At 39.6% G+C, this 144,179-nt stretch overlaps 3 protein-coding genes, 2 long non-coding RNA genes and 1 pseudogene across 5 annotated transcripts; 4 read left to right on the top strand and 2 right to left on the bottom strand.

Moving 5' to 3' along the window:
• The first annotated feature begins 59,973 nt into the window (after nucleotides 1-59,973).
• Nucleotides 59,974-61,821, top strand: LOC148995901 (uncharacterized). The gene is made up of 4 exons (XR_016145990.1): nucleotides 59,974-60,363; nucleotides 60,938-61,012; nucleotides 61,148-61,221; nucleotides 61,303-61,821. It is a non-coding gene; the product is annotated as an uncharacterized LOC148995901 (long non-coding RNA).
• Nucleotides 61,822-73,322: 11,501 nt separating this feature from the next.
• LOC148995900 (uncharacterized) lies at nucleotides 73,323-80,889 on the top strand (annotated as a pseudogene).
• Nucleotides 80,890-87,685: 6,796 nt separating this feature from the next.
• LOC120479229 (uncharacterized) lies at nucleotides 87,686-89,645 on the top strand. The gene is made up of 4 exons (XR_016168876.1): nucleotides 87,686-87,966; nucleotides 89,259-89,339; nucleotides 89,440-89,478; nucleotides 89,558-89,645. It is a non-coding gene; the product is annotated as an uncharacterized LOC120479229 (long non-coding RNA).
• A 7,682-nt stretch (nucleotides 89,646-97,327) lies between these two features.
• Nucleotides 97,328-98,635, bottom strand: LOC148995899 (uncharacterized protein F54H12.2-like). Its single transcript, XM_089119188.1, has one exon. It carries the CDS (start codon nucleotides 98,633-98,635, stop codon nucleotides 97,328-97,330), a length of 1,308 nt encoding a protein of 435 aa, XP_088975314.1.
• Nucleotides 98,636-114,853: 16,218 nt separating this feature from the next.
• LOC120486919 (uncharacterized) lies at nucleotides 114,854-119,444 on the bottom strand. The gene is made up of 4 exons (XM_089132286.1): nucleotides 119,380-119,444; nucleotides 119,221-119,274; nucleotides 118,664-118,720; nucleotides 114,854-117,711 (listed from the first exon to the last, which is right to left on the bottom strand). Exons 1-4 carry the CDS (start codon nucleotides 119,428-119,430, stop codon nucleotides 115,453-115,455), a joined length of 2,421 nt encoding a protein of 806 aa, XP_088988412.1. The 5' UTR covers nucleotides 119,431-119,444; the 3' UTR covers nucleotides 114,854-115,452.
• Nucleotides 119,445-137,893: 18,449 nt separating this feature from the next.
• LOC120464259 (BEN domain-containing protein 6) lies at nucleotides 137,894-140,046 on the top strand. Its single transcript, XM_039653637.2, has 7 exons — nucleotides 137,894-137,998; nucleotides 138,227-138,350; nucleotides 138,549-138,625; nucleotides 139,179-139,247; nucleotides 139,394-139,447; nucleotides 139,630-139,813; nucleotides 139,928-140,046. Exons 1-7 carry the CDS (start codon nucleotides 137,894-137,896, stop codon nucleotides 140,044-140,046), a joined length of 732 nt encoding a protein of 243 aa, XP_039509571.2.
• Nucleotides 140,047-144,179: the final 4,133 nt, after the last annotated feature.

Genomic DNA, 144,179 nt, shown 5'->3' with positions numbered 1-144,179 from the left:
GATTTTACCACTGATTTTACTTGTCTGTTCTGTTTTTAGTCCCCCACGAAGTTTCCTGATTGACCTGGAGAGAGCAGCGTTTTATTTCCTGTGGGGGTCCAAGTGGGAGCGATTCAAAAGAGATGTAGTCAAGAAAAAAAGGGAGAACGGTGGGAAAGGGCTCCCAGACCCCCACCTGTTTTTAGGCAGCCGCTTCACTGCCCTCCATATTAAATATGCACTGACCCCATCCAGAGAAAACAAAACAGCAGCTATGACCCGTGGTCTGGTCGGACGTCTGAGACAGCGATCGCCTCTTGTCGGACTTGGTCTCGTGTGTTGCTTATCACACGGGACATACACCCTTCAGGAGGTACATTGACAAGCGGCTTTTAATTGACGACTCGTTCTACGAGGAATCTTCTGGTTTTAAGGTAAGCAGGTTTTAATTAATTTATTGTATATTTAGGGCCCGAGCACTAACAGTGCGAGGACCCTATTGAAACTGTTAGGATTATTTTTTTTTCTTTTTCCTTTTTTCTTTTTTCTGCAAAGTAAGTGCCATTTTCGGGGCCGCAACATGCTCAAATACTCACCAAATTTGGCACGCATGTCAGGACTGGTGAAAAATTTCGTATTTTGTGGGTTTCGCGGATGGGCGTGGCAAAATGGCACGCTAGCGCCACCTAGAAAATTGGAAAAAATTAGCCCCTCGTCCACGTTCAACCTACATGCACGAAATTTGGTGGGGACGTGTATCATATCAAGACGCACAACAAAGCCTCAAGAACCCATACCCTAAACTCGACAGGAAGTGCGCAATTTTGAATTTGGCGGCCATTTTTGGACGATTTACACACTCCGTACTTTAACGAACTCCTCCTAGGGATTTAGTCGGATCGACTTCAAATTTCTGCTGTGCCTTCTAAAGGCATTGACGATGTAAAGTTGTTCTATCTGCGCGTTTTCGTCGATGGGCGTGTCCGTGGCATCGAAGATTCGCCATGAAACAGGAAGTTGTAATAACTTGGCTGTAAATGCCCAGATCTGCACGAAATTTGACACCTTTGACAAGAGTCCCACCCTGAACAAATCTACATGCCGACATTCACCCACAGTCATAGCACCACCTGCTGGCAACAGGAAGTGACCTTTAACGAAGCAGTCCCCGCCGCTTGTTTGACTGACATGTACGAAATTTCTGTGGTACATCTACCGTGACCAGACGCACAAAAAAGCCTCAAGAACCATACCCTAAACGCGACAGGAAGTCCGCCATTTTGAATTTGCCGACCGATTTGGGACGATTTACACACTCCGTACTTTAACAAACTCCTCCTAGGGATTTAGTCGGATCAACTTCAAATTTCTGCTGTACCTTCTAAAGGTATTGACGATGTAAAGTTGTGCTATCTGCGTGTTTTCGTCGATGGGCGTGTCCGTGGCATCGATGATTCGCCATGAAACAGGAAGTTGTAGTAACTTGGCTGTAAATGCCCAGATATGCATGAAATTTTACACATTTGACAAGAGTCCCCGCCTTGAACAGAACTACATGCCGACATTCACCCACAGTCATAGCGCCATCTAGTGGCAACAGGAAGTGACATTTAACGAAGCAGCCCCCGTCGCATGTTTGACCGACATGTACGAAATTTCTGTGGTACATCTACCATGTCCAGACGCACAGAAAAGCCACTTGGAGCAATGCCCTAAACTCGACAGGAAGTCGGCCATTTCGTATTTTACCGCCATTTTTGGATGATTTAATCATTACGTACTTTAACTCCTCCTAGGGATTTAGTTGGATCGACTTCAAATTTCTGCTGTGCCTTCTAAAGGCATTGACGATGTAAAGTTGTGCTATCTGCGCGTTTTTGTCGATGGGCGTGTCCATGGCGTCGATGATTCGCCTTGAAACAGGAAGTTGTAGTAACTTGGCTGTAAATGCCCAGATCTGCATGAAATTTTACACATTTCACAAGAGTCCAGCCCTGAACAAATCTACATGCCGACATTCACCCACAGTCATAGCGCCACCTAATGGCAACAGCAAGTGACCTTTAACGAAGCAGCCCCCGTCGCATGTTTGACCGACATGTACGAAATTTCTGTGGTACATCTACCATGTCCAGACGCACAGAAAAGTCTCTTGGAGTGATGCCCTAAACTCAACAGGAAGTGGGCCATTTCTAATTTTACCGCCATTTTTGGATGATTTACTCATTACGTACTTTAACGAACTCCTCCTAGGGCTTTAGTCAGATCGACTTCACATTTCTCCTGTGACTTCTAAAGGCATTGACGATGTAAAGTTGTGCTATCTGCGCATTTTCGCCGATGGGGGTATCCGTGGCGTCGATGAGTCGCCATGAAACAGGAAGTTGTATTAACTTGGCTGTAAATGCCCAGATCTGCAAGACATTTTACACATTTGACAAGAGTCCCGTCCTGAACAAATCTACATGCCGACATTCACCAACAGTCATAGCGCCACCTGCTGGCAACAGGAAGTGACCTTTAATGAAACGTAGCAAATTCACAGCCGCACCGGCTGAGCTCCAGAATATGCAACGCGGCCGCCTCACAACCCGACGCGCTACAGGTGCGAGGGCCCGCCCATCGCTGCTTGCAGCTTTAATTATTGTTGGATTTTAGCCGCAGCAGGCTAGTGGTGCCTCCAACATGTCGGCTGCTCGTGCCGGCATGAGGAGGCACCACAGCGTGCGTTTTAAATTTAAGACAAAGGAGGATGGCACTCTCCAGGCGATGTCCAGGCTGGACTTTTCCAGGAAGTGCATCCAACAGACTCTCGGTTTTAAGGCTACGGATATAAACTGCTTGTTGACTCTGCCCATGAATCATGGCTTTGACGTTAGTTTTGCTTCTGCTTCCTTGCTAAGTACTTTTTGGGCTCGGTATGAATTGTGTAAAGCCAATTTCTCCATGTTCACTGTGGAAAAACTGAATGATAATTCGCTGAAAGTGGTGATTGTCAGGATGTTTAATGAAACAGTTAGTGGAGAGGACATTGCTGTATGGTTGGCAAGATATTGCTCTATTCGTGGTCAACCAGTCAAGGTTTTAGATGAAGACGGTATCTGGAGCGGTGCGTGGAGAGTGCCCATTAAACAATGGGCAGATCCCAACAGCTACCATGGCCTGAGTCAAATTCCTTCTATGATTGTGTTGGGAGAGAATAGAGGTTACATCCATTATCAAGGGATGCCCAAGCTAAGCCGCAAGTGTGGCCAACTTGGGCATATCGCCAAGGCGTGCCAAGAAGTAGTGTGTAGGAAGTGCAGAGAAATTGGACACACTTTTGAAGAGTGCAAAAATGGCAGAAAGTGCAACCTCTGTGGAGAATCATCCCATCTCTACAGAGACTGCCCTCAAAGCTTTGCCAACAAGCTAAAAAACAACAAAATGGCCGCCCCACCCAAAGACCAAACGATAAAAGGAGGCGGGCCCTGAGGTTTTGGCGAGAAATTCAAATCCTCAGCCAGCCTCAGGGATTGGACTGGAAGAAGGAAGTGGGGCGGCCACAGGGGCGGAGTCAACTCGAACAGCTGGTCAGGGGGAGGAAGCCAATCCTCAAAATGACAATGGTAAAGAAGAGGTGGACGACAAAGAGGAGGAAACGGCTTCCTCCCTCGTCACCGTGTCTGAAGCTAGTAGGTCAACTAGTGGGAGTGAGACAGATTCTTTTCTTCCCAATGCTCAAGTGCAGAAAAGAACTGCGAGATCTCCTCTGGTCCAAACAGAGGAGAAAAAGCTGCGGGTAGCTCACCGGCTAGATAGTTCCCCCATGGAAGATCTAGAACGTGTGTGGCCCACAGACTCTCCTAATGAAGAATCTTTTCTGCATTTTAAGCTAAGAACATCGACGCCAAAGGCTTCGCAAGAGGTTCTCTCTGTGAGCCCTGAGACGTCAAGCACTTTCCTTCCTGATCCCAGGCTTTCTGGGGAAAACGAACAGCAAGTGCAACAAGAAATAACCTGATTTTAATTAAGTCTCTGTAGTCCTTTTGTTGCTTTTAAATGTCTCATACCATTTTAACCATACTGCTCATGGCTCTCACTATCTCCACCATCAATGTGAGAAGTGTGAGGAGCAATATACGAGCACAGAGTGTCCTATCCTTTTTAAAAACTTTTAAGTCAGATGTGTTTTTATTACAAGAATGTGGTCTGCCTTTTTTATCAAATTACAGGAAATGGGAGGAGATTTGGACCCCAGAAGTTTCCGTTTGGAGTGGGTCCAATTTTAACAAAAATGATGGTGTCGCTATTTTAAAACAAAAACTGTGGTGAGGGACGGGCGGGCAATTTTAGCTAATCTGACTTTTTTAGGTAAGGATTTTAACATTTTAAATGTGTATGGTTTTACAGATAAAAACAATAGGTATGAGCTTTTAGAAGACCTGCGGCCCCACATGTTAGGTAGGGCTCCCCTAGTGGTAGCAGGGGATTTTAATTGCGTTTTAACCAAGAAAGACAGGAAGAGGACAGAGGATTTTAAAGTTGACAAAACGTTGGTTTTATTGCAGGATTTAGTTAGAGATTTTAAATTAGTGGACTGTTTTAAAGCAATGCATCAGAGAGAGGAGGGCTTCACCTGGTTCAGTGGTGACGGCACCAGAGCCTCTCGCATTGACTACGTTTTTACACGGGACTGCCTGCCAACCGATGCAACATTAACCCCCCTCTTTTTTTCAGATCACACAATGCTGTCATGCACCCTTTCACTGCCCACTGGTGTAACCGCAGGGGGAGGGCTGTGGAAGCTGAACTGCTCCCTTTTGGAAGATAAAGATGTAGTCAGTGAGTACAGGGAGCAGTTCAGCCAATGGCAGACCCTCCAAGACTTCTACGACTCACGCGCACAGTGGTGGGAGATGGTAAAAGAACGGACGAGACAGTTTTTTAGAAAGATAGGAAAAATCAAAAAGAATAGATTAAATCGACGCATGATGGGGCTGCAAAAACGACTACAGAGATATTTTAATCTTTTAAACAGTGGGTTTAATTTTAATGAAGAAATCAAAGAAGTAAAACAAGAAATGTCAGTTTTAGCCCAAATTCAAAGTAAAGGTGTCATTTTAAGGAGTAGAGAACAAGAGAGTGAAGAAGGTGAAAAGTGTACTAGATATTTTTTTAAGAAGATTATAACACGGGGAGGGGCTTTGACAAAATTGAAATCGGACGGGAGGGTTGTCAACAAAACGGGATATTTTAAGTGGGGTGGAAAATTTTTATAGTGATTTATATGGCCGAAAAGAAGTAACGGAAGTTTTAAATTTTACAGACAAAAAGCTTCAAAGTCAATGTGCACTTTTAACACAAGATTTTACGATTTTAGAAATACAAAAAGCTCTGAAAGGTTTTAAGCGTGGGAAGTCCCCAGGACTAGACGGACTACCACTTGAATTTTACTTGACATTTTGGGACATTTTAGCACATGACTTACTGACTGTTTTTAAAGAATTTGACACTGTGAAAAGACTTCCAGACAGCTTCAGAATAGGGATAGTGACACTACTACACAAGAAAGGCGACACGACTGACTTAAAGAATTGGCGACCCATTACTCTTTTAAACGTTGATTGTAAAGTTTTTAGCAAAATTTTAGCCATGCGTATGTCGACAGTTTTAGAGGACGTAATCCACCCGGATCAAGCATGCGCTGTGCCCGACAGGAAGATCACGGACAGCCTGATACTGATCAGAGATGCCATCTGTTATGCGAGAGACCGAAACATTCGGCTCGTAGTCCTAAATTTAGATTTCAAAAAAGCTTTTGATCGGGTCTCGCACCAGTACCTCTTTCGGGTACTCCAAAAATTGGGCTTTCCAGAGAGGTTTATAGCTTGGGTGGGACTGCTGTATGAGGACTTAGGCAGCAAAATTCTTGTAAATGGGCATCTTACCAAAGCTGTAAATATCCGCAGCGGTGTCCGTCAGGGGTGTCCCTTATCTCCCCTTTTGTATGTGGCTTGTATTGAGCCACTGGCACAGATCTTGAGAAGGGACAAATGGATTAAAGGACTAGACATCCCAGGAACTGGTGGACTGACGGCGACCTGTGTTTTATATATGGATGACGTGACCCTTTTAGCAACTGACCTTTTATCAGTACGAAGAGAAATGGACTTGACTGACTGGTATGGTCGGGCCTCGGGCGCCAAGCTAAACAGGAGTAAGTCCGAGGCCCTGCTCTTCGGGCCGTGGGGGAACATTGACACAGGTGGACTAGATTTGGATTTTAAAGATAATAATTTGAAAATTTTAGGTGTAAAATTTGACAGGGAGGGTGGAGGACAGGGTAACTGGACTGACATGTTAGGGAAAGTTAGGCAAAGACTGGGCTTTTGGGGACTAAGAAATCTGACGATTGAAGGCAAGATTTTAATTTTTAAAGCTGTGATTTTACCACTGATTTTACTTGTCTGTTCTGTTTTTAGTCCCCCACGAAGCTTCCTGAGCTACCTGGAGAGGGCAGTGTTTTATTTCCTGTGGGGGTCCAAGTGGGAGCGACTCAAAAGAGAAGTAGTGAAGAAAAAGAAGGAGAATGGTGGAAAAGGGCTCCCAGACCCTCACCTGTTTTTAGGCAGCCGCTTCACTGCCCTCCACATCAAATACGCCCTGACCCCATCCAGAGAACACAAGACCGCAGCTATGAGACGATTCTGGATGGGGTCATACTTAAGATCTTTGAAAATTTTACCCGTTGATCTTAAATGTCCAGTGTCTTTTAATCTGTCAAAAGAACATCTTTTTATTAAGAATTTTTTAAAGAAATACCTTTTAGAAACAAATGATGCCAATGTTTTAACTAACCACAAGTCTCTCATATCTCTTGTGCAGGATCGGGAATCGGTGTGTCCGGTTCCAGGCCTCACACTAGGTGAGGCCAAAGACGTTTGGAGGAACGCAGCCCACCCAGCTTTCCAGAACAGGCTTAAGGACTTATCGTGGATGGTGGCCGATGATATCCTCCCGGTCAGGTGGAGTTTTTGAAGTCCTCTGGAGTGCAAAACCGCCCTGCCCACCCAATCCGAGGCACCTTGTTCGGCTCGAGCCAAGGATTCCAGTGATGTAAGACACTTGGGTCTGCGACCGACGGTCGAGGAGTTACGAGCCATTTCGTACTTTTGATCGCTGCAGCGCCACCTTGGGGCCGATCGGGGCGAGCTTTGGTGAGGTTGTAGTACTGGGCCGGTCCTACCATCCCTCAGAGTTTCAAGTCTCTACCATGGACGCTTTGGTCTGCCCACTCACTTTTAGGGTGGAATGTTGATGATCCAAAATCCCAGGTTGCACTCCAGAGTGTGGTGCTGTGCACTCTGTTGTGATCCATTTTCGGTGTCAACCAATCTGAGCTGAGCTTGTTTGCCAGCGACCTTAGACCCTCTCGCCGCGGCCTAGGTGGGCGTGGCCTTTGCCGGCTCCCCCGCCTCGGCGTCGCTGCGTCATCGCTTCTCGGCCTTTTGGCTAAAATCAAGTGTCTGGTCCTAAGGTAGAGACAGCGGTCGCCTCTTGGAGGTTTTTTCGGCTTGGGTCCTTTCAGTGACTTGAGCCTCAAACTTTTGAGAGGTACATTGATCCAGCTGCTTTTATTCCGGTTCAATTTTAAGGTAAGACCTTTTTATCTATTTATTTATTATTTATTAATTTATTGTTTTTTAAAGTTTTAGGCTGTTGGTGCCTCCACCATGTCGGCTGCCCGTGCCGGCGTGCGGAGGCACCACAGTGTGCGTTTTTTATTCAAAGAAGTTGAGGGGAAGCTCCTGGGGATGTCACGTCTTGACTTCTCCAGGAAGCTGATCCAAAAAACCCTAAATTTTAAACCCGAGGATCTGAATTGCATCGTGACTCTGCCCCTGAACAAAGGATTCAATGTTAGTTTTAGAGCGGTTTCCCACCTGAATGATTTCTGGCACAGATTTGAAGCAGCTAAATCCCTGCTGTCCATGTTCACTGTTGAAAAGCTTTCTGACAACACACTTAAAACTGTGATTGTTAGAATGTTTAATGAGACAGTGACTGGTGAGGACATTTGTGTCTGGCTGGGCAGATTTTGATTGAAATTGAGATGTTCCTAGCAGTTCATGAGAGTAGAATGAATTCAGATGTTCTCAGCAGTTCAGCAGAGTAGAATGAATTGAGATGTTCTCAGTAGTTCAGCAGAGTATAATTAATTCAGATGTTCCCAGCAGTTCAGCAGAGTAGAATGAATTCAGATGTTCCCGGCAGTTGAGCAGAGTAGAATGAATTGAGATGTTCTCGGCAGTTCAGCAGAGTAGAATGAATTGAGATGTTCCCAGCAGTTCAGCAGACTAGAATGAATTCAGATGTTCCCGGCAGTTCAGCAGAATAGAATGAATTCATATGTTCTCAGCAGTTCAGCAGAGTAGAATGAATTCAGATGTTCCCGGCAGTTCAGCAGAATAGAATGAATTCATATGTTCTCAGCAGTTCAGCAGAGTAGAATGAATTCAGATGTTCTCAGCAATTCAGCAGAGTAGAATGAATTCAGATGTTCTCAGCAGTTCAGCAGAATAGAATGAATTCAGATGTTCTCAGCAGATCAGCAGTGTAGAATGAATTCAGATGTTCTCAGCAGTTCAGCAGAGTAGAATGAATTGAGATGTTCTCAGTAGTTCAGCAGAGTAGAATGAATTGAGATGTTCTCAGCAGATCAGTAGAATGAATTCAGATGTTCCTAGCAGTTCAGCAGAGTAGAATGAATTCAGATGTTCCCAGCAGTTCAGCAGAGTAGAATGAATTGAGATGTTCTCAGCAGATCAGCAGAGTAGAATGAATTGAGATGTTCTCAGTAGTTCAGCAGAGTAGAATGAATTGAGATGTTCATCAGTTTGGCAGTGTAGAATGAATTGAGATGTTCTCAGTAGTTCAGCAGAGTAGAATGAATTGAGATGTTCTCAGTAGTTCAGCAGAGTAGATTGAATTGAGATGTTCTCAGTAGTTCAGCAGAGTAGAATGAATTGAGATGTTCTCAGTAGTTCAGCAGAGTAGATTGAATTGAGATGTTCTCAGTAGTTCAGCAGAATAGAATGAATTGAGATGTTCTCAGTAGTTCAGCAGAGTAGAATGAATTCAGATTTTCTCAGCAGATCAGCAGAGTAGAATGAATTGAGATGTTCTCAGTAGTTCAGCAGAGTAGAATGAATTGAGATGTTCTCAGTACTTCAGCAGAGTAGAATGAATTGAGATGTTCTCAGTAGTTCAGCAGAGTAGAATGAATTGAGATGTTCTCAGTAGTTCAGCAGAGTAGAATGAATTCAGATGTTCCCAGCAGTGTAGAATGAATTGAGATGTTCTCAGCAGTTCAGCAGTGTAGAATGAATTCAGATGTTCCCAGCAGTTCAGAAGAGTAGAATGAATTGAGATGTTCTCAGTAGTTCAGCAGAGTAGAATGAATTGAGATGTTCTCATCAGTTCAGCAGTGTAGAATGAATTCAGATGTTCAGTAATTCAAATAGAATGAATTGAGATGTTCTCAGCAGATCAGTAGAATGAATTCAGATGTTCCTAGCAGTTCAGCAGAGTAGAATGAATTGAGATGTTCTCAGTAGTTCAGCAGAGTAGAATGAATTGAGATGTTCTCAGTAGTTCAGCAGAGTAGAATGAATTGAGATGTTCTCAGTAGTTCAGCAGAGTAAAATGAATTCAGATGTTCCCAGCAGTGTAGAATGAATTGAGATGTTCTCAGCAATTCAGAAGAGTAAAATAAATTCAGATGTTCCCAGCAGTGTAGAATGAATTGAGATGTTCTCAGTAGTTCAGCAGAGTAAAATGAATTCAGATGTTCCCAGCAGTGTAGAATGAATTGAGATGTTCTCAGTAGTTCAGCAGAGTAAAATGAATTCAGATGTTCCCAGCAGTGTAGAATGAATTCAGATGTTCCCAGCAGTTCAGAAGAGTAGAATGAATTGAGATGTTCTCAGTAGTTCAGCAGAGTAGAATGAATTGAGATTGTTCTCAGTAGTTCAGCAGAGTAGAATGAATTGAGATGTTCTCAGTAGTTCAGCAGAGTAGAATGAATTCAGATGTTCCCAGCAGTGTAGAATGAATTGAGATGTTCTCAGCAGTTCAGCAGTGTAGAATGAATTCAGATGTTCCCAGCAGTTCAGAAGAGTAGAATGAATTGAGATGTTCTCATCAGTTCAGCAGTGTAGAATGAATTCAGATGTTCTCAGTAGTTCAGCAGAGTAGAATGAATTGAGTTGTTCTCAGCAGATCAGCAGAGTAGAATGAATTGAGATGTTCTCAGTAGTTCAGCAGTGTAGAATGAATTGAGATGTTCTCAGTAGTTCAGCAGAGTAGAATGAATTCAGATGTTCTCAGTAGTTCAGCAGTGTAGAATGAATTGAGATGTTCTCAGTAGTTCAGCAGAGTAGAATGAATTGAGATGTTCTCAGCAGTGTAGAATGAACTGAGATGTTCTCAGCAGATCAGTAGAATGAATTCAGATGTTCTCAGCAGTTCAGCAGTGTAGAATGAATTCAGATGTTCCCAGCAGTTCAGCAGAGTAGAATGAATTCAGATGTTCTCAGCAGTTCAGCAGAGTTGAATGAATTGAGATGTTCTCAGTAGTTCAGCAGAGTAGAATGAATTGAAATGTTCTCATCAGTTCAGCAGTGTAGAATGAATTGAGATGTTCTCAGCAGTGTAGAATGAATTGAGATGTTCTCAGCAGATCAGTAGAATGAATTGAGATGTTCTCAGCAGTTCAGCAGAGTAGAATGAATTCAGATGTTCCCAGCAGTGTAGAATGAATTGAGATGTTCTCAGCAGATCAGTAGAATGAATTGAGATGTTCTAAGCAGAGTAGAATGAATTGAGATGCTCTCAGCAGTTCAGCAGTGTAGAATGAATTCAGATGTTCTCAGCAGATCAGCAGAGTAGAATGAATTCAGATGTTCTCAGCAGTTCAGCAGTGTAGAATGAATTGAGATGTTCTCAGTAGTTCAGCAGAGTAGAATGAATTGAGATGTTCTCAGCAGTTCAGCAGTGTAGAATGAATTGAGATGTTCTCAGTAGTTCAGCAGAGTAGAATGAATTGAGATGTTCCCAGCAGTTCAGCAGAGTAGAATGAATTGATATGTTCTCGGCAGTTCAGCAGAGTAGAATGAATTGAGATGTTCTCAGTAGTTCAGCAGAGTAGAATGAATTGAGATGTTCTCAGCAGTTCAGCAGAGTAGAATGAATTGAGATGTTCCCAGCAGTTCAGCAGTGTAGAATGAATTCAGATGTTCCCAGCAGTTCAGCAGAGTAGAATGAATTCAGATGTTCCCAGCAGTTCAGCAGAGTAGAATGAATTGAGATGTTCTCAGCAGATCAGCAGAGTAGAATGAATTGAGATGTTCTCAGTAGTTCAGCAGAGTAGAATGAATTGAGATGTTCTCATCAGTTCAGCAGTGTAGAATGAATTGAGATGTTCTCAGTAGTTCAGCAGAGTAGAATGAATTGAGATGTTCTCATCAGTTCAGCAGAGTAGAATGAATTGAGATGTTCTCAGTAGTTCAGCAGAGTAGAATGAATTGAGATGTTCTCAGTAGTTCAGCAGTGTAGAATGAATTGAGATGTTCTCAGCAGATCAGTAGAATGAATTAAGATATTCCTAGCAGTTCAGCAGAGTAGAATGAATTGAGATGTTCTCAGTAGTTCAGCAGAGTAGAATGAATTGAGATGTTCTCATCAGTTCAGCAGAGTAGAATGAATTGAGATGTTCTCAGTAGTTCAGCAGAGTAGAATGAATTGAGATGTTCTCATCAGTTCAGCAGAGTAGAATGAATTGAGATGTTCTCAGTAGTTCAGCAGAGTAGAATGAATTGAGATGTTCTCAGTAGTTCAGCAGTGTAGAATGAATTGAGATGTTCTCAGCAGATCAGTAGAATTAATTCAGATGTTCCTAGCAGTTCAGCAGAGTAGAATGAATTGAGATGTTCTCAGTAGTTCAGCAGAGTAGAATGAATTGAGATGTTCTCATCAGTTCAGCAGAGTAGAATGAATTGAGATGTTCTCAGTAGTTCAGCAGTGTAGAATGAATTGAGATGTTCTCAGTAGTTCAGCAGAGTAGAATGAATTGAGATGTTCTCAGTAGTTCAGCAGAGTAGAATGAATTGAGATGTTCTCAGTAGTTCAGCAGAGTAGAATGAATTGAGATGTTCTCATCAGTTCAGCAGAGTAGAATGAATTGAGATGTTCTCAGTAGTTCAGCAGAGTAGAATGAATTGAGATGTTCTCATCAGTTCAGCAGAGTAGAATGAATTGAGATGTTCTCAGTAGTTCAGCAGAGTAGAATGAATTGAGATGTTCTCAGTAGTTCAGCAGTGTAGAATGAATTGAGATGTTCTCAGCAGATCAGTAGAATGAATTAAGATGTTCTCATCAGTTCAGCAGTGTAGAATGAATTCAGATGTTCCCAGCAGTTCAGCAGAGTGGAATGAATTCAGATGTTCCCAGCAGTTCAGCAGAGTAGAATGAATTCAGATGTTCTCAGCAGATCAGCAGAGTAGAATGAATTCAGATGTTCTCAGCAGATCAGCAGAGTAGAATGAATTCAGATGTTCTCAGCAGATCAGCAGAGTAGAATGAATTGAGATGTTCTCAGTAGTTCAGCAGAGTAGAATGAATTGAGATGTTCTCAGTAGTTCAGCAGAGTAGAATGAATTGAGATGTTCTCAGTAGTTCAGCAGAGTAGAATGAATTAAGATGTTCCCAGCAGTGTAGAATGAATTGAGATGTTCTCAGCAGTTCAGCAGTGTAGAATGAATTCAGATGTTCCCAGCAGTTCAGCAGAGTAGAATGGATTCAGATGTTCTCAGCAGATCAGCAGAGTAGAATGAATTGAGATGTTCTCAGCAGATCAGCAGAGTAGAATGAATTGAGATGTTCTCAGTAGTTCAGCAGAGTAGAATGAATTGAGATGTTCATCAGTTTAGCAGTGTAGAATGAATTGAGATGTTCTCAGTAGTTCAGCAGAATAGAATGAATTGAGATGTTCTTAGTAGTTCAGCAGAGTAGAATGAATTCAGATTTTCTCAGCAGATCAGCAGAGTAGAGTGAATTGAGATGTTCTCAGTAGTTCAGCAGAGTAGAATGAATTGAGATGTTCTCATCAGTTCAGCAGTGTAGAATGAATTGAGATGTTCTCAGTAGTTCAGCAGAGTAGAATGAATTGAGATGTTCTCAGCAGATCAGTAGAATGAATTCAGATGTTCCTAGCAGTTCAGCAGAGTAGAATGAATTCAGATGTTCTCAGCAGATCAGCAGAGTAGAATGAATTCAGATGTTCCCAGCAGTTCAGCAGAGTAGAATGAATTGAGATGTTCTCAGCAGATCAGCAGAGTAGAATGGATTGAGATGTTCTCAGTAGTTCAGCAGTGTAGAATGAATTGAGATGTTCTCAGTAGTTCAGCAGAGTAGAATGAATTGAGATGTTCTCAGTAGTTCAGCAGAGTAGAATGAATTGAGATGTTCCCAGCAGTGTAGAATGAATTGAGATGTTCTCAGCAGTTCAGCAGTGTAGAATGAATTCAGATGTTCCCAGCAGTTCAGCAGAGTAGAATGAATTGAGATGTTCCCAGCAGTGTAGAATGAATTGAGATGTTCCCAGCAGTTCAGCAGTGTAGAATGAATTCAGATGTTCCCAGCAGAGTAGAATGAATTGCGATTTTCTCAGCAGATCAGAAGAGGAGAATGAATTGAGATGTTCTCAGTAGTTCAGCAGAGTAGAATGAATTGAGATGTTCTCAGCAGTTCAGCAGTGTAGAATGAATTGAGATGTTCTCAGTAGTTCAGCAGAGTAGAATGAATTGAGATGTTCTCAGCAGTTCAGCAGTGTAGAATGAATTAAGATGTTCATCAGTTCAGCAGTGTAGAATGAATTCAGATGTTCTCAGCACCAGCAGAGTAGAATGAATTCAGATGTTCCCAGCAGTTCAGAAGAGTAGAATGAATTGAGATGTTCTCAGCAGATCAGCAGAGTAGAATGAATTGAGATGTTCTCAGTAGTTCAGCAGAGTAGAATGAATTGAGATGTTCTCATCATTTCAGCAGTGTAGAATGAATTCAGATGTTCTCAGTAATTCAGCAGAGTAGAATGAATTCAGATGTTCCCAGCAGTGTAGAATGAATTGAGATGTTCTCAGCAGTTCAGCAGTGTAGAATGAATTCAGATGTTCCCAGCAGTTCAGCAGAGGAGAATGAATTCAGATGTTCTCAGCAGATGAGCAGAGTAGAATGAATTGAGATGTTCTCAGCAGTTCACCAGAGTAGAATGAATTCAGATGTTCCCAGCAGTTCAGCAGAGTAGAATGAATTGATATGTTCTCGGCAGTTCAGCAGAGTAGAATGAATTGAGATGTTCTCAGCAGTTCAGCAGAGTAGAATGAATTGAGATGTTCTCAGCAGTTCAGCAGTGTAGAATGAATTCAGATGTTCCCAGCAGTTCAGCAGAGTAGAATGAATTCAGATGTTCTCACTAGTTCAGAAGAGTAGAATGAATTGAGATGTTCTCAGCAGTTCACCAGAGTAGAATGAATTCAGATGTTCTCACTAGTTCAGCAGAGTAGAATGAATTCAGATGTTCTCACTAGTTCAGCAGAGTAGAATGAATTCAGATGTTCTCACTAGTTCAGCAGAGTAGAATGAATTGAGATGTTCTCAGCAGTTCAGCAGTGTAGAATGATTTCAGATGTTCTCAGCAGTTCAGCAGAGTAGAATGAATTCAGATGTTCCCAGCAGTTCAGCAGAGTAGAATGAATTCAGATGTTCTCAGCAGTCCAGCAGAGTAGAATGAATTCAGATGTTCCCAGCATGATATAGAATCAATTATTTAAACAATGATCTGAAAGAATGAGACAGGAGTAAAAAAAGAGATAAAAAAACCCTTAAGTCTGCAGCAGAATAGGGCATTGTCCTATTACCATTTAAATGTAGCTCAACTGTAAATACACAAAAACACAACCATTACCTCTTCCCAGCATGTCCTTCCACTTCAGCAGAATCCAATTCAGATGTTCAATTCAGAGATTCAATTCAGATGTTCAGTTCAGATGTTCTCAGCAGTTCAGCAGAGTAGAATGAATTCAGATGTTCCCAGCAGTTCAGCAGAGTAGAATGAATTCAGATGTTCTCAGCAGATCAGCAGAGTAGAATGAATTCAGATGTTCCCAGCAGTTCAGCGGAGTAGAATGAATTCAGATGTTCTCAGCAGTTCAGCAGTGTAGCATGAATTGAGATGTTCTCAGCAGTTCAGCAGTGTAGAATGAATTGAGATGTTCTCAGTAGTTCAGCAGAGTAGAATGAATTGAGATGTTCTCAGCAGTTCAGCAGTGTAGAATGAATTAAGATGTTCTCAGCAGATCAGTAGAATGAATTCAGATGTTCCTAGCAGTTCAGCAGAGTAGAATGAATTAAGATGTTCATCAGTTCAGCAGTGTAGAATGAATTCAGATGTTCCCAGCAGTTCAGAAGAGTAGAATGAATTCAGATGTTCTCAGCACCAGCAGAGTAGAATGAATTGAGATGTTCTCAGTAGTTCAGCAGAGTAGAATGAATTGAGATGTTCTCAGTAGTTCAGCAGAGTAGAATGAATTGAGATGTTCTCAGTAGTTCAGCAGAGTAAAATGAATTCAGATGTTCCCAGCAGTGTAGAATGAATTGAGATGTTCTCAGCAATTCAGAAGAGTAAAATAAATTCAGATGTTCCCAGCAGTGTAGAATGAATTGAGATGTTCTCAGTAGTTCAGCAGAGTAAAATGAATTCAGATGTTCCCAGCAGTGTAGAATGAATTGAGATGTTCTCAGTAGTTCAGCAGAGTAAAATGAATTCAGATGTTCCCAGCAGTGTAGAATGAATTCAGATGTTCCCAGCAGTTCAGAAGAGTAGAATGAATTGAGATGTTCTCAGTAGTTCAGCAGAGTAGAATGAATTGAGATTGTTCTCAGTAGTTCAGCAGAGTAGAATGAATTGAGATGTTCTCAGTAGTTCAGCAGAGTAGAATGAATTCAGATGTTCCCAGCAGTGTAGAATGAATTGAGATGTTCTCAGCAGTTCAGCAGTGTAGAATGAATTCAGATGTTCCCAGCAGTTCAGAAGAGTAGAATGAATTGAGATGTTCTCAGTAGTTCAGCAGAGTAGAATGAATTGAGTTGTTCTCAGCAGATCAGCAGAGTAGAATGAATTGAGATGTTCTCAGTAGTTCAGCAGTGTAGAATGAATTGAGATGTTCTCAGTAGTTCAGCAGAGTAGAATGAATTCAGATGTTCTCAGTAGTTCAGCAGTGTAGAATGAATTGAGATGTTCTCAGTAGTTCAGCAGAGTAGAATGAATTGAGATGTTCTCAGCAGTGTAGAATGAACTGAGATGTTCTCAGCAGATCAGTAGAATGAATTCAGATGTTCTCAGCAGTTCAGCAGTGTAGAATGAATTCAGATGTTCCCAGCAGTTCAGCAGAGTAGAATGAATTCAGATGTTCTCAGCAGATCAGCAGAGTAGAATGAAATCGGATGTTCCCAGCAGTTCAGCAGAGTTGAATGAATTGAGATGTTCTCAGTAGTTCAGCAGAGTAGAATGAATTGAAATGTTCTCATCAGTTCAGCAGTGTAGAATGAATTGAGATGTTCTCAGCAGTGTAGAATGAATTGAGATGTTCTCAGCAGATCAGTAGAATGAATTGAGATGTTCTCAGCAGTTCAGCAGAGTAGAATGAATTCAGATGTTCCCAGCAGTGTAGAATGAATTGAGATGTTCTCAGCAGATCAGTAGAATGAATTGAGATGTTCTAAGCAGAGTAGAATGAATTGAGATGCTCTCAGCAGTTCAGCAGTGTAGAATGAATTCAGATGTTCTCAGCAGATCAGCAGAGTAGAATGAATTCAGATGTTCTCAGCAGTTCAGCAGTGTAGAATGAATTGAGATGTTCTCAGTAGTTCAGCAGAGTAGAATGAATTGAGATGTTCTCAGCAGTTCAGCAGTGTAGAATGAATTGAGATGTTCTCAGTAGTTCAGCAGAGTAGAATGAATTGAGATGTTCCCAGCAGTTCAGCAGAGTAGAATGAATTGATATGTTCTCGGCAGTTCAGCAGAGTAGAATGAATTGAGATGTTCTCAGTAGTTCAGCAGAGTAGAATGAATTGAGATGTTCTCAGCAGTTCAGCAGAGTAGAATGAATTGAGATGTTCCCAGCAGTTCAGCAGTGTAGAATGAATTGAGATGTTCTCAGCAGATCAGTAGAATGAATTGAGATGTTCCTAGCAGTTCAGCAGTGTAGAATGAATTCAGATGTTCCCAGCAGTTCAGCAGAGTAGAATGAATTCAGATGTTCCCAGCAGTTCAGCAGAGTAGAATGAATTGAGATGTTCTCAGCAGATCAGCAGAGTAGAATGAATTGAGATGTTCTCAGTAGTTCAGCAGAGTAGAATGAATTGAGATGTTCTCATCAGTTCAGCAGTGTAGAATGAATTGAGATGTTCTCAGTAGTTCAGCAGAGTAGAATGAATTGAGATGTTCTCATCAGTTCAGCAGAGTAGAATGAATTGAGATGTTCTCAGTAGTTCAGCAGAGTAGAATGAATTGAGATGTTCTCAGTAGTTCAGCAGTGTAGAATGAATTGAGATGTTCTCAGCAGATCAGTAGAATGAATTAAGATATTCCTAGCAGTTCAGCAGAGTAGAATGAATTGAGATGTTCTCAGTAGTTCAGCAGAGTAGAATGAATTGAGATGTTCTCATCAGTTCAGCAGAGTAGAATGAATTGAGATGTTCTCAGTAGTTCAGCAGAGTAGAATGAATTGAGATGTTCTCATCAGTTCAGCAGAGTAGAATGAATTGAGATGTTCTCAGTAGTTCAGCAGAGTAGAATGAATTGAGATGTTCTCAGTAGTTCAGCAGTGTAGAATGAATTGAGATGTTCTCAGCAGATCAGTAGAATTAATTCAGATGTTCCTAGCAGTTCAGCAGAGTAGAATGAATTGAGATGTTCTCAGTAGTTCAGCAGAGTAGAATGAATTGAGATGTTCTCATCAGTTCAGCAGAGTAGAATGAATTGAGATGTTCTCAGTAGTTCAGCAGTGTAGAATGAATTGAGATGTTCTCAGTAGTTCAGCAGAGTAGAATGAATTGAGATGTTCTCAGTAGTTCAGCAGAGTAGAATGAATTGAGATGTTCTCAGTAGTTCAGCAGAGTAGAATGAATTGAGATGTTCTCAGTAGTTCAGCAGAGTAGAATGAATTGAGATGTTCTCATCAGTTCAGCAGAGTAGAATGAATTGAGATGTTCTCAGTAGTTCAGCAGAGTAGAATGAATTGAGATGTTCTCATCAGTTCAGCAGAGTAGAATGAATTGAGATGTTCTCAGTAGTTCAGCAGAGTAGAATGAATTGAGATGTTCTCAGTAGTTCAGCAGTGTAGAATGAATTGAGATGTTCTCAGCAGATCAGTAGAATGAATTAAGATGTTCTCATCAGTTCAGCAGTGTAGAATGAATTCAGATGTTCCCAGCAGTTCAGCAGAGTGGAATGAATTCAGATGTTCCCAGCAGTTCAGCAGAGTAGAATGAATTCAGATGTTCTCAGCAGATCAGCAGAGTAGAATGAATTCAGATGTTCTCAGCAGATCAGCAGAGTAGAATGAATTCAGATGTTCTCAGCAGATCAGCAGAGTAGAATGAATTGAGATGTTCTCAGTAGTTCAGCAGAGTAGAATGAATTGAGATGTTCTCAGTAGTTCAGCAGAGTAGAATGAATTGAGATGTTCTCAGTAGTTCAGCAGAGTAGAATGAATTAAGATGTTCCCAGCAGTGTAGAATGAATTGAGATGTTCTCAGCAGTTCAGCAGTGTAGAATGAATTCAGATGTTCCCAGCAGTTCAGCAGAGTAGAATGGATTCAGATGTTCTCAGCAGATCAGCAGAGTAGAATGAATTGAGATGTTCTCAGCAGATCAGCAGAGTAGAATGAATTGAGATGTTCTCAGTAGTTCAGCAGAGTAGAATGAATTGAGATGTTCATCAGTTTAGCAGTGTAGAATGAATTGAGATGTTCTCAGTAGTTCAGCAGAATAGAATGAATTGAGATGTTCTTAGTAGTTCAGCAGAGTAGAATGAATTCAGATTTTCTCAGCAGATCAGCAGAGTAGAGTGAATTGAGATGTTCTCAGTAGTTCAGCAGAGTAGAATGAATTGAGATGTTCTCATCAGTTCAGCAGTGTAGAATGAATTGAGATGTTCTCAGTAGTTCAGCAGAGTAGAATGAATTGAGATGTTCTCAGCAGATCAGTAGAATGAATTCAGATGTTCCTAGCAGTTCAGCAGAGTAGAATGAATTCAGATGTTCTCAGCAGATCAGCAGAGTAGAATGAATTCAGATGTTCCCAGCAGTTCAGCAGAGTAGAATGAATTGAGATGTTCTCAGCAGATCAGCAGAGTAGAATGGATTGAGATGTTCTCAGTAGTTCAGCAGTGTAGAATGAATTGAGATGTTCTCAGTAGTTCAGCAGAGTAGAATGAATTGAGATGTTCTCAGTAGTTCAGCAGAGTAGAATGAATTGAGATGTTCCCAGCAGTGTAGAATGAATTGAGATGTTCTCAGCAGTTCAGCAGTGTAGAATGAATTCAGATGTTCCCAGCAGTTCAGCAGAGTAGAATGAATTGAGATGTCCCCAGCAGTGTAGAATGAATTGAGATGTTCCCAGCAGTTCAGCAGTGTAGAATGAATTCAGATGTTCCCAGCAGAGTAGAATGAATTGCGATTTTCTCAGCAGATCAGAAGAGGAGAATGAATTGAGATGTTCTCAGTAGTTCAGCAGAGTAGAATGAATTGAGATGTTCTCAGCAGTTCAGCAGTGTAGAATGAATTGAGATGTTCTCAGTAGTTCAGCAGAGTAGAATGAATTGAGATGTTCTCAGCAGTTCAGCAGTGTAGAATGAATTAAGATGTTCATCAGTTCAGCAGTGTAGAATGAATTCAGATGTTCTCAGTAATTCAGCAGAGTAGAATGAATTAAGATGTTCATCAGTTCAGCAGTGTAGAATGAATTCAGATGTTCTCAGCACCAGCAGAGTAGAATGAATTCAGATGTTCCCAGCAGTTCAGAAGAGTAGAATGAATTGAGATGTTCTCAGCAGATCAGCAGAGTAGAATGAATTGAGATGTTCTCAGTAGTTCAGCAGAGTAGAATGAATTGAGATGTTCTCATCATTTCAGCAGTGTAGAATGAATTCAGATGTTCTCAGTAATTCAGCAGAGTAGAATGAATTCAGATGTTCCCAGCAGTGTAGAATGAATTGAGATGTTCTCAGCAGTTCAGCAGTGTAGAATGAATTCAGATGTTCCCAGCAGTTCAGCAGAGTAGAATGAATTCAGATGTTCTCAGCAGATGAGCAGAGTAGAATGAATTGAGATGTTCTCAGCAGTTCACCAGAGTAGAATGAATTCAGATGTTCCCAGCAGTTCAGCAGAGTAGAATGAATTGATATGTTCTCGGCAGTTCAGCAGAGTAGAATGAATTGAGATGTTCTCAGCAGTTCAGCAGAGTAGAATGAATTGAGATGTTCTCAGCAGTTCAGCAGTGTAGAATGAATTCAGATGTTCCCAGCAGTTCAGCAGAGTAGAATGAATTCAGATGTTCTCACTAGTTCAGAAGAGTAGAATGAATTGAGATGTTCTCAGCAGTTCACCAGAGTAGAATGAATTCAGATGTTCTCACTAGTTCAGCAGAGTAGAATGAATTCAGATGTTCTCACTAGTTCAGCAGAGTAGAATGAATTCAGATGTTCTCACTAGTTCAGCAGAGTAGAATGAATTGAGATGTTCTCAGCAGTTCAGCAGTGTAGAATGATTTCAGATGTTCTCAGCAGTTCAGCAGAGTAGAATGAATTCAGATGTTCCCAGCAGTTCAGCAGAGTAGAATGAATTCAGATGTTCTCAGCAGTCCAGCAGAGTAGAATGAATTCAGATGTTCCCAGCATGATATAGAATCAATTATTTAAACAATGATCTGAAAGAATGAGACAGGAGTAAAAAAAGAGATAAAAAAACCCTTAAGTCTGCAGCAGAATAGGGCATTGTCCTATTACCATTTAAATGTAGCTCAACTGTAAATACACAAAAACACAACCATTACCTCTTCCCAGCATGTCCTTCCACTTCAGCAGAATCCAATTCAGATGTTCAATTCAGAGATTCAATTCAGATGTTCAGTTCAGATGTTCTCAGCAGTTCAGCAGAGTAGAATGAATTCAGATGTTCCCAGCAGTTCAGCAGAGTAGAATGAATTCAGATGTTCTCAGCAGATCAGCAGAGTAGAATGGATTCAGATGTTCCCAGCAGTTCAGCAGAGTAGAATGAATTCAGATGTTCTCAGCAGTTCAGCAGTGTAGCATGAATTGAGATGTTCTCAGCAGTTCAGCAGTGTAGAATGAATTGAGATGTTCTCAGTAGTTCAGCAGAGTAGAATGAATTGAGATGTTCTCAGCAGTTCAGCAGTGTAGAATGAATTAAGATGTTCTCAGCAGATCAGTAGAATGAATTCAGATGTTCCTAGCAGTTCAGCAGAGTAGAATGAATTAAGATGTTCATCAGTTCAGCAGTGTAGAATGAATTCAGATGTTCCCAGCAGTTCAGAAGAGTAGAATGAATTCAGATGTTCTCAGCACCAGCAGAGTAGAATGAATTCAGATGTTCCCAGCAGTTCAGAAGAGTAGAATGAATTCAGATGTTCTCAGCAGTTCAGCAGTGTAGAATGAATTGAGATGTTCTCAGCAGTTCAGCAGTGTAGAATGAATTGAGATGTTCTCAGCAGTTCAGCAGTGTAGAATGAATTGAGATGTTCTCAGCAGATCAGCAGAGTAGAATGAATTGAGATGTTCTCAGTAGTTCAGCAGAGTAGAATGAATTGAGATGTTCTCATCATTTCAGCAGTGTAGAATGAATTCAGATGTTCTCAGTAATTCAGCAGAGTAGAATGAATTCAGATGTTCCCAGCAGTGTAGAATGAATTGAGATGTTCTCAGCAGTTCAGCAGTGTAGAATGAATTCAGATGTTCCCAGCAGTTCAGCAGAGTAGAATGAATTCAGATGTTCTCAGCAGATGAGCAGAGTAGAATGAATTGAGATGTTCTCAGCAGTTCACCAGAGTAGAATGAATTCAGATGTTCCCAGCAGTTCAGCAGAGTAGAATGAATTGATATGTTCTCGGCAGTTCAGCAGAGTAGAATGAATTGAGATGTTCTCAGCAGTTCAGCAGAGTAGAATGAATTGAGATGTTCTCAGCAGTTCAGCAGTGTAGAATGAATTCAGATGTTCCCAGCAGTTCAGCAGAGTAGAATGAATTCAGATGTTCTCACTAGTTCAGAAGAGTAGAATGAATTGAGATGTTCTCAGCAGTTCACCAGAGTAGAATGAATTCAGATGTTCTCACTAGTTCAGCAGAGTAGAATGAATTCAGATGTTCTCACTAGTTCAGCAGAGTAGAATGAATTCAGATGTTCTCACTAGTTCAGCAGAGTAGAATGAATTGAGATGTTCTCAGCAGTTCAGCAGTGTAGAATGATTTCAGATGTTCTCAGCAGTTCAGCAGAGTAGAATGAATTCAGATGTTCCCAGCAGTTCAGCAGAGTAGAATGAATTCAGATGTTCTCAGCAGTCCAGCAGAGTAGAATGAATTCAGATGTTCCCAGCATGATATAGAATCAATTATTTAAACAATGATCTGAAAGAATGAGACAGGAGTAAAAAAAGAGATAAAAAAACCCTTAAGTCTGCAGCAGAATAGGGCATTGTCCTATTACCATTTAAATGTAGCTCAACTGTAAATACACAAAAACACAACCATTACCTCTTCCCAGCATGTCCTTCCACTTCAGCAGAATCCAATTCAGATGTTCAATTCAGAGATTCAATTCAGATGTTCAGTTCAGATGTTCTCAGCAGTTCAGCAGAGTAGAATGAATTCAGATGTTCCCAGCAGTTCAGCAGAGTAGAATGAATTCAGATGTTCTCAGCAGATCAGCAGAGTAGAATGAATTCAGATGTTCCCAGCAGTTCAGCAGAGTAGAATGAATTCAGATGTTCTCAGCAGTTCAGCAGTGTAGCATGAATTGAGATGTTCTCAGCAGTTCAGCAGTGTAGAATGAATTGAGATGTTCTCAGTAGTTCAGCAGAGTAGAATGAATTGAGATGTTCTCAGCAGTTCAGCAGTGTAGAATGAATTAAGATGTTCTCAGCAGATCAGTAGAATGAATTCAGATGTTCCTAGCAGTTCAGCAGAGTAGAATGAATTAAGATGTTCATCAGTTCAGCAGTGTAGAATGAATTCAGATGTTCCCAGCAGTTCAGAAGAGTAGAATGAATTCAGATGTTCTCAGCACCAGCAGAGTAGAATGAATTCAGATGTTCCCAGCAGTTCAGAAGAGTAGAATGAATTCAGATGTTCTCAGCAGTTCAGCAGTGTAGAATGAATTGAGATGTTCTCAGCAGTTCAGCAGTGTAGAATGAATTGAGATGTTCTCAGCAGTTCAGCAGTGTAGAATGAATTGAGATGTTCTCAGCAGATCAGCAGAGTAGAATGAATTGAGATGTTCTCAGTAGTTCAGCAGAGTAGAATGAATTGAGATGTTCATCATTTCAGCAGTGTAGAATGAATTCAGATATTCTCAGTAATTCAGCAGAGTAGAATGAATTCAGATGTTCCCAGCAGTGTAGAATGAATTGAGATGTTCTCAGCAGTTCAGCAGTGTAGAATGAATTCAGATGTTCCCAGCAGTTCAGCAGAGTAGAATGAATTCAGATGTTCTCAGCAGATGAGCAGAGTAGAATGAATTGAGATGTTCTCAGCAGTTCACCAGAGTAGAATGAATTCAGATGTTCCCAGCAGTTCAGCAGAGTAGAATGAATTGATATGTTCTCGGCAGTTCAGCAGAGTAGAATGAATTGAGATGTTCTCAGCAGTTCAGCAGAGTAGAATGAATTGAGATGTTCTCAGCAGTTCAGCAGTGTAGAATGAATTCAGATGTTCCCAGCAGTTCAGCAGAGTAGAATGAATTCAGATGTTCTCACTAGTTCAGAAGAGTAGAATGAATTGAGATGTTCTCAGCAGTTCACCAGAGTAGAATGAATTCAGATGTTCTCACTAGTTCAGCAGAGTAGAATGAATTCAGATGTTCTCACTAGTTCAGCAGAGTAGAATGAATTCAGATGTTCTCACTAGTTCAGCAGAGTAGAATGAATTGAGATGTTCTCAGCAGTTCAGCAGTGTAGAATGATTTCAGATGTTCTCAGCAGTTCAGCAGAGTAGAATGAATTCAGATGTTCCCAGCAGTTCAGCAGAGTAGAATGAATTCAGATGTTCTCAGCAGTCCAGCAGAGTAGAATGAATTCAGATGTTCCCAGCATGATATAGAATCAATTATTTAAACAATGATCTGAAAGAATGAGACAGGAGTAAAAAAAGAGATAAAAAAACCCTTAAGTCTGCAGCAGAATAGGGCATTGTCCTATTACCATTTAAATGTAGCTCAACTGTAAATACACAAAAACACAACCATTACCTCTTCCCAGCATGTCCTTCCACTTCAGCAGAATCCAATTCAGATGTTCAATTCAGAGATTCAATTCAGATGTTCAGTTCAGATGTTCTCAGCAGTTCAGCAGAGTAGAATGAATTCAGATGTTCCCAGCAGTTCAGCAGAGTAGAATGAATTCAGATGTTCTCAGCAGATCAGCAGAGTAGAATGAATTCAGATGTTCCCAGCAGTTCAGCAGAGTAGAATGAATTCAGATGTTCTCAGCAGTTCAGCAGTGTAGCATGAATTGAGATGTTCTCAGCAGTTCAGCAGTGTAGAATGAATTGAGATGTTCTCAGTAGTTCAGCAGAGTAGAATGAATTGAGATGTTCTCAGCAGTTCAGCAGTGTAGAATGAATTAAGATGTTCTCAGCAGATCAGTAGAATGAATTCAGATGTTCCTAGCAGTTCAGCAGAGTAGAATGAATTAAGATGTTCATCAGTTCAGCAGTGTAGAATGAATTCAGATGTTCCCAGCAGTTCAGAAGAGTAGAATGAATTCAGATGTTCTCAGCACCAGCAGAGTAGAATGAATTCAGATGTTCCCAGCAGTTCAGAAGAGTAGAATGAATTCAGATGTTCTCAGCAGTTCAGCAGTGTAGAATGAATTGAGATGTTCTCAGCAGTTCAGCAGTGTAGAATGAATTGAGATGTTCTCAGCAGTGTAGAATGAATTGAGATGTTCTCAGCAGTGTAGAATGAATTCAGATTTCCTCAGTAGTTCAGCAGAGTAGAATGAATTGAGATGTTCCCAGCAGTTCAGCAGAGTAGAATGAATTCAGATGTTCTCAGCAGTTCAGCAGAGTAGAATGAATTCAGATGTTCCCAGCAGTTCAGCAGAGTAGAATGAATTGAGATGTTCTCAGCAGTTCAGCAGTGTAGAATGAATTCAGATGTTCTCAGCAGTTCAGCAGAGTAGAATGAATTGAGATGTTCTCAGCAGTTCAGCAGTGTAGAATGAATTGAGATGTTCTCAGCAGTTCAGCAGTGTAGAATGAATTCAGATGTTCCCAGCAGTTCAGCAGAGTAGAATGAATTGAGATGTTCTCAGCAGTTCAGCAGTGTAGAATGAATTGAGATGTTCTCAGCAGATCAGCAGAGAAGAATGAATTCAGATGTTCTCAGCAGTGTAGAATGAATTCAGATTTCCTCAGTAGTTCAGCAGAGTAGAATGAATTGAGATGTTCTCAGTAGTTCAGCAGAGTATAATTAATTCAGATGTTCCCAGAAGTTCAGCAGAGTAGAATGAATTGAGATGTTCTCAGTAGTTCAGCAGAGTATAATTAATTCAGATGTTCCCAGCAGTTCAGCAGAGTAGAATGAATTGAGATGTTCTCAGTAGTTCAGCAGAGTATAATTAATTCAGATGTTCCCAGCAGTTCAGCAGAGTAGAATGAATTCAGATGTTCTCAGCAGTTCAGCAGAGTAGAATGAATTCAGATGTTCCCAGCAGTTCAGCAGAGTAGAATGAATTGAGATGTTCTCAGCAGTTCAGCAGTGTAGAATGAATTCAGATGTTCTCAGCAGTTCAGCAGAGTAGAATGACTTGAGATGTTCTCAGCAGTTCAGCAGTGTAGAATGAATTCAGATGTTCTCAGCAGTTCAACAGTGTAGAATGAATTCAGATGTTCTCAGCAGTTCAGCAGAGTAGAATGAATTCAGATGTTCTCAGCAGACCAGCAGAGTAGAATGAATTGAGATGTTCTCAGCAGTTCAGCAGTGTAGAATGAATTCAGATGTTCTCAGCAGTTCAGCAGTGTAGAATGAATTCAGATGTTCTCAGCAGTTCAGCAGTGTAGAATGAATTCAGATGTTCCTAGCAGTTCAGCAGAGTAGAATAAATTCAGATGTTCTCAGCAGTTCAGAAGAGTAGAATGAATTCAGATGTTCTCAGCAGAGTAGAATGAATTCAGATGTTCTCAGCAGTTCAGCAGAGTAGAATGAATTCAGATGTTCTCAGCAGTTCAGCAGAGTAGAATAAATTCAGATGTTCTCAGCAGATCAGCAGAGTAGAATGAATTGAGATGTTCTCTGTAGTTCAGCAGAGTAGAATGAATTGAGATGTTCTCAGTAGTTCAGCAGAGTAGAATGAATTGAGATGTTCTCAGCAGTTCAGAAGAGTAGAATGAATTCAGATGTTCCCAGCAGTTCAGCAGAGTAGAATGAATTCAGATGTTCCCAGCAGTTCAGCAGTGTAGAATGAATTGAGATGTTCTCAGCAGATCAGTAGAATGAATTCAGATGTTCCTAGCAGTTCGTCAGAGTAGAATGAATTGAGATGTTCTCAGTAGTTCAGCAGAGTAGAATGAATTGAGATGTTCTCAGCAGTTCAGAAGAGTAGAATGAATTCAGATGTTCCCAGCAGTTCAGCAGAGTAGAATGAATTGATATGTTCTCAGTAGTTCAGCAGAGTAGAATGAATTGAGATGTTCCCAGCAGTTCAGCAGAATAGAATGAATTGATATGTTCTCAGCAGTTCAGCAGAGTAGAATGAATTCAGATGTTCCCAGCAGTTCAGCAGAATAGAATGAATTGATATGTTCTCAGCAGTTCAGCAGAGTAGAATGAATTCAGATGTTCCCAGCAGTTCAGCAGAGTAGAATGAATTGAGATGTTCTCAGCAGTTCAGCAGTGTAGAATGAATTCAGATGTTCTCAGCAGTTCAGCAGAGTAGAATGAATTGAGATGTTCAGTAGTTCAGCAGAGTATAATTAATTCAGATGTTCTCAGTAGTTTAGCAGTGTATAATTAATTCAGATGTTCTCAGCAGTTCAGCAGAGTAGAATGAATTCAGATGTTCCCAGCAGTTCAGCAGTGTAGAATGAATTGAGATGTTCTCAGCAGTGTAGAATGAATTCAGATTTCCTCAGTAGTTCAGCAGAGTAGAATGAATTGAGATGTTCTCAGTAGTTCAGCAGAGTATAATTAATTCAGATGTTCCCAGCAGTTCAGCAGAGTAGAATGAATAAAGATGTTCTCAGTAGTTCAGCAGAGTATAATTAATTCAGATGTTTCCAGCAGTTCAGCAGAGTAGAATGAATTCAGATGTTCCCGGCAGTTCAGCAGAGTAGAATGAATTCAGATGTTCTCGGCAGTTCAGCGGAGTAGAATGAATTCAGATGTTCCCAGCAGTTCAGCAGAGTAGAATGAATTCAGATGTTCCCAGCAGTTCAGCAGAATAGAATGAATTCATATGTTCTCAGCAGTTCAGCAGTGTAGAATGAATTCAGATGTTCCCAGCAGTTCAGCAGAGTAGAATGAATTGAGATGTTCTCAGCAGATCAGCAGAGTAGAATGGATTGAGATGTTCTCAGTAGTTCAGCAGAGTAGAATGAATTGAGATGTTCTCATCAGTTCAGCAGTGTAGAATGAATTGAGATGTTCTCAGTAGTTCAGCAGAGTAGAATGAATTGAGATGTTCTCAGTAGTTCAGCAGAGTAGAATGAATTGAGATGTTCCCAGCAGTGTAGAATGAATTGAGATGTTCTCAGCAGTTCAGCAGTGTAGAATGAATTCAGATGTTCCCAGCAGTTCAGCAGAGTAGAATGAATTCAGATGTTCCCAGCAGTGTAGAATGAATTGAGATGTTCCCAGGAGTTCAGCAGTGTAGAATGAATTCAGATGTTCCCAGCAGAGTAGAATGAATTCAGATGTTCCCAGCAGTTCAGCAGAGTAGAATGAATTGAGATGTTCTCAGTAGTTCAGCAGAGTAGAATGAATTGAGATGTTCTCATCAGTTCAGCAGTGTAGAATGAATTGAGATGTTCTCAGTAGTTCAGCAGAGTAGAATGAATTGAGATGTTCTCAGCAGTTCAGCAGTGTAGAATGAATTAAGATGTTCTCAGCAGATCAGTAGAATGAATTCAGATGTTCCTAGCAGTTCAGCAGAGTAGAATGAATTAAGATGTTCTCATCAGTTCAGCAGTGTAGAATGAATTCAGATGTTCTCAGCAGTTCAGAAAAGTAGAATGAATTGAGATGTTCTCAGCAGATCAGCAGAGTAGAATGAATTGAGATGTTCTCAGTAGTTCAGCAGAGTAGAATGAATTGAGATGTTCTCATCAGTTCAGCAGTGTAGAATGAATTGAGATGTTCTCAGTAGTTCAGCAGAGTAGAATGAATTGAGATGTTCTCAGCAGTTCAGCAGTGTAGAATGAATTAAGATGTTCTCAGCAGATCAGTAGAATGAATTCAGATGTTCCTAGCAGTTCAGCAGAGTAGAATGAATTAAGATGTTCTCATCAGTTCAGCAGTGTAGAATGAATTCAGATGTTCTCAGCAGTTCAGAAAAGTAGAATGAATTGAGATGTTCTCAGCAGATCAGCAGAGTAGAATGAATTGAGATGTTCTCAGTAGTTCAGCAGAATACAATGAATTGAGATGTTCTCATCAGTTCAGCAGAGTAGAATGAATTCAGATGTTCCCAGCAGTGTAGAATGAATTGAGATGTTCTCAGCAGTTCAGCAGTGTAGAATGAATTCAGATGTTCCCAGCAGTTCAGCAGAGTAGAATGAATTCAGATGTTCTCAGCAGATCAGCAGAGTAGAATGAATTCAGATGTTCTCAGCAGATCAGCAGAGTAGAATGAATTCAGATGTTCTCAGCAGTTCACCAGAGTAGAATGAATTGATATGTTCTCGGCAGTTCAGCAGAGTAGAATGAATTGAGATGTTCTCAGCAGTTCAGCAGAGTAGAATGAATTGAGATGTTCTCAGCAGTTCAGCAGTGTAGAATGAATTGAGATGTTCTCAGCAGATCAGCAGAGAAGAATAAATTCAGATGTTCTCAGCAGTGTAGAATGAATTCAGATTTCCTCAGTAGTTCAGCAGAGTAGAATGAATTGAGATGTTCTCAGTAGTTCAGCAGAGTATAATTAATTCAGATGTTCCCAGCAGTTCAGCAGAGTAGAATGAATTGAGATGTTCTCAGTAGTTCAGCAGAGTAGAATGAATTGAGATGTTCTCAGTAGTTCAGCAGAGTAGAATGAATTCAGATGTTCCCAGCAGTTCAGCAGAGTAGAATGAATTCAGATGTTCCCGGCAGTTCAGCGGAGTAGAATGAATTCAGATGTTCTCAGCAGATCAGCAGTGTAGAATGAATTCAAATGTTCTCAGCAGTTCAGCAGAGTAGAATGAAATCAGATGTTCTCAGCAGTTCAGCAGTGTAGAATGAATTCAGATGTTCTCAGCAGTTCAGCAGAGTAGAATGAATTGAGATGTTCTCAGCAGTTCAGCAGTGTAGAATGAATTCAGATGTTCTCAGCAGTTCAACAGTGTAGAATGAATTCAAATGTTCTCAGCAGTTCAGCAGAGTAGAATGAATTCAGATGTTCTCAGCAGACCAGCAGAGTAGAATGAATTGAGATGTTCTCAGCAGTTCAGCAGTGTAGAATGAATTCAGATGTTGTCAGCAGTTCAGCAGTGTAGAATGAATTCAGATGTTCTCAGCAGTTCAGCAGTGTAGAATGAATTCAGATGTTCCTAGCAGTTCAGCAGAGTAGAATAAATTCAGATGTTCTCAGCAGTTCAGAAGAGTAGAATCAAATCAGATGTTCTCAGCAGAGTAGAATGAATTCAGATGTTCTCAGCAGTTCAGCAGAGTAGAATGAATTCAGATGTTCTCAGCAGTTCAGCAGAGTAGAATAAATTCAGATGTTCTCAGCAGATCAGCAGAGTAGAATGAATTGAGATGTTCTCTGTAGTTCAGCAGAGTAGAATGAATTGAGATGTTCTCTGTAGTTCAGCAGAGTAGAATGAATTGAGATGTTCTCAGTAGTTCAGCAGAGTAGAATGAATTGAGATGTTCTCAGTAGTTCAGCAGAGTAGAATGAATTGAGATGTTCTCAGCAGTTCAGAAGAGTAGAATGAATTCAGATGTTCCCAGCAGTTCAGCAGAGTAGAATGAATTCAGATGTTCCCAGCAGTTCAGCAGTGTAGAATGAATTGAGATGTTCTCAGCAGATCAGTAGAATGAATTCAGATGTTCCTAGCAGTTCATCGGAGTAGAATGAATTGAGATGTTCTCAGTAGTTCAGCAGAGTAGAATGCTGAACTGCTTAGAACATCTCAATTTAGTGTAGAATGAATTGAGATGTTCTCAGCAGTTCACCAGAGTAGAATGAATTCAGATGTTCCCAGCAGTTCAGCAGAGTAGAATGAATTGATATGTTCTCAGCAGTTCAGCAGAGTAGAATGAATTGAGATGTTCTCAGTAGTTCAGCAGAGTAGAATGAATTGAGATGTTCTCAGCAGTTCAGCAGAGTAGAATGAATTCAGATGTTCCCAGCAGTTCAGCAGAGTAGAATGAATTGATATGTTCTCGGCAGTTCAGCAGAGTAGAATGAATTGAGATGTTCTCAGCAGAGTAGAATGAATTCAGATGTTCCCAGCAGTTCAGCAGAGTAGAATGAATTCAGATGTTCTCAGCAGTCCAGCAGAGTAGAATGAATTCAGATGTTCTCAGCAGTTCAGCAGAGTAGAATGAATTCAGATGTTCTCAGCAGATCAGCAGAGTAGAATGAATTCAGATGTTCCCAGCAGTTCAGCAGTGTAGAATGAATTGAGATGTTCTCAGCAGTTCAGCAGAGTAGAATGAATTGAGATATTCCCAGCAGTTCAGCAGAGTAGAATGAATTCATATGTTCTCAGCAGTTCAGCAGTGTAGAATGAATTCAGATGTTCTCAGCAGATCAGCAGAGTAGAATGAATTGAGATGTTCTCAGCAGTTCAGCAGAGTAGAATGAATTCAGATGTTCCCAGCAGTTCAGCAGAGTAGAATGAATTGAGATGTTCTCAGCAGTTCAGCAGAGTAGAATGAATTCAGATGTTCCCAGCAGTTCAGCAGAGTAGAATGAATTCAGATGTTCCCAGCATGATATAGAATTAATTATTTAAACAATGATCTGAAAGAATGAGACATGAGTAAAAAAAGAGATAAAAAAACCCTTAAGTATGCAGCAGAATAGGGCATTGTCCTATTACCATTTAAATGGAGCTCAACTGTAAATACACAAAAACACAAGCATTACCTCTTCCCAGCATGTCCTTCCACTTCAGCAGAATCCAATTCAGATGTTCTCAGCAGTTCAGCAGTGTAGAATGAATTCAGATGTTCTCAGCAGATCAGCAGAGTAGAATGAACTCAGATGTTCTCAGCAGATCAGCAGAGTAGAATGAACTCAGATGTTCTCAGCAGATCAGCAGAATAGAATGAATATAGATGTTTTCAGAAGTTCAGCAGTGTAGAATGAATTCAGATGTTCTCAGCAGTTCAGCAGAGTAGAATGAATTCAGATGTTCCCAGCAGTTCAGCAGAGTATAATGAATTGATATGTTCTCGGCAATTCAGCAGAGTAGAATGAATTGAGATGTTCTTATCAGTTTAGCTGTGTAGAATGAATTGAGATGTTCCCAGCAGTTCAGCAGAGTAGAATGAATTGAGATGTTCTCAGCAGATCAGCAGAGTAGAATGAATTGAGATGTTCCCAGCAGTTCAGCAGAGTAGAATGAATTGAGATGTTCTCAGCAGATCAGCAGAGTAGAATGAATTGAGATGTTCCCAGCAGTTCAGCAGAGTAGAATGAATTGAGATGTTCTCAGCAGTTCAGCAGTGTAGAATGAATTGAGATGTTCAGTAGTTCAGCAGAGTAGAATGAATTGAGATGTTCTCATCAGTTCAGCAGTGTAGAATGAATTGAGATGTTCTCAGCAGTTCAGCAGTGTAGAATGAATTGAGATGTTCTCAGCAGATCAGTAGAATGAATTCAGATGTTCCTAGCAGTTCAGCAGAGTAGAATGAATTAAGATGTTCTCAGCAGTTCAGCAGTGTAGAATGAATTCAGATGTTCCCAGCAGTTCAGCAGAGTAGAATGAATTCAGATGTTCTCAGCAGATCAGCAGAGTAGAATGAATTCAGATGTTCCCAGCAGTTCAGCAGAGTAGAATGAATTGAGATGTTCTCAGCAGATCAGCAGAGTAGAATGGATTGAGATGTTCTCAGTAGTTCAGCAGAGTAGAATGAATTGAGATGTTCTCATCAGTTCAGCAGTGTAGAATGAATTGAGATGTTCTCAGTAGTTCAGCAGAGTAGAATGAATTGAGATGTTCAGTAGTTCAGCAGAGTAGAATGAATTGAGATGTTCTCAGTAGTTCAGCAGAGTAGAATGAATTGAGATGTTCCCAGCAGTGTAGAATGAATTGAGATGTTCTCAGCAGTTCAGCAGTGTAGAATGAATTCAGATGTTCCCAGCAGTTCAGCAGAGTAGAATGAATTCAGATGTTCTCAGCAGATCAGCAGAGTTAGAATGAATTCAGATGTTCCCAGTAGTTCAGCAGAATAGAATGAATTGAGATGTTCAGTAGTTCAGCAGAGTAGAATGAATTCAGATGTTCCCAGCAGTGTAGAATGAATTGAGATGTTCTCAGCAGATCAGTAGAATGAATTCAGATGTTCCCAGCAGTTCAGCAGAGTAGAATGAATTGAGATGTTCTCAGCAGTTCAGCAGAGTAGAATGAATTGGAATGCTCTCAGCAGTTCAGCAGTGTAGAATGAATTCAGATGTTCTCAGCAGATCAGCAGAGTAGAATGAATTCAGATGTTCTCAGCAGTGTATAATGAATTGAGATGTTCTCGGCAGTTCAGCAGAGTAGAATGAAATGAGATGTTCCCGGCAGTTCATCAGAGTAGAATGAAAGGGCTTTATGCCCAGCTCTATGCACTACTTCCTGAACTTCAGCCAGCTCCTTGTTTCCTGTCTGCCATTATTGGTCAAATTGATTAATTCAGGTGTTCCTGACCTCAGTAGTCATGGTAACAATAATCAGACACACCTGAATTAATCAATTTGGCCAATAATGGCAGACAGGAAACAAGGAGCTGGCTGAAGTTCAGGAAGTAGTGCAGCTGGGCATAAAGCAAATTGAGATGTTCCCAGCAGTTCAGCAGAGTAGAATGAATTGAGATGTTCTCATCAGTTCAACAGTGTAGAATGAATTGAGATGTTCTCAGTAGTTCAGCAGAGTAGAATGAATTGAGATGTTCAGTAGTTCAGCAGAGTAGAATGAATTGAGATGTTCTCAGTAGTTCAGCAGAGTAGAATGAATTGAGATGTTCCCAGCAGTGTAGAATGAATTGAGATGTTCTCAGCAGTTCAGCAGTGTAGAATGAATTCAGATGTTCCCAGCAGTTCAGCAGAGTAGAATGAATTCAGATGTTCTCAGCAGATCAGCAGAGTAGAATGAATTCAGATGTTCCCAGTAGTTCAGCAGAATAGAATGAATTGAGATGTTCAGTAGTTCAGCAGAGTAGAATGAATTGAGATGTTCCCAGCAGTGTAGAATGAATTGAGATGTTCTCAGCAGATCAGTAGAATGAATTTAGATGTTCTCAGCAGATAAGCAGAGTAGAATGAATTGAGATGTTCTCGACAGTTCAGCAGAGTAGAATGAATTGAGATGTTCTCAGCAGTTCAGCAGAGTAGAATGAATTGAGATGTTCTCAGCAGTTCAGCAGAGTAGAATGAATTGAGATGTTCTCAGCAGTTCAGCAGAGTAGAATGAATTGAGATGTTCTCAGCAGTTCAGCAGAGTAGAATGAATTCAGATGTTCCCAGCATGATATAGAATTAATTATTTAAACAATGATCTGAAAGAATGAGACATGAGTAAAAAAAGAGATAAAAAAAAACTTAAGTATGCAGCAGAATAGGGCATTGTCCTATTACCATTTAAATGGAGCTCAACTGTAAATACACAAAAACACAAGCATTACCTCTTCCCAGCATGTCCTTCCACTTCAGCAGAATCCAATTCAGATGTTCAATTCAGATGTTCAGTTCAGATGTTCTCAGCAGTTCAGCAGAGTAGAATGAATTCAGATGTTCCCAGCAGTTCAGCAGAGTAGAATGAATTGAGATGTTCTCAGCAGTTCAGCAGTGTAGAATGAATTCAGATGTTCTCAGCAGTTCAGCAGAGTAGAATGAATTGAGATGTTCAGTAGTTCAGCAGAGTATAATTAATTCAGATGTTCTCAGTAGTTCAGCAGTGTATAATTAATTCAGATGTTCTCAGCAGTTCAGCAGAGTAGAATGAATTCAGATGTTCCCAGCAGTTCAGCAGTGTAGAATGAATTGAGATGTTCTCAGCAGTGTATAATGAATTCAGATTTCCTCAGTAGTTCAGCAGAGTAGAATGAATTGAGATGTTCTCAGTAGTTCAGCAGAGTATAATTAATTCAGATGTTCCCAGCAGTTCAGCAGAGTAGAAGGAATTGAGATGTTCTCAGTAGTTCAGCAGAGTATAATTAATTCAGATGTTTCCAGCAGTTCAGCAGAGTAGAATGAATTCAGATGTTCCCGGCAGTTCAGCAGAGTAGAATGAATTCAGATGTTCTCGGCAGTTCAGCGGAGTAGAATGAATTCAGATGTTCCCAGCAGTTCAGCAGAGTAGAATGAATTCAGATGTTCCCAGCAGTTCAGCAGAATAGAATGAATTCATATGTTCTCAGCAGTTCAGCAGTGTAGAATGAATTCAGATGTTCCTAGCAGTTCAGCAGAGTAGAATAAATTTAGATGTTCTCAGCAGTTCAGAAGAGTAGAATGAATTCAGATGTTCTCAGCAGAGTAGAATGAATTCAGATGTTCTCAGCAGTTCAGCAGAGTAGAATGAATTCAGATGTTCTCAGCAGTTCAGCAGAGTAGAATAAATTCAGATGTTCTCAGCAGATCAGCAGAGTAGAATGAATTGAGAGGTTCTCTGTAGTTCAGCAGAGTAGAATGAATTGAGATGTTCTCAGTAGTTCAGCAGAGTAGAATGAATTGAGATGTTCTCAGCAGTTCAGAAGAGTAGAATGAATTCAGATGTTCCCAGCAGTTCAGCAGTGTAGAATGAATTGAGATGTTCTCAGCAGATCAGCAGAGAAGAATGAATTCAGATGTTCTCAGCAGTGTAGAATGAATTCAGATTTCCTCAGTAGTTCAGCAGAGTATAATTAATTCAGATGTTCCCAGCAGTTCAGCAGAGTAAAATGAATTCAGATTTTCTCAGCAGTTCAGCAGAGTAGACGGATATCAGATGTTCCTAGCAGTTCAGCAGAGTAGAATGAATTGAGATGTTCTCAGCAGTTCAGCAGAGTAGAATGAATTGAGATGTTCTCGGCAGTTCAGCAGTGTAGAATGAATTCAGATGTTCTCAGTAGTTTAGCAGAGTAGAATGAATTGAGATGTTCTCAGTAGTTCAGAAGAGTAGAATGAATTCAGATGTTCCTGGCAGTTCAGCAGAGTAGAATGAATTGAGATGTTCTCAGCAGTTCAGCAGTGTAGAATGAATTGAGATGTTCTCAGCAGATCAGCAGAGAAGAATGAATTCAGATGTTCTCAGCAGTGTAGAATGAATTCAGATTTCCTCAGTAGTTCAGCAGAGTAGAATGAATTGAGATGTTCTCAGTAGTTCAGCAGAGTATAATTAATTCAGATGTTCCCAGCAGTTCAGCAGAGTAGAATGAATTCAGATGTTCTCAGCAGTTCAGCAGAGTAGAAGGAATTCAGATGTTCCTAGCAGTTCAGCAGAGTAGAATGAATTCAGATGTTCTCAGCAGTTCAGAAGAGTAGAATGAATTCAGATGTTCTCAGCAGTTCAGAAGAGTAGAATGAATTCAGATGTTCCTGGCAGTTCAGCAGAGTAGAATGAATTCAGATGTTCTCGGCAGTTCAGCAGAGTAGAATGAATTCAGATGTTCTCGGCAGTTCAGCAGTGTAGAATGAATTCAGATGTTCTCGGCAGTTCAGCAGAGTAGAATGAATTCAGATGTTCCCAGCATGATATAGAATTAATTATTTAAACAATGATCTGAAAGAATGAGACATGAGTAAAAAAAGAGATAGAAAACCCTTAAGTATGCAGCAGAATAGGGCATTGTCCTTTTACCATTTAAATGGAGCTCAACTGTAAATACACAAAAACACAAGCATTACCTCTTCCCAGCATGTCCTTCCACTTCAGCAGAATCCAATTCAGAGATTCAATTCAGATGTTCAGTTCAGATGTTCTCAGCAGTTCAGCAGAGTAGAATGATTTCAGATGTTCTCAGCAGTTCAGCAGAGTAGAAGGAATTCAGATGTTCTCTGCAGTTCAGCAGAATAGAATGAATTCAGATGTTCTCAGCAGATCAGCAGTGTAGAATGAATTCAGATGTTCTCAGCAGTTCAGCAGAGTAGAATGAATTCAGATGTTCTCAGCAGTTCAGCAGAGTAGAATGAATTCAGATGTTCTCAGCAGTTCAGCAGAATAGAATGAATTCAGATGTTCTCAGCAGATCAGCAGAGTAGAATGAATTCAGATGTTCTCAGCAGTTCAGCAGTGTAGAATGAATTGAGATGTTCTCAGCAGTTCAGCAGAGTAGAATGAATTGAGATGTTCTCAGCAGATCAGCAGAGAAGAATGAATTCAGATGTTCTCAGCAGTGTAGAATGAATTCAGATTTCCTCAGCAGTGTAGAATGAATTCAGATTTCCTCAGTAGTTCAGCAGAGTAGAATGAATTGAGATGTTCTCAGCAGATCAGCAGAGTAGAATGAATTGAGATGTTCTCAGCAGATCAGCAGAGTAGAATGAATTCAGATATTCCCAGCAGTTCAGCAGAGTATAATTAATTCAGATGTTCTCGGCAGTTCAGCAGAGTAGAATGAATTCAGATATTCCCAGCAGTTCAGCAGAGTAGAATGAATTCAGATGTTCTCGGCAGTTCAGCAGAGTAGAATGAATTGAGATGTTCTCAGCAGTTCAGCAGAGTAGAATGAATTGAGATGTTCTCAGCAGTGTAGAATGAATTCAGATATTCCCAGCAGTTCAGCAGAGTAGAATGAATTCATATGTTCTCAGCAGTTCAGCAGTGTAGAATGAATTCAGATGTTCTCAGCAGATCAGCAGAGTAGAATGAATTGAGATGTTCTCAGCAGTTCAGCAGAGTAGAATGAATTCAGATGTTCCCAGCAGTTCAGCAGAGTAGAATGAATTGAGATGTTCTCAGCAGTTCAGCAGAGTAGAATGAATTCAGATGTTCCCAGCATGATATAGAATTAATTATTTAAACAATGATCTGAAAGAATGAGACATGAGTAAAAAAAGAGATAAAAAAACCCTTAAGTATGCAGCAGAATAGGGCATTGTCCTATTACCATTTAAATGGAGCTCAACTGTAAATACACAAAAACACAAGCATTACCTCTTCCCAGCATGTCCTTCCACTTCAGCAGAAGCCAATTCAGATGTTCTCAGCAGTTCAGCAGTGTAGAATGAATTCAGATGTTCTCAGCAGATCAGCAGAGTAGAATGAACTCAGATGTTCTCAGCAGATCAGCAGAATAGAATGAATTGAGATGTTTTCAGAAGTTCAGCAGTGTAGAATGAATTCAGATGTTCTCAGCAGTTCAGCAGAGTAGAATGAATTCAGATGTTCCCAGCAGTTCAGCAGAGTAGAATGAATTGATATGTTCTCGGCAGTTCAGCAGAGTAGAATGAATTGAGATGTTCTTATCAGTTTAGCAGTGTAGAATGAATTGAGATGTTCCCAGCAGTTCAGCAGAGTAGAATGAATTGAGATGTTCTCAGCAGATCAGCAGAGTAGAATGAATTGAGATGTTCCCAGCAGTTCAGCAGAGTAGAATGAATTGAGATGTTCTCAGCAGATCAGCAGAGTAGAATGAATTGAGATGTTCAGTAGTTCAGCAGAGTAGAATGAATTGAGATGTTCTCATCAGTTCAGCAGTGTAGAATGAATTGAGATGTTCTCAGCAGTTCAGCAGTGTAGAATGAATTGAGATGTTCTCAGCAGATCAGTAGAATGAATTCAGATGTTCCTAGCAGTTCAGCAGAGTAGAATGAATTAAGATGTTCTCAGCAGTTCAGCAGTGTAGAATGAATTCAGATGTTCCCAGCAGTTCAGCAGAGTAGAATGAATTCAGATGTTCTCAGCAGATCAGCAGAGTAGAATGAATTCAGATGTTCCCAGCAGTTCAGCAGAGTAGAATGAATTGAGATGTTCTCAGCAGATCAACAGAGTAGAATGGATTGAGATGTTCAGTAGTTCAGCAGAGTAGAATGAATTGAGATGTTCTCATCAGTTCAGCAGTGTAGAATGAATATAGATGTTCTCAGTAGTTCAGCAGAGTAGAATGAATTGAGATGTTCAGTAGTTCAGCAGAGTAGAATGAATTGAGATGTTCTCAGTAGTTCAGCAGAGTAGAATGAATTGAGATGTTCCCAGCAGTGTAGAATGAATTGAGATGTTCTCAGCAGTTCAGCAGTGTAGAATGAATTGAGATGTTCCCAGCAGTTCAGCAGAGTAGAATGAATTCAGATGTTCTCAGCAGATCAGCAGAGTTAGAATGAATTCAGATGTTCCCAGTAGTTCAGCAGAATAGAATGAATTGAGATGTTCAGTAGTTCAGCAGAGTAGAATGAATTCAGATGTTCCCAGCAGTGTAGAATGAATTGAGATGTTCTCAGCAGATCAGTAGAATGAATTCAGATGTTCCCAGCAGTTCAGCAGAGTAGAATGAATTGAGATGTTCTCAGCAGTTCAGCAGAGTAGAATGAATTGGAATGCTCTCAGCAGTTCAGCAGTGTAGAATGAATTCAGATGTTCTCAGCAGATCAGCAGAGTAGAATGAATTCAGATGTTCTCAGCAGTGTATAATGAATTGAGATGTTCTCGGCAGTTCAGCAGAGTAGAATGAAATGAGATGTTCCCGGCAGTTCATCAGAGTAGAATGAAACGGCTTTATGCCCAGCTCTATGCACTACTTCCTGAACTTCAGCCAGCTCCTTGTTTCCTGTCTGCCATTATTGGTCAAATTGATTAATTCAGGTGTTCCTGACCTCAGTAGTCATGGTAACAATAATCAGACACACCTGAATTAATCAATTTGGCCAATAATGGCAGACAGGAAACAAGGAGCTGGCTGAAGTTCAGGAAGTAGTGCAGCTGGGCATAAAGCAAATTGAGATGTTCCCAGCAGTTCAGCAGAGTAGAATGAATTGAGATGTTCTCATCAGTTCAACAGTGTAGAATGAATTGAGATGTTCTCAGTAGTTCAGCAGAGTAGAATGAATTGAGATGTTCAGTAGTTCAGCAGAGTAGAATGAATTGAGATGTTCCCAGCAGTGTAGAATGAATTGAGATGTTCTCAGCAGTTCAGCAGTGTAGAATGAATTGAGATGTTCCCAGCAGTTCAGCAGAGTAGAATGAATTCAGATGTTCTCAGCAGATCAGCAGAGTAGAATGAATTCAGATGTTCCCAGTAGTTCAGCAGAATAGAATGAATTGAGATGTTCAGTAGTTCAGCAGAGTAGAATGAATTGAGATGTTCCCAGCAGTGTAGAATGAATTCAGATGTTCTCAGCAGATCAGTAGAATGAATTCAGATGTTCTCAGCAGATAAGCAGAGTAGAATGAATTGAGATGTTCTCGACAGTTCAGCAGAGTAGAATGAATTGAGATGTTCTCAGCAGTTCAGCAGAGTAGAATGAATTGAGATGTTCTCAGCAGTTCAGCAGAGTAGAATGAATTGATATGTTCTCGGCAGTTCAGCAGAGTAGAATGAATTGAGATGTTCTCAGTAGTTCAGCAGAGTAGAATGAATTGAGATGTTCTCAGCAGTTCAGCAGAGTAGAATGAATTCAGATGTTCCCAGCATGATATAGAATTAATTATTTAAACAATGATCTGAAAGAATGAGACATGAGTAAAAAAAGAGATAAAAAAACCCTTAAGTATGCAGCAGAATAGGGCATTGTCCTATTACCATTTAAATGGAGCTCAACTGTAAATACACAAAAACACAAGCATTACCTCTTCCCAGCATGTCCTTCCACTTCAGCAGAATCCAATTCAGATGTTCAATTCAGATGTTCAGTTCAGATGTTCTCAGCAGTTCAGCAGTGTAGAATGAATTCAGATGTTCTCAGCAGATCAGCAGAGTAGAATGAATTCAGATGTTCTCAGCAGATCAGCAGAGTAGAATGAATTGAGATGTTTTCAGAAGTTCAGCAGTGTAGAATGAATTCAGATGTTCTCAGCAGTTCAGCAGAGTAGAATGAATTCAGATGTTCCCAGCAGTTCAGCAGTGTAGAATGAATTCAGATGTTCCCAGCAGTTCAGCAGAGTAGAATGAATTCAGATGTTCTCAGCACAGTAGAATGAATTCAGATGTTCTCAGCAGATCAGCAGAGTAGAATGAATTCAGATGTTCCCAGCAGTTCAGCAGAGTAGAATGAATTGAGATGTTCTCATCAGTTCAGCAGTGTAGAATGAATTGAGATGTTCAGCAGTTCAGCAGTGTAGAATGAATTGAGCTGTTCTCAGCAGTTCAGCAGTGTAGAATGAATTGAGATGTTCCCAGCAGTTCAGCAGAGTAGAATGAATTTAGATGTTCCCAGAATGATATAGAATTAATTATTTAAACAATGATCTGAAAGAATGAGACATGAGTAAAAAAAGAGATAAAAAACCCTTACGTATGCAGCAGAATAGGGCATTGGCCTATTACCATTTAAATGGAGCTCAACTGTAAATACACAAAAACACAAGCATTACCTCTTCCCAGCATGTCCTTCCACTTCAGCAGAATCCAATTCAGATGTTCAATTCAGATGTTCAGTTCAGATGTTCTCAGCAGTTCAGCAGAGTAGAATGAATTCAGATGTTCCCAGCAGTTCAGCAGAGTAGAATGAATTGAGATGTTCTCAGCAGTTCAGCAGTGTAGAATGAATTCAGATGTTCTCAGCAGTTCAGCAGAGTAGAATGAATTGAGATGTTCTTAGCAGTTCAGCAGTGTAGAATGAATTCAGATGTTCTCAGCAGTTCAGCAGTGTAGAATGAATTCAGATGTTCTCAGCAGTTCAGCAGTGTAGAATGAATTCAGATGTTTCTAGCAGTTCAGCAGAGTAGAATAAATACAGATGTTCTCAGCAGTTCAGAAGAGTAGAATGAATTCAGATGTTCTCAGCAGAGTATAATGAATTTAGATGTTCTCAGCAGTTCAGCAGAGTAGAATGAATTCAGATGTTCTCAGCAGATCAGCAGAGTAGAATGAATTGAGATGTTCTCTGTAGTTCAGCAGAGTAGAATGAATTGAGATGTTCTCTGTAGTTCAGCAGAGTAGAATGAATTGAGATGTTCTCTGTAGTTCAGCAGAGTAGAATGAATTGAGATGTTCTCTGTAGTTCAGCAGAGTAGAATGAATTGAGATGTTCTCAGCAGTTCAGAAGAGTAGAATGCTGAACTGCTGGGAACATCTGAATTCATTCTACTCTTCTGAACTGCTGAGAACATCTCAATTCATTCTACTCTGCTGAACTACAGAGAACATCTCAATTCATTCTACTCTGCTGATCTGCTGAGAACATCTGAATTTATTCTACTCTGCTGAACTGCTGAGAACATCTGAATTCATTCTACTCTGCTGAACTGCTGAGAACATCTGAATTCATTCTACTCTGCTGAACTGCTGAGAACATCTCAATTCATTCTACTCTTCTGAACTAGTGAAGATTCAAAATCTCTTCATTTAATGTTGTTTTTAGTACTATTATTATTTTTTATTAATATTCATAATATGTATCTGTTTTATTACATGTATACACATTATTATTTGTAATCTTTGCATTTTGTGATTATAATGTTTTGAAGATGTGGGAGAGAGAGAGACTTTAGGAGACTTTGGGATAAGTTAAACTGTATGAGTGAATGTATGTTGGAGTGAGACTGAAAGTTTATGCAGTGTATAGGGAAACGATATACATTCCATAGTAAATGGAAACCACATGTTCTTGTGGTCATAGGTATGTGTTACTATGGTGATGCAGTTTTTTCTTGGTCAGTGGTATAAAGACTGAGACCCTTTGTTCAAAAAGTAGGAAGAGATGGTAACGATGCAGAATGAAGACCTCTGTTTCTCTTCCTCCTATGTCTTATAAATATTATAAATAAATTCGAGAGATCTCTTGGCAAAATCACTGGTGTCTCTTTTCATGGGGAAAGCAAAATAAGTTTTTTTAGATCTACAATTTGGCGTCACGGGAACAGGATGCATGTCCAGGCATTCGTCTCAATCATAGCAGGTAAGACTTTTTGCTTTATAAAAAGTTCTAAGTCTGCCTGATGATTAGAGACAGTGACTGAAACTGCTGAAAGAACTGTTTGATTTTAGGTACCAGTTGTTTTGCCAATGAATATAAGACATAGTAAAATATAAATACCAAAAATGAATAAAAATTAAGTCATTTGAATTGAATTTGGCTTATTTAAGTTCTCTGAAAAGTAAACCTCAAACAATATTTGAAATGCTGGGATAGAGGTGGATCTTTTTTAGAAAAAAGACCATCTAGTCAGAAATTTGGAATTAGCTGTAAATCGGTTAAGCTAGTAAAATTTGCTTGGTTATAACTGCGACGTGGTTGGATAGTGGCGGGACTGTTAAAGAAGGCAGAGTAATCCCTAAAACATCCAGCACACCGAAGATTCGTTCTCAGTAGGAGACGAGGAAAGTTGTAACACAAGTGGTACTTGATTGACCAAAGCGGTTAAATGTGGCGGGACTGTTTAAAACGATGGCAGGGTAATCCCTAAAACATTGTAACACGCTAGAGTTATACAAGTATAAAAGGCGCCCTTGTAACTAGCTAGGATCGTGGGCATTCTGAACCTGACCGTAAAGCTGTTCAAATATTTGAGGAGACTGATCCGAGTTAACTTTAAGAAAAAAAATAAATACCAAAGAAATTAATCTGAGATAAAATCCAAAGTATTTGAGAAGAAAGAAAGAAAAAGGAACTGTTTTGAGTTTTAAAAAGAAAACTAAAATACTGAAAAGCATTAGAGTTAACTTTTCTTTAAATTTTTCTTTTGTTCTGTGAGTGAGGGAGAAAGAGAGCGAAGCAGCCCCTCCCTTCAGATTTGCCCTGTACCTTCGTACACATACACACACACACATCCAGTTGGAGAGGGGGAGAGGCAGGGAGCCCCACACACACATACTTAGACACACACACATAGGCTGCAGCTCTGAGCACATACACATACTTACACAGACAGCCTGCAGCTCTGAGCACACACACACACAATACATACATAGCCCCTCCCGTATAATTCACACACACATGTAGGCACACATACATCCCTGCTGTACTGAGTGCACAGACTTTTAACACTTGAAGATGGCAGCAAGTGTCTGTAGCAGCAGTATGATCGCTGAATGGTATCTTGAAAAGAAGAAGAACAAGAAACTAACTAAACTTTTGAAAAATGGACTGGACATTGAAGCATACCACAAGTTAAACAAAATCATGTCCATCACATGTCCAGAGAAGGAAAACACAACCAGTGATGATTTATTTGATCCAGATTGGACAAATATAATAACTGAAGCTGAAAGGAAATATTCACAAGAACCAGTGAAATCTGCGACAACAGTAACGCCTCCACCTTACAAACCAATTTATCCACCTTTGCCTGAACAATACACAAGTTCATCTAAACCTCTGACGCAGCCTCAAGCTTCAAGATCAAACGGAGGTCCAGTTGACAAACTGTTTATTGCATCTGCACAAGCAGCTCCAATAATAACGAGATCTAAATCAGCCCAGCCAAGCAGAGACATGATGAGATGTACACCGGCTCATAATTATGGATCTGACTGGGGTGACGAGACAAGGGATGACGACATGACCACAGTTGACAAGATTGGTCCTGAATTTTCTTCACCTGTGATTAAAAGGGAAGAGTCGCAACCTGAGATGATGACCGAAGAAAGACCATTTACTCCGGGAGAACGACAAGCCATTCTCTCAGCCTTACCTCCTCTGAAGAGACAAGATCCAAACACAGAGTTTTGGCGAGAATTAGACTCTCTGGTTGAAGCAAATCAACTGACACTAAAAGACATTCACACCATTGTGAAAGCTAAAATCCCAAGAGACCGATGGGAACACTTGCCAGCAGTGATAACAACAGCCCAATGGGTAGACTTTGGGGTTGATGGCCAGGGAAGACACCTGGGTCTTTGGCAAACATTAGACGAATTTCGAAAAGAAATCCAAGAAATCTTGGGAAGTGGTAAAATTCCATTCACATCAGTGACATTGATTAAGCAAAAGGATGATGAATCTCCAGATGAATATGCTCTGCGTAAGTGGAATGCTTATGAGAGATGGGCTCTCTGTGCAAAGAAACAACCTGACAGAGATGATGTACAATTCACTGACACACTTGTGGATGGGTTTAGCTCTAAATACCAACAAGCGTTATCACTTGGAGTCAATCCAGGCGAAACATTTGACCAAATTATGCAATGGGCTGGCCGTCTAGAGATGGCTATGAGATCAAACAAGGAAGAAGGAAACAAGCCAAACCAAAGAGGAGTGGCGACAGTTCAATACAACATGGACATAGAGAGGTGGTTGAAGATTTGCAGCAACTGTGGAAAGCATGGACACTTAAGAAAAGACTGTTGGGCTAAAGGAGGTGGAGCAGAAGTCAAGGTCCATCTTTTAAACAAGTCATTGTGAAAAACCATGATGAAACCTCTCAAGGGAGGACGTGGACTGAAGCACAAGTTCGTCAGCTCATTGAAGGAATTATGTGTAACTGATTACTGGAACAGCAATGGTTCTACTTCCTGATGTTATGCCACCTGCAGAAACAGGAGGAGACTCTACTTTGTTTCAAGAGAAATTAAGATGCTATTTCACAATGCTGGACAAAATTACCAAAGACAATAATAGAAAGTGAATTCAACAGCAATGGGATGAAAACACACCACTACTGATATTCCACACATTCCTGAGTTAGGCAGTTTTGTTATAGTCAAGCATGTTGTAAAGGGAAGGGTGTAGGAACAGATAGATGGTATCATTGGTCACAAGTTAAACCTTGCTTAGTGAATAACAAAATGATGATGGCCTATAGTTTAAGATTGAGCAAATCTAAGAATTCATTTTTTTAAATACTGGGAAAAGTGATGATTAATTGTTTTTCTGCTTCCATTTCAGGAATCAAGTTCATTGACATTAATTAGAGATGGTTAGAAGTTCTTCTTGATAAAAGACATTGATAAAACCGGAATGGGAAATATGGTGTGAGATAGGAGATTTTGTACACTACACTACTTACAAAACACAACCTCACAAACAATGAACACCCGCTTACTGATTTACAACCCCAAGGGATAGGACCCTTTAACATCAACGTTTATTTTAATTTCTTATTTTGGCTCGGAACTGGGGGATTTAATTAATTAACGAGTTAATTAATTAATGAGTCCAGGCACGGGCAGAATACTTTTTTAGTTTTTCTTTTCTTAGATGATTGGGGTTCATTTTAAATGCTTACACATAGATGTTAAATGACACATAGCATACGGGGACATAACATGGGTTGGGTTTGTGTTTGTTATTTGTTTTCTTTTCTTTTCTTTTTCCATTCTTCTGTTCTTTTATGTCTATGTCTTGGTCTACTATTTCTCCTCACCACTATCACTTCAATAGGCTGGCCACCTGGGGATGATGGTGTGGAACTGACTGTCGTAGTTCCAGAGGAGGGACTGAAGATTCAAAATCTCTTCATTTAATGTTGTTTTTAGTACTATTATTATTTTTTATTAATATTCATAATATGTATCTGTTTTATTACATGTATACACATTATTATTTGTAATCTTTGCATTTTGTGATTATAATGTTTTGAAGATGTGGGAGAGAGAGAGACTTTAGGAGACTTTGGGATAAGTTAAAATGTATGAGTGAATGTATGTTGGAGTGAGACTGAAAGTTTATGCAGTGTATAGGGAAACGATATACATTCCATAGTAAATGGAAACCACATGTTCTTGTGGTCATAGGTATGTGTTACTATGGTGATGCAGTTTTTTCTTGGTCAGTGGTATAAAGACTGAGACCCTTTGTTCAAAAAGTAGGAAGAGATGGTAACGATGCAGAATGAAGACCTCTGTTTCTCTTCCTCCTATGTCTTATAAATATTATAAATAAATTCGAGAGATCTCTTGGCAAAATCACTGGTGTCTCTTTTCATGGGGAAAGCAAAATAAGTTTTTTTAGATCTACACTAGTGAGAACATCTGAATTCATTCTACTCTGCTGAACTGCTGGGAACATCTGAATTCATTCTACACTGCTGAACTGCTGAGAACATCTCAATTCATTCTACTCTGCTGAACTGCTGAGAACATCTCAATTCATTCTACTCTGCTGAACTACTGAGAACATCTCAATTCATTCTACTCTGCTGAACTGCCGAGAACATATCAATTCATTCTACTCTGCTGAACTGCTGGGAACATCTGAATTCATTCTACTCTGGTGAACTGCTGAGAACATCTCAATTCATTCTACACTGAATTGAGATGTTCTAAGCAGTTCAGCATTCTACTCTGCTGAACTACTGAGAACATCTCAGCTCATTCTACTCTGATGAACTGCTAGGAACATCTGAATTCATTCTACACTGCTGAACTGCTGGGAACATCTGAATTCATTCTACTCTGCTGAACTGCTGGGAACATCTGAATTCAGAGTAGAATGAATTCAGATGTTCCCAGCAGTTCAGCAGTGTAGAATGAATTCAGATGTTCCTAGCAGTTCATCAGAGTAGAATCTACTCTGATGAACTGCTAGGAACATCTGAATTCATTCTACACTGCTGAACTGCTGGGAACATCTGAATTCATTCTACTCTGAACTACTCAGTAGTTCAGCAGAGTAGAATGAATTGAGATGTTCTCAGTAGTTCAGCAGAGTAGAATGAATTGAGATGTTCTCAGCAGTTCAGCAGAGTAGAATGAATTGAGATGTTCTCAGCAGTTCAGCAGTGTAGAATGAATTCAGATGTTCCCAGCAGTTCAGCAGAGTAGAATTAATTCAGATGTTCTCAATAGTTCAGAAGAGTAGAATGAATTGAGATGTTCTCAGCAGTTCAGCAGAGTAGAATGAATTGAGATGTTCTCAGCAGTTCAGCAGAATAGAATGAATTCAGATGTTCTCACTAGTTCAGCAGAGTAGAATGAATTCAGATGTTCTCACTAGTTCAGCAGAGTAGAATGAATTTAGATGTTCCCAGCAGTTCAGCAGAGTAGAATGAATTCAGATGTTCTCAGCAGTCCAGCAGAGTAGAATGAATTCAGATGTTCCCAGCATGATATAGAATTAATTATTTAAACAATGATCTGAAAGAATGAGACAGGAGTAAAAAAAGAGATAAAAAAAACCTTAAGTATGCAGCAGAATAGGGCATTGTCCTATTACCATTTAAATGTAGCTCAACTGTAAATACACAAAAACACAAGCATTACCTCTTCCCAGCATGTCCTTCCACTTCAGCAGAATCCAATTCAGATGTTCAATTCAGAGATTCAATTCAGATGTTCAGTTCAGATGTTCTCAGCAGTTCAGCAGAGTAGAATGAATTCAGATGTTCTCAGCAGTTCAGCAGAGTAGAATGAATTCAGATGTTCTCAGCAGTTCAGCAGAATAGAATGAATTCAGATGTTCTCAGCAGATCAGCAGTGTAGAATGAATTCAGATGTTCTCAGCAGTTCAGCAGAGTAGAATGAATTCAGATGTTCTCGGCAGTTCAGCAGAATAGAATGAATTCAGATGTTCTCAGCAGTGTAGAATGAATTCAGATTTCCTCAGTAGTTCAGCAGAGTAGAATGAATTGAGATGTTCAGTAGTTCAGCGGAGTATACTTAATTCAGATGTTCCCAGCAGTTCAGCAGAGTACAATGAATTGAGATGTTCTCAGTAGTTCAGCAGAGTATAATTAATTCAGATGTTTCCAGCAGTTCAGCAGAGTAGAATGAATTTAGATGTTCCCGGCAGTTCAGCAGAGTAGAATGAATTCAGATGTTCTCGGCAGTTCAGCGGAGTAGAATGAATTCAGATGTTCCCAGCAGTTCAGCAGAATAGAATGAATTCATATGTTCTCAGCAGTTCAGCAGAGTAGAATGAATTCAGATGTTCCCAGCAGTTCAGCAGAATAGAATGAATTCAGATGTTCTCGGCAGTTCAGCAGAGTAGAATGAATTCAGATGTTCTCGGCAGTTCAGCAGAGTAGAATGAATTCAGATTTTCTCGGCAGTTCAGCAGTGTAGAATGAATTCAGATGTTCTCAGCAGTTCAGCAGAGTAGAATGAATTCAGATGTTTCCAGCATGATATAGAATTAATTATTTAAACAATGATCTGAAAGAATGAGACATGAGTAAAAAAAGAGATAGAAAACCCTTAAGTATGCAGCAGAATAGGGCATTGTCCTATTACCATTTAAATGGAGCTCAACTGTAAATACACAAAAACACAAGCATTACCTCTTCCCAGCATGTCCTTCCACTTCAGCAGAATCCAATTCAGAGATTCAATTCAGATGTTCAGTTCAGATGTTCTCAGCAGTTCAGCAGAGTAGAATGATTTCAGATGTTCTCAGCAGTTCAGCAGAGTAGAAGGAATTCAGATGTTCTCTGCAGTTCAGCAGAATAGAATGAATTCAGATGTTCTCAGCAGATCAGCAGTGTAGAATGAATTCAGATGTTCTCTGCAGTTCAGCAGAGTAGAAAGAATTCAGATGTTCTCAGCAGTTCAGCAGAATAGAATGAATTCAGATGTTCTCAGCAGTGTAGAATGAATTCAGATTTCCTCAGTAGTTCAGCAGAGTAGAATGAATTGAGATGTTCTCAGCAGATCAGCAGAGAAGAATGAATTCAGATGTTCTCAGCAGTGTAGAATGAATTCAGATTTCCTCAGTAGTTCAGCAGAGTAGAATGAATTGATATGTTCTCAGTAGTTCAGCAGAGTATAATTAATTCAGATGTTCCCAGCAGTTCAGCAGAGTAGAATGAATTCAGATGTTCTCAGCAGTTCAGCAGAGTAGAAGGATATCAGATGTTCCTAGCAGTTCAGCAGAGTAGAATGAATTGAGATGTTCTCAGCAGTTCAGCAGAGTAGAATGAATTGAGATGTTCTCGGCAGTTCAGCAGTGTAGAATGAATTAAGATGTTCTCAGCAGTTCAGCAGTGTAGAATGAATTGAGATGTTCTCAGCAGATTAGCAGAGAAGAATGAATTCAGATGTTCTCAGCAGTGTAGAATGAATTCAGATTTCCTCAGTAGTTCAGCAGAGTAGAATGAATTGAGATGTTCTCAGTAGTTCAGCAGTGTATAATTAATTCAGATGTTCCCAGCAGTTCAGCAGAGTAGAATGAATTGAGATGTTTTCAGTAGTTCAGCAGAGTATAATTAATTCAGATGTTCCCAGCAGTTCAGCAGAGTAGAATGAATTCAGATGTTCTCAGCAGTTCAGCAGAGTAGAGGGAATTCAGATGTTCCTAGCAGTTCAGCAGAGTAGAATGAATTGAGATGTTCTCAGCAGTTCAGCAGAGTAGAATGAATTGAGATGTTCTCGGCAGTTCAGCAGTGAAGAATGAATTCAGATGTTCTCAGCAGTTCAGAAGAGTAGAATGAATTCAGATATTCCTGGCAGTTCAGCAGTGTAGAATGAATTAAGATGTTCTCAGCAGTTCAGCAGTGTAGAATGAATTGAGATGTTCTCAGCAGATCAGCAGAGAAGAATGAATTCAGATGTTCTCAGCAGTGTAGAATGAATTCAGATTTCCTCAGTAGTTCAGCAGAGTAGAATGAATTGAGATGTTTTAAGTAGTTCAGCAGTGTATAATTAATTCAGATGTTCCCAGCAGTTCAGCAGAGTAGAATGAATTGAGATGTTCTCAGTAGTTCAGCAGAGTATAATTAATTCAGATGTTCCCAGCAGTTCAGCAGAGTAGAATGAATTCAGATGTTCTCAGCAGTTCAGCAGAGTAGAGGGAATTCAGATGTTCCTAGCAGTTCAGCAGAGTAGAATGAATTGAGATGTTCTCAGCAGTTCAGCAGAGTAGAATGAATTGAGATGTTCTCGGCAGTTCAGCAGTGAAGAATGAATTCAGATGTTCTCAGCAGTTCAGAAGAGTAGAATGAATTCAGATGTTCCTGGCAGTTCAGCAGAGTAGAATGAATTCAGATGTTCTCGGCAGTTCAGCAGAGTAGAATGAATTGAGATGTTCTCAGCAGATCAGCAGAGTAGAATGAATTCAGATGTTCCCAGCAGTTCAGCAGTGTAGAATGAATTGAGATGTTCTCAGCAGATCAGCAGAGTAGAATGAATTGAGATGTTCTCAGCAGATCAGCAGAGAAAAAAGGAATTGAGACGTTCTCAGCAGAGTAGAATGAATTGAGATGTTCTCAGCAGTTCAACAGTGTAGAATGAATTCAGATGTTCTCAGCAGTTCAGCAGTGTAGAATGAATTGAGATGTTCCCAGCATGATATAGAATTAATTATTTAAACAATGATCTGAAAGAATGAGACACGAGTAAAAAAAAGAGATAAAAAAACCTTAAGTATGCAGCAGAATAGGGCATTGTCCTATTACCATTTAAATGGAGCTCAACTGTAAATACACAAAAACACAAGCATTACCTCTTCCCAGCATGTCCTTCCACTTCAGCAGAATCCAATTCAGATGTTCAATTCAGATGTTCAGTTCAGATGTTCAGTTCAGATGTTCTCAGCAGTTCAGCAGAGTAGAATGAATTCAGATGTTCCCAGCAGTTCAGCAGAGTAGAATGAATTCAGATGTTCTCAGCAGTTCAGCAGTGTAGAATGACTTGAGATGTTCTCAGCAGTTCAGCATAATAGAATGAATTCAGATGTTCCTAGCAGTTCAGCAGAGTAGAATGAATTCAGATGTTCTCAGCAGTGCAGAAGAGTAGAATTGTCACGATCCACACACAGGAAATAGGGATTAAATCCAAGAGCAGTTGTTTATTTAAAGGGTAATCCAAAATCGTAAACCAGTCCAAGCAAGGGTCAAAATCCAAAGGCAATCCAACATATACAGGAAAACAAAAACAAGAATCAAAGAAAACAGGACCTCAGAAGTGGTGTAATAATTGAAAGGACTCCATGGCACACACTGAAACAGACAGGGTATATATACACAGGGAATGACAATGATAATGGGGAATTGGCAGAGTGCAATGATCAGTAATGAGGAACGGCTGAGTGCAATGATAAAACAAGGATCGTGGGAAATGTAGTTCATGAAGTGAATGACACCATGGGAAAGGAGGACATCTAGTGGACACCTGGGGAACACAAACCTAACACTGTGACATAACCCCCTCCCTACGGAGCGGATCCCAGAAGCTCCATCAGACCACAGCGGGACAGGAAGGAAACATCAGGGCGGGATTGGAGGGACCGACCGGGGGTGGAATAGGAGGGACCGACCAGGGGGGGAACGGGAGGGACAGACCAGGGCCGGACGGGAGGGACAGACCGCATAGTCCTGGACGGCCCGGGCGAAATTCATTCTACACTGCTGAACTGCCGAGAACATCTGAATTCATTCTACTCTGCTGAACTGCTGGGAACATCTGAATTCATTCTACTCTGCTGATCTGCTGACAACATCTCGATTTATTCTACTCTGCTGAACTGCTGAGAACATCTCAATTCATTCTACTCTGCTGAACTGCTAGGAACATCTGAATTCATTCTGCTGAGAACATCTCAATTCATTCTACATTGCTGGGAACATCTGAATTCATTCTACTCTGCTGAACTACTGAGAACATCCCAATTCATTCTACTCTGCTGATCTGCTGAGAACATCTCAATTCATTCTACTCTGATGATCTGCTGAGAACATCTCAATTCATTATACTCTGCGGATCTGCTGAGAACATCTCATTTAATTCTACTCTGCTGATCTGCTGAGAACATCTCAATTCATTATACTCTGCGGATCTGCTGAGAACATCTCAATTCATTCTACTCTGCTGAACTGCTGAGAACATCTCAATTCATTCTACTCTGCTGAGAACATCTGAATTCATTCTACTCTGCTGAACTGCTGGGAACATCTGAATTCATTCTACTCTGCTGAACTGCTGAGAACATCTGAACTGAACATCTGAATTGAATCTCTGAATTGAACATCTGAATTGGATTCTGCTGAAGTGGAAGGACATGCTGGGAAGAGGTAATTCTTGTGTTTTTGTGTATTTACAGTTGAGCTCCATTTAAATGGTAATAGGACAATGCCCTATTCTGCTGCATACTTAAGGTTTTTTTATCTCTTTTTTTTACTCGTGTCTCATTCTTTCAGATCATTGTTTAAATAATTAATTCTATATCATGCTGGGAACATCTGAATTCATTCTACTCTCTCAGCAGTTCAGCAGTGTAGAATGAATTGAGATGTTCTCAGCAGATCAGCAGAGAAGAATGAATTCAGATGTTCTCAGCAGTGTAGAATGAATTCAGATTTCCTCAGTAGTTCAGCAGAGTAGAATGAATTGAGATGTTCTCAGTAGTTCAGCAGAGTATAATTAATTCAGATGTTCCCAGCAGTTCAGCAGAGTAGAATGAATTGAGATGTTCTCAGTAGTTCAGCAGAGTATAATTAATTCAGATGTTCCCAGCAGTTCAGCAGAGTAGAATGAATTGAGATGTTCTCAGTAGTTCAGCAGAGTATAATTAATTCAGATGTTCCCAGCAGTTCAGCAGAGTAGAATGAATTCAGATGTTCTCAGCAGTTCAGCAGAGTAGAATGAATTGAGATGTTCTCAGCAGTTCAGCAGAGTAGAATGAACTGAGATGTTCTCGGCAGTTCAGCAGTGTAGAATGAATTCAGATGTTCTCAGCAGTTCAGAAGAGTAGAATGAATTCAGATGTTCCTGGCAGTTCAGCAGTATAGAATGAATTGAGATGTTCTCAGCAGTTCAGCAGTATAGAATGAATTGAGATGTTCTCAGCAGATCAGCAGAGAAGAATGAATTCAGATGTTCTCAGCAGTGTAGAATGAATTCAGATTTCCTCAGTAGTTCAGCAGAGTAGAATGAATTGAGATGTTCTCAGTAGTTCAACAGAGTAGAATGAATTCAGATGTTCTCAGTAGTTCAGCAGTGTAGAATGAATTGAGATGTTCTCAGCAGATCAGTAGAATGAATTAAGATATTCCTAGCAGTTCAGCAGAGTAGAATGAATTCAGATGTTCTCAGCAGTTCAGCAGAGTAGAAGGAATTCAGATGTTCCTAGCAGTTCAGCAGAGTAGAATGAATTGAGATGTTCTCAGCAGTTCAGCAGAGTAGAATGAATTGAGATGTTCTCGGCAGTTCAGCAGTGAAGAATGAATTCAGATGTTCTCAGCAGTTCAGCAGTGTAGAATGAATTCAGATGTTCTCAGCAGTTCTGCAGAGTAGAATGAATTCAGATGTTCCCAGCATGATATAGAATTAATTATTTAAACAATGATCTGAAAGAATGAGACATGAGTAAAAAAAGAGATAAAAAACCCTTAAGTATGCAGCAGAATAGGGCATTGTCCTATTACCATTTAAATGGAGCTCAACTGTAAATACACAAAAACACAAGCATTACCTCTTCCCAGCATGTCCTTCCACTGCAGCAGAATCCAATTCAGATGTTCAATTCAGAGATTCAATTCAGATGTTCAGTTCAGATGTTCTCAGCAGTTCAGCAGAGTAGAATGAATTCAGATGTTCTCAGCAGTTCAGCAGAGTAGAATGAATTCAGATGTTCTCAGCAGTTCAGCAGAGTAGAATGAATTGAGATGTTCTCAGCAGATCAGCAGAGTAGAATGAATTGAGATGTTCTCAGCAGATCAGCAGAGTAGAATGAATTGAGATGTTCTCAGCAGATCAGCAGAGTAGAATGAATTGAGATGTTCTCAGCAGAGCAGCAGAGTAGAATGAATTGAGATGTTCTCAGCAGATCAGCAGAGTAGAATGAATTGAGATGTTCCCAGCAGATCAGCAGAGTAGAATGAATTGAGATGTTCCCAGCAATGTAGAATGAATTGAGATGTTCGCAGCAGAATGAATTCAGATGTTCCTAGCAGTTCAGCAGAGTAGAATGAATTGAGATGTTCTCAGCAGTTCAGCAGAGTAGAATGAATCGAGATGTTCTCAGCAGAGTAGAATGAATTCAGATGTTCCCAGCAGTTCAGCAGAGTAGAATGAATTCAGATGTTCTCGGCAGTTCAGCAGTGTAGAATGAATTGAGATGTTCTCAGCAGATCAGCAGAGAAGAATGAATTCAGATGTTCTCAGCAGTGTAGAATGAATTCAGATTTCCTCAGTAGTTCAGCAGAGTAGAATGAATTGAGATGTTTTAAGTAGTTCAGCAGTGTATAATTAATTCAGATGTTCCCAGCAGTTCAGCAGAGTAGAATGAATTGAGATGTTCTCAGTAGTTCAGCAGAGTATAATTAATTCAGATGTTCCCAGCAGTTCAGCAGAGTAGAATGAATTCAGATGTTCTCAGCAGTTCAGCAGAGTAGAGGGAATTCAGATGTTCCTAGCAGTTCAGCAGAGTAGAATGAATTGAGATGTTCTCAGCAGTTCAGCAGAGTAGAATGAATTGAGATGTTCTCGGCAGTTCAGCAGTGAAGAATGAATTCAGATGTTCTCAGCAGTTCAGAAGAGTAGAATGAATTCAGATGTTCCTGGCAGTTCAGCAGAGTAGAATGAATTCAGATGTTCTCGGCAGTTCAGCAGAGTAGAATGAATTGAGATGTTCTCAGCAGATCAGCAGAGTAGAATGAATTCAGATGTTCCCAGCAGTTCAGCAGTGTAGAATGAATTGAGATGTTCTCAGCAGATCAGCAGAGTAGAATGAATTGAGATGTTCTCAGCAGATCAGCAGAGAAAAAAGGAATTGAGACGTTCTCAGCAGAGTAGAATGAATTGAGATGTTCTCAGCAGTTCAACAGTGTAGAATGAATTCAGATGTTCTCAGCAGTTCAGCAGTGTAGAATGAATTGAGATGTTCCCAGCATGATATAGAATTAATTATTTAAACAATGATCTGAAAGAATGAGACACGAGTAAAAAAAAGAGATAAAAAAACCTTAAGTATGCAGCAGAATAGGGCATTGTCCTATTACCATTTAAATGGAGCTCAACTGTAAATACACAAAAACACAAGCATTACCTCTTCCCAGCATGTCCTTCCACTTCAGCAGAATCCAATTCAGATGTTCAATTCAGATGTTCAGTTCAGATGTTCAGTTCAGATGTTCTCAGCAGTTCAGCAGAGTAGAATGAATTCAGATGTTCCCAGCAGTTCAGCAGAGTAGAATGAATTCAGATGTTCTCAGCAGTTCAGCAGTGTAGAATGACTTGAGATGTTCTCAGCAGTTCAGCATAATAGAATGAATTCAGATGTTCCTAGCAGTTCAGCAGAGTAGAATGAATTCAGATGTTCTCAGCAGTGCAGAAGAGTAGAATTGTCACGATCCACACACAGGAAATAGGGATTAAATCCAAGAGCAGTTGTTTATTTAAAGGGTAATCCAAAATCGTAAACCAGTCCAAGCAAGGGTCAAAATCCAAAGGCAATCCAACATATACAGGAAAACAAAAACAAGAATCAAAGAAAACAGGACCTCAGAAGTGGTGTAATAATTGAAAGGACTCCATGGCACACACTGAAACAGACAGGGTATATATACACAGGGAATGACAATGATAATGGGGAATTGGCAGAGTGCAATGATCAGTAATGAGGAACGGCTGAGTGCAATGATAAAACAAGGATCGTGGGAAATGTAGTTCATGAAGTGAATGACACCATGGGAAAGGAGGACATCTAGTGGACACCTGGGGAACACAAACCTAACACTGTGACATAACCCCCTCCCTACGGAGCGGATCCCAGAAGCTCCATCAGACCACAGCGGGACAGGAAGGAAACATCAGGGCGGGATTGGAGGGACCGACCGGGGGTGGAATAGGAGGGACCGACCAGGGGGGGAACGGGAGGGACAGACCAGGGCCGGACGGGAGGGACAGACCGCATAGTCCTGGACGGCCCGGGCGAAATTCATTCTACACTGCTGAACTGCCGAGAACATCTGAATTCATTCTACTCTGCTGAACTGCTGGGAACATCTGAATTCATTCTACTCTGCTGATCTGCTGACAACATCTCGATTTATTCTACTCTGCTGAACTGCTGAGAACATCTCAATTCATTCTACTCTGCTGAACTGCTAGGAACATCTGAATTCATTCTGCTGAGAACATCTCAATTCATTCTACATTGCTGGGAACATCTGAATTCATTCTACTCTGCTGAACTACTGAGAACATCCCAATTCATTCTACTCTGCTGATCTGCTGAGAACATCTCAATTCATTCTACTCTGATGATCTGCTGAGAACATCTCAATTCATTATACTCTGCGGATCTGCTGAGAACATCTCATTTAATTCTACTCTGCTGATCTGCTGAGAACATCTCAATTCATTATACTCTGCGGATCTGCTGAGAACATCTCAATTCATTCTACTCTGCTGAACTGCTGAGAACATCTCAATTCATTCTACTCTGCTGAGAACATCTGAATTCATTCTACTCTGCTGAACTGCTGGGAACATCTGAATTCATTCTACTCTGCTGAACTGCTGAGAACATCTGAACTGAACATCTGAATTGAATCTCTGAATTGAACATCTGAATTGGATTCTGCTGAAGTGGAAGGACATGCTGGGAAGAGGTAATTCTTGTGTTTTTGTGTATTTACAGTTGAGCTCCATTTAAATGGTAATAGGACAATGCCCTATTCTGCTGCATACTTAAGGTTTTTTTATCTCTTTTTTTTACTCGTGTCTCATTCTTTCAGATCATTGTTTAAATAATTAATTCTATATCATGCTGGGAACATCTGAATTCATTCTACTCTCTCAGCAGTTCAGCAGTGTAGAATGAATTGAGATGTTCTCAGCAGATCAGCAGAGAAGAATGAATTCAGATGTTCTCAGCAGTGTAGAATGAATTCAGATTTCCTCAGTAGTTCAGCAGAGTAGAATGAATTGAGATGTTCTCAGTAGTTCAGCAGAGTATAATTAATTCAGATGTTCCCAGCAGTTCAGCAGAGTAGAATGAATTGAGATGTTCTCAGTAGTTCAGCAGAGTATAATTAATTCAGATGTTCCCAGCAGTTCAGCAGAGTAGAATGAATTGAGATGTTCTCAGTAGTTCAGCAGAGTATAATTAATTCAGATGTTCCCAGCAGTTCAGCAGAGTAGAATGAATTCAGATGTTCTCAGCAGTTCAGCAGAGTAGAATGAATTGAGATGTTCTCAGCAGTTCAGCAGAGTAGAATGAACTGAGATGTTCTCGGCAGTTCAGCAGTGTAGAATGAATTCAGATGTTCTCAGCAGTTCAGAAGAGTAGAATGAATTCAGATGTTCCTGGCAGTTCAGCAGTATAGAATGAATTGAGATGTTCTCAGCAGTTCAGCAGTATAGAATGAATTGAGATGTTCTCAGCAGATCAGCAGAGAAGAATGAATTCAGATGTTCTCAGCAGTGTAGAATGAATTCAGATTTCCTCAGTAGTTCAGCAGAGTAGAATGAATTGAGATGTTCTCAGTAGTTCAACAGAGTAGAATGAATTCAGATGTTCTCAGTAGTTCAGCAGTGTAGAATGAATTGAGATGTTCTCAGCAGATCAGTAGAATGAATTAAGATATTCCTAGCAGTTCAGCAGAGTAGAATGAATTCAGATGTTCTCAGCAGTTCAGCAGAGTAGAAGGAATTCAGATGTTCCTAGCAGTTCAGCAGAGTAGAATGAATTGAGATGTTCTCAGCAGTTCAGCAGAGTAGAATGAATTGAGATGTTCTCGGCAGTTCAGCAGTGAAGAATGAATTCAGATGTTCTCAGCAGTTCAGCAGTGTAGAATGAATTCAGATGTTCTCAGCAGTTCTGCAGAGTAGAATGAATTCAGATGTTCCCAGCATGATATAGAATTAATTATTTAAACAATGATCTGAAAGAATGAGACATGAGTAAAAAAAGAGATAAAAAACCCTTAAGTATGCAGCAGAATAGGGCATTGTCCTATTACCATTTAAATGGAGCTCAACTGTAAATACACAAAAACACAAGCATTACCTCTTCCCAGCATGTCCTTCCACTGCAGCAGAATCCAATTCAGATGTTCAATTCAGAGATTCAATTCAGATGTTCAGTTCAGATGTTCTCAGCAGTTCAGCAGAGTAGAATGAATTCAGATGTTCTCAGCAGTTCAGCAGAGTAGAATGAATTCAGATGTTCTCAGCAGTTCAGCAGAGTAGAATGAATTGAGATGTTCTCAGCAGATCAGCAGAGTAGAATGAATTGAGATGTTCTCAGCAGATCAGCAGAGTAGAATGAATTGAGATGTTCTCAGCAGATCAGCAGAGTAGAATGAATTGAGATGTTCTCAGCAGAGCAGCAGAGTAGAATGAATTGAGATGTTCTCAGCAGATCAGCAGAGTAGAATGAATTGAGATGTTCCCAGCAGATCAGCAGAGTAGAATGAATTGAGATGTTCCCAGCAATGTAGAATGAATTGAGATGTTCGCAGCAGAATGAATTCAGATGTTCCTAGCAGTTCAGCAGAGTAGAATGAATTGAGATGTTCTCAGCAGTTCAGCAGAGTAGAATGAATCGAGATGTTCTCAGCAGAGTAGAATGAATTCAGATGTTCCCAGCAGTTCAGCAGAGTAGAATGAATTCAGATGTTCTCGGCAGTTCAGCAGTGTAGAATGAATTCAGATGTTCTCAGCAGTTCTGCAGAGTAGAATGAATTCAGATGTTCCCAGCATGATATAGAATTAATTATTTAAACAATGATCTGAAAGAATGAGACACGAGTAAAAAAAGAGATAAAAAACCTTAAGTATGCAGCAGAATAGGGCATTGTCCTATTACCATTTAAATGGAGCTCAACTGTAAATACACAAAAACACAAGCATTACCTCTTCCCAGCATGTCCTTCCACTTCAGCAGAATCCAATTCAGATGTTCAATTCAGAGATTCAATTCAGATGTTCAGTTCAGAAGAGTAGAATGAATTCAGATGTTCCCAGCAGTTCAGCAGAATAGAATGAATTCAGATGTTCCTAGCAGTTCAGCAGAGTAGAATGAATTCAGATGTTCTCAGCAGTTCAGCAGTGTAGAATGACTTGAGATGTTCTCAGCAGTTCAGCAGAGTAGAATGAATTCAGATGTTCTCAGCAGTGCAGCAGAGTAGAATTGTCACGATCCACACACAGGAAATAGGGATTAAATCCAAGAGCAGTTGTTTATTTAAAGGGTAATCCAAAATCGTAAACCAGTCCAAGCAAGGGTCAAAATCCAAAGGCAATCCAACATATACAGGAAAACAAAAACAAGAATCAAAGAAAACAGGACCTCAGAAGTGGTGTAATAATTGAAAGGACTCCATGGCACACACTGAAACAGACAGGGTATATATACACTGGGGCTGCGTCCGAAACCGCATACTTCCCTACTATATAGTATGGAAAAAGCAGTAGGCGAGCGAATAAGTATGTCCAAATCCTTAGTATCCATAAAAGAGTAGGCGAGAATTACCAGAGTGACGTACTAATTATCGCGAGATTCGGGCATACGTATACTTATAGTACGTCCGAATATTCCTACTTTCGTACTATATAGTAGGGGGAAACAGTATTAGGAGGAGTAGTATGTCCGAAACCTCAGTACTCATAAAAGAGTAGGCGAGAAGTTCCCGGATGATCTCCTGCTTTCGCCCCGATTTTTGAGTGTTCATCCGATGGATACTCTTCTATCCCAGGAGGCCACGGGAGAGCATACGTCATTATCAACATCGGAGATCAGCAGGGGTTTTCAAATGTGAGTAAACACGGTTTCTTGTGTTTAAATCGTATGTGTTAAACTACTATAGAGTAAACGTTTTAACTGTTGAAGGTCTAAAGGACTTAGACAGTATAGTATAGTTATGATTTTGCTGTAAACACATGTTTTATTAGTTAGTTAAACTGGGGAGCTCCAGTAAGTACGCTACACGTAAGTTTCTAAAATGGATTTACATAACCATATAACGTTACATCTTAAATACGCTTATTTAAAATGTCTATTTACATCTGAAATGAAAATATTGTTTAAGTATTGCAGATGAGCACATCCCAACATGAAAAATACATCTGAGTGATGTAACGTTATGTGTGCTATTAATATGAAGGATAATTCACTGTTGTCAACACTACTTACATTAGACAAATGTACTGTAAATAAGGTAAATAAACAAATCTATAAAGTAACTAAATATGTTATATTTAATTTGTCCCTTATTAGTGTTGATATATTGAGGAACATTTAAGTTGGATTAAAAGTGAGTTAACACATCAACCTCAGCATGTAAATTCAGTGTTGAACTCGTAATGTGAATCTTGTCTGTATGTTACAGGGACAGAAGAACACGCGTGTGTTTATCTGCTGGAGAGAGGCTCATGATGCTGAATGCTGTCATGAAAGGCTCTGAGTGAGTATACTACAGAAATGGATAACAAAATCTATTCAATCTTAAATTGTAGTTTATTTGAATTATTGTACAAATTTCAAGTAGAGAAATTACAACACTTTTCTGATTCTTGATTTCTGTGCATTTGCTGCATAGCTTTTGTGGTGGAGCAAGACCTGCAAGGAAAGATGATGGCAGCATTTGTTTTAGGGATTTTACTCAAATATAAAGTAAGGTTATTTTTAATACATAAATCAAATGACATTGTGTTAAAATTACTGCTTTTGTATAATGTTTGTGCATTTTTGTAGGATCTGAAATGTCTGCAGACTGGTGTGAGCACTGAGGATGAGGAGCCTAGAGCTGCATCCTGGAAGTGGTGCCATGGATGAGACCCTACATCTCTCCACCTGCCCTTACAAGACCCTCTATCTCTCCACCTGCCCTTATTGCCTCAGATTGTGAAGCGCAGCGCAGCAACAAGCTCCGGGACGAAGGCACAGTCCCCTCTGGTGAATTCAGCAGAATAAAGCCGCAGAATGGGAACCGCTGTGTTGAGTCGGCAGTAGGATGTGGTGTTCAGCCCTGTAAATACATGTTTGTAGTTTGAATAAAGCTTTGTTTCATGTGTTGTTGACTTGTATAATGCATTTGTTTATTGTGATGGTTACTTTTATTTGTTCTTTTACTCATTTATTCATTTTTATTATTGTTGTCAGTATATAAAATTGAATTATTTAATTAATGTATCCATTAATTCATCGATTGACTGATAATTGAGATGTTTCACTGCATTTATGAATATAAATTTATTCATGCATAACTGTCATATGACAAAACAAATTACATTTTGCTTGTTATATTAAATTATATTTTTATATATAAAAAAGTTATATGATTAAGTATTGGTCAGCATTTAATATCATTATTTTGTTTAAGTTTTGGGGTGGGCTAACAATGCAATTCATTCTGAGGTAATATTAATTTTTAAGGAGTGATACTTACATTTTTCGAGTATAAAATCAACAGTTTTCTCCAAAAGAGATCTTCAAGCAGCTGCCCGTCTCCTTTATGAAGACATTACAAACGCAGAGGAAAACTGTTCTAGGTTGTGCTGTCGAGTTACTGATGTTATAAAGTGTTAGTGCACCTGTTGCTCATATAATTTAAACTTACAAACTTATTACATACAAGATCATGGAAAGATACCATAACAGTCATAATGACAAAACAGAAAACACAAAGATCATTGGTTTGTGTACATAATATGACATCATAATATAATATTTATACACAGGAAAAAGGAACAATAACAAGGCTAAATATCTTTAAATAGTTCTTCATAATACATAAAAAATGTTGTTATAAGTCTGAGGGATGAAATGAGGTAAATTCATCAAGAAAAGGAGGAAAACTTAAAGGAGAAACTTTTGGGGTATAAAATAAAGAAATTAACAACATATATTCAAGAGGTGACGATTTGGGGGTTTCTTAATAAAAAAATATATCGTTATAAGAATAACACTGTGGGTCACATTAGTAGGGTTTAAAATATAACAACTTAAATCAACCTTAAAGGCAGCTTTTTCTTCAACAATACCACAACAGAATGAGCAAGTTTCATCAATGTTAAGATATTTATAGATAGAATAATTAAACGTGTCGTTCTTCATTTCTTTTAAGTTGTTGCGCTTGTGATAGCCTATGATAATAACGCGTCGTAGTAGGTCACATGATAACGTCAACATGGCAGATGTCCGGTTCTCATTCATACTCAACGAGATTTGCCTATAAAGTACCTACTCTTTTAGCGCTCGTTGAGTAAGTACTTATTGAAATTAAGTACCTACTCATTGAGTATGCGGTTTTGGACGCAGCCAGGGAATGACAATGATAATGGGGAATTGGCAGAGTGCAATGATCAGTAATGAGGAACGGCTGAGTGCAATGATAAAACAAGGATCGTGGGAAATGTAGTTCATGAAGTGAATGACACCATGGGAAAGGAGGACATCTAGTGGACACCTGGGGAACACAAACCTAACACTGTGACATAACCCCCTCCCTACGGAGCGGATCCCAGACGCTCCATCAGACCACAGCGGGACAGGAAGGAAACATCAGGGCGGGATTGGAGGGACCGACCGGGGGTGGAATAGGAGGGACCGACCAGGGGGGGGAACGGGAGGGACAGACCAGGGCCGGACGGGAGGGACAGACCGCATAGTCCTGGACGGCCCGGGCGAAATTCATTCTACACTGCTGAACTGCCGAGAACATCTGAATTCATTCTACTCTGCTGAACTGCTGGGAACATCTGAATTCATTCTACTCTGCTGATCTGCTGACAACATCTCGATTTATTCTACTCTGCTGAACTGCTGAGAACATCTCAATTCATTCTACTCTGCTGAACTGCTAGGAACATCTGAATTCATTCTGCTGAGAACATCTCAATTCATTCTACATTGCTGGGAACATCTGAATTCATTCTACTCTGCTGAACTACTGAGAACATCTCAATTCATTCTACTCTGCTGATCTGCTGAGAACATCTCAATTCATTCTACTCTGCTGATCTGCTGAGAACATCTCAATTCATTCTACTCTGCTGATCTGCTGAGAACATCTGATTTCATTCTACACTGCTGAACTGCTGAGAACAAATGAATTCATTCTACTCTGCTGATCTGCTGAGAACATCTCAATTCATTATACTCTGCGGATCTGCTGAGAACATCTCAATTCATTCTACTCTGCTGATCTGCTGAGAACATCTCAATTCATTCTACTCTGCTGAACTGCTGAGAACATCTCAATTCATTCTACTCTGCTGAACTGCTGAGAACATCTCAATTCATTCTACTCTGCTGAACTGCTGAGAACATCTGAACTGAACATCTGAATTGAATCTCTGAATTGAACATCTGAATTGGATTCTGCTGAAGTGGAAGGACATGCTGGGAAGAGGTAATTCTTGTGTTTTTGTGTATTTACAGTTGAGCTCCATTTAAATGGTAATAGGACAATGCCCTATTCTGCTGCATACTTAAGGTTTTTTTATCTCTTTTTTTTACTCGTGTCTCATTCTTTCAGATCATTGTTTAAATAATTAATTCTATATCATGCTGGGAACATCTGAATTCATTCTACTCTCTCAGCAGTTCAGCAGTGTAGAATGAATTGAGATGTTCTCAGCAGATCAGCAGAGAAGAATGAATTCAGATGTTCTCAGCAGTGAAGAATGAATTCAGATTTCCTCAGTAGTTCAGCAGAGTAGAATGAATTGAGATGTTCTCAGTAGTTCAGCAGAGTATAATTAATTCAGATGTTCCCAGCAGTTCAGCAGAGTAGAATGAATTGAGATGTTCTCAGTAGTTCAGCAGAGTATAATTAATTCAGATGTTCCCAGCAGTTCAGCAGAGTAGAATGAATTGAGATGTTCTCAGTAGTTCAGCAGAGTATAATTAATTCAGATGTTCCCAGCAGTTCAGCAGAGTAGAATGAATTCAGATGTTCTCAGCAGTTCAGCAGAGTAGAATGAATTGAGATGTTCTCAGCAGTTCAGCAGAGTAGAATGAACGGAGATGTTCTCGGCAGTTCAGCAGTGTAGAATGAATTCAGATGTTCTCAGCAGTTCAGAAGAGTAGAATGAATTCAGATGTTCCTGGCAGTTCAGCAGTGTAGAATGAATTGAGATGTTCTCAGCAGTTCAGCAGTGTAGAATGAATTGAGATGTTCTCAGCAGATCAGCAGAGAAGAATGAATTCAGATGTTCTCAGCAGTGTAGAATGAATTCAGATTTCCTCAGTAGTTCAGCAGAGTAGAATGAATTGAGATGTTCTCAGTAGTTCAACAGAGTATAATTAATTCAGATGTTCCCAGCAGTTCAGCAGAGTAGAATGAATTCAGATGTTCTCAGCAGTTCAGCAGAGTAGAATGAATTGAGATGTTCTCAGCAGTTCAGCAGAGTAGAATGAATTGAGATGTTCTCGGCAGTTCAGCAGTGAAGAATGAATTGAGATGTTCTCGGCAGTTCAGCAGTGAAGAATGAATTCAGATGTTCTCAGCAGTTCAGAAGAGTAGAATGAATTCAGATGTTCCTGGCAGTTCAGCAGAGTAGAATGAATTCAGATGTTCTCGGCAGTTCAGCAGAGTAGAATGAATTGAGATGTTCTCAGCAGATCAGCAGAGTAGAATGAATTCAGATGTTCCCAGCAGTTCAGCAGAGTAGAATGAATTCAGATGTTCTCGGCAGTTCAGCAGTGTAGAATGAATTCAGATGTTCTCAGCAGTTCAGCAGAGTAGAATGAATTCAGATGTTCCCAGCATGATATAGAATTAATTATTTAAACAATGATCTGAAAGAATGAGACATGAGTAAAAAAAGAGATAAAAAACCCTTAAGTATGCAGCAGAATAGGGCATTGTCCTATTACCATTTAAATGGAGCTCAACTGTAAATACACAAAAACACAAGCATTACCTCTTCCCAGCATGTCCTTCCACTGCAGCAGAATCCAATTCAGATGTTCAATTCAGAGATTCAATTCAGATGTTCAGTTCAGATGTTCTCAGCAGTTCAGCAGAGTAGAATGAATTCAGATGTTCTCAGCAGTTCAGCAGAGTAGAATGAATTCAGATGTTCTCAGCAGTTCAGCAGAGTAGAATGAATTGAGATGTTCTCAGCAGATCAGCAGAGTAGAATGAATTGAGATGTTCTCAGCAGATCAGCAGAGTAGAATGAATTGAGATGTTCTCAGCAGATCAGCAGAGTAGAATGAATTGAGATGTTCTCAGTAGTTCAGCAGAGTAGAATGAATTCAGATGTTCCCAGCAATGTAGAATGAATTGAGATGTTCTCAGCAGAATGAATTCAGATGTTCCTAGCAGTTCAGCAGAGTAGAATGAATTGAGATGTTCTCAGCAGTTCAGCAGAGTAGAATGAATCGAGATGTTCTCAGCAGAGTAGAATGAATTCAGATGTTCCCAGCAGTTCAGCAGAGTAGAATGAATTCAGATGTTCCCAGCATGATATAGAATTAATTATTTAAACAATGATCTGAAAGAATGAGAAACGAGTAAAAAAAGAGATAAAAAACCTTAAGTATGCAGCAGAATAGGGCATTGTCCTATTACCATTTAAATGGAGCTCAACTGTAAATACACAAAAACACAAGCATTACCTCTTCCCAGCATGTCCTTCCACTTCAGCAGAATCCAATTCAGATGTTCAATTCAGAGATTCAATTCAGATGTTCAGTTCAGATGTTCTCAGCAGTTCAGCAGAGTAGAATGAATTCAGATGTTCCCAGCAGTTCAGCAGAGTAGAATGAATTCAGATTTTCCCAGCAGTTCAGCAGAATAGAATGAATTCAGATGTTCCCAGCAGTTCAGCAGAGTAGAATGAATTCAGATGTTCTCAGCAGTTCAGCAGTGTAGAATGACTTGAGATGTTCTCAGCAGTTCAGCAGAGTAGAATGAATTCAGATGTTCTCAGCAGTGCAGCAGAGTAGAATTGTCACGATCCACACACAGGAAATAGGGATTAAATCCAAGAGCAGTTGTTTATTTAAAGGGTAATCCAAAATCGTAAACCAGTCCAAGCAAGGGTCAAAATCCAAAGGCAATCCAACATATACAGGAAAACAAAAACAAGAATCAAAGAAAACAGGACCTCAGAAGTGGTGTAATAATTGAAAGGACTCCATGGCACACACTGAAACAGACAGGGTATATATACACAGGGAATGACAATGATAATGGGGAATTGGCAGAGTGCAATGATCAGTAATGAGGAACGGCTGAGTGCAATGATAAAACAAGGATCGTGGGAAATGTAGTTCATGAAGTGAATGACACCATGGGAAAGGAGGACATCTAGTGGACACCTGGGGAACACAAACCCAACACTGTGACAAGAATGAATTCAGATGTCCTTCCACTTCAGCAGAATCCAATTCAGATGTTCAATTCAGAGATTCAATTCAGATGTTCAGTTCAGATGTTCTCAGCAGTTCAGCAGAGTAGAATGAATTCAGATGTTCCTAGCAGTTCAGCAGAGTAGAATGAATTGAGATGTTCTCAGCAGTTCAGCAGAGTAGAATGAATTCAGATGTTCTCAGCAGTTCAGCAGAGTAGAATGATTTGAGATGTTCTCAGCAGTTCAGCAGAGTAGAATGAATTCAGATGTTCTCAGCAGTTCAGCAGAGTAGAATGATTTGAGATGTTCTCAGCAGTTCAGCAGTGTAGAATGAATTCAGATGTTTTACACATTAAAAAAAACCTTGAGATTTAAAAAAAAAAGAAAAAGAGCAGCATCCCAGAAGAGTAAGATAATGAGAACAATCACTGGCCTGTAATATAATTATATTAATAAAATATAATGATGTATTTCTGATCAAGTAAATACAGGCTTAAGAGTTCTAATAAGAGTTCTTTTAAGATAAAAATAAATTCTGCATGTTTAAATGCTCATCAGGCCTGCATTATTGTCTGCATTCAATGGCTTCTGCCCTCAATACAGGCCTCTGCGCACACCTGATAAATGGCCAATCATGAGATAGTTCACGGTTAAAATGAGCCATCAGTTTTTCTGCCTGAGCTTGTGAAATGAAACTGATTTGTTCTAATGGTTTTTAAATGGGCAATCATATTTACGGCCAGGGATAATTCGAAAGAAAAGTGTTTGTTGGCTTAAGAGATGGAATTAATTTAAGTCCTGAGGAAAATAATCTTTTCCCCTCTCTGACCAGATACAGCATAATCATTATCAGCACTAATAAGTGCAGTACTCACTGTTTAATTTGATGCAAGAAGCAGAAAGAAAGCTTGAGATTTGAGTTAAATACAGACATTTTAGATTAGCAGACACAGTGAGGACACAGGCCTGGGGTGAGCTCAACGGCGCTGACCTGAACTTTAGTCTGTATTATCAACTCCCTGAACAAGATACAGAAAATTGAATAGTAACACATTAAAGTGCAGGTCTCAAGCTTTCAATAGATGTGCAAAACTTGTCTGTAGCATAAACACTGAATAAGATGCGTTCATTTTAATAAAATAATCAAAGTTGAAAACTGGTAAACTGCTCCCAGATTTTCACCATGACAAGAGGAGTTCAGCTAACCTGATGACCTCTCATTCCCTCTATGAACATGATAAAGCCAAATAAGTGTTTAATTATGAAAGGACTCATACTCAGCTTTATTTTGAAGCAAAATACATGGCACCATCTCATGAATTGGGTGAATAAAAGACATTTTGGTGTGAAAAACTTGAAATTACCGGCAGAAAATGACATACACTGCACAGTTTGAGGTCGTCTCTTGCCCTCTCTGACCAAAAAACAGCACAATTAGTGTTAGCACTAATAAGTACAGTAATCACTGATTAATTTGATGCAAAAAGCAGAAAGAAAGCTTGAGATTTGAGTTAAATACAGACATTTTAGAACAGCAGAGACATTGAAAACAGAGGCCTGGGGTGAGTTCAACGGTGAACCTCAACTTTAGTCTGTATTATCAAATAAATGAACAAGATACAGAAAATTGAATAGGAACACATTAAAGTGCAGGTCTCAAGCTTTCAATAGATGTGCAAAACATGTCTGCAGCATAAACACTGAATGAGCTGCATTCATTTTAATAGGAGAATCAAAGCTTTATTTTGAAGCAAAACACATGACAACATCTCATGGATTAGCTGAATAAAAGACATTTTGGTGTGAAAAATTGTTAAAACTAATGTCTTTAAATCAGTTTTTTTTTATACTACAGCCATGTTTTACACACTAACTGTAGAGTGACTTTCCTCTGGTAGCTCTGTTATGAAACCTCAAGGAAAAGATGGTCTGATTTTTATAGCAGCTTTAATAGAAATTAAAGCTAATTGCATCCCGGGCAAGGTGCAGGTCCTGGGCATAAATAAAGCCCAGTACTGAAGCTGGTTCAGGCCAGTAGTTCATCTATAAACTTGAAAGATTAACTTTTCCACACTTGAAATAATTTTAAACTCGCAAAAATTGGTGTGGCAGGCATGCATTAAAATAGGATGACCCAATGTAAAGCCATTAGAAGAAACCATTTATTTTTAATAGCCCTAGCAGTACACATGATGGCCCATTAGATAATTCTGTTTCCTCAGAATGGCCCATCAGCACCTGCGCAGCCAGGGACGTGCACAGGAATTTTGAGGGGCAGTTGCTCTGACCTGAAAAAAGGGCACCACCACCTTCCAAATTGCCTTATCTGGCCGTGTTTATGTCCAAACGGAATGCCTCATCTTATGGTCTTATTATTATTTATAAAGATTGCAAAATGTCAGAGATGAGACAAATGAGCAAAAGAGTTCCTCATATTGTTGTTTATTGTTTTTTTAAATTATTATTATTTATTTATTTATTTGAAAAGAAATAATCTGGATTGAATGGAAAAACTCGAAAAAATAAAAAACGCTTAGATTTCGGGAAATACAATCCTTTTTTGCCAATCCTGACCTCCCCCTGGGGCCCTAAGCAAAATTCTGCTATGGGGCCCTCTACCTGATCTGTGATGCCGTGAGCCATGTAAACCATTTGCCATTGCCACTCTATACCGCCCAATACAATCCTCCCTCATTTAAACAAAACAGTCAAAGAACAAGTACAACAATATAGAACAGAATGAGGTTCAAACAAACAATATTTACTGAATAAAGCATTTTTATAGAATGTTAAGATAACAAGTGAATATTAAAGTAAACATAAATAAGAAGAAAATAATAAAGTATAACCCTGAACTTTGGCTTTTGGGATTAATTTTGATTCACTGTACAGCCTGGGTATTTTTCGGAATCAGTTTTATTTTTTTATTTTTTTTATGCATGTTGAAGCAAATCTTGATTTATTGTTATTTACTGAGGGGTTTGCATTCATGTTGACCAGAATGTCCAGCTAATCATCATTTTAAATTCAATATAGCCTATAAATCAATAGTCAATCAATGTCAAATTGCCAATACATTTCTATCTTGCATAATTAGTGCAGTTGTTTAGAGTTTTTAACTACACTGAGACTAGATAATCAGTGTCTTTATAATGTGTACTTTGATTGGGAGTGCCATCATTCACGTATTGTACAGTATTTCTCTGGTCTCCACATTTCTGCTTGAAAAATGCGAGTTTCATTTCGTGCACGCGCATATGAACGCAACACACGCAACGCGGTTATGTTTTCCGAGCTGTAGTAAACAAACACTGTTGTTGCACTTTGTCGTTTATAAAAAACAAAACGTAATAAATAATGGTATTTTACTCTCACTTTTGTCAGGCAAAAAGTGATGCAAGAGATGCACTGCCTCAGTCTGCCCAGATAGGTTAGCAAGACCAAAAACCATCAAACTTTGCTTACATCAAACTAGAGAGGACAGAACACAAGTTTACCTGACTGCTGTTCCCGCAATTCACTCTCATGTTTTTCTTCTTCCTCTTTTCGTGACGAGAAGGATAGTTTCGCTTCATTTTGTCATGGACTTCGTACACATTAATTAGCGCGCGACACGAGATGGAGGCGCGGCCTGAGTAATTTGCGGTGCCTTACCATACACACCGGTCGCGTGCAGTCTATGGTCGCGTGCGGCACTGCAGCCACGTAAACAGTTTGACTTTCCCTTTCAGTGCCCGAATGGAAGTGAATGAGGCTTTGCGATTTTTATATTATTTTTTTGTCTAGGCCTATACGTGAAATTCTACATCCATTGTACGATTTTTTTTTTCCTCGGAAGGGCAACCTGAGTCGAGAAGGGCATATGGGCAGTTGCCCGGGCAACCTGAGCAACCCCCTGTGCACGTCCCTGTGCGCAGCTGACTCTACACGGTAAGCAACCTCCTGTGTTTTTGAACAAAATGAATGCAGGACATTTGTGAATGCAAGGTATATTTTTACTAAAAAGAAGACTCTTTGCCAATCAAGCCTGTATTTACTGGATCAGAAATACAGCATTATATTATATAAATATAATTATGTTACATGCCAGTGAATGATCTGGTTATCTTCCTCATCTGGGGATACTGTTCTTTTTTTATTTCTTTTTTCTTCTTCTTTTTTTTATGTGTTTCCTATCAAAATGAAGCTCATTGTGCTCAGTTTGCAAATATTTAGTCACATCTAATAATGTCTAAATAATTTAAAACTTAAAAAAGCATAATATATTTCTGAGAAATGCAATGATTGATGAATTGGCTGGTTTAAAACTGAGCCGGGCTTATCAGTGAACCATTTCACAGAGGGAAGCACTTTGCTCCAAAACTTGCAGTGAGGAGAGCTTTATCTTGAGTTGATATTGTTGCAATGGACGGACAAGCTGACTTCCACAGCAGGATGTACTTCCTCTGCCCGATCTGCAAGAAGGCACCACGCACTCTTCCGGGCCATCTCCGCACGGTGTGCAGGGAAGCAGCGAGGAGGACATCAGAGATACTGTGATCAAGGCCAAGAAGGAGATGGCCGAGTTCTCTCACACCGGCCGCTTTTTGGAATATAAGAGGATTTGTGAGATTTTGGCATCAGCTGATCCACTTGCCAGGTGTGTGTCGTTTATCTTCTGCCTCACTGCTTTGTCCTGTTGCAGTGCAATAGTCAATAATCTATCAAATGTGTGTGTATTCATGGTTTTTCTTTTATTAGCTTGTTACAGGAGATGGAGAAGAAGGGATTGGTGGTGAAAAATATTCCCCCAGTCCTTCCTGCACCATCTTCACTTCGCCACAGCTCCTCGAGGGCTGCTGAGAGCCTTCCTGCCCCATCTTCACTTCGCCACAGCTCTTTGAGGGGTGCTGAGAGCCTTCCTGGGCCTTCGTTGGTTGGTCACAGCTCCTCGAGGGGTGCTGAGAGCCTTCCTGGGCCTTCGTTGGTTGGTCACGGCTCCTCGAGGGGTGCTGAGAGCCTCCCTGGGCCTTCGTTGGTTGGTCACAGCTCCTCGAGGGGTGCTGAGAGCAATTCTGAACAGGAGGCCGCATCTGACACCGGCTATGAGGAGTACTATCAGAGGTAAAATTTCACATCATCTTTATTTCACATCACATTATTTCTCTTGAACAAATACACAATAATTTGACCTCCTGGTTTATTTGATTTCAGCACTGGGGGACCTAAGTGGACCACTGATGTCCAGGTAGAGATGGCCAAGAAGGGTCTCTATAAGAAGCACTCGATTGATCATCCACTTCTTCGGGGCTTCTTCCACTACTTGCTTGTGGATTTGGGAAACAGGAGGAGCAAACAAGAGGTAGTTTAAAACAAAAGATACATTGAAATGTCTCTCTCACAAACACACACACACACACACACACACACACACACAGACATACATTCAGCTCTACAGATTTTAATGTGTAATGTATAATTACAGGTGGAAACAGTCTCCCGGTTCATGTACTACATGGACCCCAAAGAGCCGAGCCTGTCTTTTGTTCGGGAGGTGGAGAAAGTAAGAGAGTATTTCAATGTGCTCAGCCAGACCCAACTCTCCAAGCAGACGGTGTTGAACTATTGGAAGAGTCTCAAGAGGTCAGTACTGTGCGACGCAACAAACACATCTGTAACTGTCAACTGATGATTATCGGATATGGCTGTATCAAACATTTATTTCTCTTTCTTTAAGGTTCATGAAGTACACCATCACATCCACCAGCCTTCAAATCAAGGACAAAGGTCTCTTTGATTATTGTAGAAACTTCATCCATCCTCTGGACGGCATACGGGCAGGAATGTCCAAGAAGATCAACAAAGAACTAACACCGAAAAGGTATGCTTTTTCTGTTTTTATATTCATTACGGGAACGGGAAACGCAGGTGCGCTCAACACAGTACTGTTTTGTTTCTCAGGTACCACAGTTACGGCAAAGAGAAGCTGCCAGCGGACTGTGTGGCGATCCTCGATGTGGCTCTCGGGGATTTCCTGGCCGTGATGGGAAAACTCCAGGGTCCAGATGCCATATCCGGGGAGGAGCTTGACAAAGACGAATGCCTGCTGGTCCTCTACTACCTGGAGGCGGTCATCATGCTCAAGCTCCTCCAGCGGCCCAGTGTTGTCAGCAACATGACCGTAAGTGTATTTTGTATAACATTCATCAACGCCTCACGTTTTTTGATTATTAGTGAGACCGGTCATTGAGTGTGCACGCCTGTGTGTTTGCAGGTCGAGGAATGGCAGGGGAGAAAACACACAGAGAACGGCTGTTGCGTGGCGGTGAAGGAGCACAAAACGGCCGCATCGTAAATCGTAAAATGTTGCTACTCAAAGCAGTCATTCATTTGCACTTTCTTTATTGTTTATTCATTGATCTTGTAGAAATGGGTCTGGTGCGTCCACCAGCCAGCAGGACGGATAGGAGGAAGCAGCACTTCCTCTGCGGCAGGACCTGCCTCAGCCTGTGGCCATTGACCGGCCTCCCCTTGAAAGCCCACAGAGAGACCAGCTGTGTAGGGAGTGTTTTGTGATGCTCCATAGGCTTCCCCAATAGACATTTGTGTCACATTTTATACTGAGAGCTTGCGTATGAAATATCAATGTTTTATGACAGTCATAACATTGATGTTCATGTAAATGGAGCCTCAGTGTGAACATTGAAATGACTGACTAATGTCCTGGAGCTGGAGTGGCTGGATGTCTGACAACCCTGACAGATTCTGTTGTAAGACTTTCTGAAATATTGTACATATATTTATGCTTACTGCAGATTAGTTAAATAACCTCTTTGTTTTTTGGTCCATAAGTACCAAGCCTGATCTGCAAGAAAGTGCCAGGACTGTGTTTCCTTCAAGATCCGGAGAACTATTTCTACAAAGTGAGATACAGCTCTCATTAACCAATCATTCACATATCGCTCACCTTTATATAGCTTTTTTTTTTATACTACTGCTGAATCTGAGCGAATGCATTAATAGAACAGAAGCTTTGCTAATTATTTCCCATCTGCCTTTCTGCTGTTATCGTTCGTCAAATAGTAAATAGCGTTCGTCAGGTCCAGCTTGTATCCAGCGTGTCACGGAGACTTCAGATGCCCCAACCTGCGATTAGATGACCAAACGCCCGTGAAGAGACGACTCGACCCCTGTGAAGAGAGGACACAACGCCGGTGAAATGTTATCCCATAAACTAATACATGATTAACTAACTGTATTTTTCTGTGTACATTTCAGAATAGCATTATTGTGTAAAGCACTATACGAATAAATTTGAATTAAAGCTGCTATACATATTTCTTTTATGTTTTAAAAATATAAATTCCCTTAATCTGAATTCATTCTTTCTTTTATCAGTGGGAGCCTTACGGTATCGTTCAAGGGGCCTGCATCTTCTTCCACACATTCTCAGGTGTCAGCTCTGAAGCGCCTGGTGGTGTCTCGGTGGTGGAGGATAGCAGCTCCGAAGGAAGCACCACTGATCCAAGCGAACGAACATGGCAAAAGTAAGTTCTAAACCTCACACACATCAGTGCAAAAACTGTGAACAAACTGTAAGGTTGCTTTGAGCTCATTTTCTTCTGTCTGTGTTTTTTTTTTCAGAAATCAATCAGAGTACAGCACGACTGTCCGGGTCAAGATGACTCAAATGGGGCTCTACGCAAAGTTCCCTGCAGAAGAGCCCTTGTTGAGAGACTTTAAGGACAACCTGCTCAACACCCTGGAGGTCCACAACTGCCAGCAGGAGGTAAGATACATCCCATTGCTCTTTGTAACTGGAAAATGTTTTACAGTTTTTCTCGATTGTTTACACACATTTCCTGCAAGTATGCCTCATACTCTCAGAACTCTACACACAAATCTAAAAACACACACACACAATCGGCAAAACCCCTCAATTCTAGTGCAAAATGAAACTTTGCATTCAAAACAATGTTATATATTCTCAAAATGTTATTTTGTTTTCAAATGACACACACAAACCATCATATGAATAGACATTTATAAGAACCAGTTGAACACTGATGTGCTCAATGTAAAACACTATGATCAATGGACAAACACTTCTTCTCCATTAATCATAATGAATTGGGCCTTTTTTGTTCAGGGTTACACTTACTACAGACATTACGTACATAAGTGTGTTGTAAAATATTTGAGAATATTGTTTTTATACCCAGAACACACAAATACACGGTAACAAATATATTTTACTGTATTTTTCCCACAAAAACAATGGGAGATAGATCGCACATTTCATACACCCCATTCAACACAAAGTTGCACATACAGTGGTCTACATACAAAACTACAGAAAAAAAAAAAATGTTTATGCTGTTACAGTAAAAATCTATGCTGCATCCTCTCTTCGGTTTTGGTATTTTATGCTAAAGCTCTGATTGCTAATTGTAAAACTGTGTGACGTGTGTTTGTCCATGTGACGAGTCAGTGTGAATATTTGAATGGTAGTGTGTTCCTCATGAAAAGAAGAGATTTTCTGCATGAAAATTGTGCCAAATGCAGAGAATTTGTGTGTAGTGTTTTGAAAAAAGTGTGTTTTAGAGCTGCAATTTGAGTGTAAAGCAGGAATTGTGCTTGTTGTTCATCAGAATTGGTTCAGGGGGTTGGTGAATGAGTTACATGTTGTGGTCATTGTGTCTCAAGTACCAGAATTTGTGTGTAAACAATTGAGAAAAACTGTAATGTATAGTAGCACAGCACATGTAGAGCAGCTATTAAGTTCCATAAAAGAAGTGAACTCAGATAAAACACAGCTTTATTAGGGGTGTCTGTGTGTGGCTGGCTTTTCTTCTCACTGCATCATCTCACAGTCCTCTTTTGCTTTCATCACAGGTAGACAACGTCTCCAGAATGTTAAAATTCATCCAGCCGAGTGGGGATGAAGTCAGCTTGGACTTCCTGATAAAGTCCACAGAGACCATGCAAGGACTACCTCACCCAACTCTGGCGCACTGACATGGGCCCAGCCACCATTCTGAACTACATTAAGAACATGATCCATTTTGGCAAAGAGAAGCTGCCAGCAGGCTGTGTGGCGATCCTCGATGTGGCTCTCGGGGATTTCCTGGCCTTGATGGGAAAACTCCAGGGTCCAGATGCCATATCCGGGGAGGAGCTTGACAAGGACGAACGTCTGCTGGTCCTCTACTACCTGGAGGCGGTCGTCATGCTCAAGCTCCTCCAGCAGCCCGGCGTTGTCAGCAACATGACTGTAAGTGTATTTTGTACAGTAGCGGTTCTAGGCACGGGCGAACCGGGCAGTCGCTCGGGGCGGCATTTCTTCATGTCACATGGGGTGCGGCACGAGCAGTTAAAAAAAAAATCCTCTGTGCCGCGAAGTTTTTCTATTTTTTATCATTTCGATTCAATTATTGGCAATGGCGCCCTGCTTGCTGAGAAGGTGCCGTGCGCAGAAGCGATGTCAAGGGGATCTCCTGATTAGTTCACGTATCGCGTCTTTTGCGCGCTCGAGGTCGTTATTTCAAATCCTCTATGTTTCAAATAGGCGCACAGGAAGCACGCTGATTATGCGCTCACTGGAAGCGCGCTCAAAAACTCCAGTATGGGAGTGCACGTGCACCCAAACACTTGGGTGTTTTTTCTCTTCTCCGTAAATAAATCTTTCAGCAGAGCTAACAAGCGTTTTTCTGTGGTGGAAATACATTAGCTACTAAAACATCTTTGTCGTTGTGGAGAGCGCAGAGTAATGAGTGCATGGTTCTATTGCAATGACAGCCATGGGAAAATCGGTACGAATTTTACTAATAATAAAAGAAAAGCTATACTGTGCATTATAAATGTCAGGGATGTATTGACTCATTCTTTTTATAGAGATGATTTAAATGCTGAAATATGAGGTTTATCTTTTTATAAAACCTTTTTGTTTACCTTTTTTTAAGTTTAGTTGGTAAGATAAAAGACACTCCTTTAAAACAAATCTTTAATGTTATTAACTTGGTGAATTGATTTCACTGTGTATTAGGCTTTTTGAACAAGATTCTGTGTATATGATCATTTTGGTCACTATATTATCTAATAATTTTCATAATGATCAACAACGCTCGAAGGGGGTCTCGCCCTGGGTGTAATTCAAAGTAGAACCGCCACTGATTTTGTATTTTGATTTTGATTATTAGTGAGACCGGTCATTGAGTGTGCACGCCTGTGTGTTTGCAGGTCGAGGAATGGCAGGGGAGAAAACAGACCGAGAACGGCTGTTGCGTGGCGGTGAAGGAGCACAAAACGGCCGCATCGCAAGTCGCCGAAGTTCCTCTGACCCCTGAACAGGAACATGTACGTTTGTTTTCAAAATGACATTATAACTGACTGTGTGTGTGTTTGTGTGTTTTTGAATGTATTTATTTCTTTTTCCCAGTGGTTTCGCCTCTACTTTGCTGAGATTCGGCCGGTGATGCTCCGGGGTCCGAAGTCAGGGGACGACCCGATGACCCGAAGTCAGCTTGGACTTCCTGATAAAGTCCACTGAGACCAAGGACTACCTCACCCAACTCCGGCGCGCTGACATGGGCCCAGCCACCATACTGAACTACATAAAGAACATGATCCGGTTTGTTCAGTATTTAAAGACCCACCTGAACTTGGGTGAAGCAGATCTGGACTTCTACAGGAAGTGCCAAGCGTACCTCGACCTCCTCGCTACCATCAGAAAGCCAGTGGCCAAGTCACACAGCAAGGTCACCTGTAAAACAAGGCCAGTTGCTAATCTGCTTTCCATTTGTTTTCTTTAACACTAGAACGGCCACAACGGTCATTTTGACCGTTTTGAATTTTATATCTACAATAACTTTGTTGAAAAAAATAATAAAATCCTGCTGGTACCTGACTTTTCCTAAAATTGTCTGTATTTTCATTTAAAATGCTTTTCATATAAATTAAGTTATGTAAACGTAAGGCAAAACAAAAAAAAATGAACATATTTACCTATTTCGGCCATAGACGGTCATATTGACCGCACTGAATTTTGCGGTATTTTTTTGTTAAATATCCCGCGGTTGATCGTGTTCTCTCCCAACTGTCAACAGAATGGTCCGTCCGATCACCTCTGTAGCAGTGTTTGCTATATAATAATTTCTACATTAGTTGTTGATCAGAAATAAGCAAATAAAACCGGACTACATTATCTATAATTCGGATGCAGGGGAACAATCGGAGGTGGAAAGTGACAGCGACGTTTCCTGGGTGCAAGTTAACATTTCCTCCTCATCAGAGAGTGATTCAGAGTCAGAGTCCACATCAAGGAAAAAGAGACGGCTGCTATCATCAGACACGGCCGATCCAGATGGTCCATTCATGTCGGATGATCGTGGTGAGGTCTGCTGCCCTGTCCTGCGCTGTTTGTTTTGCTGCATTGGCTGTTCACTAGTTCTGCGAGTCCTATTATTATTATTAGCCTTGACCGCGTCGCAAATCGTCACTATCTAACATTTTCGTCATAGTTTGTCATTCAAACCTAGTTTTTATTTAGTTATTGTCTCGTTTTCGTCTTTGAAAAAATGTGGTTGACAAAAATAATTACGAAAATTATTCATCAACACTGTTTTGAATCTAACGGTCAAAATGACCGTTTGTGGCCGTTCTAGTAGTTTTGGAATTCTGGCACTTCTAGTGTTAATGACTTCATGTTGATGATACTTATGTGCTGGCTGTACATCCGGGGTTATGTGATACAGATGTATACTGTATACAGGTGTGTGTAGTCATATTGTTGTCTTGTATGTCATTCTAGGTATGAACGGTTCCAAGAGGGCGAGAAGAGCCTTCATGAGTGCCAGGCAGTCCTCCGGAAGGCCAAAAAGGACATGCTGTCCATTTATGGGAGGCTGCTGGAAGATGACTACGTGGCGTCAGAGGAAAAGACCATGTTCCGCTACTATTGTGAAGCAATCCTGATCCTCGGTCACTTCCAGAGACCAGGAGCGGTGGAGGGAGTAACAGTAAGTCTTAAGACCTCAGCTTTCATGGGGCCATAAGCCTAAACAGATTTTATTAGGTAGTCTGCGAAGAGGACGTTTATGTCACTTATTCACTCTGTTTATTTTTTGTTTGTTTGTTTTTTCAGACAGCAGAGTGGGATAAAAGAAAGACTTCTGGGGGAAAGATATGCGTGGCAGTTAGTGAACACAAGACTGCGACAATGCAGATCGCCGTGTTTGCCCTCACAATGGAGGAGGCAGCAGTAAGTACACTTACAGGCTAAATTTGCTTTACCATGAGATACAGTAACACCAGCAATGATATTAACAGATGTATTTATTTTATTTACTTTTTGTCTCTGCAGATGCTGGATGCATACTATACTTGGATCCGCCCTGACTTCATCCGGCCGGATGTAGACAGTTCAGAGGTTGTTTGTTTCTTCGTCAGGCACGAAAATTAAGAGTGCGACCAACGACCTCTCTCGTCTGCACATTCAGTGAGTATTGACAGCAGTCCAAAAGACCATAAAGTAGCATTTATTAAACAGATCAGCCTCTAGAAAATTATATAGTTCAAGTTTGGGAGTTTCATCTGATATTACTGCCCCATTGCAGCTACAAACTGCCCAACATCACAAGCCAGCAGATACGTCGGACCGTGGAGACAGATGTGGCTGCCAACTTTACAGAGGAGAAGAAGGCATCTTTGGCTCACTACATGGCCCATTCGAATGCAGTGGCAAACCAGCACTATAGGATGAAGAACCTAGATGCTATTGTGGCCACTTCAAACCTGCTCAGCTCCCTGACACGGTATGTAATTATCTGTAATATAATTCTGTTATATATCTGTTATAATTATAATGTCTCTCAACGCTTATCCATCAGTTCGTTTCTGTGTAACCTCCAAACCTTTTCAATATTGCAGCTCCTCTTCTGACGACTCTGGCGAAGAGGGCACCCAGGCAGTGAAGAGAAGGCGGGTGGAAGAAGAGGTTGGCAGCCCAGCCCCAGACTTTAATGCTTTCCTGCAGGCCTTCCCTGTGGGAATCACTGGCCAACCACCCAACAAGACCCAGAGAGAAAAAACTGGGTTCCCCGGCGACAGAGTCTTTTATGATAAGTGGAGGGCTCTACAGTACAGCCTTCGGGAGCAACATCTTTTGTGTAGATGTATATACTTCCTTATGATCCAATGATTAGATTTGCTCCAACAGAAACATTTTGAACTAGTGTGTGAACCTGAATTTTAATTCAAATGTGCTCTCTTTGACAGCAAAATTCTCAAGACGTACCCCAACTGCAGCGATGGTGGCTAAAGTCATAGATGCAGAGGGCTGGACGGCCAATCATCCTCGTCCAGAGGACATCATGGCGAAGTGGAGGCCGCTCAGCAGAGCACAGGCGGAGAGTGACCCGGGCATCATCAAGGGGGTGACCAGGCAGAAATGGTCGGGTCTGGCTGTGAAGGCCTTTGGGGAGCAGAAAGGTATGTACAACTGTCTTATGAGCACAGTAAAATCCATAAATAAAATGAATATAATAACATCATGAACAGCACATTAATGACTCCCTCTTTTTGACCACAGGCGTTGTTACAACCAAGGCCTTCGGGGAAGGGCTCCATCCTGCGTGATTTCCACAGAAAGGTGATCACAGGTGCTGAGGGCAGGGAGATGGCAGATACGCAGGACGAGCTGGGAAACCTGTTTTTCTTCAAACATGGCGCTGACAAAATCTGCATTGATGCGGAGACTTTCCCCTGTGAGTGCCACCCGTCTCTGGAAACCATTGGGAGATGGATTACTCACTCAAAGAAGAAGTGCAACGTGCAGCCATGCCACTGCATAGTGAAGCTTCAGGGGGGAGACAGGCACGTCCTGCTCTTTCAGGCCACCACGGACATTAAGAAAGATGATAAGATCTGCTTCGACCACGGCATCAAGAAGAGGACTTTTCGTGGGGAAGAAAAGGAGCTGGAGTGGCTGAACATTTGATCACCTGTAAAACTAATCTGCTTTCCATTTGTTTTCTTTAATGACTTCATGTTGATGATACTTATGTGCTGGCTGTACATCGGGGGTTATGTGATACAGATGTATACTGTATACAGGTGTGTGTAATCATATTGTTGTCTTGTATATCATTCTAGGTATGAACGGTTCCAAGAGGGCGAGAAGAGCCTTCATGAGTGCCAGTCCTCCGGAAGGCCAAAAAGGACATGCTGTCCATTTATGGGAGACTGCTGGAAGGTGACCACGTGGCGTCAGAGGAAAAGACCATGTTCACTTCCAGAGACCAGGAGCGGTGGAGGGAGTAACAGTAAGTGTTAAGACCTCAGCTTTCATGGGGGCTTTCAACTTGCACTCTCACAGAGTTAATTGTAAAATTAATTTGCCATTTAATTGCTGAGATTTTACTCTGTGTTGTCGTTGTTGTTTTTAGCCAGTATTGAGAGTAACCCGGCCTATAAAAACCTCTGGAGGTTTTACGGGCACTTTTCGGCCTTGCTGTCATCTCTTTATGGCCACAGGGGAGGTGTTTCGCAGAATATGACGATCCAGGAGGTGCAGGGGCTCGATACTCCACCATGGAGAAGGCACATGTTATAAATGTGAGTGTTTGTCAAATATATATAAATATATATAAAATTCAATAGAATTTTTTATGTCTTGGACTATGTCTTGTTTATCTGTTCTGTTCTTAACTGATTTTGTGTTTTTTTGTGTGGGATTAGGTGTCCAGTCTCAAAACCAATAAGGTTTTCGGGAGAGCACAGATTGCGCTGTTCGAGGATGAATACGAGTGGGCACAGCGCTTTTTAAATAAGAAAAATAACCTGCCGGGTGGGGAGACTGCAACTTTTTTTTTTTTTTACATCAAAACCCAACCCGTGCAAAAACTTGAAGGATACTTCCAGGAGGCTTGGAAGGAGATGCAGCTCCCTTGGGTGCCGACCTTTACTGATATTCGAACCTCCATCGCCAGCCATGTAAGCGTCTTCTCACATGAGCACACATTTTTTGTTATAACTGCAGAATGTTTTATCTTACCACATTGCCTTTTGTTTTCCCTCTTTTCGTGGGGGGGGGGGGGGGGGGTTTGGTGAAACACTTGGTTTCAGTCAATCTCATGTTAATCTTGAGTACCTATAGAGTACTATTGAAGGAGGACCGGGTTTTGTCTAAGGCGACCCTCCTGAAGTGCCAGGAGCTGGCATCAAAAGCCATCCCTGAACTTCTGGGTAAGTTTTTTTTATTCAAACATTTCCACTTGTACTCTCGAGGAGTTAACTGTAAAAAATAATTTGCCATTTAATTGCCGAGATTTTACTGCCTGTTGTTGTTGTTTTTAGCCAATTTGGAGAGGGACCCCTCTTACAAAACCTGTGGCCCTCTACGGGCACTTTTCGGCCTTACGGCCGTCCCTCTACGGCCACAGGGGAGGTGTCCTGACCAACATGACCATCCAGGAGGTGCAGGGGGCACGGAATTCTCATAACGAGAATGCGCATGTCATAAACGTGAGTGTTTGACATTTATATACAAAGATGTTTTTGGGGACTTGTATTTATCTGTTCTGTTCTTAACTGACTTTTGTGTGTGTGATCAGGTGTGCAGCCACAAGACAAATAAAGCATTTGGGCCAGCACAGATTGCCCTTCTCGACCATGAATACTCCTGGGTGCGTCAGTTTCTGGCTATGAAGGACAAGCAGCCGGGCGGGGAGAAAGCCACATTCTTTTTTTTTTATACGTCACAGCCCAACCCCTGTAGACATTTGAATGGGTATTTCCAGGAGGCGTGGAAGGAGATGGGTCTCCCTGGATGTAAGAACGTCAATCACCAGCCTTACATGAGCACATATTTTTGGTTGTCACTGTTTAATGTTTTATCTTACCAATTTGCCTTTGTTTTCCCTTCTTTTCCTCTGTGTTTTGGCCAAATTCATGTGCCATGACGTGTGCACGCAGGCCGTCGAGCACCGGATGCTTTTTCTGAAGGTGCTCCAGGGACAGGAGCGGTCACCGCCCGAGACAGCCCCTCAGAAGAGGAAGCGGCCCCTGAAAACGGCACGTCAGCCCCGCAAGCGGTCAAAATAAGATTTCGACGTGACATCGAGCAGCACCAGCACAGAAGATCCTGTACCGGAGTCTGGGGTGTCCAGTCAAGGGTCTGATAAGGTAAACTTATATCATGTACTGAGACTACATCCATAGATGATGTCTTGATTTGCAGACTAATGATAAATTGTTCTCCATGTATTTTCTTTGGCAGGATGAGAGTTCACCACGAGGCTCTGGAGAAATGGCGGCTGAGGTGGAGCGCAAGCAGCTAAGGGTGGTCCTGACTCCTCTGGGCCTTAAGGCGAGGCTAAGACCACGGCGGATCTCGCCTTTACAAACAAAAACAAAAAAAATTCTGACGAAGTCAAAAGAGGCAGCGAAGAAGGTCAAGAAATCCCTTGAGAAGCGCCGCAGAAGACGTTGACCAGTTTTTTTCCAATTACATTTTTACATTAGACCTTTTTCTTCTCTTTTTAAATCATTGTGGTTTTTAGTGTGTTCTTGTATCTATATCATAAATATATTGTTTTTCTATATTATTATTCTGTTATTATAATAACAGAATAATAATATAGTGAACTCGGGCGGGCGGGGTGGCGCCGCCCGAGTGGCAGCCTGTTGCAGCAGCTCCCGTTAGAATTGTGTTTTTAATCTATTTTAACTTATTTCTAGTGTATTTACGTGAAATAGTTGCAAACTGCAGAATGGACATGGCCGTACAAAAGTCAAAAGAGGCATCAAAGAAGGTTAAATAAACTATGGAAAAGTGCCATAAAAAAAGTCTCCAAAATTTAAAATGTTTACAGTGTTTTTTTCTTCTTAAATTTTCTGTTTATTATACGTGTTATAATAACGTGTTACAGTAGTGTAATTACATTTCGTGATAATGCAGTAATGTAACTCAGTACATTTAAAATTTATGTAATTTGATTACAGTTACTAATGTCAATAAAATTAAATTACTTACTGAGTGTAGACGCTAAATACTGTAGACATTTAAAAATAGAGTTTCCATTGTTAGTCAGGTTTATGCTAAGAATTTTCTAGAAATGCATTGGATCTTTTAGTCAAATTGCTATTTTCATATTTCTGTAATATATTTTTCAGTCAATATTAAATTACGGAAAGAACTGAGTTTCACTTTGTAGTGTATTTTGTGTAGTTTTAATAGGTTTTCAAAGTAACTTGAAAGTAAAGTAATTAGTAATCACATTACTTTTTACATGCAGTAATCAGTAATGGAAATTAAATTAAATTTAAAGTAAAAATTGGTCATTTGTAGTGGATTACTTTTTTTTTGAGTAACTTACCCAACTCTGGTGCTAACTAAAGTTATAAATCAGTCTATAAATGAAAGTACTTTCCCTACGGCTTTGAAAACAGCCATAGTAAAGCCTATACACAAGTCAGGAGATAAGCTCCAGGGGCCTCATTTATAAACGTTGCGTACACACAAAAGAAGGCGTACGTCGCTCTCTACGCAATAGTTGGCATTTATAAAAAGCAAACTTGACGGTAAAATGTGCGGTGCTTCACGCCAGCTCTGACCCAGGCGTACGCACAAAAACGGGTGAAATGAGAAATGGCGACACCGTCGGCAGGTGGAAAAAACACGTGAAAGTGTGTGAAACTGTAGAGTGAAATAAATTGCATAAATAACACGAAGACTTCACAAAGCAAGTCTTACAATTAACAGCCTACACGAACACCCGTTTGATCGATCTGCAACAGAAATGCAAATTAACACATATTTCCAAAAAAGAAAGAAATATGTTCTTCAATAATATTGGCTTATACAATTCATTCTCATAAATAAGATGGTAAACAGAACGAAATAATGTACAAAACTGATATTCTCGCCAATATGTCCGTCTAACGGAGCAGATATAGCAATTAAATCGTCAGTCAGATAGCTAATTAGAGAGATATATAGCCTAGATAGATTGATAAATAGGTGTATTATTTGTCCACTGGGGAAAGTTGTTTTCATCGTAAAAATATCTTCATCAGCTCCGGAATCATGGTATTCATGCATATGCCTATAATTTGGTTGAGACACATCATACGTTATTTTATCAAAAATAAAACATTCAGAAAGCTGCAAGAAATTACATTTGCGCTGAACTATTTCCCATTTAGATTTTAACCGACATCCGTAGCTTGTCAGATGCAGAATTAAATGGATGTAAATAAAATGCCCCATCACAATGCGTATGGCTGATCTTGAGCTCTTAGAAGATGTGGCGATTAAATGTAAGGATTCGGAGTGAACGCATCATCTTCATAACAAAAGGTGTGGAAAAATATATTATTTATTGAAGAATTCCCTCATTGTGCAGTTTATTTCAGTTTGGACAGTCTTGATTTCGCCCAACTCCTTGGCCCTCTCTAATTGAATTAATGACTAGACGCTTTTTTGCCTCGACTTTGAAGTCCGACCATTTCTTTTTTATTTCGGCCACAGTCCGAGGTTGTGAGGTTACAGCATTTACGGCATCTGCAACCTTTTGCCACTCAAGTGCCTTTTTGGCATTAGTAATGCCCACACTGTGCCCTCCAAACAACATTTCTCTCCTCTTTTCCACCTCGCCAACAATAACTTCTACTTCACATTGAGTGAAGTTACATTTTTATTATTTCCTCTCTGTGTTTAACATGATTTCGCAATTGATGAATATTAAAGGGGGGGTTGACTGCCATTTCACTTTTTTCATGTTAAATAGTGTGTAATGTTGCTGTTGGTGCATGAACAGTATCTGCAAAGTTGCAGCGCTGAAAGTGTAAGCAGAGATATCGTCTTTTAAAAATCAGGAAGTATAATTGCCTACAAAAACGACTGGTTTGGGACTACAGCTGGGTTATGGTACGTCACTAACCCACAGTAGTTATAATAGGCTACCTTGTGTCAAAATGATTTATTGCTTTTTGATTGACAGGTGGGCGGGGCTGACCTTTGACCTTCCGGATTCGCTCTTTGAAGTAGTCATAAAGCTTTGACCTTTGACATTCCATGTCTGGGATATCGATTAACCTTTGACCTAACGATCAATCAAATGGACAGGTGGTGTTGACCCGTTGACCTTTCTAATCCAAAAAACATGTGTGTGTGTGTGAACATCTGTGGTTTGACCGGATGACCTTTTTTAATCCAAAAAACATGTGTGTGAACATGTATGGTTTTGTCCTCTTAGTGACCCCAGGAAGCGATCGATCAAAATGGACAGGTTGACCCCGGTTGTCTGGTTTTATCGTTGATGTAGCCCCCTCCCATACCAGAAAACCCGTCTATAAAATGGGTGGTCTCTGTTCTACAGAATTCACAGAGGGAAACATGAGTTACATGAGTATGGACGCTTTATCCTCACCTAAAACCCCCGAGATCGATCTGAGTAGCATGATGAGGGATAATTTTCTAATATAGCCCGTATCACAATAGGATCTGTAAAATAAAAGCGGCTTACTTGAGTGCTGATGATTCTCTCAGAGGCCTTCGGCCCTGTGACAGTCGGGGTGTGAGATGGCTGAACATTCCTTCACCCAGAGAAAAAAATCTTACACGAGCTAAAAAATGAAACCGTGTTTTATAGATTATAAGGAAAAAACATTTAGATTTAAATGTGAAAAAGCATCTTACTTTATTTTCATCAAGATGTGAAAAACCTCTCTCCCTCTCAACAGAAGCATCCGTGAGCATGTGGGTGTCTGTAACTGCATTACATTCCTGCATCCTGTGCTGAAACAGAAAAAAGTTCAAACTTTTCCTCACTAACTAAAGTTAAAACCATGGTTCATTTAAAAAGAATATCAATAAAATGCTTTATCATTCATTGTAAAATAAAACAACATGTTTTATAAATTATAAGTTGACCAACAGTCTATCAAAAATAAAACCATCTTACTTTTTCCAGCTGGTCGACAAAGTACTTCCTAAGATCCCCATACAATACTTATGTGGTTTACAAAAGATGAGTTTAAAGTTGTGAAGATCTCCCTGTGATTCTCTCTCCCCTATGCATGGCCGGAGTGGTGTGTGTGTGTGTGTGTGTGTGTGTCTCTGTGTAATAAATGGCAATAAATGACTTTAGACCTCTCTGAATCCTCTAAGTCAGAGGGACCCTCTCATACTTATTTTCTGTGTGTGTGTGTGTGTGTGACAGCATTACTTTCCTGTATCCTGCTGAGACTGAGAATAAAATTATTGCACTTTCCCACAACCTGTTTCACTTAAAAGTAAAATTCAGGATGTTGAAAAACAATTCTCTCTCATTCACCTTTTGTCAACACCATCTGTATGTGTTTGTTCAGCCGAGAGACAACACTTTCAGCATCCCTTGCAACTACAGTAGCAATAAAACTTCTACCTTTCTCCCACTAGCTAAAAGGTAAAACCATGGTTAATTTAAAAACAATATCAATAAAATGCTTTATCATTCATTGTAAAATAAAACAACATGTTTTATAGATTATAAGATGACTAACAGTCTATCAAAAATAAAACCATCTTACTTTCCCCAGCCGGGTAAATTACTTTACCAGATTTCTCACCCCTTAGCAGATTAGGCTTATCCTGTACACTGGGGGTGGGTGTCAAAGTTCACACCACCCTACCTCGGACACAATATCTAATCTAAAACCCATGTGTTTAGCGAAAATACAAAATAACTACTCTATTCGTTGATATGATTTAATTAAAACCATCGTGCTCAAATCGTTATCATCTTCATACGGTAGATAAACTATGAAAAAGAGCGGCGCCGCTTTTTTCATACGTAATCTAACATCGGTGCTGAGGGGACATTTCATTTCCAATCCAATAATACCATCTAGCGGAGAGACAGAGTATTACACTGACCATTTGTTTTCTCGGGAGTGTGATATAAATAGGCCTAAACCCATTTGATCATCATTTCAAATCTAAACGCGGTCCAACGAAAGGGTCTCTTCACAGGACGAGGAAAAACATTTTTTCTACAAGACTTTCTCCAAAACCTCAACAAAATGGATAATAGTGAGTAAAAACAATTCTTTATTTCCTACAATGCTTTGTTTATATGTGTAGAAAGCTTATACGTGTAGAATATCAATCAATGGTCTTTGATGCTTTAAATCTTTATTTTCCTACAATGTTTTGTTTATATGTGTAGAAAGCTTATACGTGTACAATATCAATCAATCGTCTTTGATGTTTTCTCTAGTTTAAATACCTCTGGTTATTCGATCTTATTCTTAAATCTGAAACATTCATATATTACAGTTTTACTATTTTATCTTGATTATCGACGGCATGAACATAAGACCTAGACTGATTGTAACCTACCGTTAAAACGATTGAAAGTATAATTAATTATCTATTAATTTTAAAAACATTTTAAGCTTATGATGTTTTTATAATTAAAAACTATTTAAAAGTTTAAATAACTCTAGCTCTATCTTGTAGATAAGGCTTATCTACCCTGTACAATTAAACTATTTTCAAGTTTCATTTATTTACTTATCATTATCGCACAATGTAGCTCGTAAATACTTTTATTATGGTTTTATTTTGAAAAGCGCGCTTCTCTGCTCGGTCACGTGTCATCACAACATACCTTAGCCTAGCTTGGATGGCTTAGCTTAGCCCGCTTAGCCTCGACCATACCACGCTGTTTTCTCTGAAAATCCAATCGAACACTACATCGATGATCCCAGCGACATTTTCTCAATCGTATGTTTATATGTTTTTGAAAAGTCAATACCGTTTTAATGAACATTATTTCACACTTTATTTAGAAACGTGCGAGGTTGAGTTTGACTGCATGTTCGTGATGGTCGCCCCCAACGGCCCGTAGTAGATATGACATCCGTTTGCCGATAAATACCGACCTCTTGAATGTCGCCCTCTTGCGTTTCTAGGTAACATGACATGCACTCCGTAGATAAATGCTCCCTCTCGCGTTCATTAGTAAAACAACATACGGTCTCCATTTCTCTAATTCTATACGACAAATTGTTTTCTTCTATTGCCACATAAATTGTTTTCTTCTATTTTATATCACATAAATTGTTTTATTCTATTTTATGTCACATAAAATTGTTTTATTCTATTTTATGTCACATAAATTGTTTTATTCTATTTTATGTCACATAAATGTCATTCATTTTAATCATGTCTTTTATGTTTTTCTCCTCTCTCTGTGTGTGTGTGTGTGTGTGTGTGTGTGTGTGTGTGTGTGTGTATGTGTGTGTTGGTACGTCATCTAACCTTCTCATAAAAACTCTCACCAAAGCTGTCTAATCCATAACAGTCTTTTTACTTCAAAGGTTCGGACGTGCAGCTGATTAATTTTGAGACCTTTGACACGGTGGCCAGTGTGGTCGAGGCCATTGATGCAGCTATTTCATGTAAGCACGTTTCTATTCCCTATAATTAAATTATTATAATTTAATTATTATTTTAATACAATTACTAATTTAATTTTTAATTCAAATGTTTAATTCACAGCCGCTGTCAAGGACTTCAATCTACTCGACGGTAACAATGGTGAGAAAGAGATCTATCTTCAAATGTAATGTTTTATGTTTTTTTTTTTACGGAAATCTAATGTTTTTATTTATTTTAGACGTCACTCACCCCGATCCCCCGCTGATCGATCTCACTCAAGACAGCGAAGAAGAGCGTGAGCCCGGCGCAGGCGACGGTGATTCCACAGCAGCTAACAGTCGCACACAAGACAGCGAAGAAGAGCGTGACCCCAGCGCAGGTGACGGTGATTCGACGCCAGCTAACAGTCGCACTCAAGACAGCGAAGAAGAGCGTGACTCCAGTGCAGGTGACGGTGATTCCACATCGGCTAACAGTCTCACTCAAGACAGCGAAGAAGAGTGTGTCCCCGGCACAAGCGGCGGTGATTCCACATCAGCTAACAGTCTCACTCAAGACAGCGATGCTAATTCCACCACCGCTCAAGACAGCAAACATGACAGCGGTCCTAATTCTTCTTCAGACAACTTCGATGACCAGACAGTTCCTGACTCTACATAATTAGAACCACCGAGAAAAAAAACTAAAAAGAGTCATCACACAGCCCCTCCAAACACGCCCGTCAGTTTTTATGGTAAGGCTATCACATGAGTAATATTTAATCTGAAATAATACACTATCATTATGGTTGATTGTTTATTTTTCTCCCATCAGGACATGATTCAGACCATGACGCTGATGACGAATCCGACGATGTGACTATCTGCGGGGAGCCTCAACTCAACGGTTTGGAACGGAACTCTTGGACGCCATCGACCTCAAATGCCGGTCATACACCATACCACTTTCCGCAGGAAGAGCGAGAGATCGATGTTGAAGAACTAGGACTGAACCCCCAACCGATCGATGTCACCGATAACACTCAGATGCGTATGGTCGTTAATACTGCTGATCTGCAAACATTGTGTTTAGAAATACGCCGCTATCGTGACGATAGTGCATTGGCGAACGCTAGATTAATTGAGGAACTAATACATAATCGTGGGTTAATAGAAGCGACGTACGCGGATCTTTGCACATTCCGCTTAGAGATGCGTAGCAGATTTGATATCCAAGATCGTTTTATTATGGATATGTTCAATGAACTATTTTACCGTTTCCATAACCATAGGTAAAACGATAGTCATCATAGATACAATGTCTCAGGAAATGTAATACGCTGCTTAAGAATAATTTTATATTCTGTTTGTTTTTATACTCTTTTATACACAGTCCTTTGATATTTCTGTTTTTCTATTATCTCATGTTTTATGTACTGTGATTATTGTTTGCCAGTCTGAAATTAAAAAATGGATGGTTCACAACACTTTTTTACAGCCCCTCAATCAGACCAATCTGACGCTGAACTGTCTCCCGAGGAGCTTGAAATGATAAGTATGCTTCCAGATTCTTTAGAAACATCACACCCCACTACAGAGTTGGATCTTTTCGAATTAGCGGTAAATTTGAATCACAATCTCTACGATCCGCCCGTTCACCACACCACTGATTTAAACATCGATGATCACCCAGATGATAATGAGATTGAAATGATAACCACGCTTCCGGAGTCTTTAGAAGATTATCTCGATGTACAATCCCAACAGTGTCCTACTGAGTCCGAACTTTTTCAATTATTTGAAAATTCAAATTTCGATGAATCTAACGATCAGCACGGAGGTGTTTTAAACAATAGCGATAGTGACGATCGTCCTAACGCCGATAATGTTTCCCCTACAGGTAGTGTCGATAGTTTGTCTGAAGGTGTTCGTCCTAGAGAACAAAGATTAAACCCCGACGAAATTGATAGGTTGTTGCGTAGCGGCGGGTTCGTTAACGGATATCACATTACGCTGCGACCACGCTTTAGCGGGGCGACGTTGAGAAGGACCATGAATCTGAGAGAGATCAACTCTACAGATTTGATCGCTTATCACAGTTACTTACACGACATGCTAAATGATATTGTGGCCTTCGCTAGAGATTTCGGAGGTGACGGTGCCGTGATCAATTTGACCCTTTCTGCTCCTACTCTTCAATCACCTGCCGGTGCTGTTTTAACCAGTGGAAATAATTATGACCCGAATTTGCTTTTTGAACAGATTGAAAAAATTCTACAGAGCAACGATCAGTTACTATCGGATACCGCGGTAGAAATAGAAGCGTCTGTTGTGCAAAACCGACAGGGTGGGGGTCGTCGTAAACTTACCGATCATGCCGTCGATCAGGTAGTCAAACGAAAAAAGTCGAGTTTATTTTGTCCCACAAATATTTCAAATAACTTGTGTTTCTCCATTTGTCTGGCCCGTTTTCTCAACCCTCATCAACCCGAGAGCGGGTTAGAAAAACTGGCCGCAGCGATCCAAAACAGGGTGGGGTTCTCGATCCAAGATCGAATCGGTTTTAGCGACATAGCGTCGTTTGAAGACGAGCTAGACATTAAAATCGTCGTATTTCACCGATCCAACGCATTGACCCTAGAAAGTTACAAGAATAGCGACGAGCCGCATCCAAAAACAGTGTTCCTCTATCTTGATAACGGTCATTACTACATGATATTGAACATGCCGTCCTTCATCGGTACTTCATACGTGTGCGAATTTTGTTACAAAGGTTACAAGGATCGTGTAAACCATCGTTGCAAGCATGTGTGTAACATATGTTTCGACCCGGCATGTCACACCTATCCCAAAACGACGGTACACTGTTTAGATTGTATGCGTTACTGCAAATCGCCATATTGCTTCGAAATGCATAAAAAAAACAATCCTCCCGGTCAACAAAACCCTGCCTGCGATCTTATAAAATACTGCAAACTATGTAACAGACGTTACAGGGCTAAAGACGGTGTTAAGAAAAGCAAACACCAGTGTGCTCCAGACAAATGCGAACACTGTCGCGAAATTCTTCCCGATGGAGGAGATCATCAATGTTTCATACAACCGTTAGCGGCTAAGGAGTTGAGTGAGAAATATATTTTCTACGATTTTGAAACTCGCTATGAAAATGGTCGCCATGTTGCGAATTTCGTATGTGCCATGACGTTTCAGGGGGGAAAATATGTTGCCTGGGGTCCTCGTTGCATCGCAAAGCTAATCAAACGTTTCAGACAACCGCGATACGAAGGCTACTGCTTCATTGCCCATTACGCTGCGAAATTTGATTCGTTCCTACTTCTTGAGCAATTTTGTAAGTTAGGGATCGCGATCGAAGTCATCATGCAGGGATGTAAATTAGTGTACATGTACGACCCCGCTTTTAAGCAGCGTTACCTCGACAGTTATTCTTTTTTCCCGATGTCGTTATCTAAAATGCCGGCCGCGTTGGACCTAAAGACGACCGAAAAAGGGTACTTTCCCCATCTTTTCAACACTAGGGAAAATATTGACTATTTTGGACCTTACCCCGACAAAAAGTTCTACAACTACGATAACATGAGCGATAAGGATCAGCAAAAGTTTGATTCTTGGTACAGCACAGTTCAGGGTAAGTTCTTTTGCTTCAGGAGACAGCTGAAGGAGTATGGCATTAACGGTGTGATCTTACTGCGAGAGGGGTGTATGAAATACCGTAGCTCGTTCATCGAATGCGCAGGAGTAGATCCTTTCAGTTTTACGACGATCGCCAGTTGCGCGATGGGGATCTTCAAAACCCATTTCCTCGAGAAAAATACGTTGGCTCTCACCCATAACAAAGCGTACGTCCGTCAGAGCAAATGCTATTCGAGCGCCTCTATAGAATGGTTAGAGTATGTCAAAAAGACTCGAAACGTCGACTTACACCACGCACTAAACCACGGTGAAGTATCCGTCGGTAAGTTCTTTTTAGATGGCTACTACGAACAAGACGGGGTGAGGCACGGGCTAGAGTTTAATGGTTGTTCGTGGCATGGTTGTTCCTGTCGCTACGAACCTTACCACCGTCACCCCTTGTCAGGGCTACCTTATGGTGTTCTCAGGAGCCAGTTTGACGATAAAGTTGAAATTCTGCAGAAGGCGTACGGTTTGCAAATCGAGGTCATGTGGGAATGTCGATGGAACAAAATGAAAAAGACTGACCCGTCTGTGATTGATTTTATGACGGGTTATAACGCGCCCGAGAGATTGAAACCGCGAGATGCCCTGTTCGGAGGTCGCACTAACGCTTATAAACTCTATCACAAGGCGGCCGAAAGTGAGAAAATAAGGTACCTCGATTTTACCAGCCTCTACCCCTTTTGTCAGGCTACGAAAAGCTATCCGATCGAACATCCTCAAATCATATTCCAAGACTTTCAATCGATCGAAAATTATTTTGGAATCATTAAAGCGACCGTCTACCCACCCCGCAAATTACTACACCCCGTTCTCCCTTACAGATGTCAGGGAAAACTCATGTTCCCCCTATGTAGAACCTGCGCTCAAGAACAAAACCAGACCACGAGCTGTAGCCACAATGATCATGAAAGAGCCCTCTCTGGCTGCTGGGTCAGCATCGAGCTTTTAAAAGCCGTCGAAAAGGGTTACGTGATAGCCAAGATAGACGAGGTTTGGCATTTTCCGCAACGGTCGAACACGTTGTTTGCCGGTTACGTGAAAACGTTTTTACGTTTGAAGCAACAAGCGTCCGGTTACCCGTCTAATGTTCGCACGGACGCTGAGAAAGAGGCCTACGTTCGGCAGTATTTTGAAAAAGAGGGTATCCGACTCGACCCAAAACAAATCAGGTTCAACGCGGCTCAAAGAGCGATCACGAAATTAATTTTGAACAGTTTGTGGGGGAGGTTCTCCCTTAGAGAGAACTTACCGAAAACGACGTTGGTGAGCGAACCTGAAGATTTCACCAGCATCGTTTTCGGCAATACCGAGTCATTGTCCTATTTCACATTCATCTCGGACGACGTAGCTCTCGTTCAGCATAAACCAGGCAAAGACGATCTTTGCAAGACGCGAGACGTTAACGTGTTTATAGGGGCGTTTACAACAGCGTACGCCAGACTGGAATTGTACGAATTGATGGATAGGCTCGGCGATCGACTTTTATATTCGGACACCGATTCCGTCATCTTTGTGTCTAGGGAAGGCGACTGGGAACCGCCTTTAGGGGATCATTTGGGTGAGCTGACGAGCGAGGTAGACGAGGACGATTTCGTATCTTGTTTTTGCTCTAGCGCCCCCAAATCTTATGCGTTTGAAACGGCCAAAGGTAAGACCTGCATGAAGGCTAAGGGTATAACGCTGAACGCTAAAAATTCCCGAGTCATCAATATGGAGTCCCTGATTGGTCTGGTTGAAGGGTATGTGACGTCACAGGATAGTAGCAAACATATCCTGGCTCATAGCGAAAATATCGTGAGGCATAAAAAGACTCTGACCTTGCACAACAAATCAGTCGTTAAAAGCTTCAAGGTGGTGTATAATAAACGCAGGCTTTTACCTGATTTCACCACGCTTCCTTATGGATACTGATCAGATGATGAACAGGGGGTCGTTGGATGCATCCGATTTTGATTTCAGACTTCAGCATCCATTTAGTTGTGTTATAAGTGGCCCATCCAATTCTGGAAAGTCTTATTTTGTGAAACTTTTGTTGGAAAAAGGTTTAACTATAATCTCCAAGAAAATTGAGAATATTGTGTGGTTGTATGATTGTTGGCAACCTTTGTACGATGATGTGCTGAAACTGTATGACATTAAATTTGTACAAGGAATACCCGAGAGTCTGAATGATGATGATTTACTTCCTATTCATAAGACAAATCTTCTCATCGTCGATGATTTGATGCAGCAAGCTAGCACCAACCTGGAACTCCAGAGGGTTTTCACGCAATATTGTCATCACAGGAATCTCAGCGCGATATATATCGTCCAAAATTTATTCGTACAGGGTAAGTCCAGCCGTACCATCAGCTTAAACGCAAATTACATGATTTTGTTTAAAAACCCCCGCGACGTCAATCAAGTGGCCCTTCTAGGACGTCAGATGTACCCTGGAAACACGAAATACTTTATGGAATGTTATCACGACGCAGTCAATCAGCCTTTCGGCTACCTGATGATAGACTATAAAGCGAAAACTCCGGAGCAGTACCGTCTCAGAACAGGTTTGCTTTCAGACCGTCAAGTGGTTTATATTCCGAAAAAAAGAAGAGTGCGATAAATCATCATGTCCGCCAGACTTTGCAAATACCTGCCTGTGTTAAAACTGTTACATAAAGCCAGTCCTAAGCAACGACGGCTTATTTTACAATCGGCGTCCGATGAATTCATTTTGGCGCTGTGTGAAGTAGCGCTTAACATCCTATACGGTACGATCCCAGTCAATCGACAACAGTATCGTAAACTGAAAAAGAGAAGAGCGGAAATCAAATTTGTGGCCAATAAAAAAATCGGTATAGAAGCCAAGAAACGCGTCTTCAACCAGAAGGGCGGCTTCCTTTTACCTTTACTATCCATAGCCGTCCCATTTCTTACGAGCTTGATAGCGAATCGATAGGATGGAGTATGCTGAGAAGATGTATTTAGTTCCTCACCATCAGTTGGGAAAATTGAGAAGCGATAATGTTCGTGAGAACATTCAGCAGACCGTGGAAAACGATTTGGACGGTGCTATAAGAAATATATTACTGCGGACTGATTTGGATCCCTACGAAAAAGCCAAACTTTACGCAAATACCTTGAACAGGTTTTTGGCCATCGTTAAACAAGGCGATCGTGAGAGCTCGGTTTTAACCCTTTCTTTACCCGATAGAGATATCGATCATAAAGATGAACAAACGCCTGATGCTAATGGCGAAAACGGCGCTGCTGTCGGGAATGTGGTGGACGAAGTGTTGAAGAATATCCCTTCGAGAAGTGTGAAAAACAGTAGATACATATTAGACAAGATGTCTAAAGCCGTAGGACTAAGTGGCTGGAATGAATCGGGGGAGTTTGTGTTCAGGGGTAAAGTCATACACGGTTCACATATGGTAGATTTGTTAAAAAATGTGACGGCCCCACAAAATATCCGACATGACCGGAGACCTCTAGGTTGGTCGGAGTTTCTACAGTTCTTTGCGGGTTTAAACATCCCTTTCTCCACAGTCCCCAATCATCAGGTGAGGTCCCTGATTCAATCTTTGAAGAACCACACCACCAGCCCCCCGACTACACCGCCTGCAGGATCTTATAATAAGGTACGAAAACATCTGTCCCGAGCCAGAACCGACGCTAAACCTTACAATAAGGGACGAAAAGATCTGCGCGGCGCTTCTCCGAGAGACTCTGGGTTTAAAATACCGACCGCCGAACCGCAAAAATGGCTGGATTTTTAAACAATTGTATGTTGTAATTAAATAAAGACGATAAAAATAAATGGTTTAAGATTTTTATTTATAGATCATACACGTTTGTACACAAGATAACGTTTTATCATCACATACATGGGGTCTTAATCTCTTCACAAAGCGGGAAACCATTTTATCATTTTTGATATAATCTTCGCTGTATAGCTTCATCACACGATCGTAGTCACAACCTTTAGCTAAATGATATAGAAAAAACAAACAGTGCTGACCGCACGTATTGGACGAATAATCCTGGACTCGTCTGTCGGAATATAGTACTTGGGGGTGGTTGGTAGCTAGAAAGTGTTCGATGGTGGTTGGGAATCGAGGGCTGTTGGGCGGATTGCCGAAGCTGTCGAAAAAACAAGCTGGACCCTGTTCGGGTAAATAAACGGCGAGCCAATGTTCGCCGGGTAGCCCCGCCGGGTCGGTGTTAACGATAGCCATCGTTGGTAAGGTCCTCACGGGTTTTTTCGGTAGTTGATCGCACGGTAGAACCCCGAGAAAATTTGTTTTACACGTCATTTTATCCATGATAGCTGTGAGTTGTAGCGTGTTCATCTCTCAGTAGTAATCGATCAACAACTGTCTCCGGTTAGACACTTCAATGAGGGAATCAAAAACGGCGTAAATTATTAAATTAACGGTATTGGGGAGAGGTTCTCTGAAACGAGCTTCGACTCTGATATTGCCGGACTTGATGAGTGAAATGTGCTGCCCACAGTCTTCATCCGGGGTGAGGTTAAAAGCAAAAAGCGTATATCCGTCGATGAAATCATCAATGTTGATAGCGAGCGCTCTGTCTTTTAGATGTCTCCCGGTCGCCATCACCAACTGATAATATTCACGAGCTGCCAGACCGGATTCGAAATTAGGCTGGAAAGGTTTGGCGGGGAATTGGTGAGAGTCGACGTAGACCGCTAAGAATTCTAAATTGAAATGTTTGAAGGCAAACGGATTTTTTGCGTAGGATCCTGTGAATGCGTCGTTGTCGACCATGCCGATGATGATAGACTTGGGTAAAGTTCCTAAAAACAGATTTTCCTGATTCAAAACGCGTGACCCCGTTGGGATTGAGAATGTTTTTAGACAGACCCTGTCGATGGCGTACTTGGCCGTTGTCGACAGTAACGTTTGCGCGTGAGCCAGTCTCACCGGAGGTGAAACGGTCACCTTCTTGACAAAAAGGGATGCCGCCAATATATTTAATTTGTAAGCCACATCGTCGCTCCTCATCAGACAGAATTCATCTTTTGCCCGTATAAATCGTAGCTTTAAATCGATCGAGTTCAATAAAAGTTTTTCCTGAAAGAATATATCGCCGTGTATGGGTGTGAACAGTTCCACCTCCCTGCTCCGTCTGGTATAGGTCGACCTCTTAAGCAATCCTTCGTTCTCACCGGCCGGGTCGCTGTCGTCCATTTCCCCGGCAGTATCCAACTGAAACAATGATGTAGAGAACAGGGATTGTAGCGTATCTTTACCGTAGTTGAGAAGGCTCTCAATCAAACATCTATAAGGATAGGTGTTTGAACTTTGCGAAATGAGCCTGTCGCCGAGGGTGATGTCTACTTGCGAAAACATAGTAGCTCCGAGGTAATTGATAGGGCCAACTTTCGAAGGGTGTGCGATCTCCGTGCCATCGGGTCTTGTGATTTTCACCCGTAGATAGAGCATGGTGTTATTGAGGTCTACATAATCATCGCCGGTCCCCGCGATAAAAAACTCTATCGGGGCAGAGTCCGAAAGGGCCGATAATGGAGCCAGTTCTAAATAACTGTTTTTCTCGATGATGGTCTGCGTCAGAGGTACCGTAAATAAGTCCAACTCGGACTTGATACACTCTCCCGACATACGATGCAGTAACGCCATGTTAGAATATGGTTTTTACACCTCTCTTGATCGGCGGGTTTCGCCTAACAGTCTTCTTGCGCTTTCTACGAGCGAGTGAGACCTTGTTTGTTAGACGCGTTGTTTTCTTCTTTTTTATTGTCCATTGACCACGCCTTCTCAGACCGGGTGGTTTGGACGTTCTCTTACGAGCCATGACCATCAGACCGGATCCCCCTTGAGCTTTACCCTCATCGCCGTGCGAACGCATCAATACGTTCGAGAAGACGTCGGATGCTATATTTTTAGCAGCCGATTTTAGGTGGGGCTTTGCGATGCTGAAGCCTCTTTTTAACAGCGGTATGGCCATCCTGAACAAACCCCTAAAAATACCTCCTAACCCACTACCGTACATAACACCTCCGCCGGCATAACCCGGTAAAGCACCACCGGCTTGGTTTTGGTAGTAGGCGACATAATCCGGACTTTCTCTATAGTGATAATTCATTTTTCGGTTTAAAGTGTAGTTTTACAATGACTTTTCCGTAAGTGAAGGGAACCGGTTTGTTTTGATCGTCTTTAACCTCGATGGTGATGTCGGTGATGTGATCCTTGATGATCGATGCGTAATGCGGCTTGTCGTATCTAGCAATGACCGTCTCGTTGGTTTTACCCGATATATGTACACATCTCAAAAGGGGTACGTGAGAATCGCCGACCACTTGATATTGGACGATGTCGGTGTAAACGTACAATGTGTAGAAACCCCCGTTGATATCGGCCTGATGAGGGGCGTAAGTGATGGTACTTGTATTAAAATCAGCTTCTTTATGGTAGGCTGTACGACCGAGAGCATCATTCGGTATCGCTCCTAAAATCGTGGTGAGTTTTCCGTAGAATGTCACTGAAACGTTGGGTCTCGCTAACAGATAGACTTTATTTTTTATTTCGTCATAGTCCAATAGACCCGTCGGCTGGAGAACTTTATTTATCGCTCGGATGATCGCCCGAATGTTCGCATAGTACCCACCGCTTATTTCTAATTTCCTCGAAACAGAAAACCCAGACAAGTCTTTTTTAAACAGCTCGCTGTCTTTTAGGCTTCCGGCATTCTGGGGTCCAGGGGCCGTGTGTAGCGTGAAATTTCCATCTTCGTCGCTAAAGGAGTACCAAGTTCTAGGATATTCGATTTCGGCTAGTCCTACCTCCCAGTGACCTTTCAAGTTTATAGCTTTCGCTAGTCTCGTTATATAGCTGGATATGGTATTTTCAGGATAAACCCATGATGACGCATTGCATGGTAGCGTGACGTAGAACCCGTGCTCATCCATGGTGCTCCACCGATGTATGATCACCCCCGAGTTATGGTCAATGTGTTTTAAGGAGATTTTAGGTCCACCAGAGTTTTTTTATCTACATAGCTGTTAAATTTTGAAGGCCATCCTAGCCATTTTACTAAAACGAGCGTAGATTTCCCTTGCTTTTTCTGTCCTAAAATTTTCTCTACCTTAAAAGATTTGTTTTTACTAACGATTATTTTTTGTAGTTCTTTTCCATAAAAAACCCCATCGATGGCTTCGCCGTCATAATCACAGAGTCTGTAGACCGGTGGTTGACGTGGAATGCACGAGGATACGGTGAAAAACTCTTCTGTATAGTTCTGCTCGTATCCTTTAGTGAATGGACCTCTCACTTTAGAAATCCTAACGACGTCGCCGACTTTAAATTTAAAGTCGGGTTTCTCTGTGTTCTTTGCAGCCCCGTACAAGTTTTGAAACACTTGACCTTCGTTGTCTCTGCTGACGTCCAGGGGTCTCATTCTGATACTACGGTGATAACTGGAATTGTATCCCTGCATAATGTCTTGTAAAACATCTATGTAGCGTCGCGAATTGGTAGCCGTTAAAAATCTCCACATACGACTTTTTAGCGTTCTATTAAATCGTTCGACGACGCTGGCTTTCAAATCGGTAGCGGTAGCGAAATGATTAATCTCATGGTTTTTCATTAGATTTTGAAAATGTTTGTTAAAAAATTCTTTACCCTTGTCCGTCTGTAATTTCTGCGGTACTCGACCCTCTTTGAGTATAGATTCAAATGCTTTAGTAACCTCGACCCCACTCTTGTTCTTCAACACCCTAGACCATGCATGTTTGCTGAAAACATCTATGCACGTCAGAAGATATTTATGACCGTCATTATCCTTAGCATAAGCGATCATGTCCACGAGATCGGCTTGGAATTGCGTATCGATTCCGTATACCACCACCCTATTTCTCTTGTATTTTATCGGCGCTGTTTTGTGTAATGTGTAAGCGTCCTCACCAGCCAACCATTCTGAAACCTGTTTATCGGATAGCCGGACTCCGCTATCCTTTAACACGGCATCTTTTAATCGTTTTTTACCACCTAAAGATCCGGGGTTAGACGGTGTGTAATAAGCTTTTTTCATCAGCTCGGACATGATGATGATTCAGCGACCAGTGAAAGAATGAGAGGTAAGGATGATTTGAATCAATCTTTTATTAAAAAATTACAGGATATAGATGATAAGTAAAACGGTTATAATGACAATCATGCATAGTATATGTACAAATGGATAGAGGTAAAATGGTTATAATGACAATCATGCATAGTATATGTACAAATGTATAGAGGTAAAATGGTTATAATGACAATCATGCATAGTATAAACAAAATAACCTAACTACATCGGCAAGTGGAATCTAACACAAATAGAAATTTGCGGACCAAAGACATGTCTCTGTCTAGGATATAATCGCTAAACATTTCAATAATCCGCTTGATGTCTTTATTCAATTCTTGACGTTCGGCCATCTCCTCTTCATCGTCGCTGTCGTATTGTTTGTTTTTGTCCATACAGATGCATATATCGGTTACATACGTGAACATGGTCAACGTGTCGACGAAACGTATCTTAGGTTGTGAATTGACCATGAAATCAAGAACAGCTTTTATCTTATCCCACACGGGATCATCTTCACCGAGGTAGTCATGACATGAAGCTAGGAGAGTACCCCATCTATTATCACCACCCAGACTTCTCACATCTTTCATCATTTTCTTGAGATTGGACACACGTTTGCTGTCATCGTCATTACAAAGAATTTGGAACGTGTTATAGGATGAGTCCTCAATCATCTTCTTCATTAGATCGGTCATCTGGATTCTGTAATGATCTTTAAACATCATTTCCATAAAGGCGTTTAGGTTGCCGGGATCATCGATGTCTTCTTCGGAGCTTTGATCGCTATCCATTGACGATTGAGAGTACTTCCCAGAGATCGACGACATCATGCACGATTTCTGTACAGGCTTTGTCCAAAAGTTTCCCCCTGATGTCGTCTAGCTTGGCTAGGATGAATGGTTCGTCTTTTAATTCGTGCAGAATAGCTCCGACCGTACCTTGAATTCGGTGGGCACGTGATCTTAACCCGCAGCGGTTGAGGATGATCGCGATGATGGATTGGAAATTAGGTTTAAACAGCTTGGCAGACAGTTCATCAAAGTGAGTGTCGAAGTAGTAGTTGGGAGGGTCAAACAGGCATGAATGTTGCATCTGGCTAGGATGATCAATCAGACACCCCTCACACTCATCCTTGCGTTTGACTCCGATGAGATGTTCCAGTATCAGTACTGTAGCAGCTTTTATGATCTTGAATCCGATGTCGCTGAAGCAACCGTCTGTAGCGTCGAAACTGGGTTTAGCTACGGGGTCTGTAGCAACATCGGAAGATAGTGTAGGGTTGTAAGGTTCGTAGTCTGCGCCGGATTTATAACGCCAGTCCTTATGAGGGTCGGATGGTCCGGTATCGATAGTCAGAATATTGTCGACCGCGTTGTCGTCGAGAATGCTGCCGAAAGAGATACCGCAGCTACATACATGATCAGGCTCTGTACCGTTGTCTTCAGCCATGGTTTATATATATAGTGGTCGAGAGGGGTCTGGTCGCCGGAATTTATCTGTAGAAGAGGGGGAGGAGTCGGTCTTTCATTTCTTCCACGGGTTGTAAAGACGTTTGCGAGGGTCTGACAGCAGAGATTTAGGATGACCGTAGTGAATGGGGGCAGATGGTCTGGTAAAGGAACTGCTGCGGGGGCATCTCTCGGGGTGGAACAGCTGCACTTTGACTTTGTTGTATCCGTCAAGCATGTCACACCATTTGAACATTTTGTCGATGTGTGAAAAAACACTATTCAGCAAATCCAGATCACGCCAATTGAACATAAATTGTAAATCATAGAGATCATGATGTTCGTTAGGATCGATGACTCCTGACTTCATATTTGAGAGCTTTGTCTTGTCTTTACAGCAGAAGATTAATCTGTTAATCATGCCAGAGTGGTCTGGGATCCCGTTACAAAGCCTAAAGGTATTTTAGGAGGTCATTTAAATATCAGAAGCTTACTCCCCAAGCAAGACGAGATCAGAATACTGTTGTCTGAGTCTAACATCGACTTTCTATGTATTAGTGAAACCTGGTTGCATGATAAAACTCCAACCTGTTTAATTGACGTTCCGGGGTATACATGTTATAGAAGGGACCGAACTGTAGGGAGGGGTGGGGGTGTACTGATATATATTAAGGACACATTTAATGCAAAGCAAATGTACCCAACTGTTGATATGTCAACTGAATGTTTATGCATTAATGTAATATTATCGCAAAGTATGCAATTCTACATTTTAGTGGTATATAATCCTCCCTCTGCATGCACCACAAAGCTTTGTGAAAATTTGGATGTTATGTTCAAAAATTTTAACCACAAGAACGAGGTGCTTGTTTTCGGTGATTTTAACATAAATTGGATGGATAAACAATGCAGGAAAAAACTGAAAATTCTTGCATCCAAACATGATTTTATTCAAATGATTGAAACCCCAACGCGAATTACCAGGAAGACTCAAACACTGATAGACTTAGTCTTTGCTAATAAACCTGATAGAATCATAAAAACATATAATTTAGTTACTGGTCTATCCGATCATAATATGATTTTAACTGCAAGAAAATTGACAAAGAAAAGAACAAATAGATTTTTAAATTCAAATAAGAACGTATATAAATTTGAAATTCCTCGTAAGAAGCAGATTGAATTTGAAACCGAGTTAAAGAGTGTTAACTGGGATGAGCTTCAACAATGTGATCAAACAAATAACTACTGTGATAAATGTATGTCCACTATTGAGAGCATTGTCAATAAATACACTAAAAAGCAAAAGAAATCCCAGAGAAAATATCAGCTACCATGGATGAACGATAACATTAGAAAAACGATGAAAAAAAGAGACTTGGCTTTGAAAACTTTTATTAAGACCCGAAGGGACATAGATTTTAAAATATTTAAAGGTTTGCGTAACCAAGTTATAAAAGAACTTAGACTGTCTAAATCAAATTACTATATTCACGCCCTAACAGAGGTTAAAGGGAACGGCAAATTAATGTGGAAAAAGCTAAATAGCCTACTAAATCCAAAAGGTAACTTCACCCAAACAAAATATGAACTTAGAAAGGATGAAAACACTATTACAGATAGCACACAAGTTGCTAATGAATTTAATACCTTTTTTGTACAATCCGTTGACAACTTAGCATCAAGCTTCCCAAGCTGCATTAATACAGGCTTGACAACAGTATACGTGCCTGAAGATCAAGCCAACTCATTCCAGCTGAAGGAGGTCGATCAGACAGCTGTTTTGAAAGCCATACAGGGCCTAAACACCTCCTTTTCGAAAGATATTTTTAATTTAGACACAGTGTTTCTTAAAAAATATAGCAGCATTTTGGTCCAACCTCTTACAAACATTGTTAATATTTCCATCAAATCCGGACAATTCCCAGATGGGTGGAAAAGTTCCCTGGTAACACCGATTTTCAAATCAGGAGATGACAAAATGTCTTGTAATTATAGACCTATTAGTCTTCTTCCAGCTTTGTCTAAAGTTTTAGAAAAGATTGTTTCAGAACAACTCATTCACCATCTTGAGATAAATCAATATCTTAGTCCCCTACAATTTGGATTCAGGAATAACCATTCCACAGAGTCTGCAATCTGTCTACTAACTGAAAATATCAAACAATTTCTTGACAGGGGAAATGTAGCAGGTGCTGTGTTCCTGGATTTAAAAAAAGCTTTCGACACAGTAAATCACAATATATTAATCTCCAAATTAAGCGAGTTTAACTTATCCAAAAAATCATTATCCTGGTTTGAATCATATCTAAAGGGCCGTGAACAATGTGTTGTGATTAACGGTGTGAGATCCACTTTTCTTGAAATCAAGACAGGTATTCCTCAGGGCACGGTCCTGGGACCCTTACTCTTCAGTTTATATATTAACGATTTGCCGGATGTAGTATGTCCAGATATAGGTCTTCTGATGTATGCAGATGACGCAGTTGTGTATGCTTCTGCTGATACCTGTACTACTGTGGCTGACAAACTTAATGCCAACTTGGAAAGAATATCATCTTGGCTGGCCTCATCTCATTTAACTTTAAATATTAAAAAAACAAACTCTATCTGTTTCTCTATTCAAAAACTACCCTCAGTACAATTTCTGAACATAAAAATTAATGGTGAACTTATCGAACAAGTACCTGAAGTAAAGTACCTTGGAATAAATATAGACTATCAGTTGAATTTCAAAAGTCACATTAAGAAAATCTATAAAACTGTTAGGGCCAATTTGAGCTGCTTTATGCTGATTAGAAATTGTCTTACTCTTGATTGCGCTTTTATTTTTTTTAACTCTATGATTCTTTCGCATATATCTTACGGCATAACCACATGGTCTCAAGCTCATCAGTCATCTGTCGAAACCATAGAGTGCCTTTATAACAGAGCCTTGAAAGTTTTGGATAAGAAAAGAATAAGGTATCATCATTGTCATATTCAAAGCAAATACAAGATTTTAAGTTTTGTTAATTTTATTTCTCTGCATTTGATTAAGCTGATTTTTAAATGTTTAAATGATGCTGCTCCACTACCGCTTTGCAAGATAATAACAAGACAACAAAGTACTAGATTAACCAGATCTGCTTTTAAAGTCAACTGTAACATCCCTTTCTGTAGAACATCATTTGCTCAGACTTCTGTTTCAGTGAAAGGGGCAAAATTGTGGAACTCTCTGCCAGATCATCTGAAATGCATCCCGACACTAGATATCTTCAAAAAAAAAACCAAATTGTGGTTAATTCAGAAACAGTGTTGTTCGCATATTTAGTTCTTGTCGACTCTGCCTTTTCTGTAAATTTTTTCATTTTTTTTATTTTTTTTATTTGGCATTTATATTATATTCTATTATTTTTTTTTCTCTATTAGTATTTTTATTCCTGTACTGCATTTTATCAAAAAGCCCTTACTGTTTTGTATTGCTCGTGTATTTTTTGCATGTATTGCATTTTACTAGAAAAGCCCTTCTAGGGACTAATGTTGTAAATTAGCTTTGGCTAAAAACATTGATACATGCATCAGATCACTGTCAAAGTGTATCTATGTTATCTGTATCTGTCCCTATCTAAATAAACTATAATAATAATAATAATAAGATGTAGACGAAGTCGTCGGGATTCTTGCGGGTATGATCGCCAACCACCCGATACCTAAAGTCGGGTGTTATACCATCCCACTCTGCGGTGTACAGAGGCTCTTCCCCACCATCATTGAGATCCTTCCAGACGAATTTGTAAAATAGAGACCAGTCTTTTTCAGGAAATGCAACGCACTCATCTTGAGCAGTGCGAAACTCTTCCCCACTGTCGACGGTGTAGAGCATCACAAAACGTGAAGGTTTGTGAAATTTGTAGCCAAAGACACGCTTGCTACACATTTTGAATTCGTCTTTAACCCATTCTGTATTTTCATGGAGAAAGCTTGTCAAACCGATGCGAGCGACTGACTTTTTCGGAGCCATAGCCAGATTATCCATCATCATGCTACTCAGATCGATCTCGGGGGTTTTAGGTGAGGATAAAGCGTCCATACTCATGTAACTCATGTTTCCCTCTGTGAATTCTGTAGAACAGAGACCACCCATTTTATAGACGGGTTTTCTGGTATGGGAGGGGGCTACATCAACGATAAAACCAGACAACCGGGGTCAACCTGTCCATTTTGATCGATCGCTTCCTGGGGTCACTAAGAGGACAAAACCATACATGTTCACACACATGTTTTTTGGATTAAAAAAGGTCATCCGGTCAAACCACAGATGTTCACACACACACATGTTTTTTGGATTAGAAAGGTCAACGGGTCAACACCACCTGTCCATTTGATTGATCGTTAGGTCAAAGGTTAATCGATATCCCAGACATGGAATGTCAAAGGTCAAAGCTTTATGACTACTTCAAAGAGCGAATCCGGAAGGTCAAAGGTCAGCCCCGCCCACCTGTCAATCAAAAAGCAATAAATCATTTTGACACAAGGTAGCCTATTATAACTAACATTTGCATCAACCCTCCCTCCGGAATAAGCAGAAAAGGGCATGGCCATATTTCAGCAGCTTCAGCTCGTCGAGTGTGTTGTTCACACAGCTGTCAGGTCTTCTGTGTTTCGGCTTCCCACGGACGCTGTACTACTTCGTCAACAATGGATACAATTTATGTTTGATTATGTTCCTGAAAATGACGATGGTAATCTAGCTCTCTGTGCTGCGCATTTACGGAAGACAGCTTCCAGAATCTCCACGAGTTCAACACCGGATTCAACAAGAAACTGTTACTAAAACATGAAGCAGTTTCAACTTTAAAACCAGAGGCAGCAGTTGTTGGGCCACAACCTGTAAGTAGGCTAAGACTTAATCATTAGGGCCCAAGCACTAACAGTGCGAGGACCCTATTGAAACTGTTAGGGTTATTTTATTTTTATTAGGGCCCAAGCCCTGAAAGGACGAAGGCCCTATTGTTTTCCTTGGGATTATTTATTATAGAAATGGGTAAACCACTATCAGTGGGTGCTTCTCAATATCCCTCCTCGTCTCCTCGCTCCTCCGTCCTCCCTCCTATGACCCGGAAACCGATCGAGCTCAGCCATCTTGAAGGACATCTCAATTCTCTAATTGCACCATGAGGAGTCGAGGATCGAGGAGATAGGAGGCTTCCTGAGGAGTCATAAGCGAGGATACACATGTGCATCCTACGCGGAACTGTTATATTGACTAAACGTGACGCACGTGCAAATTCTCCTCCCCCTTCACATCGGTCACAATCATTTTAATTTATACTTTACCTTCGCAGTTTATATAAACCACACATCTCAGATATTTCAACAGTATAGCCTATCTTTATTATTATTTATTATGAATTTAATAAATAACCAAACTTCAACAACATAAGGGAGATCCTTTTAGCGCTGCTTATGACACTGTGGAGTGACACTCGAGTGATCAAGTATTCCAATGTATATAAAAAAGCTTTTATTCGATTCCTCTGTCCTCCTTTCCTTTCCTCGCTTCCTTCCCTCGCGTCCTACAGGGGGTGGAGCTGAGACGCAAGGAAAGGAAACAAGGAAAGGAAACGAGGATGCACAAATAAGAAATGAGAAGCACCCAGCGAGTCTGCCCGTGGGGTGGGGGCACCGCCGCGCCAAGCAGTGTCCCACATTGTCCCTCAGAAACATATCCCTTGTCTCCCTTGGGCTTATTAGCAGGTGGTCACCCTAGCGTAAGGCCTTCAACACAGTAAACCATGAACTACTGATAGATAAATTAACACATTTCTCTATTAGTATAAGTACAATTAATTGGATTAAATCTTTTCTCAGAGTATCTATAAATAATGCATCATCTCTCTTACGAGCATGCACTATGGGTGTGCTGCAGGGCTCTATATTAGGGCCCTTGTTGTCTTCACTTTATATTGATGATTTTCCGTGTGTGTGTATTAATGCTAAAATGAAAATGCATGCTGATGACAAAATGGTGTATATTCATGGTAACACTGTTAAGGATGTTGCTCAAAAGTTAACTGAGGAAATGGAAAAGATTTATATTTGGCTAAAAAAAAAAAACTCATTTAACTTTCATTTAACAAAATCAGTTGAGGGTCAGGAAATTAAAAAGGTAGACCAAATTAAATGTTTAGGAGTCATTCTAGACCCAAATCCAAATTTCAAAAAACATATTAAAAAGATTACCAACACGTTAAATTCATATAGCACATTTTAGATATATTAGAAACTCTTTGATCATAGGTGCATCTAATTTACATCTAAATGTGATGATAATTCCACACTTTCGATACTGCATGACGAGTTGGTCACAAGCATGTAAAACAGCATTAAGGCCCCTGGAATCTTTGTAGAAAACTTCTCTAACACAACAAATCTCGGTTATTTCATTATTGTCATATTCTTAAAAAAAACATAGGATATTAGGTTTGAAAACAATCATATATTCAAATATCTGTGTCTTGTTTAAGATCATAAATAGCACTGCAACCCCTCTGTTAAAAGTTGATCTCACTGAGCTCAGAAATGACATCTCGAGCCACTCGGTCGACTGTTCGGGGCGAGTGCATGATTTCTCGGTGTAAAACAGTTTTCGGCAGCTTAGCTTTCTCATGTGTGGCCATCAAACAGTGGAACAAGTTGCCAACAGAACTGAGCACATGTGTAAATAACACTTTTCCACTTCTTTTAAAACAAACATGTTCCCAAAATGTATTGTAATTGATGTGTATGTGTGAGTGTATTTGTAAATGAATGCCATATATACTGTTTTTGGGATAAATGGATTATTAATATGTATATCTACTCCCAAAGAGTGACTGAACTGAAGGAACTAAATACAGACATGAATTAACCAAACCAGGTGATACAGATGAAGGTGATTAACAAAACACAGGTGACGAAGATGAACTAATGAAGGTAACAGAAAAGTGGCGGAAAAACCTAGGCCATGTGACTAAGAATGCAAACAGAAGATCAAAACCAAACCGAATCAAAACGTGACAGATTGTTTATTCCTTATGAATTTCTAATAGTTTCTTTAGCAAGGGGTTTTAAACTTTTTAATGGCAATGAGCCCTAAACAACACCCTTGTGAGACTCTTTATTTAGCCTTATAATATAATAAAATACAGGCCTAATGTAACCTAAACAATACCTTTGTGAGATGCTTTATTTAGGGTTATAATATAATAAAATATGCCCATACACAGTTATTTCCACCACTTTAATCAAACCACTCTTCTTTAAAACATTACGATGTGATTTTCTCGTTGCCTCTCGTATTGAGCTATTTTGTCCGCACACAGGACTCACACACGCTCACTTCATTCTCTTTCTATTAAAGCTGTAAACTGCATTCACCAGTTTTCACTCTACAGAGGTTGACCAGAGCACTGAAATTATTTCTCACTTAACCCTCAGGTGCTCTTCGGTCATTTCTGACCGAAACTTTTGAATTTTTAAAAATCACAGCTTCATCGCAATGTTACGAAACTTGGTGACTTTCATGGCATTGGGTATGTGAACACACAAAAAAATTGAGGTCATGATCCGAGCAGGCTAAGTGGTCGTAAAAAAAATAGTCACACTTGTGCTCTTCTGTCAAAAATGACCGACCATAGGAAATGAATGAGAAATTGACAAAAACACAAAAACTTTGAGAATTTTTGTATGTACAATCTACAAATCGGCCACAATTCTAAAAAAAAGTACACCGCAGGAAAGGGGTGACACTCTAAAACATCTAGAGTGCAAAACAGACACACCCACCAACACACACACACATACAAACACACTTTTATACACATACATACCAATAAATTTTGATTACAAAAAGTATGTTTTGAATTTTTAAAAATTACAACTTTATCGCAATGTTACGAAACTTGGTGACTTTTATGGCATTAAGTATGTGAACACACAAAAAAATTGTGGTCATGATCTGAGCATGCTAAGTGGTCGTAAAAAATAGTCACACTTGTGGTCTTTGGTCAAAAATAACCCCCATAAGAAATTAATGGGAAATTGTAAAAAATGAAAAAAAAAAGATTGTGAATTTTTTTTTTTTTGTCAAATTTTTTAATAAGAAATAGTTTTTGAGATTGTTTCAACTTTATATTCAAATCCACCAACAACAACAACAACAAAAAAATGTGTTTGTAAACAGCTGGAAAACTTCTCCATAGAGAGCTGTACATGTCATCTAGTGGTTACACCATGATTCTACGCTTTTTCTCTATACTGGAACCAGATGGTGCTAATTTCCTTCAAAAAAAATTTTTTTTCTGAAGGCCTAGACTCTATATTAAACTAAAATACTGCGTTAATATTTTTTTTGAAAAAAATAATATATATATATATATATATATATATATATATATATATATATATCCATGGCAAAAATAAACCATAAATATTGCATAGATATTAATAAATTAAATTAAATTGTCTCAAAATACTAAATTAAAAATAATAAATATTATAGAACAAAAATAAATTGCATTGGTTTTACTGGGATGGAGAAAGTTTCATTTTTAGGTGTTCGGACACTTTTGACCGGGAAGATAACAAGTGTGACTCCGAAACGAAGAGCACCTGAGGGTTAAACTACAATCAAATGCATTTCCACACGTTTCGTGTCGGCCCTCTGCGTGGCATTTTATTATTTTTTGCACGGGCGCAGCTTAGAGCGAACATCACCCATGTCCCCACATGAGGAAGGAAGACAACGACAAATAAAATAATGCAACAGTTGAATATGACAATATACAATATCAAGCAAGAAACATATTCAGGCAGGATACATTGTCTCACTAAAATTATTCAAAATGAGGACATAACTGGGAACTTTTTAGAAGCTGTTTAAGGTGTTTTTAAAATGTGCAGTAAGTGGGACATTCCCTAATGTTTGTTGGGATGCTGTTCCAAAAATGACCTCCTCTGACGGACAGAACAGTTTGTCCAAAGGTAGTTTTTCTATATCACCTCTGAATGAAGCTCTGGTACAACAACCTTTGTCAGACCTTTGTTTAATCTGTGTAGAAAGTGCAGGTGGAGTCAGTCCATGCAAAACTTTAGAAATTAAACACTTATTTTTTAAATGAATAAAGTTTTCACAATTTTACGGAAGCCCTGAACCACAATATATATATATATATATATATATATATATAAAAAAAAAATCTAGCATTTTCAGATTAATGTGGAAACGTTTCAAGAATAAAGTCAAAACATTACGATAATACAGTCTTCCATAGAAGTGTGTGCATTCATAACAGTGCGCATCTGTTTGTGTAAGTAAATGCACTTGTCAAGTCAAACTGCCATGGATTAACACAAAATATAACTTTTTACTTTTATCTGGGCTTTCAACTAAATTTTACACACGTGCAAGTGTTTCTGAGGTGTTTTCGTGCTCGTCTAGTGACTCTAGTCAACACTATCTGGGTCGAGAACACAACAGTAACCGTAACTCTTCACCGTAAATACGTTCTGGATACATTTTAAGTGCATCATTCTGTATCCAATCATTTGGCCGGATCCTGTGATTTACTAAGATTTAATAACCACTAATGGTTGAGGAGAGATTCTCTGATATGTTTGTAAAGCACTTTGAGTGTAGGCCTGGTAGACATATGATAGCGCTATATAAATGGCTAATTAATTAATTAATTCATCCATTCATTCATAAAGCTGGATTTCTCCATCCAGTCTGAAAAGTGTTTTCCGTGTTGGTTTTTCTATAGGCTAAAGTCTATTCCGGCACAGTATATTTTACAACATCCTATAATGGTAGCCTAATGCTGGTAGATTGGCACCTGTTGAATTTCCTTTGATGAAACAAAACACACACACACACACACACACAGTGTGAAACTCTCTATTGGCCATTATGAATGCCTGTTTGTGTGGAAATGTGAGACAATGGCAAGTGCACACACGCGCAGCATCAACGTTAGACTGTATTCTCGTCTCTCCAAATATTTCGACTTTAATCTCGAAATTTTTTGACATTTTTTTTTACAGATTTTTTTATTTATTTATTTATATATATATATATATATATATTTTTTTTTTTTTACAGATTTTTCTTTTTTGGCTGCGGTTCAAGGCTTCCGTAATTTTTTTTTTTTAGCATTTTTCATTACAAATTTTATTATGAATTAGAAGAAAATACAACTGTACAAAACTATTAACAATCATCATAAAGATGAAAAAACTTAAACAAGTAAAGAATAAATTATTATATAAGTAATAAATAAACTCTGTGTGGTAAAAAAAAACAAATATGGTAAAAAAAAAAAAAAGCACTATTTGTAATGGCCTATTCGTCCAGCCATTCAAAGGCCAGGCCCTCTCCTTGGAAAGAATGTCTCCTGACTCCATAATCATATTTGATTTCAGTCCCCACACGAATGTCCTTTATAGCCTTGAACAGGATGATATCCTGGTCCTGCCCATGTACCTTGAGTTTACAGTGGAAACGCTTAATGTTAGGGTTCCTCCGGGAATGGTTGATCAGTCTTCCAAAGGTTTATTTTTTGAGGATGACACGAGCAAGGGGAGGTCTGTGCATCAATGCAGCTCTTTTCCTCCAGATTTAAAAAAGAAAACGTATCCAGGCTCATTGTGCTGGCTCTCCACATTGGCCCTTCCTTCTGCAGCTGTGACTACCTTGCCATGGTAGTCACAAAGGATTTCATCTTTTGCAAAGTTTGGGGTTGTGACGACCACTATAATAAAGAGAACATTACGTTTAGTTAGTGAAAAAACATTACATGTAGGCAGGGCTTGAAAACGAAAAAAAAAATCAATCGATCTCCGAGCAGAATCGATATTTTAACGTTTCCGTTTTTGCGTTCCTCATTAAAAATTACTGTTCCAAAAACGGTTTGATTAGAAAAAATACCAGTTAATAAGGTTATTTTAATTTAGCCTATACTTTAAACAAATATGTATAGGCTAAATAAAGACAAATTTTTACTCAAAAAAATAAGATAAAACATGACAATTAAACTTGAACATTTATTTCATAACATTGTTAAAACAATAACAGAAATACCTGTGTTAATTACAAAGCAAACAGCTGGAAAATATGGACCTGTTTCACTGGACCGTTAGACAATCGAAAGTGGCCCCTTTTATGCCTAATTCTTTTCAGAAGAGTGATATCATTCTTTGTACATAACTTTTTTTTCAACACAACTTGTTTAAGAACTTGTTACATGAATAAAATAAATAAACTGGATAACCATTGCTCTTTAAATGCACTGTCAACTGCTAATTTCAAAGCAAACACTCCGCAACACGTCCTTGCATCACAATCAAATTCAGTCAGCTAATAAACCTCGATCATTTAATGCAATATAACATTGTAAAACTACAACAACATTTCTACCATTTAATACAAAGCATTAACAGTCCATAAAGAAAACATTGACCTGTCCTGTTTTGGCTACCTGAAAGACTAGGCTACAGGGAAAATGTGCGAGTAGCTAGTATGCCTACTTGAATAAGCTTAAACGAAATCCACAAACTAAATCAGTCTATTTGAGCTTAAAGTCCGTACTGCTTGTTTAAACGTACAAAAATACATATCCAAAACAGATGAGATGGAAACCCGAGTGTGTTTTACTGGTGTGCTTTCTTTTTCTTTCGCCATCAACAGCTGTTCTATCTCATCGTCATCGTCGGATGACTGAGATGGAGTGTACTGTGTAGTTACTTTGCTGCCGGATAAAGTCTGAATGGCTTCCCAGGCACGACATAAGTGAATTTTTGCGTTTTCGGATTGAAGTTCGCTGAGAAAAAGTCTGTATCTAGGATCGAGAAATAAAGCAGCCACAAAGGCGTCATTAGCCGCGTTTCCACTGCCGGGCTAGGGCTGGGCCAGAGCTAACAGCGAGCCGAGCCGAGCTAGTGGCCTCGGGCCTCAAGCACCGGGCTTGCGTTTCCACTGCCGGGCCAGTAGCCCCACAGCGCTGCCCCAGACCCCACCCCTAACACGCCTTTCTGGATCAAACGTCATAAAACCAAACCCATTTCAGCGGGTATTATGAATTAATTTATTTTTTTAATTAGGAAGATAGCATCCCATAAGAAATTTTACCATGAAAAACTATAGTACGTACCATGGTATACCATAGTAGTACCATGGTACATACCATTAGTACCTCAGATGGTACCATGGTACATAGTATGGTACTGTAGCTGTTTCTAGTACGTACCATGGTATACCATACTAGTACCATAGTACCTTCATGGTACATACCATTAGTACCTCAGATATTACCATGGTACCAAGGTACATAGTATGGTACTGTATAGTACATAGTATGGTACCTTAGATTTACCATGGTACATACCATAGTACCTCAGATGTTACCATGGTGCATTCTGCAGTACCATATTACCATGGTACATTGTATGGTACTGTAGCTGTTACTATGGTACATAATATGGTCCCTCAGATTTATGGTACATACCCTAGTACAGATATAACCATGGTATATTGCATGGTACCTTTGTTTTTGTTTACAAAACAATATGTCATAATTTCTTCTTTGGTATTTATTTTATTTCTTGTTTGTGCTCTATCCATTGATTTATGGTCCTGAGCAAATAAATAAATAAATAAATAATATAAAACAACTCACACTGAGTATTATGAAGTACAAAAACACTGTAATCCCACGCAAGTACTATAGTAACTGATTGAAGAGGGTTCAAGCAACATCTAAAACGACCCTTTGTGTTACGTAAACACAAAAATATACACATTTATATCATCATACATACACTTGTTTTCCTCAACCCTACTGCGTGGATGTGACAACTACTGTGAGACAATTGCATTTTTGAGGCTGGTGTTAGCTTGCATTAATTTAACTCTGCTCAAACACAGGCATTTTCATCACATATAACTGACCCTCATGTTCAATTGCAATACACTTAGCTACTATGTCCTCACATGTCATTGCACACATTTCATTTGAAATCCTTACTTTCACAAGAAACTTTGCGATGTTTGTATTGATATCTGCATCATTGATAGCGGGTTGTCTGTGTTCCCGCTTTAGTTGCTTATAGAAAATAATAAGTTCTCTACAAGAGCAGTTAGACCCTCTTTCACAGTTACAGGGTTTTGGTACAACAACCAAGGATTCTACCATGCCAAAGCAATCAGCTGTTTTGATTACAGAATTGTTTCTTTTGAAATTGACGCTGTAATCTCTGGTGGTGACTAACATACCATTATACACGCAACGCTTATATACAGTTGAACTGTTCTTATGTTGGTACTCTGTGAGCGTAGAACTGTTTTGCAGTGCAGCAATCTCTCTGGCAGTTAACAGTCTGTGAGAGCCACACCCCAAAGTCACTAAATGTTCTCTGATGTAACATGAAGACTTCGTAACAATGTTGTCACCTGTCATGGAACAGAAAAAATCTTGCAATTCTCTGCTTGAATCATGAAGTACAGCATTTCCTTTCCTTACAACCTTCTGATATGAAAAGAAATGCTTAAAAATCTGTGACGAAACTGACTGTGTGCCAGAATACAGCTGCAAGAGTTTGCCATTCATGTCTTCAAAAACAAATGCTGAATTGGTCCATAGAAGACCCCAGTCCCTGGCACTCTGGGTAAGATGCGTCAACAAATGGCAGTTATATGAACAATGCTCGAGACCATAAAGAGCAGGCACTTTTGCTACAAACTGAACTAGACATAACTCTGCACAATTGAGCTCATCCTGTGTGGCAAACTGGGAGAGGAGGATGTGAAGTGCACATGCAAGAAGCATCCAGTGTTTGTAGTACAGCCCTGGTAAAACATTCCTAAGTACTACAGGAGAACAGAGGAGAGCAAATGCCCTCCACTCAGAAGCTTTCCAATATGTTCTCTCACTTAAGCGCCTAGGATTTCTTCTAACTTCATTTGGTGGCTGAATTTTACACAACACTTTGTCTAGGTCATTCATCTGGCGAGGAGTCAAGTGGAAGTTCTTGTTGGCATAATGAGGGTCAAACCAAAGATTGACAAATTGACGGACTACACCAAGACAAAAACAATGCATGTAATCTGGAATAAACCCCTTGATAATGTCAAATGATGGCAACAGGATCAGTGGACTTGGACCTTTAACACCCCTTTGAGATTGGTCATTACCATTTTCCATCGCTAACTCAGCAAGTTGCACTGTTTCAGCCATATGTCTCAGGTCGCACCCAACTATGTGTACAGGATAAACTCTAGTGAAACCTCTGCCTTTTTGTACCATCTCCCCTTTGTGGTAGCAAAAACCACATCCAAATTCTCCATTGAACTGTTTAAAGTTCTGCACCATTGCCCTTGCAACTGCATCACATATACATATTTTAGCTGTTACTTTGGTGTGATGTTCTGACCCAGTTTCATCTTTCCAACAGAATCCTGTGTCCCTTAGTTTTTGAAGTTCACGGATGAATGGGGTGAAGAAACTGTGAACCGGGGGTTTTCCTTTGCCGAACCATAACGTATGCAATATAACGTTTTTACATCGATCCACAAATGGAAGTTCATTGATAGTACACAGAATGGGCCAAATTGAAGTCTTTGATGAGTTGAACACAGGGGAACCATCACAGTTGAAGGTTAGCGTAATACTGTCAGTGTGTACTCCCTGTGTCTCGCGTCTGTATTCCGTTCCAGTGTTGATATCAGAAACACAGCCATCTCTTGTGAAATGTTTCTGTAGCTTTGATTGTACATGGGCCAGGATATTTCTTAGCTGAACCTTGAGTGGCATGACAAGGAAATAGTATGCCTTCTCAATTAGAGCTTTTTTGTTGAAGGTCTGCTGGCACACTCCACACTCATTACCGGGTTCAACACCAAGGTAGTCTGAACATCTAGGACAGTAAAAATGAAGCTCTGTCTTGTCCTTGAAATCAAAAAAGTGTTTCTTTAAAAACCAAACAGACTTTGGCACACATCCAGGCACCACACAATTTAGGAGCTCCAGGAGGTCTTTGATCGCTGCTTTTGACAGGCCATGCTTCAGGATGAATGCCAAGAGAAGAAGAAGGAGAGCCCCCATTGTAACGGAAGAACCAGCGTAAATTTTCTTTTCATCATTGAAGTTAGGGTCAAAAACATGCTCCTAAAAATTACAAAGGAAAATATTTATTACCATCCAGTCATAATATATCAATACCAAACAAAATAAATAATTAAGAAAATGGGCTAAAATTGCCGCTGGATCACATACAGGTGCTCTTTGAATACTTCAGGTGTATAGGGATGGAATGATTACTGGTTTAACAATAAACCATGGTAAAAATCCCATTAGTAACCTAAACACAAATACATGGGAATATAGGGTCCAGGCAATTCTGAAATCCCCCATTGATAATGCTTTTGTTTTACATGACAATATGTATTTAACCCCCTGGGGTACTTAATTTATAACTCAAACTCAGAACTTTCGGGTCAAAAATAAAAAATTTCAATGAAGTCTCTTCTGCTGACCAAGGCTGCTTTATTTGATGAAAAAAAAATTGACAAACAGTAATATTGCAAAATATTATGACAATTTAAAATTACTGTTTTCTATTTGAATATATTTTGAAATGTAATTTGAAAGCTGAATTTTTAACATCGTTACTGTTGCTGAATACACATCAGTTTTCAGTGTCACATGATCCTTCAGAAATCATTCTAATATGATGATTTTATGCTCAAAAAACATAAATTATTATTTTCAATGTTGAAAACAGTCGTGTTGTCTATTTTGGCGGTGTTCATATACCAAGTACCAATAAAGTCACCAAGTCCGCTAAAGTCCGCTAAAGCCACGATTTTTACCATTTTTTAAAGAATTTTATTTTAACACATTTTGGACCCGAAATACCTCAGTTGGACCTACAGTTGGAGGTAGGTCAACTAGGTCTACTTCATGTTTTTGAAGGAGACTTGAATTTGTATTTTGAGAGCAGATTTTATCCATGCAATGAGCTCTTCACATGATGGAAAAATAAATTGTTATTTTCAATATTTACACAAAATAAGTACATTAGTCTATATGGTAAAATGAAAATGAAAACAAAACACACCGTTGGACCTTCTGAAGTATCGTCGTCAGATGAAACTGGGTTAGTCTGTTCTTCGTGCTATAATAAAGAAAGTTGCAAAATACAGAAAGGAAAGGATAGGATAAACTTTATTTGTCTTGGGCAAAGTGCTACAGTATTACCCAACATACAACACAATACACAACACATCAATGTATACACAGCACAACAGTGTATGAAAATAAAATACAAGATATGTAAAATACTTATAGTGCTACTGCTAGTGTGCTATAGGTACATTTTTCCGGGTCATATTTAACTTTTTTCCCCTTTCCTGAGAATGCCAATTTGTAAAAATAATAGATTGAAAATTTCATTTGGACTCGATAAATTTTTTTTGAATATGATCTGGAACAATGTACTGTACCTATAGCACAAAAATGCAGAAAGTAGCCAAATATATTCTGGAGATATAAATGAATGTGCAGTAAATTAGCACTATATTAATAACACCACCAGAAACACTTATATATTATTTGCTGAACTGTTTTTGTCAGATACATCTTTACCTATCTAATAATGTAAACAATCATACATACCATTACATCTTCGTCTGCACTCTCATCTGAAGTGTCTGTGCCTCCCTCAACATGCTGTAATAGAAGAGCACAAGAAGTCACAGGTAAGCCAAACACCAGTGAGTTCAGTTTGTCTGTCCTCCTAGTGGAACAATTACCGCATGACAAAAGAAACTGTACCATTTCATGCAGTGGATCCTGCCCTCTGTCATCTGATGACCCACTAGACATGTGATCAGCCTGAGAGACAGAGGAATGTGATTAAACTTATCCTACAGAGATTTCTGTTTTTGATAACAACAATAATAATAATAATAAAATAATCATACACACCATTACATCTTCACCTGCATTCTCATTTAGGGAGTTTGTGCCCCCGTCAGCATGCTGTAATACAAGAGCAGAGCATTTAAATGAGGACATTTATTGTAAACTAATGATTTATATGTAGGGATGTGATGAGAACTTGAGCAACAATTAAGACTAGAAAAAAAAGTTTGATGACAAACTTTAAGTTGGCTTGAGAAAGCCGGACCAGAGCGTTTGAAGTTTTGAAGTTTGAATGAAGTTTTAAAGATAGATTAGAAAGAAAGAAAGAAAGAAAGAAAGAAAGAAAGATGGATAGATTAGTTAGAAAGATAGATTAGTTAGAAAGAAATATAGATAGATAGATAGATAGATAGATAGATAGATAAATAGATAGATAGATGTTTTTGGCAAGAAGCTAACATGATTAGCATGTAGCTAGCTTGATGCTAATTTGATTAGCATGTAGTTAAGATGATTAGCATGTTGTTAGCATGATTAGCATGTAGCTAGAATCATAATAGCATGATTAGCATGTTGCTAGCATCATGCTAACGTGTTTTTATCAAGAAGCTAGCATGACTAGCATGTAGCTAGCATCATGCTAACATGATTAGCATGTTGCTAGCATCATGCTAGCATGTTTTAGCAAGAAGCTAGAATGATAAGCATGTAGCTAGCATCATGCTAACATGATTAGCATGTTGTTAGCATCATGTTAGCATGTTTTTAGCAAGAAGCTAGCATGATTAGCATGTAGCTAGCATCATGCTACCATGATTAGCATGTAGCTAGCATCATAATAACATTATTAGCATGTTGTTAGCATCATGCTAACATGTTTTTAGCAAGAAGCTAACATCATTAGTATGTAGCTAACATCAAGCTAGCATGATTAGCATGTTTTTAGCAAGAAGTTAGCATGACTAGCATGTAGCTAACATCATAATAGCATGATTAGCATGTTACTAGCATCATGCTAGCATGTTTTTAGCAAGAAGCTAGCATGATTAGCATGTAGCTAACATCATAATAGCATGATTAGCATGTTGCTAGCATTATGCTAGCATGTTTTTAGCAAGAAGCTAACATGATTAGCATGTAGCTAGCATCAAGCTAGCATGATTAGCATGTTTTTAGCAAGAAGCTAGCATGACTAGCATGTAGCTAACATCATAATAGCATGATTAGCATGTTGCTAGCATCATGCTAACATGTTTTTAGGAAGAAGCTAGCATGATTAGCATGTAGCTAGCATCATGCTAACATGATTAGCATGTTGCTAGCATCATGCTAGCATGTTTTAGCAAGAAGCTAGAATGATAAGCATGTAGCTAGCATCATGCTAGCATGATTAGCATGTTGCTAGCATCATGTTAGCATGTTTTTAGCAAGAAGCTAGCATGATTAGCATGTAGCTAGCATCATGCTACCATGATTAGCATGTAGCTAGCATCATAATAACATTATTAGCATGTTGTTAGCATCATGCTAACATGTTTTTAGCAAGAAGCTAACATCATTAGTATGTAGCTAGCATCAAGCTAGCATGATTAGCATGTTTTTAGCAAGAAGTTAGCATGACTAGCATGTAGCTAACATCATAATAGCATGATTAGCATGTTACTAGCATCATGCTAGCATGTTTTTAGCAAGAAGCTAGCATGATTAGCATGTAGCTAACATCATAATAGCATGATTAGCATGTTGCTAGCATTATGCTAGCATGTTTTTAGCAAGAAGCTAACATGATTAGCATGTAGCTAGCATCAAGCTAGCATGATTAGCATGTTTTTAGCAAGAAGCTAACATGACTAGCATGTAGCTAACATCATAATAGCATGATTAGCATGTTGCTAGCATCATGCTAACATGTTTTTAGGAAGAAGCTAGCATGATTAGCATGTAGCTAGCATCATGCTACCATGATTAGCATGTTGCTAGCAAGAAGCTAGCATGATTAACATGTAGCTAGCATCATGCTAGCATGATTAGCATGTAGCTAGCATCATAATAACATAATTAGCATGTTGCTAGCATCATGCTAGCATGTTTTTAGCAAGAAGCTAGCAGGATTAGTATGTAGCTAGCATCATGCTAGCATGATTAGCATGTTGCTAGCATCATGCTAGCATGTTTTTAGCAAGAAGCTAGCATGATTAGCATGTAGCTAGCATCATGCTAGCATGATTAGCATGTAGCTAGCATCATGCTAGCATGTTTTTAGCAAGAAGCTAGCATGATTAGCATGTTGCTAGCATCATGCTAGCATGTTTTTAGCAAGAAGCTAGCATGATTAGCATGTAGCTAGCATCATGCTAGCATGATTAGCATGTAGCTAGCATCATGCTAGCATGTTTTTAGCAAGAAGCTAGCATGATTAGCATGTAGCTAGCATCATGCTAGCATGATTAGCATGTAGCTAGCATCATGCTAGCATGTTTTTAACAAGAAGCTAACATGATTAGCAGAAAGCTAGCATGATTAGCATGTTATTAGCATCAAGAAAGAAAGAAAGAACGAAAGAGAAAGAAAGAATTTTTAGAAAGAAAGATGCATAGATTAGTTAGAAAGAAAGATGGATAGATTTGTTAGAAAGAAAGCTGGATAGATTAGTTAGAAAGAAAGATGGATAGATTTGTTAGAAAGAAAGAAAGAAAGAAAGAAAGAAAGAAAGAAAGAAAGAAAGAAAGAAAGAAAGTATTGTTAGAAAGAAAGATGGATAGATTACTTGGGTAGAAAGAAAGAACGATAGATTTGTTAGAAAGAAAGATGGATAGATTAGTTAGAAAGAAAGATGGATAGATTTGTTAGAAAGAAAGATGGATAGAATTGTTAGAAAGAAAGATGGATAGATTAGTTAGGTAGAAAGAAAGAACGATAGATTTGTTAGAAAGAAAGAACGATAGATTATTTAGAAAGAAAGATGGATAGATTAGTTAGAAAGAAAGATGGATAGATTAGTAAGAAAGAAAGATGGATAGATTAGTTAGAAAGAAAGATGGATAGATTTGTTAGAAAGAAAGATGGATAGATTAGTTAGAAAGAAAGATGGATAGATTTGCTAGAAAGAAAGATGGATAGATTTGTTAGAAAGAAAGATGGATAGATTAGTTAGAAAGAAAGATGGATAGATTAGTTAGAAAGAAAGATGGATAGATTAGTTAGAAAAAAAGATGGATAGATTTGCTAGAAAGAAAGATGGATAGATTTGTTAGAAAGAAAGATGGATAGATTAGTTAGGTAGAAAGAAAGATGGATAGATTAGTTAAGTAGAAAGAAAGATGGATAGATTTGTTAGAAAGAAAGATGGATAGATTAGGTAGAAAGAAAGATGGATAGATTAGGTAGAAAGAAAGATGGATAGATTAGGTAGAAAGAAAGATGGATAGATTAGGTAGAAAGAAAGATGGATAGATTTGTTAGAAAGAAAGATGGATAGATTTGTTAGAAAGAAAGATGGATAGATTAGGTAGAAAGAAAGATGGATAGATTAGGTAGAAAGAAAGATGGATAGATTAGGTAGAAAGAAAGATGGATAGATTTGTTAGAAAGAAAGATGGATAGATTAGTTAGAAAGAAAGATGGATAGATTTGTTAGAAAGAAAGATGGATAGATTTGTTAGAAAGAAAGATGGATAGATTAGTTAGGTAGAAAGAAAGATGGATAGATTAGTTAAGTAGAAAGAAAGATGGATAGATTTGTTAGAAAGAAAGATGGATAGATTAGTTAGGTAGAAAGAAAGATGGATAGATTAGTTAGGTAGAAAGAAAGATGGATAGATTTGTTAGAAAGAAAGATGGATAGATTAGTTAGAAAGAAAGATGGATAGATTAGTTAGAAAGAACGATGGATAGATTTGTTAGAAAGAAAGATGGATAGATTAGTTAGAAAGAAAGATGGATAGATTAGTTAGAAAGAACGATGGATAGATTAGTTAGAAAGAAAGATGGATAGATTAGGTAGAAAGAAAGATGGATAGATTTGTTAGAAAGAAAGATGGATAGATTAGTTAGAAAGAAAGATGGATAGATTTGTTAGAAAGAAAGATGGATAGATTAGTTAGGTAGAAAGAAAGATGGATAGATTAGTTAGGTAGAAAGAAAGATGGATAGATTTGTTAGAAAGAAAGATGGATAGATTAGTTAGAAAGAAAGATGGATAGATTAGTTAGAAAGAAAGATGGATAGATTAGTTAGGTAGAAAGAAAGATGGATAGATTAGTTAGGTAGAAAGAAAGATGGATAGATTTGTTAGAAAGAAAGATGGATAGATTAGTTAGAAAGAAAGATGGATAGATTAGTTAGAAAGAAAGATGGATAGATTTGTTAGAAAGAAAGATGGATAGATTTGTTAGAAAGAAAGATGGATAGATTAGGTAGAAAGAAAGATGGATAGATTTGTTAGAAAGAAAGATGGATAGATTAGTTAGGTAGAAAGAAAGATGGATAGATTTGTTAGATAGATAGATAGATAGATAGATAGATAGATAGATAGATAGATAGATAGATAGATAGATAGATAGATAAGTTCATTAGTTCATATAGAATGGTAGTTTAATTGAGTCTAGGGCTTCAGGGAATTTAGATTTGAGTTTTTGTTGTACGCTATTGGGCCACCGTAGTCTTGGCTCAATTTGACCATGCTGCAATGAAAGTCAATGGGATTTTTATGATTTTTAATATTAATTTTTAAGAAATCTGAAAGTCGAATCAGTCTAAAAAGATATAGCAACTCGAGTCAGAACAGTCTGAAGGTCTGACCCGAGTTTGGAGTTTGTAGAGTTAAAGCTCTAGGAGGAGTAGCAGTCAGAAAATTTTGAGTAAGAAGAATAATAATAACTAGAAAAATTGCATTTCCTGCGGAATATGCGTGTGAATGCTTCAAAAGCTGAACTGAAATGCTTAAAAAAAAAAAAATATTGCAGTTCAAACAACAGCAAAACAGAGCAAAAAAGAAAAAAAAGCTTAATTCAAATGCATTTAATAAGCTGAAATGCAAAACAAGATCCAAAAATTGTAGAAAACTACAAGTTTACTTAGAGAGGTAAAGAGAGGTAGAGATGTAGACACAGAGGTAAAGAAATATAGGGGTAGAGAAAGAGACAGAGGTAGAGAAGTAAAGGAGTACAAAAAAGAAAGGTAGAGAAAGACAGGGGGTAGGTAGAAAGAAAGAAAGAAAGAAAGAAAGAAAGAAAGAAAGAAAGAAAGAAAGAAAGAAAGAAAGAAAGAAAGAAAGAAAAGAATTAGTTAGAAAGAAAAATGGATTTAAAAGAAAGAAAGAAAGAAAGAAAGGATTAGTGAGAAAGAAAGGATTAGTGAGAGAGAAAGAAAGAAAGGATTAGTTAGTTAGAAAGAAAGAAAGAAATATGGATTAGAAAGAAAGAAAGAATTAGTTAGAAAGAAAGATGGATTTGAAAGAAAGAAAGAAAGAATTAGTGAGAAAGAAAGGATTAGTTAGTTAGAAAGAAAGATGGATTTGATAGATAGATAGATAGATAGATAGATAGATAGATAGATAGATAGATAGATAGATAGATAGATGGATGGATGGATTATTAGAAAGAAAGAAAGAAAGAAAGATGGATTAGGTAGAAAGAAAGAAAGAAAGAAAGAAAGAAAGAAAGAAAGAAAGAAAGAAAGAAAGAAAGAAAGATGAATTAGGTAGAAAGAAAGAAAGAAAGAAAGAAAGAAAGAAAGAAAGAAAGAAAGAAAGAAAGAAGGATTAGGTAGAAAGGAAGAAAGAAAGATGGATTAGGTAGAAAGAAAGATAGATAGATAGATAGATAGATAGATAGATAGATAGATAGATAGATAGATAGATAGATAGATAGATAGATAGATTATTCAAAATAAAGAAAAAGAAAGAAAGAAAGAAAGATAAAAAGAAAGAAAGATTAGTTAGAAAGAAATATGGATTTGAAAGAAAGAAAGAAAGAAAGGATTAGTAAGAAAGAAATATGAATTTGAAAGAAAGAAAGAAAGAAAGATTAGGTAGAAAGAAAGAAAGAAAGAAAGGATTAGTAAGAAAGAAATATGAATTTGAAAGAAAGAAAGAAAGAAAGAAAGATTAGGTAGAAAGAAAGAAAGAAAGAAAGAAAGAAAGAAAGAAAGAAAGAAAGAAAAATAGATGATAGATAGATGAAAGAAAGAAAGAAAGCAATGATTAGTAAGAAAGAAATATGAATTTAAAAGAAAGAAAGAAAGAAAGAAAGAAAGAAAGAAAGAAAGAATTAGTTAGAAAGAAAGATGGATTTGAAAGGATGAAAAAAGAAAGAAAGGATTAGTTAGAAATAAAGAAAGGATTAGTTAGAAAGAAAGAAGGAAAGATATATTGGTTACAAAGAAAGACAGATAGTATAGTTAGAAAGAAAGAAAAGATTATTTAGAAAGAAAGATAGTATAGTTAGAAAGAAAGATAGATTATCTAGAAAGAAAGAAAGATAGATTAGTTAGAAATATAGATGGATTAGTTAGATAGATAGATAGATAGATAGATAGATAGATAGATAGATAGATAGATAGATACACAGATAGATACATACATAGTCTATACATAGATAGATAGATCATTTGGACACAGAAAGTCAAATAGTTAAGACAGGCAGATGGATAGAAGAGGATAAAAGGAAGAGTAGAAAGGAGAAGAGATTATGAAAGGAGGGTAGAATAGGAGGACAGGAGGAGTAGAGGATTGGAGGAGGAGAAGAGGAGGGAAGAGAGAGGGAGAACAGGAGAAGTAGAGGCATAAATGCAACAAAAACTTGTAGTATCCTTCAGAAAAGAGCTGAGTGACTTTCCACCAATCAGAACACAGGACCAGTTATGTGTGTCTCCCTTTGATCTTTGCTAATCAGCATCACCTGTGCAATCAGCTTTCCTATTTAGACAGAGGCCAAAATTGCTGATACTTGGCCTCGAACAAACCTCAATAGAGACAAAACTATAGGTTGTATTGGCGAAATGACCTGACCGTGAGCGAGACAAGGCCTTTGTGAACGATGTGATGTATTTTTTTTGTGGATAGAGTTAAAAAAAGGGACCACTTTGGCAAGTTAAAAAACTGGTTTGTATTGCTCTGATCACAAAAGTTTGACCTGAATTTATAATTGCTGCCAATGGAGGAATGTCTGTCACTCTTGTCCTTTGGAAGGACACAGTGAAAAAACTATAAGTCCCAGGGATTTACTAAACACATGAGAGGAACCACAACAAAAATACCTACGTTTCAAGTATAATTTTATGCCCAAAGAGTGAAAATTGTGGCCAGGCCAGCGATTTAAAAATTATTTTTTAGCATTAGGTTTCAAGCTGGCTCACTCTAGCACGTGCTCTAGCTCTGAACAGTCTCTCTCATTCACTCCCATTATAATTTCAGAAACGGGTTGAAAAACATCATGAGACTAAAGTAGAGATTGTGAAAAAATAATAATAGATATCAAAAAGTTGAATACAACTTTAATAGCTTACAAATTTCTCAACATTTTAAAGTTTAAATGACAGAAATAGCTGAAAGTATGCAGAAGTTGTAGGCTTTGAAAGCAGACGGAGCATAAAACAGAATTTGAAGAATTCTCCATTGACTTCCATGTTAAAAAATATGCACAAAAAGTTTAATAATTTAAAAATTATAAAGGTTATAAAAAAGAAAAGTAATAGCACACATGTCCTTGAAAAGCTGCACATTTTGATACTTGAATGGTTTTTGTAGCACAAAGTAGAGAGGAGAAGAAAGCGACCGAAAAACGTACGGAAGAATACGGAATAATAATAATAAGAAAGATTTGGATTTCAAGAGTGTGAATGCTTGAAGCATTCACACTAACTAGATTAAAAAGTTCGTCGAGACAAACTTTAAGTTGGCTTGTGAAAGTTTGGAACAGAAAGTTTGAAGAAGTTTAAAGTAGTTTGAAGTTTAAATTAGTCTAAAGTTTAAATTAAGTTTAACTTAGTTTAAAGATAGATAGATAGATAGATAGATAGATAGATAGATAGATAGATAGATAGATAGATACATAGATACATAGATACATAGATACAGAGATAGAGTTAGATAGATAGATAGATAGATAGATAGATAGATAGATAGATAGATAGATAGATAGAGTTACTATTGTGGTTGCTATGGTGTTGCTAGGCAGTTGCTAGGGTGTTCTTGGTGGTTGCTAGGATGTTGCTAGGCGGTTGCTAGGGTGTTCTGGGTGGTTGCTATGGTGTTGCTAGGCAGTTGCTAGGGTATTCTGGGTGGTTGCTAGGGTGTTGCTAGGTGGTTGCTAGGGTGTTCTGGGTGGTTGCTATGGTGTTGCTAGGTGGTTGCTAGGGTGTTCTGGGTGGTTGCTATGGTGTTGTTAGGCAGTTGCTAGGGTGTTCTTGGTGGTTGCTAGGGTGTTGCTAGGCAGTTGCTAAGGTGTTCTTGGTGGTTGCTAGGGTGTTGGTAGGTGGTTGCTAGGGTGTTCTGGGTGGTTGCTATGGTGTTGCTAGGCAGTTGCTAGGGTGATCTGGTGGTTGCTAGGGTGTTGCTAGGTAGTTGCTAAGGTGTTCTGGATGGTTGCTATGGTGTTGCTAGGTGGTTGCTAGGGTATTCTGGGTGGTTGCTATGGTGTTGCTAGGTGGTTGCTAGGGTGTCCTGGGTGGTTGCTATGGTATTGCTACTTGGTTGGTAGTGTTCACATATGGTTACTATAAAGTATCCATATTAGCATTTAGCTATTCACAGCTAGCATGTTTAGCATATTGAAAGTCCTGTGTGCTAGCATGAGTCAAAAGACCCAACCCCCATCGCGATACAATGTTCTGATGCTGAGATATAGCTGTTAAAAAATGGTTGCTAGGGTCCTCTCTTTGGTTGCTAGGGATTGGCTTGACAGCTGCCAATCATCAAACTCCAAAGGCTGCTTGTCAGTATGAATGATTTAAACCAACCCCCATCTCTATACATTGTTCTGATGCAGAGATATAAATCATGCTTAATGGTTGCTAGGGTACTCTGTTTAGTTGCTAGGGAGTGGCTTGGCAGCTGGCAGCGATGAATCTCCAAAGGCTACTTGTCACTATAAATCAACTCTCATGACTCTGTGACATTCAGAATGGAAGATATCCCTCTTTAAAATTTGGTTGCTAAGGTGCTCGTTAATTGTTGCTAGGGCGTGGCCAGAAATTGTTGAGGTGATTCATGGTTGGCACTTTGCTACCCGGAGTCAAAAGAGACCACCCACATATTTCTATGACACTTCTTTCTGGAGATATCCCTTCAATCTCTTTCAATGGAAGTCTATGGGACTTGTTGCTAAGGTGCTCTAAATGGTTGCTAGGGCGTGGCTTGATAGCTTCACAATGATCCTGAGAGACTGATTGGTCGTGTGAGTAAAATGAGTCCGCCCCCTTGTCTCTACGAGACTGTGATCCAGAGCTATGTTCAATATAAAACCCTAATGCAATGTGTAGGGTCCTACACCATAGTAAGTCAATGGGGCAATTTTGGGCAGCTCCTGCCCCCCAGGGGTGCAACTTTTACCCCACTGTGAGGTATTTTCTTACAGAGCCTGTCAGCCTCTTCAAATGTGGTACATTACAAGTTTCTGAGAAATCATCGCTATTTAGTATGGCACGAGGCCTGCGGCCTCGTGCCTATGGCCTGCGGTTGCTAGGGTGCTGTAACTGGTTGCTATGGTGTGAATTTAGAGTTTATGAGTTTAGAGTTTATAAGTTTAATTGAGTAAGTGTCCAGAGTTTATTCATTTATGAGTTTAATAGTTTTATGAGAGTTTATAAGAGTATGAGTTTATGAATTGAGAGTTTATGAGTTTAGAGTTTATAAGATTAAATGAGTCTTAGAGAGTTTAAGTTTAGAGTTTATTAATTTATTTTGAGTTTAAGAGTTTAAGATTAGATAGATAAGTGTCATAGATTGATGAGTTCATTAGTTTGAATGAGTTTCAATGGCTCATATAGTGTATAGAATGGCAGTTTGATTGAGTCTGGGGCTTCAAGGTATTTAGATTTGAAATTTTGACAGTTGGGCAGTTTGAATTTCTCAATGGGAGTCAATGGGAGTTTTTTCCGACTTTGATCGTCATTTTTAGGAGAACCGTAAGTCCGATCAGTTAGAAAAGATATAGCAACGCGAGTCAGAACAGTTTGAGTGTCCGTGCCGAGTTTGGAGTATGTGGAGTTAAAGCTCTAGGAGGAGTTAGAGTTGGAAATTTTAGTCTCAGAAAAAGAATAATAATAATAATAACTAGATTAAAAAGTTCGTCGAGACAAACTTTAAGTTGGCTTGTGAAAGTTTGGAACAGAAAGTTTGAAGAAGTTTAAAGTAGTTTGAAGTTTAAATTAGTCTAAAGTTTAAATTAAGTTTAACTTAGTTTAAAGATAGATAGATAGATAGATAGATAGATAGATAGATAGATAGATAGAGATAGAGTTAGATAGATAGATAGATAGATAGATAGATAGATAGATAGATAGATAGATAGATAGATAGATAGATAGATAGAGTTACTATTGTGGTTGCTATGGTGTTGCTAGGCAGTTGCTAGGGTGTTCTTGGTGGTTGCTAGGGTGTTTCTAGGCGGTTGCTAGGGTGTTCTGGGTGGTTGCTATGGTGTTGCTAGGCAGTTGCTAGGGTATTCTGGGTGGTTGCTATGGTGTTGCTAGGTGGTTGCTAGGGTGTTCTGGGTGGTTGCTATGGTGTTGCTAGGCGGTTGCTAGGGTGTTCTGGGTGGTTGCTATGGTGTTGTTAGGCAGTTGCTAGGGTGTTCTTGGTGGTTGCTAGGGTGTTGCTAGGCAGTTGCTAAGGTGTTCTTGGTGGTTGCTAGGGTGTTGGTAGGTGGTTGCTAGGGTGTTCTGGGTGGTTGCTATGGTGTTGCTAGGCAGTTGCTAGGGTGATCTGGTGGTTGCTAGGGTGTTGCTAGGTAGTTGCTAAGGTGTTCTGGATGGTTGCTATGGTGTTGCTAGGTGGTTGCTAGGGTATTCTGGGTGGTTGCTATGGTGTTGCTAGGTGGTTGCTAGGGTGTCCTGGGTGGTTGCTATGGTATTGCTACTTGGTTGGTAGTGTTCACATATGGTTACTATAAAGTATCCATATTAGCATTTAGCTATTCACAGCTAGCATGTTTAGCATATTGAAAGTCCTGTGTGCTAGCATGAGTCAAAAGACCCAACCCCCATCGCGATACAATGTTCTGATTCTGAGATATAGCTGTTAAAAAATGGTTGCTAGGGTCCTCTCTTTGGTTGCTAGGGATTGGCTTGACAGCTGCCAATCATCAAACTCCAAAGGCTGCTTGTCAGTATGAATGATTTAAACCAACCCCCATCTCTATACATTGTTCTGATGCAGAGATATAAATCTTGCTTAATGGTTGCTAGGGTACTCTGTTTAGTTGCTAGGGAGTGGCTTGGCAGCTGGCAGCGATGAATCTCCAAAGGCTGCTTGTCACTATAATTCAACTCTCATGACTCTGTGACATTCAGAATAGAAGATATCCCTCTTTAAAATTTGGTTGCTAAGGTGCTCGTTAATTGTTGCTAGGGCGTGGCCAGAAATTGTTGAGGTGATTCATGGTTGGCACTTTGCTACCCGGAGTCAAAAGAGACCATCCACATATTTCTATGACACTTCTTTCTGGAGATATCCCTTCAATCTCTTTCAATGGAAGTCTATGGGACTTGTTGCTAAGGTGCTCTAAATGGTTGCTAGGGCGTGGCTTGATAGCTTCACAATGATCCTGAGAGACTGATTGGTCGTGTGAGTAAAATGAGTCCGCCCCCTTGTCTCTACGAGACTGTGATCCAGAGCTATGTTCAATATAAAACCCTAATGCAATGTGTAGGGTCCTACACCATAGTAAGTCAATGGGGCAATTTTGGGCAGCTCCTGCCCCCCAGGGGTGCAACTTTTACCCCACTGTGAGGTATTTTCTTACAGAGCCTGTCAGCCTCTTCAAATGTGGTACATTACAAGTTTCTGAGAAATCATCGCTATTTAGTATGGCACGAGGCCTGCGGCCTCGTGCCTATGGCCTACGGTTGCTAGGGTGCTGTAACTGGTTGCTATGGTGTGAATTTAGAGTTTATGAGTTTAGAGTTTATAAGTTTAATTGAGTAAGTGTCCAGAGTTTATTCATTTATGAGTTTAATAGTTTTATGAGAGTTTATAAGAGTATGAGTTTATGAATTGAGAGTTTATGAGTTTAGAGTTTATAAGATTAAATGAGTCTTAGAGAGTTTAAGTTTAGAGTTTATTAATTTATTTTGAGTTTAAGAGTTTAAGATTAGATAGATAAGTGTCATAGATTGATGGGTTCATTAGTTTGAATGAGTTTCAATGGCTCATATAGTGTATAGAATGGCAGTTTGATTGAGTCTGGGGCTTCAAGGTATTTAGATTTGAAATTTTGACAGTTGGGCAGTTTGAATTTCTCAATGGGAGTCAATGGGAGTTTTTTCCGACTTTGATCGTCATTTTTAGGAGAACCGTAAGTCCGATCAGTTAGAAAAGATATAGCACACTAAGTCAGAACAGTTTGAGTGTCCGTGCCGAGTTTGGAGTATGTGGAGTTAAAGCTCTAGGAGGAGATAGAGTCAGAAAATTTTCCGCTCAGAAAAAGAATAATAATAATAATAACTAGAATGTACATTTCCAGACGAAAATGTGAAGTGGTGCTTGCAGTGGCAAAACTCACCACCCGGTTGCTAGGGTGTTATGGCTGGTTGCTATGGTGTTCTGGGTGGTTGCTAGGCGGTTGCTAGGGTATTATTGTTGGTTGCTAAGTTGTTCTGGGTGTTGCTAGGTGGTTGCTATGTGGTTGCTAGGGTATTCTGGGTGGTTGCTAGGGTGTTGCTAGGTGGTTGCTAGGGTGTTCTGGGTGGTTGCTAGGGTGTTGCTAGGTGGTTGCTAGGGTGTTTTGGGTGGTTGCTAGGGTGTTGCTAGGCGGTTGCTAGGGTGTTCTGGGTGGTTGCTAGGGTGTTGCTAGGCAGTTGCTAGGGTGTTCTGAGTGGTTGCTAGGGTGTTGCTAGGTGGTTGCTAGGGTGTTCTGGGTGGTTGCTAGGGTGTTGCTAGGTGGTTGCTATGGTGTTGATGGGCGGTTGCTAGGGTATTCTGGGTGGTTGCTAGGGTGTTCTTGGTGGTTGCTAGGGTGTTCTGGGTGGTTGCTATGGTGTTGTTAGGCGGTTGCTAGGGTATTCTGGGTGGTTGCTAGGGTGTTGCTAGCGTGTTCTGGGTGGTTGCTAGGTTGTTGCTAGGAGGTTGGTAGTTGTCACAGATGGTTACTATGAAGTTTGTAGCATTTTCTTGGCATGATTTAACACTTAGCTAATCAATATTAGCATGTAGCTATTCTCTGCTAGCATGTGTAGCATGTAGCAAGTCATGTTTGCTAGCATGAGTAAAAAGAGCCAACCCCCATCTCTATACGATGTTTTGATGCAGAGATGTAGGTCTTACAAAATGGTTGCTAGGGTACTCTGTTTGGTTGCTAGGGAGTGGCTTGGCAGCTGCCAATCATGAAGCTCAAAAGTCAATGTGAATGTATAAACCAACCCCCATCTCTATACGATGTTTTGGTGCAGAGATATAAGTCTTACAAAATGGTTGCTAGGGTACTGTTTTTGGTTGCTAGGGAGTGGCTTGGCAGCTGCCAATCATGAAGCTCCAAAGGCTGCTTGTCAGTATGAATGATATAAACCAACCCCCATCTCTATACGATGTTCTGATGTAGAGATGTAGTTCTTGTAAAATGGTTGCTAGGGTACTCTGTTTGGTTGCTAGGTAGTGGCTTGGCAGCTGCCAAACATGAATCTCCAAAGGCTGCCTGTCAGTATGATTGATATAATACAACTCCCATGCCTCTGTGACATTCAGAATGGAAGATATCCCTCTTTAGATTTTGGTTGCTAAGGTGCTCGACAATGGTTGCTAGGGCGTGGTCAGTAAGTGTTGAGGTGATTCATGATTGGCTGTTTGCTGGCCCGAGTCAAACGAGCCCACCCTCTTGTTTCTATGACACTTCTATCCGGAGATATCCCTTTGATCTCTTTCAATGGAAGTCTATGGTACTTGTTGCTAAGGTGCTCTATATGGTTGCTAGGGCGTGGCTTAATAGCTTCACAATGATCCTGAGAGACTGATTGGTCGTCTGAGTAAAATGAGCCCGCCCCCTTGTCTCTATGACACTGTGATCCAGAGCTATGTTCAATACAAAATCCCTATGCAATTTACCATAGTAGGAAAAACACATGCATTTGATGGGACGTCCTTCACCATAGTAAGTCAATGGGGAAACTTTGGGCAGCTCCTGCCCCCCAGGGGTGCAACTTTTACCCCATTGTGTGGTATGTTCTTAAAGAGCCTGCCAGCCTCTTCAAATGTGGCAAATCACACATTTGTCCGAAATCCTTGTTTGGAGCTACGAGTCGTCAAAGTTTTTCTCAATGTTAAGTCTATGGGATTTTTTGGAAATTTGTTCGCCCCTGGGTCGAACACCGTACCCCCGATCTCTGATAAAAGTGATAGGACACTTCTCCTCAATAGGCCGCACGATTTGATGCCTCATTCATGGGTCTGTGACAAAAACTGTGGACGTAGGAGTGCTCCAAACTTTTTCCTGGAATAGTAAAATGCTATACTAGAAAATTTTCAATGGGAAAAATTTGGGCAGCTCCTGCCCCCCAGGGGTGCAACTTTTACCCCATTGTGAGGTATTTTCTTACAGAGCCTGTCACCCTCTTCAAATGTGGTAAATCACAGGTTTCTGCGAAATCCGATCTCAGAGCTATGACTCGTCAAAATTTTTCGCAATGTTAAGTCTATGGGATTTTTTTCGGCCGTTTTTCGCCCCTGAGGCGACCATCGTACCACCGATCTCTTAGAAAAGTCATAGCACACCTCTCCTAAATGAGCCGGTCGATTTGACACCTCACCCATGGGTCTGTGACAAAATTTGCGGGAGGAGTAGCGTGCCAAAAAGTGGCCAGAAGTATTAGAAAAATAAGAATAATAAGTATGGAGGATAACAATAGTGTTGCTTTGCAAGCACCACTAATAATAAGTTTAAATAGAATTTCAGTAAGTTGGCTCTCACAAGCCAACTTAATAATAATAAGTTTAAATAGAATTTCAGTAAGTTGGCTCTCACAAGCCAACTTAATAATAAGTTTAAATAGGATTTCAGTAAGTTGGCTTTCTCAAGCCAACTTAATTAAAACATGATGAGATTTCTTGTCAGGTTAAAAGCTGCCTTGTGGTGATCAATACCCGGATCTAAAACAATGCCCATTCCTAATCAGTGAGGTAATGGGGTCACATGCACACTTAAATGGGACATATCATGCAAAATCCACTTTTTTAGCCCTTAAATGAATTTTGTTGTATATTTGGAGTGTTTATAAGTACAGAAAAGATGAAATTATTCTCTTCAGGTGATTCGTTTATATCTTTATATTCTGTTTTGGTCATATTTTTCAACCTGTTCAGATTTTTCTGTTGTCTATGACGCTTTTTGAGCAAGTGCGTCACCGTATTTGCAGCGGAACTGACAAATAAGGACATTGACTAACACAAAACAGGTAACTCACATACCAATATATTCATATGAAGAAGTGGTTGTTCTGCAGGTTCGTCGTCTTTATCAACTCGCTCGCTCTGGCTCGAATATGTAAGGCTTGATGGACAAGTCTTCTGTTGTTGACATTTTAAGTGTGAATAAAAATGTTCTTTGAAGGTATCGTATATAATCGTATATCTCTAATCAAGCTACAATAATGGCCGAACGTGGGGAGTTGAACCGACCGTGAACTCATCGACCTGGAGAGCGGGCGGGGTATGACGCATCTCCTTTTTATTTAAAGGGGACGCTTTGAAACGGGTCGCTCAAAGACGCACATCAGAAAAGGGGCCTGTGGAGCTATAATAATGAGGAATTCAGACCCAAGCACTGCAGTTATGTTTTATATAGACCACAACGGTATGATTTAGATGTAAAAATGAATGGTTTAAAAGCATGATATGTACCCTTTAAAGAGGTTACTTCCCCCCCAAACAAAGACACAACTAAGAGGGAAGACTAAATCATGACTCAGCAGGGATAATATTAAATAAGTTGATCTACAGGAAAAAACTGATCCGATCAGCAGCACAGAATGACTGAGTGCTGTACTGCATTATATGCATTATACTCTGAATTGTCACCTGTCACCAAATGTGTTTCTCTTTACATAAATAAAAACATTTCCACCATATATTGGTGCAGATTCACCGGAATGCAGGATCCCGTCTCGTTCTTGTGAACCCAACATTTCGTCTCGTAACCCAAGTGTCTCATCACACCCATATTTATAAGTCAAAATAATTATTTTACACTGCCAACATAAAATATCTAATACTACTATTTGTTCAAACCTTGAGGCATCTTTGTTCTTCACTGACGTCATTTTGATCTGAGGGGGGAGCAACGGTAATAACAGCTGTTAGATATTTTTCATCGAAATAAACTTATTGACAAATATTGTCCTATCCTAACAAACCACACATCAATGGAAAGCTTATTTATTCAGTATAAATCTCTCTTTTTTAAACTGGACACATAAGACTGATTTTGTGGTCCAGGGTCACAATAGCTAATGCTAATTTATTAACAAATTGCTAATATGCTCACTGAAGAGAAACGTACGTACCTGGCGCACGCTGTGCTCGTGCTTCATTGTGGGCATTTCGGTATCGTTTTGTGGATCTTGGAATATCTACATCTAAGTCTGACAAAAATCTTTTGTACATCTTTCTCAAGTTGTAACCATATTCCGTTTTTGCTAATGAACTTCAGTCTACCAAGGAGAACGGAGCGAAGGGCGAAGCGTGTTGGCACCCTGACACTTTCCCGCTTCTCTTGTTGCCTAGGATACAGAGAGTAGACGCAGTGGGAATCGTAAACAAACAATCTTTTTGGAAATATGTACGCCCTTTATGAATTTAGTAACCTTACAGTTGAAGTTGGCCGGTTGAACCTTATTGAGGGTGATTATGAACCTGATGTGGACAAAGAATATGTGGTATGGTGGTCTAAAAATGGAAAAACGACTGCTTGGACTGCCAAGATATTGGCAACTGATGGTAAATATTTTCACTCACAGCGGATATTCAGGAAATCTAACTTTACATTCTATATAGTTGATGAATAAAGATGAATAGAAGATGAATAGAGATTAATAAAACATAATTATAGCGGATAAAATATAATTAAAGTTAATATTATATAATATGTAAGGGATAATGGAGAGGGAGGCGGTTGCTAGCGAACCCTGAGGCGAACCCTGAAGCGGCCCTGAATGGGTTGTGGGTTGTATCGCGCTATTATAACCGCCTCCATCTACATTATCCAGCTTATTTCAGGGTTACCTACCAAATAAATCAATAATTTTACACAAAATATTGATTTAAAAAGGAGTTTATTGATTTTTAAACGATTGTATTGCGTCAAGAACACAGTGTCCATGGCAACGGTGTGTTATCCTTAGCAGTATGTTATCAAGAAATAACACGCATTCTACATTTGTATTAATATAATGTAAATGTACTCATATAACTACAATATGATGCCGATTTGTCCGGTTTTTATATGTCCAACAGAACAGTGTTCCTCCGCAAAATCTCATGAATCTAAGTTACAGACAACGGCACGTCTGAAGGAAAGCTCAGTGGGACTGGCTTGTAATGGCTATAATTCTGTAGCACTAACGGAGATAGATGCAAACGAGATTTCATACAGTACTAGGGAGCACTAAGGTTTATCAAAGCCTAAAAAAAGAATAGCGGTTGGCAAAACAATATGTGCATTAACGCAACCATGGGGTGTGTGTGAATCGGATTAGTTATTAACTTACAATATTTACAATATTTAAAATAAATTAAAATAACGTAATTATAAATATGTAAATAAAAAATTAACTAATATTTTTTCCAATTATATCAATATATATTTTTTTTATTTAAAAAGGAAAAAAAAAACATTTTTTTATTTTTTTATAGTTAAAAAGAAATATATATTTTTTTAAATATAATATAACATGATCTACTGTGTCACGTCTACCTGTATTATGCTGCCCTATTTTAAACAATGTACTATAAACATGAAGCATGATTATAGTACTTTATTGCAACAAATATCTTGATCCTCTTGATAGAAGACAAAGGTGCACTCATTCGAATGAGGAACCGGCTGGTGGAAGGCATGGATGGAGAAGAACAGGAAAAGCACATGGGAAAGGGCAAGAGGGTAAAAAAGAAGAAGCCATTTCTTGAGGATGACATGGAACAGTCAGAGGTGAGTTATTCAAATTATTTAAAAATATCCAAATACCATAACTGTATATATGTGCACACTCAGACATTTGTATGTATTTTATTGTCTGTTGTCAGGAGAGGCCAAGCAAAAAGAATAAGCTGGCGATGTCCTCCTCTTCCTCTGAGATTATAAAAAAATACAAGGACCTTCAGAAGGTATCTGTTTTAAGAAATACTAAATCCGATGTACAGTGACCTTGCTTGACAAGTTAACATAGCCATACCCATTTAACAGCGGTGAAAGAACTACTCAGAGTAAAGGAACTCTAGCACGTACTGCACACCACTGCCTTTTAAACATAATAACATCTATAAGGATTTGATTTTAACTGTGAATGAATGATTTGAAGGTTTTGTTATAGACAAGTTATTTTGTTATTATAGGCAAGAGACCAAATGGCCAAAAACAGCATCAATGAAGAGGGTGACGTGAGGACATTAGAGCAAAGGGTTGCTAAACTTGAGAGGGAAAATTCTTCCCTGAGGAATGCTTTGAGCATCATTGAAGGTAAGTTGGTTATTAACCGTAATGTGTATTTTTAACTTTACAAATACTTTGATTTACTAAAAACCTGTAAAGCTAAAGACATTACTATCAGCCATATACAAACACCAAACGGTCTTTCTAAAGATGGTTAATATGCTGGGTTGTAGACTATTTCTCTTGTTTTGTAGTAGAAATTGCTAACAGACACTATAAATCTAGGTCTTCCTAAGATGATTTCATCAATGCAGCAGCTTATCTCAGCTCAGCCAAACAAGCAATCTTTCCCAAGGACCATGGTATGCTGTGTATATATACAATATATACAATATAAAACAATATATATATATACATACACACACACGCATATATATATATATATTCATCTGCTACTGTATGTCTTTATTACGGAGGCGTATTGCATTCACTTGAAGAAAAAAAATCTACTCTGTTTTTCTGAATTAACGAGTTAATTTTTCATGTATTTTTTTTTTTTTTTGCTCTGTTTTTCTGAATTAACGAGTTAATTTTTCATGGAATTTTTTTTTTTGCTCTGTTACAGAGCAAAAAAATTTTCTTATGAAAAATTAACTCATTAATTCAGAAAAACAGAGCAAATTTTTTTATGAAAAATTAACTCGTTAATTCAGAAAAACAGAGTAGATTTTTTTTTCAAGTGAATGCAATACGCCTCCGTACTTTATGTCTGCTATAGTTACAATGTGTAAAAAAATATTGTTTATTTTATAAACAAACTCAATTGAAATGGATAGTAAATAACAGTAGATGACTATCATAATTTTGATAAAATCCCACTTCAAAATATCTGAACTATCCCTTTAATGCATACAGAAAGACAACAATGATGTGGCAGAAGCACCATGTATGCCGCACACCTCAACTGCTGGACCCAGTTTGCAGGTACATATATGTTGCTGTTTAATGGTTCATTTGAATTAGCTTTTATATGTTGGTGTTTTTCTTAGTTATAAATCAAATCTGTTTTTTATGTCTGTCCTCTTTCTTGTGAGTAACATACTTCTGTGCTTTTTAAATACTGTATGCAGTCTTCCAGATCACAGCTGCCTGTGGATGTGTGCTCTTCTGTGGCTGTCTGTCTGGTAAGTTATATTCACTAATAACAGAAGTATATTACAAAGTGGGACCAGGGAACTTCTGCAAATAGAAATCTGAGATAATTAGGAAGATTAACTAACTTATTTAGTTGTCCCCTTTGAATTTAGATATCTCCTGAACAAGCTTTGGCAATATGACCCAATGTGATACCAATTTAAGTTCTTAGGATATTCCACAGGGAATCAAGGACCGCTGCAACAAGGTCTCAGCAGCTAAATACACCAATGATTTAATGCATGGTCTGTACACCACCGAATTCATGGCATCTCACAGTGTGACTGGGCTTGGATCATCAAGTAAGGGGGAGACACGACCATCACTCCCTCATGAAGATGTCAAGAAGATTATTTGTAAGTATTTTTTCTTCAGTGGAAATCAGTAATGTGCCATCCATATATTGTATGTCTATGTGTCTATCTGTAACTTGTCTGTTCTCCTTTCCTTTACTTCTTTTCTCTCTTTAGATGAAGTTAAATCTGTCTTCCCTGAAAAGAACGATGCTGAAATAAAGGGATTCATCCGCCAGAAGCTATCGAATGCGGCTAAGATTGTGAAAAGAGGGAATAATAAGAAAGGGGAATAATAAAATGTGAAAGAAATTACAGTTACTGTGTTTTTATTTGCCTGAGCTAAATATTTAATTTCATGTTCCATTGTAAATTGGCAGTTGTATGGTACAAAAAGCATCGTAAATATATATATACCATGGTACATGTCCCATTGTATTATTAAAAATATTATTATATATACCATGGTACTTTAATAGTACCATGGTACATGTACCATGGTATATCTAATAGTATTTTTAATAGTACCATGGTACAAGTACCATGGTACTATTAAAAATACTATTAGATATACCATGGTACATGTACCATGGTACTATTAAAAATACTATTAGATATACCATGGCACATGTACCATGGTACATGTACCATGGTACTGACAAAAATACCATGGTACTAGTACCATGGTATTTGTACCATGGTACAAATACCATGGTAAAATTTCTTATGGGATGTGTATTAACTCACCTGCCTAGTGGCTGCAATGGTGTCACGAGACCAGTACAGGCGATTCTCCATTTCAAGCAGCGATTTTTTGCGCGATATAACAGGCTGCGGGACCGCCGCAGCCTGTTAACAAACGCCGCCTGTTAACAAATAACAAACGCTGCAACCTCGAGATACAGAGTTAATTTTTTAACACCTTTAATAACTGATTTGACCCCATTTGAAACGAAATTAATTTATAGAAATAAAACGCAGCAAGTACGGAGCAGTTAAAGCCGCATTTCCATCACCCTTCAAACTGAAATTGCCAATTGAAAATAAGCAAAACGTCCATTTCACAAAAACTCCGTGTCTGCAAATAATAATAATAATAATAATCATCATCATCATTATTGTAACATTTTATTAGGCTGCATATGTAGAAGACGCCTTTATCCAAAAAAGGAACAGAGCACAAATAAACACAATATTTTGACGCATAATCGCATATCCAGTGTGTGTGGAGCACGCACTGATGGCTGCGAGACGCCCATGTGAACACTTGCAGTTTCATTGCATTTCTTTCAGTGGAAACAACTTAAAATACTCTTAAATGACTCATTTCTGGTCATACAGAAAGTAATAATACATTATTCGCAAATACATTTATTTGCGTAAACTCACAATAACAAAAAAACATTGTGCTTTAACAATTAATCAAGGCGCGCTTCATGATCTCTGTGAACTGAAGCGCGAGACCTGAAACAGCCACCGCATTCGAATTTGTTCGTTTTAAATTGGACATTTAAAGCTTTAGTCTTGTAGATTAAAGCTTTAAATGTCCAATTTAAAACGAACAAATTCGAATCGAAAGCCAATATCTTTCTGACTATGTAATTATGTAGCTAATTAATTTCTCTCTAAATGTGCATCCGGAGATGGAGATGTTTTTAGCCGAAAATCATTTAGAAAACAATAGTTTATTAATAAACAATTAATGCCTCGTTATTTTATATTATTTTATTATCAGACACATATTATAGCCTATAAATCACCTATAATCCCCTTTCTGTAGGCTGTGGTTACGGCTCTTCTCATTCAGCACTGCAGGAAAAATATCATTTCCAGGTTCTAATTTGGCCTCAGAAAACCAGTAAAATATATATTTTTTTCATATTAATTTGTCAAATATTTTAAATGTTTAAGGGGCAAAAAATCAAACAAATATCTGAAAATTCGTGGATATGTAGCCTATATATAGCCTATATATTTTTGCGCAGCATTTGGCATAGGCCTACAGTTCAAATTAAAATGTTATGCAATTTTAAACGGTTAATCGGTTAAACATGGACACCCCTATGTGCATCTTGCTTCAGATCATAACGTTCCATAACACCGATAAACTCCGCCTTTTACCTTGAGCACGCCTCTAGCCCGAGCTGGCCCCCTCTGGCCCAAGGTATTCGACGGGCCAGAAATCCTGGCCGTTGGCCCTGAGGAAGCCCCGATCAAGCCCCGGAAGTGACAGTGGAAACGCGACTGGCCCTGGCACGCACTAGCACGGCCCGGCCCTGGCCCGGCAGTGGAAACGCGGCTATTGTCAAAGAGAGCTGTTTGTCGTGATTTGAGACACTGAACCAGGCGTTTTGCAAAGGGATTGTCAATTCTGTCTGTGGACAGTACACACTGAAGCCAAACACCATAGAAGTCATCTGCTGTGAGCTGGTCCGACTGGAGGCTTTTCGTTGCAATTTTCGCTGGTTTCAGTGCACTCACCAAGTTGGAAATTGTCTCCCATTCATTCTCACCTAAATGTAGTTCTTTAATATTTGGTGACGTCCTCGCAAAAATTCTCAAGCTCTAAAAGCCGCTCCAGCATATCGTGTGTTGAATGCCAGCGCGTTGGACAGTCAACAATGGCCCTTTTGTGTCCCATTCTTTTAAGAAGAGTAACAACGTTCTGTGTGCGCAACTTTTTTGCAACACGTCTTGCTTTAGAAATCAAATTGGATGACCGTTGCTCTTTTAATGCGTCGTCAACTGCTAACTGAAGGGTATGAGCCGAGCACCTCACACTGCGCAACACATGTCCTGACATCGCAGAGTCAAGTTCAATTACCACATCCGGTGTTTCGTCTTGGATTGCATCTTGCTCATCATCCTCATCCATTCCTGCGTCCAAGGGATCAGTTTCATTCGCTTCATTAGATGGGATTTCCTCTTGCATATCGGATAGTAAAGACACTGCCTTTAACATGTTAGCGCCGTTATCTGACGTAACTGAGAAAACTTGCCGTAATTCAACATCATATTCCTGCAAGACATCCTTCACATCGGATGAAATGTATGCGGCTGTGTGTCGTTCAGTCAGCTCCCTTACGGCCAAAGTGCGCAACACAATTTTTTCTCCGTCAGTGTACTGTACATTTATACCCAGAACAGATCGGTCTTTGCATGTGGCTGAATCAATTTTAAGCATTAGTAGTCTTCAGTGATGCGCGGGTTGATCCGAAATGAGCGGGTGCCTGCGGTCACCCGCGGTTACCCGCAGTTACGGGTCATCCAAAAATGTTTTTAATGATATTCGGGTCGCGGTCGGTCGGGTCGTTTGCAAAAAGATGCCAATTCAACATTTGTATTAATATAGTACTAGACACAATGTTTGATGAAATATACAGCCCTACACATTATTGGCTGCAATAACTGGCACGAAGATAACACACAAGCTCAGTCTAAACAGTTCTCGGTTCTACACTGGTGATTCGAGAACCGCTGTCCCTGTGCATTCGGTATACGCAGTATCAGCTGCTCGTGCTCATCACTTCTCTCAACAGTGGCACATGTCTCGGTTCAGTGAACTGTTGGAGTTACTGGAGTAAAATATAATTCAGGATATTGATTTATTTCGATTCGTAGGCAACTGTCAGGCATGTCTGAAAGTGAGTAACTTTAGTAACTTGTGGATCAGCACTGATGCAAGACGCGAACTGTTTCGAACGATTCAGTTCGATTTAGTGTACTGGTTCGACCGGTTCACTAAAAAGAACCGGTTCAAAAGAACGATTCGTTCACGAACCGGCCATGTCTATGATCACTACAGTCTGCAGAGATGGAGGCAGCAAGAGAAAAGCTGAAGACTGTGGAGTGGAAGAAGCTCCGCAAATACACAAATAGAAAGAGTAAAAGTGTGGGAGACATTTGCTGAAATAATGAAAGATGATGGCGAAAGTGCTGGCTTTGCCTTTGTTATGTGTAGGCCTACGTCTTCTTGCGATGCTGTGTTGTTACACGTCTATGGCCCAATAACGCTCTGATGAGCATTTACTACTTTTAAAAAATGCGGTCAGGAAGCGGGTCGGGTACAATATTTTTTTACCTTTTTTTTAGGTCCGAGTTGCGGGCGGGTAGTTGAAAACGTTCGTCGGTTGCGGGTTGTTTATACATTGACCCGCGCATCACTGGTAGTCTTCCCTTTAACTCATTCTTGAGCTTTTCCCTTCTCACCTGAGCAACACTTGACACCATTTCACGGATATTTGAGGAGTTGATAGCGAAATCATTTCCTATAACCTGTTGTAATGGGTCAATAATTTTTCTGAAGCCAGAGTCTTCCATTAATGTAAATGGTCTCCCGTTTACAGTTAGCTCTATGCACGCATCTTTTAGGACAGGATTCAGTTGAATATGTAGGCCTGTTGTCTTTGGCTTTTTAACTATCACCAAA

The sequence above is a fragment of the Pimephales promelas genome, chromosome 2, assembly GCF_988280905.1.
Source record: "Pimephales promelas chromosome 2, fPimPro1.hap1.1, whole genome shotgun sequence".
Classification (NCBI taxonomy): domain Eukaryota; kingdom Metazoa; phylum Chordata; class Actinopteri; order Cypriniformes; family Leuciscidae; genus Pimephales; species Pimephales promelas.
This window is presented reverse-complemented; position numbering and strand designations above follow the sequence as displayed.

Bases quoted from the DNA above. Each gene is read 5' to 3' on its own strand.
- LOC120464259 (XM_039653637.2), top strand. From the start codon at position 137,894: ATGTATTTTATTGTCTGTTGTCAGGAGAGGCCAAGCAAAAAGAATAAG. The intron at 137,999-138,226 runs GTATCTGTTTTA...TTGTTATTATAG, and splicing joins AATACAAGGACCTTCAGAAG to GCAAGAGACCAAATGGCCAA. The intron at 139,814-139,927 runs GTAAGTATTTTT...TTCTCTCTTTAG, and splicing joins AGATGTCAAGAAGATTATTT to ATGAAGTTAAATCTGTCTTC.
- LOC148995899 (XM_089119188.1), bottom strand. From the start codon at position 98,635: ATGGCGTTACTGCATCGTATGTCGGGAGAGTGTATCAAGTCCGAGTTG.
- LOC120486919 (XM_089132286.1), bottom strand. From the start codon at position 119,430: ATGTCTAGTGGGTCATCAGATGACAGAGGGCAGGATCCACTGCATGAA. The intron at 119,275-119,379 runs GTACAGTTTCTT...CTTCTATTACAG, and splicing joins AGGATCCACTGCATGAAATG to CATGTTGAGGGAGGCACAGA. The intron at 118,721-119,220 runs GTATGTATGATT...TCTTTATTATAG, and splicing joins GTGCAGACGAAGATGTAATG to CACGAAGAACAGACTAACCC.